General features: G+C 43.2%; 3 protein-coding genes and 1 pseudogene across 5 annotated transcripts; 2 read left to right on the plus strand and 2 right to left on the minus strand.

Moving 5' to 3' along the window:
• Positions 1 to 10238: 10238 nt before the first annotated feature.
• PP2D1 (protein phosphatase 2C like domain containing 1) lies at positions 10239 to 14932 on the minus strand. The gene is made up of 3 exons (XM_001508275.5): positions 14844 to 14932; positions 13101 to 14143; positions 10239 to 11435 (listed from the first exon to the last, which is right to left on the minus strand). Exons 1-3 carry the CDS (start codon positions 14861 to 14863, stop codon positions 10471 to 10473), a joined length of 2028 nt encoding a protein of 675 aa, XP_001508325.2. The 5' UTR covers positions 14864 to 14932; the 3' UTR covers positions 10239 to 10470.
• A 23480-nt stretch (positions 14933 to 38412) lies between these two features.
• Positions 38413 to 101098, plus strand: KAT2B (lysine acetyltransferase 2B). Its single transcript, XM_029070400.1, has 18 exons — positions 38413 to 38820; positions 60163 to 60289; positions 67160 to 67305; positions 68651 to 68740; positions 70456 to 70637; positions 74697 to 74888; positions 76832 to 76938; positions 80746 to 80874; positions 82732 to 82868; positions 85326 to 85534; positions 86294 to 86420; positions 90330 to 90440; positions 91118 to 91261; positions 93470 to 93584; positions 94691 to 94727; positions 94955 to 95018; positions 95117 to 95201; positions 98894 to 101098. The coding sequence occupies exons 1-18, from the start codon at positions 38608 to 38610 to the stop codon at positions 99085 to 99087; spliced, it is 2409 nt and encodes an 802-aa protein (XP_028926233.1). The 5' UTR covers positions 38413 to 38607; the 3' UTR covers positions 99088 to 101098.
• Positions 101099 to 102688: 1590 nt separating this feature from the next.
• Positions 102689 to 119658, minus strand: SGO1 (shugoshin 1). 3 transcript variants are annotated; one of them, XM_016227379.3, is made up of 12 exons: positions 119612 to 119658; positions 116344 to 116440; positions 115180 to 115265; positions 114931 to 115080; positions 114654 to 114850; positions 114039 to 114143; positions 113308 to 113387; positions 111979 to 112148; positions 109833 to 110699; positions 107481 to 107633; positions 105374 to 105563; positions 102689 to 103209 (listed from the first exon to the last, which is right to left on the minus strand). In XM_016227379.3, the coding sequence occupies exons 4-12, from the start codon at positions 115070 to 115072 to the stop codon at positions 103068 to 103070; spliced, it is 2046 nt and encodes a 681-aa protein (XP_016082865.2). In that variant the 5' UTR covers positions 115073 to 115080; positions 115180 to 115265; positions 116344 to 116440; positions 119612 to 119658; the 3' UTR covers positions 102689 to 103067. The 3 variants fall into 3 exon arrangements, with proteins under 3 accessions (XP_016082865.2, XP_007665628.3, XP_028927199.1); XM_007667438.4 differs by lacking the exon at positions 115180 to 115265; XM_029071366.2 differs by lacking the exons at positions 115180 to 115265; positions 116344 to 116440 and having other exon boundaries at positions 119612 to 119644.
• LOC114814109 lies at positions 104279 to 104385 on the plus strand (annotated as a pseudogene).
• Positions 119659 to 144179: the final 24521 nt, after the last annotated feature.

Here is a 144179-nt window from a genome sequence, read left to right on the forward strand (position 1 = left end):
AAGCCCCCTAAAACCTTATAGGCCTTAAATCCAGTGCTGGGCCGTGCCCTGAAACAGTGTGTCAATTGGAGATTCTGTGAAGTGCAGTAAAGATAGTTTCCAGTCGGTCAGAAATTTTTGAAATACTGCCATATTTTGGGGTAGGTTGAAATTAGTTGGAACTTCTTCAAAATATGCTCTAAGCAGTCTACTTCCTAAAATTGACAAAATGGCAAAAGGAATTATCACCACACTGCTAATGGGGGTGAGTAATGTTGCTGCTCAGGTAGAGCACTGCTTGTATTAGCACCGTTTCCGTTTTAAGGAATTCATATGCCCATGTACAAAATGAGATGAGATGATAAGATAGTGCTGCAAACAGAAGCCCCCGAACCTCATGAAAGAAAACTGAATTTTCAACAACTCTGGACTCCAAATGCCTGGGGAAGCAGGTAAGTTAAATCGGAGTGTGCTTATTTCCTTCAACCTATCTGCACAGTTGTGTATTTTGTGATTAAACTTCAACCTTAATTATATGGTAAATATATAATTTGCGATAAACTGAGATAAAATAAGTGAGAGTAATCTACCCCAAACGCTTAGTACAATATTCCACCTACAGAAAGCACTCAATAAATATAATTGGCCGAATGGAGAAGGGAAAATTGTTACGGCAAGGATGGGTTCTTCCAAGTAAGTTACTTCCGATTGCTTTGTCATCTTTGAGCAGCTGGAATATGAATTTTGTATCGCGAGTTTGTGTCCTCTGAAGTTTAAAATAGTATACCCGTGAAGGGTAGAGAGAAATAAAGAGTTGATGCCTTGAATACGTGTGTATGAAAATCAAACTTTCTGTTACTCATATCTTTACTGATATTTTCTTCACTGGCTCTGTCATCTAAGCCTAGCAGAGACCTCGCCTAAGTGTTTTGAGTTTTAATTTAAAGTAGGGCTTTAAAAATAAAAACAGCATCCCCACCTCCATTCAATCGTATTCATTGATACAGAGGACTGTAGTAGTAATAATAATAATGATGATGGCATTTAAGTGCTTACTATGTGCCAAGCATCGTACTAAGAGAAGCAGCGTGGCTCAGTGGAAAGAGCCCCGGGCTTGGGAGTCAGAGGTCATGGGTTCGAAGCCCGGCTCCGCCCCTTGTCAGCTGTGTGACTGTGGGCAAGTCCACTTCACTTCTCTGTGCCTCAGTGACCTCATCTGTAAAATGGGGATGAAGACCATGAGCCTCACGAGGGACAACCTGATGACCCTGTATCTACCCCAGCGCTTAGAACAGTGCTCTGCACATAGTAAGCGCTTAAATCGTGGGTTAGTGCAAAGAGCCTGGGCTTGGGAGTCAGAGGTTGTGGGTTCTAATCCCGGCTCCAGCACTTGTCAGCTGTGTGACCTTGGGCAAGTCACTTCACTTCTCTGTGCCTCAGTTCCCTCATCTGTAAAATGGGGATGGAGACTGTCAGCCCGACGTGGGACAACCTGAAGACCTCGTATCTACCCAGCGCTTAGAAAAGGGCTCGGCACCTGGTAAGCGCTTAAATACCAAGAGCACGGGCTTTGGAGTCAGAGGTCATGAGTTCGAATCCCCGCTCTGCCACTCGTCCGCTGTGTGACTGTGGGCAAGTCACTTCACTTCTCTGTGCCTCAGTTCCCTCATCTGTAAAATGGGGATGGAGACTGTCAGCCCGACGTGGGACAACCTGATGACCTCGTATCTACCCAGCGCTTAGAACAGGGCTCGGCGCATAGGAAGCGCTCAACACATACCACCGTTATTATTAAATACCAACATTATAAGAGTTTGGAAGTTGGGCCGTGGCGAGAGTCGTGATTGCCCCAATCCAACCGGACCAGGCCCCGCCGGGGGGAAGCAGCCGCTGCCAGGTTGTGCTGGGGAGGTCGGTGCAAACATGAAAAGGTCTCCGAGGCAGTGGGCGCGGTTTTCCTGCACGTCAAAAGAGAGACGGGCGGGAAAGGGCCGGGCCTGCCACAGCCACACGGCGGGAACCCACTTTGCGAAAGCTTTTCAAAGCCGAGGTCACCTGCTCTCACCACCGGCCCAGAAGTGTCGTTGCAGTAGGAGGGCGTGGGGCTAGAGCAAGCCGGCAGTTTCTTTTGAGGGGGGGAGGAGGGGTCGTCCGGCTTCATTCAATAGTAGTGATTGAGCGCTTACTAGGTGCAGAGCACTGTACTAAGCGCTTGGAATATACAATGCGGCAACAGCTAGAGACCAGTCCTGCCCACTGACGGGCTCACAGTCTAATCGGGGGAGACAGAGGGACAAAAATAATTCGACATCATCACGATGGATAATAATAATTATGGTATTTGTTAAGCCCTTCTATGGGCAGAGCACTGTTCTCAGCGCTGGGGGAGATCCAGGGTCATCAGGTTGTCCCACGTGAGGCTCCCAGTCTTCATCCCCATTTTCCAGATGAGGGAACCGAGGCCCAGAGGAAAGGAAGTGACTCGCCCACAGTCACACAGCTGACATGTGGCGGAGTCGGGATTCGAACCCATGACCTCTGACTCCCAAGCCCGGGCTCTTACCATTGAGCCACGCTGCTTCTGATAACAATAATGTTGGTATTTGTTAAGCGCTTACTATGTGCCGAGCACTGTTCGAAGCGCTGGGGGAGATCCGGGGTCATCAGGTTGTCCCACGTGAGGCTCCCAGTCTTCATCCCCATTTTACAGATGAGGGAACTGAGGCCCAGAGGAAAGGAAGTGACTCGCCCACAGTCACACAGCTGACATGTGGCGGAGTCGGAATTCGAACCCATGACCTCTGACTCCCAAGCCCGGGCTCTTACCATTGAGCCACGCTGCTTCTGATAACAATAATGTTGGTATTTGTTAAGCGCTTACTATGTGCCGAGCACTGTTCGAAGCGCTGGGGGAGATACGGGGTCATGAGGTTGTCCCACGTGAGGCTCCCAGTCTTCATCCCCATTTTACAGATGAGGGAACTGAGGCCCAGAGAATAATAATAATAATGTTGGCATTTGTTAAGCGCTATATGCTGAGCGCTGTTCAGGGAATCAGGTTGCCCCACGTGGGGCTCACAGTCTTAATCCCCATTTTACAGATGAGGTAACTGAGGCACGGAGAAGCGAAGTGACTTGCCCACAGTCACCCAGCTGAGTGGCAGAGGCGGGATTCGAACCCATGACCTCTGACTTCAAAGCCCATGCTCTTTCCACCAAGCCACGCTGCTTCTCTAATAACTGGGGTATCTGTTAAGCACTTACTATGTGCCAAGCACTGATCTCTGCCCCTTCTTTGCGGCGCTGGCCCCTCTCACCGAGCCAAGTCGGGGCATGGCCGGCAGGGCAGAGGGGGAGAGTGGGGCAATCCCACAACCTTCTATCTACCCCAGCGCTTAGAACAGTGCTCGGCACGTAGTAAGCGCTCTAACGAATGCCATCGTTCCTGGAAGCAGCGTGGTGTAAGGGCTGGGTCACCCGTCCGGGAGTCAGAAGGTTGTGGGTTCTAATCCCGCATGGGCCGCTTCTCTGCCGCGGGGCCTTGGCCAAGTCACTTCTCCGGGCCTCACTTTCCTCATCTGCAAAATGGGGATTGAGCCCGTTATTAGACTGTAATAGAGTAGACCGTAAGCCCGTCAAACGGCAGGGACTGTCTCTATCTGTTGCCGACTTGTTCATCCCAAGCGCTTAGTACAGTGCTCTGCACATAGTAAGCGCTCAATAAATACTATTGAATGAATGAAGTTATTGCGTGGGGATGGTCTCTATCTGTTGCCGAATTGTTCATTTCAAGCGCTTAGTGCAGTGCTCAGCACATAGTAAGCGCTCAATAAATACTGCTGAATGAATGAACCCGATTTGCTTGTGGCCACCCCAGTGCTTAGTACAATGAGGGTATTTGTTAAGCGCATACTATGTGCAAAGCACTGTTTTAAGCGCCGGGGAGATACAAGGTGATCAGGTTGACCCATGGGGGGCTCACAGTCTTTATTCCCATTTTACAGACGAGGCAACTGAGGCCCAGAGAAGTGAAGTGACTTGCCCAAAGTCACGCAGCTGACAAGCGGCAGAGCCGGGATTTGAACTCATGACCTCCGACTCCCCAGGCCGTGCTCTTTCCACTGAGCCGCGCTGCTTCTCTGTAATAAGCGCTTAACAAATGATGCTGGTATTTGTTCAGCGCTTACTATGTGCAGAGCACTGTTCTAAGCGCTGGGGGAGATACAGGGTAATCAAGTTGTCCCACGTGAGGCTCACGGTCTTCATCCCCATTTTCCAGATGAGGGAACTGAGGCCCAGAGAAGTGAAGTGACTTGCCCACGGTCACACAGCTGACAAGTTGCAGAGCTGGGATTCGAACCCGTGACCTCTGACTCCCAAGCCCATGCTCTTTCCACTGAGCCACGCTGCTTCTCTTAATACCACAACTACCACAATCATTATTATTTTTAGAAGCAGCTTGGCTTAGTGGCAAGAACAGGGACTTGGGAGTCAGAGGACGTGGGTTCTAATCCGGCTCGGCCACCTCTGTGCTGGGTGACCTCGGGGAAGCCCCGCTTGACTTCTCTGCGCCTCAGTTGCCTCTTCTGTCAAAGCGGGGATGAAGACGGCGAACCCCTGGCGGGACAACCCCATTCATTCATTCAGTAGTATTTATTGAGCGCCTACTATGCGCAGAGCACTGTACTAAGCGCTTGGATTGTACAGTTTGGCAACAGATGGAGACAATCGAGCAACTTGGCCTAATGGATAGAGCACAGGCCTGGGAGGCAGAAGGTCATGGGTTCTAAGTCTGGATGAGCAGCAGGGCTTGGCACATAGTAAGCGCTTATCCAATCCCGTCATCGTTATTCATAGCTAGCCTGGGGTCGGTGGGTTGGGGGGCTCCTGGCTCCTCCCTGCCCCTGCCCCCCCATCTGCCTCCATCAGTGAGGTCGGTGTATCTATGAAATACTTTCAGACTAAAGATGCTGCTCCAAAGAAACCATCGTGATTCTTTTGATGACAATATTTCTAAATTCCTAGAATTAAATTTACCAGCTACAAGGCATGGTAAAGCTGACGTACAGAACAAATATTTGGATGCCAAAGCTGAAGAAGTCCAAGAAGGGAGGGGGGTTCTAGTTCCACCTTTGCTTCCACTGTGCTGCTGTGAGAGCGTGGCAAGTCTCAGACGCTTAGAGCCACTGTTTCCTGTAAAATGGAGCTAATAATTCCCACCTACCTTTGAGGGATTTTATGCGGTCGAAAGAATTGATGTGCGGGTTATAGTCTCGGTATTATTTTAACGTTATCGCCCCAACAAAAAAACAAATCCAGGATTTGGATGCATCCCTGCCGAGAGAATTCAGGTCCATATTCATACATTCAGTCGTATTTACTGAGTGCTTACCGCGTGCAAAGCGCTGTACTAAGCGATTGGGAGTGTGCAATATAGCAACCAACAGGCAGATTGTCTACAACGAGCTTTACAATCCACTCCAGGACCACTCCAGTACCACCGAAAAGTAGAAATGGTGCCATCCGTATTACAAAGAGGGAATCTTAATGGAGACGGCGCAGTAAAATACGTTGATCTCCTTAATGTATCTTTCAACACTGGGGATGACAGTCGATGAAGAAAGTTAACCTGCCAAATGACTTTTGCTTCAACATTTAGTGAAGTAGTCACCACTGCAGCTGGAGACATCACGAGTAGTCAAAGTTCCCAGATCTGCCAGTGAACCAGCTGCGATTTAAGAACCGGGAAGGGCTAGGGAATGCGTCTGTTGTTGTGCTGTAATAATAATAATAATAATGTTGGTGTTTGTTAAGTGCTTACTATGTGCAAAGCACCGTTCTAAATAATAATGATGGTATTTGTTAAGCACTTACTACGTGCCACGCACTGTTCTAAGCGCTGGGGCAGGTACAAGGTAATCAGGGTGTCCCACTTGGGGCTCACAGTCATAATCCCCATTTTACAGATGAGGTAACTGAGGCACAGAGAAGTGAAGTGACTTGCCCAAAGTCCCACAGCTAAGTGGCAGAGGCGGGATTAGAACTCATGACCTCCGCCTCCCAAGTCCGGGCTCTTTCCGCTAGGCCACGCTGGGGGGATACAAGGTGACCAGGTTGTCCCTCGTGGGGCTCACGGCCTTCATCCTCATTTTACAGATGAGGACACTGAGGCCCAGAGAAGTGAAGTGACTGGCCCAAAGTCACCCAGCTGACGAGTGGCGGAGGCAGGATTAGAACCCATGACCTCTGACTCCCAAGCCCGGGCTCTTTCCACTGAGCCACGCTGCTTCTCTACCAAGCGCTTAGTACAGCGCTTTGCACGCAGTAAGTGCTCAATAAATACGATTGAATGAACGATGTACTGCTCAGCCGGGTGCCCGGACGCCTCACCAGAAAGAACCCTGAGGAGATGCCACAGGATTTCAGAGGTGCCACCATCTTTAAGAAGAAGGGAAGAATGCCCACCTTGGAAATTATTCTGGGCTCTAACAAGTCCTTTGAGAGAAAGGGTCCGTATCTAATTCCCACCCGTATACTTTTTCCCAGCGCTTAGTACAGTGCTCTCCACGCAGCACGTGCTTAAGAAATACTTTTCCTACTCCTGCTCTCAGACTTGCAGTGCTGCTTCAGACCACAGCAGGGCACGGCAGACGGGATCTTTGCCACTGGCAGACAAGAAAAACACCCAGATCTTAAATTGGTTTCACGGGCTTTGTGGAAGTGTTTGACATTATTAGTCAGTTGGGCTTAGGCAACAACTAAAAAATGTAAGCTGCCGTGGGCGGTTTATCAAGATCCCGAAGTTATTCAATAGTTTCGTGGCTGGCCATGTCAGGTTTAGAGAAGCCTTCGCTCACTCTTTTCCAATTACCAGTGAACTAAAGTAATAGTAATATGTGTTAAGCGCTTACTATGTGCAGAGCGCTGTTCTAAGCGTTGAGGTAGATACAGGGTAATCAGATTGTCCCCCATGAGGCTCACAGTCTTCATCCCCATTTTAATAATAATAATGATGATGATGTTGGTATTTGTTAAGCTCTTACTATGTGCAGAGCACTGTTCTAAGCGCTGGGGTAAATACAGGGTAATTAGGTTGTTCCACTTGGGGCTCACAGTCTTAATCCCCATTTTACAGATGAGGTAACTGAGGCCCAGAGAAGTTAAGTGACTTGCCCACAGTCACACAGCTGACAAGTGGCAGAGCCAGGATTAGAACCCATGACCGCTGACTTGCAAGCCCAGGCTCTTTCCACTGAGCCACGGACAAATGAGGGAACTGGGGCCCAGAGAAGTAAAGTGACTTGCCCGCAGTCACACAGCTGACAGGTGGCAGAGCTGGAATTAATAATGTTGGTATTTGTTAAGCGCTTACTCTGTGCAGAGCACTGTTCTAAGCGCTGGGGGTGATACAGGGTAATCAGGTTGTCCCACGTGAGGCTCACCGTTAATCCCCATTTTACAGATGAGGTCGCTGAGGTACAGAGAAGTGAAGCGACTGACAAGTGGCAGAGCCGGGCGTCGAACCCATGACCTCTGACTCCCAAGCCCGGGCTCTTTCCACTGAGCCACGCTAAGTTGTTCCATATATTAAGGCTAGTTGTATTCATTTTGTCCAGCCGTGCTCGGGGATGCGGTAAGAGATTCTAAACTTTGGTGTTGGAATATGATTCCAATCCCCTCGAAGACTCAATAGACTGAAAGTATCAAAAGTCCTTGAATCACTTGTACTGGCGCTCCTGTTCACTAGTTTTTTTTGTTTTGTTTTGATTTTTTCTTTTGGTATTTGTTGAGCGCTTACTATGTGCCAAACACCGTCCTAAGAGCTGGGGTAGATAAAGAGTAATCGGGTTTTCCCACGTGGGGCTCCCAGTCTCCATCCCCATTTTACAGATGAGGGAACTGAAGCCCAGAGAAGTGAAGTGCCTTGCCCAAAGTCACATGGCAGATAAGTGGCGGAGTCGGAATTAGAACCCAAGACGTCTGACTTCCAAGCCCGGGCTCTTTCCACTAAGCCACGCTGCTTCTCCAAGAAGACATACTAGATTATTAAATACCACTTCCTGGGATCAGTTTAGCAATGTGTTTTGAACGCTAAGCAGCATAGCGTAGTGGATAGAGCTCGGGCCTGGGAGTCAGAAGGTCATGAGTTCTAATCCCTGCTCTGCCACTTGTCTGCTGTGTGACTTGGGGCAAGTCACTTCACTTCTCTGGGCCTCAGTTCCTTCATCTGTAAAATGGGGATTGAGACTGTGAGCCCCACATGGGACAGGAACTGTCCAACCCGATATGCTTGTATCCACCCCAGCGCTTAGTACAGTGACTGGCACAAAGTAAGTGCTTAACAAATCCAATAATAATAATAATTATTGTTATTACTACTAGCCTTCTCCTCGCCTACCTCATACCTAGCCCAAGATCTCCACTGGCAACACAGAACTGAATATTCTAAATGAGTTCTGCTATCTAGGCGCCGAACAGTTATGTCAAAATGGACAAGAACGTAGAAAAGCAAATCAAGAAGGCCAGAATTCCGGTGGGAGACTGACAGAGAGGCACTAACATTGCATCAGGATTCAGACCAAATTGAAAGGCTCGAGAAAGGTTCGAGAAGCAGCGTGGCTCAGTGGAAAGAGCCCGGGCTTAGGAGTCAGAGATCATGGGTTCTAATCCCGGCTCCACCACTTGTCAGCTGTGTGTTTGGGCAAGACACTTAAGTTCTCGGTGCCTCAGTTACCCCATCTTGAAAATGGGGATTAAAAAAGTGTGAGCCCTTTGCGGGACAACCTGATTACCCTGTATCTACCCCAGTGCTTAGAACAGGGCTCAGCACATAGTAAGCGCTTAACAAATACCAACGTTATTATTATTGAAGGCTGAGGAGCAATTTTAGACAACTTTGGTGGCCATGAGACCTACCCCTACCTCAGTCACCACGTTTGTGTGAGGTCCTGGTACCAGGCCCATGGGCGAGAGGAGGCTATTTTCCCCATAGGATTGGCACCAGGGAGGTTAAATTCATTGCTCTTCCCACCTTACGGCTTCTTAGAAGGGAAGACGGAGGAAGTTGGCCAGTCCTGCTCTTTAAAGCCAGCTGGAGGCTAGAAATGGAGCTGAGATGGTGGTTACATTTTTTGCTCCCGTCCAACAGGCTGAGGTAGGTCCCTGGGTTCCCCCTCTGGAACCCAGCAGACTTCCTCATTCCTTCACCGCTCTATGACTTACCTTCCCTCAGGCCTCCCAGAGCCCCTGTCCTCCCCACGGGGCCATACGGCCTAACGAAGGACTTCTTTTGTACCTCTGAGCTCTGACCACTGATCGGTCGATCAAGCACAAAGTAACGCGCTTAACAAATACCACTATTATTATGATTGAGCGCTTACTGTGTGCAGGGCACCGTACTGAGTGTTTGGGAGAAGCCTAGTGGAAACACCACAGGCCTGGGTGTCAGAATGACCTGGGTTCTAACCCCCGGCTCCACCACTTGTCCGCTGTGTGACCTAGGGCAAGTCACTTAATTCCCATTTTATAGACGAGGTAACTGAGGCACAGAGAAGCTAAGTGACGATGTGTCAGGCACTATACTAAGCGCTGGGGTTAATACAAGCTAATCAAGTTGAACACAATCCCTGTCTCACATGGGGTTCACAGTCTCAATTCCCGTTTTATAGATGAGGTAACTGAGGCACAGAGAAGCTAAGATTGTGTACCCCATGTGAGACAGGGATTGTATTCAACCTGATTAGCTTGTATTTACCCCAGCGCCTAGTATAGTGCCTGGCACATAGTAAGCGCTTAACAAATATCATAAAAAGTACAGTATAATAGAGTTATTTTATAACTACTTAGCTCTCGACAAAGCTTCTCTTCAGCTCTGGATCCCGAGACTTTCTTTATGGTTAAAACAGAGGATCTAGTTCTGATTCTGCAGGTCGGGGAATGCCTCCTGGACCTATGCCATCAGCAGTGGTAATTTCTTACCGAAGAACCACCCAGGGCACCTTGTGGCCCAACAGGAATCCAGAAACAATGGCTGGCTAGCGTATTGGACAGCAGACTTGTTTTCCAAAGGTTTGGGTTTTGGGGATCTATGCGGTATATTGGACTAATTCTCTTAGGTGTTTTCATCAGTGAAATTGGTTAAGGGTGTCAAAAGAGCTGGCTTAATCTATGTAAGTCTTGAACTGCTTGCAGAAACCTCCTGTGCGGATTGTTGCTTGCAGAAACTAATTGGCATAAGTGGGCTAGTAAAGGAAATGGCCTTTTCCCCCAAATTTAGTTATTTATTGGGAGGCTCAGATTTGAATAGTGTAAAGAAGAGGAAAGTGTCGATTATCACGTTCAGCATGAAACAGAAACCTTCTGTTCAACAGCAGTACATTACACAGACTACAGAAAACCTGTCGCTAGCAAGATTACTCCTAAGTCATCGTTTTAATAGTCCAAATATGGTATGTTCTCTTATATCGTATTCAATTTTGGTAAGCGTGTCCTTCATATTCTAGGATGTTTTAGCAGACTTTCACAGCCCCTGAGAAGTGCCACCAAAACAGTGATGTTATCCCGAGAACCTGCCGTTAAAGCGACCTTTACCAGCTGTTTGCTAATGTATTCTGCTGCTTCATCATAGAAACTCTTGAGCTCTGTTTCCTTCTGCCCTGTACTTGAATGGGTCATATTACTAGGCAGGCTGAGTTCCTCATCCGTTTCTTGCCTGCTGTCTCTCTCCAGATGCCGCATTTCCAAGTAGAAGTCATCAGCATTGGGCGAATGCGTCGCTTGCCTACTTACTGGGGGTTCCACGGTATGAGATGAGCTGGGTTTTGCGACCGTAGACTTCCGGAGGCCCTCACTCACATGTTGGGCTGGGTCTAGACTTTGAAAATGCTGATCGTCTTCACCAGGCTGCCGAATTTTTGAATCTCTGGAGGACACCGAGCTTGTTGCCGGTCGTTTGTGAGGAAATGCAGTCCTATCAAAATACAGTAACTTGATGTTCTCATCTGGGTGACTATTGTTGATCGAATCGTTACTTGACAGATAGAGAGCTGGAAACTCAGACAGCTGGCTTTTGGAGGCCTGGATGCGCTCTTGTTGGAGAAGATCGTAAGTTTCCTCATAAGTCCCGAGCATTGTCAATGCCAGTGCCATAACCTCATTTTTATCTAGAACTTCCCAAAGGCCATTGGTAGCTAATATAAGGACCTGGCATAAGTTATCTATAGGGACGGAGATGGTTTGAGGAACAGGAATGAAAGACTTCTTGAACTTTGGATTTCCATGATGTCCAAGCCCCCGTGTAGTTTTGATGATCCCTTCCGTTAGTCCCGTTGGTTCGTTTGGACTGATTGATCCTCCAGCTCCCAGGATCCGTCTCCTTTCACTTAGGCTTCGAGTGCTGTGTTCTTTGGTGAGGCAGTAGCTTCTTCCGTTTCTGCATAAGACTGCGTGCACATTACCTAAATGGATTTGAGAAAGTCATCTCAGGCTTTTCAGTTCAGTTTCATGGGTTATTTCTCTATGAATGACTATAATGTCAGACATGTTTGAATCTTGGATGTTTCTTATGTTGTGATTCTTTTTTTTTTTTACTTTAAAAATTGGTAAACCTAATCAGGAGAGTCATATTAATGCTGCACGACTTAAAGATGAAACTGTCAATGGAGTCTTCAATCAGTTCTAGTCTGGTTGTGGCACTTGACCCCTTTTTTCATTCTAACAAAAGTAAGGTCCCAAGCGATCAATCACTCAATCAGTCAGTCGTTTTTACCGAGTTCCTACTGGGTGCAAACCTCTGGACTGGTGCTTAGGAGAGTACAGAGGGAAAATAGATGATATGATCCCTGTCGTCAAGGCGTTTCCAGGCCAGTGGTAAAGACAGAAACTAAAATAGTTTGTATTTGGGGAAGAAGGAAAAGGGGATATGTACATGAATAAATGATAAGTAACAGGGTGTTTAAGATAAGTGTCTAAATACTTTCGGAGGTTGTGTGTACTTTGTGCGCACACTGGGGGTTAGGTGGTGCAGATGTGCTGAAGTGACAGTTGGGGTGATATAACCTGGGAAGATTAGAGATTAATTGGGGAAGCCCTCTAAGAGGGGATGTGGCTTCAAAAGGGCTATAAAGTATAAAGATGGGGTGAACAGTGGTCTGTCAGATTTGAAATCAGAGGGGGTATCAGATGGGGAAAAGAAGTCGGCATTGGGAGAGATGAGAGCAAAGTGCGGGGAGTAAGCTATCTTGAAAGGAATGAAGAGTGTGAGCCAGGGTGTGGTGGAGGAAGAGAGTAGACAGGAAGGAGAAGGATGATGGAGTGCCTTCAAGTCAGTGGTCAGGATATACTCCTGGATGTGGAGAGAAACGGGCAACCGTTGGAAATTTTCAAGGAATGGGGAGATAGGAGAAAAACATCATTTTATAAAACTGATCCGGACAGCCGACTGAAATCTGGACCGGAGAAAAGAGTGGCTGGAGGCAGGGAGAGCAGTGGAGAAGCTGGGGTAGAAGTAAATCTGGGATATGATAAGGTCCTGGACCGGTGTGGATGGAGAGAAGGGAAGGATTCTGAAAATGTTATGAAGGAAGAACTAACGGGATTTGGCAACAGATGGAATAGAGGGTTAAAAAGAGATAGAGGAATCAAGGATAATGTCAAGGTGGTGGACTTCAGAGAAGGGGAGGGCGGTGGTGTTTTTGCAACCGTGATGGGAAAGTTAGGTGCAGGAGAGGATTTGGTGGGGAAGATGATGAGAAGGTGAGGACTCGTTCACAGTATCAGGAGGTTCACTCGACGGTCTCCTCAAGGACAAAGGATTCGCTGCAGCCTGGTATCCCATGATTTGCAAACTTGTATATTCCAGGGATACTCTTTAATGAAGAATTGAATAGCCCCCCAAATAGGTTTCTAGGTGTGCTCCTACATACTGCTCTCTCTCCTCCTACTTGTATCCCTCACACCCAATACTTCGATCTTCCCCAAATCTCTAGTTTTTCATTCCTTATTCTCCTTCTGACCCTTGGGACCCCCCTACACATTCCTGGCTCCAGCGGCACAGTGACGTAATATTGTGCCCTGACCTTAGGGAGGTTTTCTGCCATTAGAAGACACAATCAGCATCTTACCCGTATTAGCAATGTGTAGTACTCCGTTAATACTTTTGCATTCTTGCTCTGACTGGGAACAGATCAAGTCTTCATAAAAATCGGTTGATTTTTCTTCCACCTTAGATGAGATACTTACAGCAGCAGTATCATCCTTAACCCTGTTAGATTCTAATAAGCAGATGACACACGAACAACCGCTCCAGCGGACCCTGGAGACTTCCTTCCTTCCTAGTCGTAAAAGTCTGTCCATTCTCCAGAAGGATTTAGCAAAGGCTTTATGGAGCCATTCGTAACCACTCTTCTTCAGTGATTCCCTCCTTCCCACTTCTGAAGAGAAAATGTCTTCCAGTTTCCTGAATTCAGCAGTAATGACTGTGTCAAATGAATCTATCATTTGTTGATCCTCTTTGGTCATTTGGTAGGAAGAATCAAACTTGGAAAGTTGGTCGAGAAGTAAAATGGGGAGTTCTTTTCGGGCAGTGTTTGCAGCAACCGCCCCATGATGTCCATCGAACAAACCAAAAAAGCACACATTTGATCTGTTACCGTAATTATCCAATATTATGAATGTATCTTCCATATCAACTCTCCATGGAGAATTTCTATCTTCACAAATGGCTACTGCATGAATGAGGGGATTGTTGATTTCCCTTAGATGGACGGAGCTTTCAACTACACTTGGAAGGATGTTAAAGGACTCGCTTTCCTTTCTTTTCTTGAGAAGCTCATATGAACTATCGATGCTTTGTCGGATTTTTTGGTTGAACAAAGAGGCCTCCATTAACTTGGAAAGTAAACACTGTCTCTGAAGGGTGAGGGTTTTTCTGTCTGGTCTCCTTCCCTTGGACCACTGAAAACCCATTGTGGCCATAGCTTTGTGTAGTTTTTTGTGATAAAAAAAGTCAGACGGACAGGTATCTTGTTTGCATACCGAACAGGGAAACTTGATCTCTTGGTCGACATTCCCAGGCACCTCACTGTCTCTTCGCTGGTCTTCATTTTCATCTCCAGTGATGCGAGGTATCACCGCTACACTCACTAGGTCTGGTTTCCATATCACTCTGCAAACGAGGAAAGAGACACTGTACACCAACCTAAATTCATTCAAAACTGTGATCGTCTTTTTCTAGGTCCTCTGTTCTCCAGTTTGGCTTGGATTGCTTTTTGATTTGGTGAAAGCTTCCTCTGGAAGGTCTGTGTTTGCAAATGCAATCAAACCAGATCTTCAGTAGCCAAGTAAAGTGGATATTCGAAGGGAACGGCCCAGAAAAATCAAGCACACCTTCAGTTTTGACTGACTTACCAGAAAGAATTAGGTATTTCTGTGAAATAGTTTCAAAACCGCAAGCAAATCAGATTGGCATAAGCAAAATTTAAAATCCACCCATCTGAGCAAGACAGTGCTTTATCAACAAATCTTTTCCATCCTTCCACAAAGCTATCAACTAATCGAGCAATCAGTGGTATTTACTGAGCACCTGCAGTATGCAGAACACTGTACGAAATGCTTGGGAAAGTACAATAAAGTTGGTAGACATGATCCCCAAGAAGCTTATAGTCTACAGGGGGAGACATATTAAAATAAATTGGAATTTAGAAGTAGTGAATACCTCTGGTAATTCTTGGGTATTTCTCCAGTAGCTTAGTCTAACTTGATTTCCAGATTTGATTTAATTACTAAGTATTATAGAGTCGTCTATGTAGATAAGAGCCAGTACTTTGTTGTTCATCGATGAAAATAGCTACCTAACATTAACTCACCTACTACCAGTATCGTGCATGTTTCTTCCAAATCATGATTGCCCAGACTGAAGCCTTCCTCTACAGTAGAATTTCTTGCCTTCAATTGTTACTATAGCAACCACATTCTTTCTTAGCCAACAATCATTAGTTCTACTCTTATAACTAGGTAATGAACAATGAAGCCTCAAAAATGGATATAGTCATAATCATATCAGGTGAACTCACCTTTAGGATTTAAAGCTAGCACTCGCCTCAGATTTGCACTTTCTCGTCTTATGCCGTCCAGTCGTCTCCGACCCATAGCGACGCCTTGGACGCATCTCTTCCAGAATGCCCCACCTCCATCTACAATCGTTCTGGTAGTATTATCTGTAGCGTTTTCTTGGTAAAAATAAGGAAGCGGTTTACCACTGCCTCCTCCTGCATGGTAAACTTGAGTCTCCACCCTTGACTCTCTCCTGTGCTGCCGCTGCCCAGCACAGGTGAGTTTTAACTTGTAGCAGACTCGCTAGCCACGGCCCAAGCTAGGAATGGAATGGACATGGCTCTGCTTGACTCACCCTCATGTAATCGAGACTGGTATAGAACTGGAAACTCTCCAGGCATGACCCTGAGAGGGGATTTGCACTTTAGTAGAATGAAAATGCTCTAGATGTTAGTTCTCTGGCTCGCTGGTTTTCTGAACCAAGCAGGGTTTGGGTATAACTCCAGCCCAGCGGAAGAAGCACTGGGATTGAGAGCTCCTCTAAAAAATCCAGGGAAAGCTGTGGTTCCCTCCTGTTCATCTGATCGATACCTATCCAGTTTTTTTCCCAGTTAGCTGAAATTTTGGTCATTGGCACAAGTCCCATTTTGTCAGATACTTGACTTTTTGTGGTACTTTTAATGTCTGATGGCCTGTCTGACCTAATGACCTTCCTGGGGAGTAATATCAGCTGATATATTATGAGAGAGAGTGGAGAGCAGGCACTTTGTATCCAGTGTTCCTTAAAAATTATTTCCTCATCATCAGGCAGAGGATTAATGGCATGTCACCCCTGTGCTAAAATAGAAAGGGTCAGGAAACGTGTCTAATAACAAGAATTATAATTCTGGTATTTGTTAAGTACCAGTCGCTGTGCTAAGCGCTGGAGTGGATACAAGGAAATCAGGTTGGACACAGTCCCTGCTCCGCATGGGCCTCACAGTCCCATCTATTCATTCATTCATTCAATTGTATTTATTGAGCACTTACCATGTTCAGAGCACTGTACTAAGCGCTTGAAATGTACAATTGGGCAACAGATACAGACAATCCCTACCCAACAACGGGCTCACAGTCTAAAAGGGGGAGACAGACAGCAAAACAAAACAAGTAGTCAGGCATCAATACCATCAAAATAGATAAATATATACACATCATTAATCAAATAAGTAGAGTAATAAATAATACATACAAATATACCCAAGTGCTGTGGGGAGGACTGGGTGGAACTGATGTGATGCCATGTCAAAAGAAACTGCAGCGCCAGTAGGCAGTGCCAGTCAAGGTGCTGGTAACTATAACGTGAGTTTTGCTTAATGAAGGGTTCATTAAGAGTGTAGCCCCCTCATTATAAGAGAACTGAGCTTATTCAGGGTTCTCTTCATTCAATTCATTCATTCAATTGTATTTATTGAGCACTTATTGCATGCAAAGTACCGTACTAAGCGCTTGGGAGAGTACACAGTCCTGCCCACAACAAGCTCACAGTCTAGAGGGTGGGACCGACATTAATATAAATGGATAAATAAATGTTACAGATAAATACATATATATGCATATGTGCTGTGGGGATTAGAGGGAGGATAAATGAAGGAGCAAGTAAGAGCAGCACAGATGGGAGTGGGAGAAGAGGAGAGGAGAGCTTAGTCAGGGAAGGCTTCTTGGAGGAGATGTGACTGCAATAAAGTTTTGAAGTGGGGGAGAGCAATTCTCTGTCTGATTCATATGGAGGGAAGGCCTTCCAGGCCGGAGGTAGGATGTGGGCAAGAGGTCGGTGGCGAGATTGATGAGATTGAGGTACAGTGAGAAGGTTTGCATTAGAAATACGGAGTGTGCAGGCTGGGTTGCAGTAGGAGAATAGTGAGCTGAGGTAGGAGGGGACAAGATGATTAAGTGCTTTAAAGCCAGTGAAGAGGAGTTTTTGTTCGATGCAGAGGTGGAGGGTAACCACCGCCCAATAGTATTTATTTAGGGCTTACTATGTGCCAAGTGCACGGCTGAGCTCTGGGTCAAATATTTGATAATCAGGTCAGTTATGGTCTCTGTTTCACTTGGGGCTTTCAAGGATGTTCTAACTTTAGCACGTCATGTGTTTGAATTGTTTTTGCAGCAGGGTGATGTGTTTACAATAACACAAAACGGAAATGCAAAAAAAAAAAAAGCCAGAAGAAGAAAAAGACACAGTCATCTTACATGCATAGCTGTCTTTTAGTTGAAGACCATGGTGTTGATGGTAAGATCACATCTATAGGTATGAGTGTCACACGGAATCCTTTACACACTATCCCTGAAAATATTGCCACATTGTAGACTTTAACTCGTGAAATAATAACTGTGGTATTCTTAAGCACTTACTATGTGTCAAGCATGGTAATCAGTGGTAGGGTAGATATAAGATAATCAGGTTGGACACAGTCCCTGGTCCACAGAGGGCTCACAGTGTAAGGAGGAGGGAGAACAGGTATCGATTTTACAGATGAAGAAACTGAGGCACAGAAAAGTTAAGTAACTTGCTCAAGATTGCGCAGCAGACAAGTGGCGGAGCCAGGATTAGAGCCCAGTTCATTCATTCATTCAATCATATTTATTGAGCACTTACTGTGTGCAGAGCACTGTACTAAGCGCTTGGAAAGTGCAATTCGGCAACAGATAGAGACAATCCCTACCCAACAAGGGGCTCACAGTTCCTCTGACTCCCAGGCTTGTGCTCTTTCCACTAGACTATGTTGATTCTCTGTATCTGATATCTGATCCCCCAAACCAAAGAACACAGGTTGCTTACTCAACTTCGACATTTTTACATCATCGTCAACATCAGTATTTTTTGAGCTTACTATAAAAAAGTAAAAGATGCAGTTCCTGCCATCCGAGAGCTTTCAGTCTTAAGGGAAAGACATGAGCAAGTGCCAAACTGTTAAAAGAGGGAAGGGATAATGTCATTAGCAAATTAATAGATGACACTATGAGACCTTTGCCTTCCCTATTTACATCTCGGCCCCTACATATCCCTTTTTTCCTTCATGTACATATATGATTTTTAACTAAAAGGAAGGGCAGTGTCCATCTACCTTTTCATGACAATGAGATGGGCCTTTGAGATGCAGATAAGTGTAAGTCACAATTTATTTCCCTCTTGTTCAACCGAAAGCAAATAAGCCAATTAAAGTGGAAACTGCCAAAAACATTTTTTTCGGAACTGTTTGATGGCCCTGTCTTTGATTTACGTTCAAAGCAGATTCAAATACTGTAGGCCGAAGGACGCTGTAGAATAGATTACCAGATGTCATCTGAAAGGCGGAGAGTTAACTGAATTTGACTTGAGTTTAGAGAAATAATCATCTTTCCAGAAGAGCTAAATTTATTTTTTTAAAAAAGGCTCATTGGATTTAATACTCCGAAAATTTTCCAGCTCAAATACGGTCAGTATGATTTTCATATTTTTATTTACAATACTGAGATTCTAAATTATTGTTTTGCTCTGCTAATTTGTAACGAGGGCTTAAAGTATGTGAAAAACATCCCAAATAAGGCCATGTGAAAACATAATTAAGGAGGGCTGCACATGATAATAATTTAAACTTGATAAAAATATTTTTCCAATCTTTTTTATAAACAATTATAAAAAATTATGTAGCAGCTATCAAGCTGTGTGGAATAAAAAGTTTCAGTTGTTAGCTAATCAATCAGTGGTATTTATTGAGGTTTACAATATGCAGAACATGGTACTAAGTGCTTGGGAGAGTACAGTGCAACAGAACTAGCAGGCTCGTTCCCTGCCCGTAATCAACTCACAGTCTAGAGATGTCTCTGGAAATAATAATAATAATATCTGTCAAGCAGTTACTATGTGTCAAGCGTTGTTCTAACCTTTGGGGTAGGTATAAGGTTATCAGTTGGGACACGGTCTCTGTCCCACACGGGACTTATAGTCTAGGTAGGATTTAATCCCCATTTTACAGATGAGGAAACTGAGGCACAGAGAAGCTAAGTGATTTTCCCTAGGTCACACAGTAGACAAGGGACAGATCCAGGATCAGAACTCGGGTCCTCTTACTCCCAGGTCCGTGCTTTTTCCACTAGATCACAACGCTTCCCTGTGATCTGGTACAGATTGTTGCCTTTTAATGAAGATTGACTTCTGTGTAGCTAAAGCCAGGCTGCAGAGCAGAAAATGACATTCCATCAGTGGTATTTATTGAGTGCTTACCATGTGCAGAGCACTGAACTGAGCACTTGGGAGGTTACCGAACAACAGAGTCGGTAGACCCGTTTGCTCCCTGTCCACAAGGAGCTTACAGTCTAGAGGTCGAGGCAGATGTTAAATGGGTGGCTTGCTGACAGTTAACTCAATATTTATTTTCTCACAGAGGGAAAATACACCGCAATGAAAGAACAAACCCGGTTTTACATTCATTCATTCGTGCCCTCTTCGGAGCGCCTTCAAGGAAGTCTGTGCTAGGGAAATCATTCCTGTCTGGACAGGGAAGAAAGGGAAAAAAAAGGCTTATAAACTCATGGATTTTGTTTATTTTGAAAAGCTTCCTTTCTATTACCAATAATGATAAATAACTAGTTAAAATGGAACTTTAAAAGGAAGTTAATAAAAGTGAAATTTCCCAGTAAGGAACAGCAGTAGCAGAAGTGTGAATGAGGGTGGTGGAGCAGAGGCAGCAGTGCCTGAAGAGGGGTTGGTGGTAAAGGCTGAGGCAGAGACAGGCCCGAGCAGTTGCCAGACTATTGGTCTGTTGCTGGCGTATGGTACATCTTAGTGTAATTCGTTCGATAGTATTTATTGAGCGCTTACTATGTGCAGAGCACTGTACTAAGCGCTTGGAATGTACAGTTCGGCAACAGATATCTGCATGGCCCGTGGAAGCAGCTTAGAGGTCGTGGAGTTGCTCCCTGCAGCCCTCCTGCATCTGTCGTGCTTGTGAAGATCATATCTGCTGTGCTGTGTTTTCATCTCAAGCCACATGCACGAATCAGATTCACAGATCGATTTCTGCAGTTGTCTGTCTGGTCAGAAGGACTGTGACCGGTATCTTTCCAGTAATGAAGCCAATCAGGTGCCTTGTTGGTTTCCAGCCAGCTCTTTCATTTTTCTTCGTGAAGATGGTGATCGTACTTGCATGTTTGAGGTTTCGTTACATTTCTCCAGGGTTTCACATGTTAAGGAAGAGCCCGCGAAGGTGTCTAACCATTATTGCCCTTCTTACTCAGAGGTTTATTTCGGTGTTTTACCATAGTCTACCGTTTTTAACTTCCTCAGAAGCCAGATTCTCCCTCTAGACTCTAAATTCCTTGTAGGCAGTTCTATTTTATTGTATTTTCTGCACATAGTGCTTAGTAAATACCATTGATTGATTGATTGGTTGAGCTTATGTCATGCCTCCTATTTTGAATGGTTTCTTCTACTTTGAAGGGTTTCCACCACAGTGGCGGGAGGAGTTTTCAGCTGTGTGGTGTAGTGGATAGAGCATGGGCCTGGGAGTCAGAAGGTAATGGGGTTCTAATCCCGGCTCCGCCAATTGTCTGCTGTGTGACTTCGGGTAAGTCACTTCACTTCTCTGGGCCTCAGTTCCCTCATCTGTACAATGGGGATTAAGACTGTGAACCCCACATGGGACAGTGACCGTGTCCAACCCGATTAGCTTAGAGAAGTGTCTGACACATACTAAGTTCTTAAAAAATACCATAATTATAATTATTATTCAGAAGATCACTGTAGTATCCTGCCACCTCCACACCATTACCCTTTTCTGCAGTGAGGATAGATTCAGCTGTGCTCTTCAATGAGGCTGTTCAGGGCTCTAATGCTTCTTCATTTATGAGTAAAAACACATTTTTCTAATAACGGTAGAAGTTAGAAGTTGTGTTCTTGTCGAAGCTCACGCTGAGGAAAATTCAAATTGTAGGTTTCACTATGCTTGGTGCTGTGTGATCGCATGTAATCCTTTCTTCCAATATTGTATTGCCGTGTACCCACATACACTGGCACAGATGGAACAATATTCCCTAACTCTGCCATTGTTTTCTATCTAAAATGTACTGTGAAAACACATCTCATGGCAGAATGTAGGGTAATTCGGCAACAGTTACAATATCCTTGGATCTCTTCAGCTTTGAAATAGCCTTTCTGATCATGCTTGTTTCTTGACCTGACCTGCATATCACATCAAATGTTTTGGTAGGCATCCCTTTTGTAACCACCATGAACGGTGGAAAAGTTATGGGCTAGTGAATAGAACCTGGGAGTCAGAAGGTCATGAGTTCTAATCCCTGCTCCTCCACTCGTCTGCTGTGTGAAGTCATTTCCCTTTCTCTGTTTCTCAGTTACCTCGTCTATAAAATGGGGATTAAGACTCTGAGCCCAATGTAGGACAGGAACTGTGTCCAACCCGATTTGCTTCTATTTCCCAGCGCTTAATATAGTACCTGGCACGTTGCGAGTGCTTAACAGAAATGACGATTTTCATCACATTGCCTCAAGGAATTTGAAAGCAGTGTGGCTCAGTGGAAAGAGCCTGGGCTTGGGAGTCAGAGGTTATGGGTTCTAATCCCGGCTCTGCCGCTTGCCAGCTTTGTGACTTTGGGCTAGTCACTTTACTTCTCTGTGCCTCAGTTACCTCATCTGCATAGTGGAGATTGAGACTGTAAGCCCCACATGGGACAACCTGATCACCTCGTATCCCCCCTGCGCTTAGAACAGTGTTTGGCACGTAGTAAGCGCGTGACAAATACCACCATTATTATTAAGTATTTTCATCAAACCAGTTTTGGCAGTTTCTCTCTGCCCCACCCATACGTGTTGTGGAGATAGTGGCGGTCTCAGCCGAACCTCTAGAGCCCCCTTACTCTCGGGGGGAATGACAGAGACCGGCGTTTGTGATGGGCATCCAGACTGCCCACCTACTGCTGCAGCCTCCTCTCAGGGCCCCTGGCTGGCATCCCTGAGGCTGTTGATGTTAGCCAGAGCAGAAAAGCCAATACCCGCTGCCGCTTCTGGAGCTACCGGTACGTCTTACTAACCCAGGTTTGGGCTGCGGTTGGCACCATCCTACCACATTCAGGGGCATGCCATTTGAACGACATCAATCGACAACATCAATTAGATAGAGCATCATGAACTGAACCCTGGATCACTGCTGGCCACGTCCATGACTGGAGTGGCAGTAACAATAATAATAATAATAATAATGATAGAACAGCATGGTCTAGTGGCACGAGCCCGGGCTTGGGAGTCAGAGGATGTGGGTTCTAATCGTCGCTCTGCCATTTATCTGCTGTGTGACTTTGGGTAAGTCACTTAACTTCCCTGGGCCTCAGTTACTTTGTCTGTAAAATGGGGACTAAGACTGGGAGCCCCACATGGGACAAGCTGAGTAGCTTTTATCTACCCCAGCACTTAGAACAGCGTTTGGCACGTACCATAATACCATAATTATTATTATTAAGCACTTACTATGTGCCAGGCACTGCCTCCTTCCTCACCTCTGCCAAACTAATTCTCTTCCCCTCTTCAAAACCCTACTGAGAGCTCACCTCCTCCAAGAGGCCTTCCCAGACTGAGCTCCCCCTTTTCCCTCTGCTCCCTCTGCTCCCCCTCTAACCGCCCTTCACCTCTCCTCAGCTAAGCCCTCTTTTCCCCCCTTTCCCTCTGCTCCTCCCCCCTCTCCCTTCCCCTCCCCTCAGCACTGTACTCGTCCCCTCAACTGTATATATTTTCATTACCCTATTTATTTTGTTAATGAGATGTACATCACCTTGATTCTATTTATTTGCTATTGTTTTAATGAGATGTTCATCCCCTTGATTCTATTTATTGCTATTGTTCTTGTCTGTCCGTCTCCCCCGATTAGACTGTAAGCCCGTCAAAGGGAAGGGACTGTCTGTATCTGTTACCGATTTGTACATTCCAAGCGCTTAATACAGTGCTCTGCAATAGTAAGTGCTCAATAAATACTATTGAATGAATGAATGAATGGGGTGGATAAAAGGAAATCAGGCTGGATTCAGTCTCTGTCCCCCATGGGGCTCACTGTCATAACCCCCATTTTACAGATGAGGTTTCTGAGGCACAGAGAGTGAAGTGACTTGCCCAGGGCCACACAGAAGAACGAGGGTGGGGTCAGAACTAGAACCCATGACCTTCTGACTCCCAGGCCCACGCCCGACATGGCAGAAGCTCCACACTCCCGCATCACCCCCAGAGAAGAGAAAGTAGGAGGCGGGAGAGAGGCCGTCTTGTGCTCTCAGGGCCTCTTTAATTGGTGTTTATTCCGGGATGAGAGGTCTGCACGTGTTCTCAAAGTTTCTTTGATTGGTGTGAGCTCTGGGAGCTGGGACTGCCGTAAGGAACTGAAAGGGTTTGGGAATCTACCAGGAGCATCCAGAAGGGGATCATGGGCCCTGTTTTGGCCACACTGAATTATACACATTCCCTGCCCACAGTGAGCTTGAAGTCAAGGGGAGGAAGGGGCTGAGCCCAGGTATTGGTTGGTTATCGGCCACCTAGAGCCGGGGTCTGGGGAGCGCCAGATCAAGAAACGTATTCTTGTAAGCTGCCCTTTGGAGTTTGAAAACCCAGTGCAGTAGTTTAACGAACTCTGAACTAGAGGTCCTTAAACTTTGTTTTTATGGCATTTGTTAAGCATTTATTATGTTCCAGGCACTGTACTAAGTGCTGGAGTAGATATAAAATCATCAGGTTGGACACACAGGACATTTTAAATAGCCGTTCTTTTGTTTACTCATTTACACTACACCATTACACTTGATGTTCTCCCAGAAAACTATATCTACAAAAGTTGAACTGAAACAACTCAGTATTCCCCCTGCCATCCTAGTCACAGTGCTTAATGCGACTTCTCGGCAGTTCCAAAAAAACATGGACATCTTTAAAGCTAAGTTTAGTGGAGTCCAAATTTGTTACAAATGTTCTGCTTTAAGACACATGCTGGATTGGGAAGAAAGAACCCATTAGCAGGCATTATATTTTTCTTATTAAATCACTGGAAAACGATGGATAGAAAAGAGATTTATGCTTCTGAAAAAAATCTGCCCCTCTTGTTGGAAGCAAAGGTAGCTTACTTTTTAAAGGAGTTAATAACAACGGAGTCCATTAGCCTGCTTTCGGTGGGGCTGTTTAAAAATAATGGTTCAACAAGCATGCCTCTTTTCAGCATTTTTAGGGTGGGGTGTGTCTCTCGAAGCCGGGGATGGGCAAAATACTGCTCAAGGGCCACATCCGCTCACCACCCAGTGGAGTCCAGCTGGCTGGCTGGCTGTGAGTCAGCAGCTTCCACTTCTCATTCCAAGTCAGCTGTCCCAGAGAGGTGTAACCCACCTTTCATCCAGAGAGAAGAGCGGGTCTGGCTGCCATTATTGATTATATCCAAGGTTCCCTTGGAGCCAGGAAGGAGCTGCAGTGGGTAGAAATAGCCACACTTCCAAGTTCTTCACGGGCAGCCTGCTCGCACACAGTTACGACACCCGGGTGAGTGGCCGTGAGCCTTAAGAACTCCCACCCCAGCTTTAAGTCAAGATCTGTATTAACCTAACATTTCACTTTTGGGCCTCTGGAATCAGCTGTTTGCTGCCTCGAATCTAAATCGGAAGAGTTTTTCCCTCATATGCCCATTTGCCTATCTTGCTAGAGTGGATTGTTTATGAAAGGGAAGGGAATGTTTCTGTTATATTGTTACATTGTACTCTCCTAAGCAGTTATTATGGTACTCTGCACACAGTAAGTACTCAATAAATATGATTGACTAACATGTGTGAAAGTTTTAGGCAGGTGAAATTTTGCACAGCAGCAGTATAATAATAATAATAATGATAATAATCATGGTACTTGTTAAGCTCTTACTATGTGCCAAGCACTGTTCTAAGCGCTGGGGTAGATACAAGGTAGTCAGGTTGGACATAGTCCCTATCCCACAGAGCGTTCACAGTCTTAATCCCCTTTTACAGATGAAGTAACTGAGGCCCAGAGAAGTGAAGTGTCGTGCCCAAGTCCACACAGCAGACAAGTGGAGGATCTCAGATTAGAACCCATGACCTGCTGACTCCCTGGCCCGTGCTCTTTCCACTAAGCTGCTTCTTGTGGTCATGCTCTTGATTAAGATGACCAGGAGTCCCAAATGGGAGGAGACACTTCTGCGGGTCATCATCTGACCTGAATACTCAGCTGAAGTGGAACAACTGCCACAGCTCTTGAACACCACAGTCAGAAGCCAAGGGGTGAGAAGAGAGCACAGGGACAGAGGGGCGGGAGTAGCCAAAAAAAGCCGGCCTGGGGAGATTCAGGAAGGGCGGTGGGAGATTCGGTGACGGGAGCCCTGCTCTGCCAGCTTCTCTTCCAAGCTGACTCTTGCTCTGCCTTTTCTGCCATTTCTCGATGAGAACAGTGGGGCAGATGTTGGTTGGGCAGAAACATCCGATTTAGGAGCGAGAGTTTCTCTTAGCCAACTAGCATCCTTCCTGTGTTACCACAGTAGATGAAAGATAGCTGCTTGGTTCACAAAGGGCCGCAGCAGTTGCTGATTATGCAAGAGCACCAGCTCCTAGACATAATGAAACCGTGTGAAGGACTAAATTCCTCCTAGTTTAATCTGTTGCACGTTAACCCCCTGTTTCCAACTGCCAAATTTTAAATTTCTTCTAAAAGGGAACATTGCTGAAACTCTGTTCTGAAACCCAAATCTTTTCCAGCTCATCAAATGAGTTGTAGATAAATAAATTGCTCTAATTATGGAATGTTGTCCCAAATTTATCTTGCTTCGGAATGAGAGACTATAAAAACTGGATCTTATTTAAAAACTGGATCTTATTTAGTCCATACAGTTCTGGCAATCCAGAAATTGCCTTCCTAATTCTAGACACACTCCTTCTCAGTTGAATTTTCTTATAGTATCACCCCTTTCTGTGATTGTTTTCTCTCAGATCGTGAATATATTTGATGCCAGTATCCGCAGAGCAGTGTGTGATCTAAGAGTTACATATCAGTTTATTTTCTTAGACTGTAGATAAAAAAGTGTGGTCAACTTCTTATTTCAGACTTTCCCCACCGCCCTTACTTTTCAGCTGCCTTCTCTTTAACCCAGGTGTTGCAACTTGATGGCACAGCAGTAAAATGAGAGGTCTGGGACCTGACTGCTAATAACTAGACCGCAGTCTAGAACCATTATATCAGAGAAGACAAACAGCAACCTCTGTTTATGGCATCAGAAAGGAGGTAAGTACAATGTCCAGTGCTTAGTACAGTGTTGGCCCATAAAAAGTGCTTAACAAATACTACAATTATTATTATTGACATAGTAATAACAATAGTAATTATTATTTCCAGTTAGAGATAGGCTAATCAAATCACCATTTTGATTGAAATCATTCAGGTTGAGGCAAATTCTGGATAATTTTTATGAGAGAGTAATTAATTCATGAAGCCCTTTGACACTCCGTGAATCCACACCAAATCCTGTCGATTCTATTTTTACAACGCTGCTAAAATCTGCCCTTTCATCTCTATCCAAACTGCTAGAGTGCTGATCTAAGCCCTTAGCCTATCCCCCTTTGACTACTGCATTTTCCTCTTTGCTGACATCCCTGCTTCCTCTCTCTCCCCACTCTAGTCCATACATCACTCTGCTGCCCAGATCATTTTTTCTTTCAAATTCAGTCCATTCCTCAACACCCTCCATCAAACAAAACTCTTTCCCTTAGGCATTTTAGCACTCGATCATCTTGCCCCCTCTTACCTCACCTCACTTATTTTCCCACTCACAGCCCAGCCCCAGACACTTTGCTCCTCTAGCATCAGCTCGCCAACTGTACCTCGATTTCATCTGTCTCACCTCCAGTCCCTTGACCAAATCTTCTCATTGGCCTGGAACTCCCTCTTCATATATGCGAGAACACTCTCTCCACCCTCAGAGCCTTGTTAAAACCCCATCTGGCTCAGTGGAAAGAACCCGGGCTTGGGAGTCAGAGGTCATGGGTTCGAATCCCGGCCCTGCCACTTGTCAGCTGTGTGACTGTGGGCAAGTCACTTCACTTCTCTGTGCCTCAGTTACCTCATCTGTAAAATGGGGATTAACTGTGAGCCTCACGTGGGACAACCTGATTACCCTGTATCTCCCCCCGCGCTTAGAATGGTGCTCTGCACATAGTAAGCGTTTAACAAATACCAACATTATTATTATTATTATCTCCTTAGCGAGGCCTTCCCTGATGAAGTTCACTTTTCCCTACTCCCCCTCCTCTGCACTTGATTTAAGCACTTAATTTTTATGGCACCCTCAGCCCCACGGCACTTATGTGTCTATCCATAATTTACTTATATTAATGTCTGTCTCCCTTTCTAGACTGCAAACTCCCCATGGGCAGGGAACGTGTCTCCCAACCCTGTTGTACTGTCCCGAGTGCTTAGTACGGTGCTGTGCACACGGCAAGCACTCAAAAGATGCCTTTGATTAATTGGTTGAAGGTTTTGTCCAGAAGAGGTAGTTTTGTTCAGTATTAAGCAATTTACTCCAAGTCTTTTACCAAGATCTCGTAAAGCAGAGATCTCTTTAGAATTTCTTTTTCGGGAGAAGTCATTACTTTCCTACCAGATGCTCCACTGCTGAGGGTCATAGACGTTTGAGGTAGTGAACAGTTTGAAATTGGTTTGATGTAATAGTATATAAACAGCTGGCCGGCCCCTCCAAGGATAAAGTCCATAGCAGATTAACTAAAAATAAAGTCTTTTTTGCTTTATGAGTAACCCATTTACGCAAAGGACAAGGGTTTATTGTTCATGAAAACATCAGCTAAAACATCGATGAACTTAAATGAAGCATGCCTGGTAATAGGTAAGAGGAATCTGTATTTTCACTTTAGTAAAGCAGACTGAACCTAACTTAAAGGTAAACGTGGAATTGTAGCGCATTATTGGATTCGACACAATTTTTAGCCCCTTCGTAATAACTTTTAAAAAAATGCAGGCAGAGAGGGAGTAGAGCAATGACCATTAAATTGCCGCCATTAAAAAGTATGAAATGAAATGAAGTAAACTAGACTTTAAGTAAAAGAAATCTTGATGTTTATTCTTGGTGGTTCATTTTTCACCAGAAAAGTTGCCAAAAGGCCACAGAAGCTAGGAGTCAGTTCAGTTGGAGGAAGAGTAGGTCTCACTGAACACACACTCCCAAACCGAGGTCAGTGCTGTAGTAATTCATTCATTCATTCAATTGTATTTATTAAGTGCTTACTGTGTGCAGAGCACTGTACTAAACACTTGGGAAAGTACAATACAGCAATAAAGAGTGACAATCCCTGCCCACAGTGAGCTCACAGTCTTTGAAAGGCGCAAATATCTGGAATTTTCTTCTGCTTCCTACTTGTTAATAGCAGTGAAATTGAGGCATTTAACCTGACCCGACATGACTTCCAAAATGGAGAAGAGACCTGTGGCATAGTCAAGTTGGTAATATAAAAATTATTTTGTGTGTTTTGAACCTAGTTTTTAATAGCATGTGTCACTAATTGCTTCAGAAGATGGAAAAGAGGAAGGAGAGATACACTTGCTTCATAGAAAAGTTGAAAAAAAAAGAGTTGCCATTAGGGGTATAGAGGAATTAGTTAATAGACCCTCATTTGGTGTTAGCCACTGGGGAAGCAGTACCGCCTAGTGGATAGAGCACGGGCCTGGGAATCAGAAGGATCTGGGTTCTAGTTCTGGCTCCACCACATGTCTGTGTGATCTCGGGCAAGTTACTTCATTTCCCTGTGGCTCACTTCTCTCATCTGTAAAATGGGAATTAAGACCTTGAGTCCCATATGGGACATGGACTGTGTCCAACCTGACACCTTGTGTCTACCCCAGTGCTTAGTACAGTGCCTGGCACATAGTAAGCGCATAACAAATACCATAAAAAATAGTTATTTCTTCCTACCCCAGTGTTGATTACTGTTTTAATAATCTATAAATTGAGACTCAATTTGTGTTTTTATACAATTCTTTCTAGAAGCAGGTTCTAAAAATGCTTATCTACTGTATTCTCATAACCAGTAGTTTATCTGTATATCAACAGTTTAAATATGCATTCCACATTTCAATAATTCAATCACAAAACAGAAAAAAAAGAGTGCTTAACCATGTTTGCTGGAAAAATGGACTTGATTTAGTACAGTTTGCATTCAGATCTCCTTCAAAACCTATAATAATATTAATTGTGCTATTTGTTAAGCGCTTACTGTGTGCCAGGCACTGTACTAAGCGCTGGGGTGGATACAAGCAATATGGGTTGGATATTGTTCCTGTCCCACATGGAGCTCATAGTCCTAATTCCCTTTTTACAGATGAGGGATTTGAGACACAGAGAAGTGAAATTCATTCAATTCATTCAATAGTATTTATTGAGCGCTTACTCTGTGCAGAGCACTACGCTAAGCGTTTGGAATGTATAATTCGGCAACAGATAGAGACTATCCCTGCACAATAACGGGTTCACCGTCTAAACCATGACTTGCCCAAGGCCACACAGCAGACACGTGGCAGAGCCGGGATTAGAACCCAGGACCTTCTGTCTCCAAGGCCTGTCCTCTATCCACTATGCCATGCTGCTTTCCTTAGCCTCATTTTCTCCTGTAAAGACATAAATCAAATAATGCCACTTTGTAGAAATAGGGGTGTTTCCCCCAAGGATTCCAACTCTTAACTTAAAAATATAACAAACCAGGTAGCTGACATTTTCATTTAATTGTTACTCCCCACTTAGTATTCCCACCCTGACTCTTGCTACCCTCCTGGTCAAAATTATTGCTTCCAACACCACAACTACTTGGTGCCAACTTGGCGATTCCTCTGTGTCCAGCAGATGCCCGTTGCGGGCCGAAGGTCCCCCAATTCTCAAGAGCGTCCTATGCAAGTTGTGTTAGAGCAAAGTGGCCCCAGAAACCACAATTGACAGGCCTGGAGCACTGTTCCCCCCCGCTTCCCTAACACACACTCCCTAACCATTTCTCATACAAGGTTGGATGCTGCGGGGGAGAACGGATTTGGGCTAGCCGAAGTTCACAGCTGCTCCCACCCTTTCCTGCCCCATTCACTGCAACCTACCCACCTGTGGCCATGGACCCCCAGTTTCGGAGACTCAAAGCAAATCGTTCCTCTCCTTCCCCCTGCCCTCCTCCCTCATGTTGTCACTGCAGACTAGGAACCTATTCCTGAGGAAACCGCGGTGAATGTGGGTGTTCAAAGAGGAAGGAGTTAGAATAATAGGAACAGAAAAAAACACATGGCGGCCTCTGACAAAATGATTAGAAGGTGAAAGAGTGTATTCAAAAGGATTAGGCAGGGCATGATTCTTGATGAAGCGGGATAGCGGTTCATGAGTGTTGATATTGGTAGAAAAGAAGGGCTAGTCAAATCTTTATAGTTGGAATTTATAGTCCAACAGAGGAGACTGACAGATTGCTTACAGAATGAGGAAAGAATTCCCCTCTCCCATGTGGGCCTCTTGAGTACATAATGTCCTCAAAAATTGTGAGCTTCCTCTCTCCCAGGGGTGGGTCCAGGAAACAATATGAGGTACCTTTGATGGAGATGGTGCTGAATTATTATCATTATGGTACTTGTTAAGCACTTTCACATCAAGCACCGTTCTAAGATGTGGGGTAGATAAAAGCCGATCGGGTCAGAGAGATCTGGGGTAGATGAAAGCCGATCCGGTCAGACAAAGTCCCTGAACCACACGGGGTTCACAGTCTAAGTAGGAAGGAGAACAGACATTGAATCATCATTTTATAGATGAGGAAAATGAGGTACAGAGAAGTTGGGAAGCAGTGTGATCTAGTGGAGAGAGCATGGGCCTTGGAGTAGAGATGATGTGGGTCCTAATCCTGGCTTCACCACTTACCTGCTGTGTGACCTTGGGCAAGTCACTTAAATTCCCTGTGCCCAAGTTCCCTCATCTGCAAAATGGGGGTTCAATATTTGTTCCTCTCTCTTACTTGAACTGTGAGCCCCATAGAGGACCCGATTATCTTGTATCTACCCCGGCATTTAGTACTTGGCACATAGAAAGCACTTAAAAATATCACAGTTATTACTGTGGATAATTCTGAAGTGACTTTCCCAAGGTCATCCGGCAGGCAAGTGGCAGAGCTGGGATTAGAACCCAGGTCTTCTGAATCTCAGGCCCGTGCTCTTTCCACTAGGCCCACGCTGTGAATTGCAGTGTTTTAGGGGTGATGTCAGGTAGCAATGGACTAGCTTCATTCCGTGAGCATTGGCTTAATCAAGCAGCATGCCCTAGTGAATAGAACATATAGACCTGGGAGTCAGAAGGACCTGGGTTCTAATCCCAGCTCCACCACTTGTCTGCTCTGTGACCTTAGGCAAGTCACTTCACGTCTCTGTGTCTCAGTTACCTCATCTGTAAAATGGAGATGAAGACTGTGAGCCCCAAGTGGGACACGGACTGTGTCCGACCTGATAATCTTGTATTTACCCCAGTGCTTAGTACGTTGCCTGTCACATAATAATTGCTTAACAAATACCATATATATATGTAAAAATCAACAATACTATGGAGTGCCCCAGACTTCTTCAATGTTTCCATCAGAGGTCTTCTTTCTGGTTCCTGTCTAGATTAGAACTACTTCCTCAAACTTGCAGTTTGGTATTTTTCCAAGATGAATATTAGCACTCGGATTAACCAAGAGTCTAGACTATTGATTTGAATGTTGAATTTTTAATAACAACTTAATGCTTCTGTCTCAGGCATCAGTCAAATGCAGTGAATATCTCCAAAAGTACTTTTCAAGACAAACAGCGTAGCCAGTGGATAGAGCCTGGGCCTGGGAATTAGAAAGAGCTGGGTTATAATTCCAGCTCCACCACTTGTATGCTGTGTGACCTTGGGTAAGTCACTTCACTTCTCTGAGCCTCAGTTTCCTGATCTATAAAATGGGGCTAAAGACTGTGAGCCCCATGTGGGACAGGGACTGTGTCCAACCTGATTACCTAGTACCTAATCCAATGATTAGAACAGTGACTGACACATAGTAAGTGCTTAACAAATACCATAAAAAAACAAAGAGTTACAAAAGACAGCATACCAGGGATAAATGACAAATTATGAGAGGGGCTTTAAAATTTGGAATAAATTATGAGGGAACATTTTATAAGTGGAAGTGTCTCAAGATATACGGAAGTGAATAAAGTCTCTGGTTTTTCTTTATTGAAACCCTCAGCCATGAGCTTCCGTAGTTTGCTCTCATCCCTCCAACTCCCATCTCTCCATCCACCATCTCATCTTTCTCAGCCATCTCTCAAAACAAGATCGTTCTCCCGTTTTGAAAATCCATCCTGATTTGCAGATCCCCTAGAGAGCTGGGAAAACTCCAGGAATCTGGTTTCCTCTTGGGTGCTCCATGGGCTGCCTGCAGTTCTGCTTCTTTTTCCCAGCCTGGGAGAAGGGGATCAGTCAATCAGTTGTATTTTTCAAGTACCTCCTGGGTGTTGAACATTTTACAGGGTTTGGGGGAGTTCAATTCTTTGCCCTCCAGGAATTTATAGTCCAACAGAGGAGACTGACAGATTGCTTACAGAATGAGGAAAGAATTCCCCTCTCCCATGTGGGCCTCTTGAAAAGCCTGGTCGCCTCAACCAGCGGGAGAGTCCCCCCTCACCCATTGACGGACTGGCTATTTATGAAGAGGAGAGAGCAGCATCATAGGAAGAAGCCACCTGATTTCTTTGTCCTTGGACATTTCAAGAAAACCTTAAATTGCAGACTTTTGGCCTGCGGCAGTGTATCGATCAGCAGCTCTGAGAAGTGCAGTAAAGTCATTTTCAGCTGATGTCAAAAACCATCGTGAGGTATCAACATACAGAAGGAAGGATGGTTTTCCATGTTGGTCTGAAATTGGGTTGGTTACTTTGGCCTCAAAATATGCTCCAATCAGCTTACTTCTGTTTCCTAAATTATACAAATAGCTCAGAGCTTGAGTTTAAAGCATTTATCAATACCAAACTGATGAGAAGCAACCTGGCCTAGTGGAAAGAATATGGGAGTCAGAGGACTGGGTTCTAATCTCTACCCCTTGCCTCCTTTGTGACTTCAGACAAGTCACTTAACTTGACTTTTGACGAGCCACTTAACTTGTCTAAGCCAGACTTTGCTTATTGGGAAAATGAGAATTCAATACTTGTTCTCAGTGATAACTAATAATAGTGATAGTATTTATTTAGTGCTTACTTTGAGTCAATCAATCAATGGCATTTATTAATTCATTCGTATTTATTGAGCTCTTACTGTGTGCAGAGCACTGTACTAAGCACTTGGAAACTACAATTATTTAACGTGTGCAGAGCTAAAGGTTTGGGAGAAAACAGTACAATTGAGTTGGTAGACATGTTCCCTGTACACTCGGAGTTTACACTGTAGAGGGAGGGACCGACATTAATATAAGTAAACTATGACTATGTCCACAAATGCTATGGGACTGAGGCTGCTTAAAGGTTACAGATCCAAGTGCGTAGGCGATGGTGAGGGGTGGATCGAGGAAAAGAGGGCTGAATCCAGGGAGGCCTTTTGGAGATGTGATTTTAATAAGGCCCTGAAGGTAGGGAGAGTGGTGGTCTGGCATACATGGCGGGCAAGGAAGTTGCAGTTCAGGAGGAAGAGATGGGTAAGGGGTTAGTGGTGAGATAGACAAGATCGAGACACAGTGAGTAAGTTATAGCGTTAGAGGAACGGAGTGCTCGGACTGGGCTGAAGTAGGAGATCAGATTGGAAGGGGCAAGGTGATTGAGCGCTTTGAAGCCAATGATTAGGAGCTTCTGTTTGACGCAGAGGTAGAGGGCCAACTAAGCACTGGGTTGATACAAGGTAATCAGGTCGGACACAGCCCCTGTCCCTCACCAGGCTCACAGCATAACCGGAGCAGCAGGTATTGAATTCCCATTTTGCAAATGAGGAAAGTAAGGCACCAAGAAGTTAAGTGATTTGCCCAAAGTCACACAGCTGGCAAAGGGCAGAGTTGGGATTTAAACCCGGTCCCTTGACTCACAGATGCTCTTTCTGTGCCGCGCCCCCAACTTCTTAGTCTGCGAGTCTCGTGTAGGAAGGGGACTGGGTCTGACTCGATTATGTTGCATCTACCTTAATGCTTAATTTATTCAATTGTATTTATCGAGCGCTTACTGCGTGAAGTACACTGTACTTGGAGTGCTTGGTAAATAGTAAGCAGTTGACAAATATCACAATTATTGTTAATTTGGGTATGTTTATACTGGACAGGATTTGAAGGAGGGTAAGGCAACCTCACAACAGTTCTGTCAGAATACGTTTCCGCAATGTAGTTTGTCTAGAAAGTGATGTCGGAATTAGAGAATGTTCATTGGACAAAGCGAAGCCTGGGTGGAATCAAAGCGATCCAGTATTGAGAGAAATAATCTATGCACATGCTGTGTTTGTGCTCGTGTGTGCTACCAACACAGAAAGTACTACAACTAGAGTTTCTCTTTAATGCTGAGTTCTGCAAGAAGCATAGGAGACTTGGGTGTTTGGTATGTAGCAGCATCACAATCACCTTAAAAGCTGAATCTCATTTATGGAGAAAATATGAATAACATTCAAATGTATGTTAATAAGGCTGTGTCCTTGAAACCAGAGGCACACAAAAATCAAAAATAGAAACTCTGAATTTAGAACGTTGGGGCGGTGGAGAGCGTTGGAGCAGGATGGCCCTCGTGGGGTGTGAGGAGTCTGAGTTTGGCCTGTTATTTAATTGTTTTTGCTGAATGTTCCCCCTTAGGCCTATCCCTCTTTTGCTGTCATCAAACCCTCCCACTGGGGGTCCGGAAGGCCGGGGTCAGTGTCAGAATGGTCATCTTTGTACCTTCTTCCATGTGCCCAAAATCACTGAACAAATACCATCAGTAACACTAATCATTTTCCTCAGCGGACTCTGGCGGGACAACCCGGTTACTCTAAATGAATATATCTTTAGATGCCTAAGCAACTAGGCGAATTATATCAATTTGAAAACACTTCCTTTCTGCACCTGTTTTTCCCGCTTAATCCCGCAGCCCCGTTTTCTCAAAATTATCATTTCGATGTTTAAAAAAAAACCAACCTAATATGGGGCTCCAAACAGAGGGACAGAGATGAGAAGGCAATGCATTGTTCCAAGAGACAAAAGTCAAGTATTTCAGAGTGCAAGAGCCTCTGTGAGCACTTGATAATGTGGATGTGGGCCAGCTGTGAATTTTGTCAGCTCACTGTGGGCAGGTGATTTGTCAGTGGTGTTGTGTTGTATTCTCCCAGGAGCTCAGTACAGTTCTCTGCACACCGTAAGTGTTCAATAAGTCCGATCGATGGATCGATGGAAGGGTGAATTTGCATTCTCCGAAACCTAAGCGCAGAACATCCTTGCACACTCGCAAAAGGTGCATATTGGTGTTTTCGTTGAACTGGAAAGGCTACATAAACAAGAGATTGGCGTGCAAATTAAATATTCAGTCGCTCATATCAATAAAAATATTTTTGATTGCCTGAGATTTACTTTTCCGTTAAAAGTTATGCAAGCGCATGGGGATTTTTCCTTCTAGACCACATACGTGTTACCTTCAACGGGTTGTTGTTTAAAAGGCTAGCTGCCATCTACGTAATTTTGTGAAATACTGCTGAAGTGGCCGAGGTCTATTTTCGCTCCTGCTGACTTTCCGAAAGAGCTCAAATAATTTTCATCAGCGTTTCTAAAAAGTCACCCTTAGGTAACAGGTTCGGCCGAATGACTCTTTCCAAAAAAAAAAAAAAGCACACCACAGATTAAAAAAATAATAATACGTACCATGAGTTAAAAAAATGCGCACCATAGATTTAAAAAAATACGTACCGTGGGTTAAAAAAAATGCGCACCACGGATTTTTAAAAAATGATACGTACCATGGATGTAAATAATTAGCACCATAGATTAAAAAAAATACGTATGATGGGTTAAAAAATGCGCACTATAGATTTAAAAAAAGTACCATGCGTTAAAAAAATGCGCACCATAGATTATTTTAAAAATACGTACCATGGGTTAAAAAAAATGCGCACCATAAATTTTTTTAAAAATACGTATCATGGGTTAAAAAGATACGCACCATAGTTTTTATTTTAAAAAAATACGTATCATGGGTGAAAAAAATGCGCACCACGGATTTAAAAAAAATAATAATACGTATCATGGGTGAAAAAATGCGCACCCTAGATTTAAAAATAAAAAACAATAGTAATACGTACCATAGGTGGAAAAATATACGCACCATATATTTTAAAAAAGTACCACGGGTGAAAAAAACGCGCACCCTAGATTTAAAAAAAACAACAACACGTACCATGGGTGGAAAAAAATCCCCACCCGATATTTAAAAAAAAATCATAATGCGTACTATAGGTGAAAAAATGCGCACCCTAGATTTTAAAGAAATAATAATACGTACCATGGGTGAAAAAATGCGCACCCTAGATTTTTTAAAAATAGTAATACGCACCATGGGTGAAAAAATACGCACCCTAGATTTTTTTTAAAAATGCGCACCCTTCAATTTTTAAAAATAGTAATACGTACCATGGGTAAAAAAATGCCCATCCTAGATTTTTAAAAAGTAGCAATACGTATCGTGGGTGAAAACAATGCGTAGCCTAGCTTAAAAAAAAAAAATAACAGGTACCATGGGTGAAAACATGCGCACCCTAGATTTAAAAAAATAATACGTCCCATGGGTGAAAAAATACGCACCCTAGATTAAGAAATAATAATACGTCCCATGGGTGAGAAAATGCCCATCCTAGATTTAAAAAAAGTAGCAATAGGTACCGTGGGTGAAAATAATGCGCACCCTAGATTTAAAAAAATAATAATACGTACCATGAGTGAAAAAATCCGCACCCTAGATTAAGAAATAATAATAATACGTCCCATGGGTGAGAAAATGCCCATCCTAGATTTAAAAGAAGTAGCAATACGTACCGTGGGTGAAAATGATGCGCACCCTAGATTTAAAAAAATAATACCTACCATGGGTGAAAACATGCACCCTAGATTTTTTTTAAAAAATACATCCCACGGGTGAAAAAATACGCACCCTAGATTAAGAAATAATAATAATACGTCCCATGGGTGAGAAAATGCCCATCCTAGATTTAAAGAAAGTAGCAAAAGGTACCGTGGGTGAAAATAATGCGCACCTTAGATTTAAAAAAATAATAATAAATACCATGGGTGAAAACATCTAGATTAAAAAAAAATACGTACCGTGGGTGAAAACACGCTCACCCTATTTTTTAAAAAGATAATAATACATCCCATGGGTGAAAACATGCGCACCCTAGACTTTAAAAAAAAAATACGTCCTACGGGTGAAAAAATACGCACCCTGGATTAAAAAAAAAATACGTATCACGGGTGAGGAAAATGCCCATCCTAGATTTAAAAAAAGTAGCGATACGTACGGTGGGTGAAAATAACGCGCACCCTAGATTAATAAAAATAATACGTACCGTGGGAGAAAACAGGCGCAGCCTGGATTTAAAAAAAAATACGTACCGTGGGAGAAAACAGGCGCAGCCTAGATGAAAAAGAAATAGTAATACGTCCCGTGGGGGATAAAATGCGCACCCTAGATTAATAAAAATAATACGTACCGTGGGAGAAAACAGGCGCAGCCTGGATGAAAAAAAAATACGTACCGTGGGAGAAAACAGGCGCAGCCTAGATAAAAAAAATACGTACCGGTGGGTGAAAACAGGCGCAGCCTAGATGAAAAAGAAATAGTAATACTTCCCGTGGGGGATAAAATGCGCACCCTAGATTAATAAAAATAATACGTACCGTGGGAGAAAACAGGCGCAGCCTGGATTTAAAAAAAAATACGTACCGTGGGAGAAAACAGGCGCAGCCTAGATGAAAAAGAAATAGTAATACGTCCCGCGGGGGATAAAATGCGCACCCTAGATTAAAAAAAAATAAAATACGTAGCACGGGTGGAAAAAACCCGGCGAGATGAAAAAGGCAATGAGGAGGCCCCGGGGGTGGAGCAGAAGAAGGGGAGGGGGAAGGGGGGCGGGACCAAGGGGCGGCGGGGGCAGGACCGGCCGGGCCGGGGCGGGGCAGGGCAGGACCGCGCCGCGCCGCGAGGGGGCGCGCAGGTGCCTCCGCAGCCGCCCCGCCTCCCGCTCGCCCCCTGGCGGAGACGCCGCCCGGCACCCCCCCCCCTCCCTCCCGCCGCCGCCGCCTCCCCGGCCAAAAAGGACCGGCCGCCGAGCGGCCCCGCACCCGGGCGTCCCGCACCCGTCCGCATGAAGCCCCGCACCCGCGGAGCAGCCCGAGCGACGTAGAGGCGGCCCCCGCTGCACAAGGGCCGGGCTCCCGCCGGCCCCTCCCTCCGGAGGGCGCAGCCGCCGCCGGCCCGGGAGGAGGAGGAGGAGCGGGGAGCTGCGGGAGGCACGGGAGCGGCCTCCTCCTGCTGCTCCTGCCCCTCCCGTGGTGCGGGGCGGCATGGCCGAGCCTGGCGGGGCCGGCCCCGGGGCTCCCCCGAGCTCCCCGGCCGCGGGGGGCTCGTCCTCCTCCTCCTCCTCCTCCTCCTCCGCCGCCCCGGAGGGCCCGGGAGGCGGGGCCGGCTCGGCCCGCATCGCCGCCAAGAAGGCGCAGCTCCGCTCCGCGCCCCGGCCCAAGAAGCTGCAGAAACTCGGCGTCTACTCCGCCTGCAAGGTAGGACCTCCGTCCGGGACGAGGGGACGGAAGGCCCGGGGGGGGGAAGGAGGTGCGAGGGGCCGAGGGGGGTCGGGGGGGCCTGCAGGAGGGCGTCTGCGTGCTGCAGCCGTGTCTCCCTACGTGCATGGAGCCCTGCAGGCCTGTGTGGACGCCTGTGCATACCTGTCTGTAGCACTGTTTGCTTGTATGCATGTGGCTAGGCGTGCATGGATGCGTGTATGTGTCTGTGCCTACCTGCGTGCGTGCACATCTGCAGGCATGCACGCACATAAGCGTCTGTGCCTACCTGCGTGCCTGCATAGCTGCCTGTCTGCGTCTCGGCCTACCTGCGTGCATGCATAGCTGCATGCCTGCGTGCGTGCATGGCTGCGTCTATGCCTGCTTGCGTGTATGCGCGTGTGCCTGCTTGCATGTATGCATTGCGTGCACGTATGCGTCGGTGCACACCTGCGTGCATGCGTGTGTGCCTACCTGCATGTATGTATGCGTGCCTGCATGCGTCTGTGCACACCTGCGGGTATGTATGCGTCCATGTGTGCGCGCGTGTGTGTGTGTGTGTCCGTGCAGGCGTGTATGTATGCGTGTGTCCGTACCTGCACGTATGTATGTGTGTGTGTGTGTAGACGCCTGTGCGTACCTGCATGTCTGTATGCGTGCATGTATGTATGCATCCACCTCATCCAAGGGGAAAGGAAGAACTGCCCCTACCCTGACCTCCCCCTCTTTAAAGTGGACATGCAAAATATCTATTTTCCGTCTGGTAGTTATTTATTAGCCGATCGGTTTCGTTAAACGAGGTGTACGTCCCCCGGATTCTCTGTCGATCGTGACGATGTGGTCCTGTTTTCGTTTCGTTCTGTTATCTGCCCGGGTGTCTCTCTCTCTCTCTCTCTCCCCGTTGCCGAATTGGACCTTCCAAGCGGTCGGTACGGTGCTCAGCACACAGTCAACGCTCAGTAAATACGACTGAAATGAAGTGGGCCGGCCCGGGGGGGCGGGGACCCGAGGAGGGAGGTAGGTGATGACCTCCCCCCCCTCCCCCCCCCAGGTGGAGGAACTCCAGTTTTCCCGCTGAGGATGATAGCATTCGACGGTGGTATTTGCTGAGCGCCCACTTGGGCCCAGGCCCTGCACTGAGCGCTTGGGATGCGGACAAGGAGACGGAGTGGGACCCGGCCCCCTCCCCCCCCGTGGGGCTCAGGGTCTCCCTCCCCGTCTTAGGGCCAAGGAGTGGAGTGTCCTGCCCCGAGGTCACACGGCGGACAGGTGGCGGAGGCGGGATTAGAACCCAGGACCCTTTGGAGCGAGGGGGGCCCAGCTGCCCGGCCGCGCCCCGTCTGGGGTGGCGGATTTGGGGACGGATGGGTCCCCCTTTCCGGCGAGCCCCCGCCGCCCCCTCCTCCCCCGCCTCCTCCTCCCCCCGGCCGCCCTCCGGCTCGTCGACGTCGGCGGCCCCCGCCGCCCGTCCCGAGCGGGGGGAGGGGAGGAGGGGAGACCTGTCGGGGGACCGTCCGCGGCGACTGACCCCGTCCGTCCCCCCTCTGTCCGTCCATCTGTCCCCCCGGTCCCCGTCCAGCCATCCCCCGTCCTTCCCCTCGTTGTCCGTCCATTTTTTCCCCCTGACCCCGTCCGTCCCCCTGCTGTCCGTCCGTCTGTCCCCCCCTCCACCGTCCATCCATCCCCCCTCTGTCCGTCCATCTGTCTCCCCAGCCCCCGTCCTTTCCCCCTCTGTCCATCCTTTCCCCCCCCCCCCCCGACTTCCGTCCGTCCCCACACCGTCCATCCATCTGTCCCCCCAGCCCCTGTCCGTCCATCCCCTTTCCTTCCCCCAGCTGTCCGTCCATTTTTTCCCCCTGACTCCCATCCGTCCCCCCGCTGTCCGTCCATCTGTCCCTCCCAACCCCCTCGGTCCGTCCCCCGTCCTTCCCCCCACTGTCCATCCCCCCGCTGTCCGTCCGTCCCTCCCGGCGGCTCCGGCCCTTGTTTTGACAGAATGACAGCTTAGAGGAGGCGGGGACTCCGGGCTCCTTGCTTCTGTGGCTTCTGGCGGAACAGGAAAAAAAAAAAAGCCAAATCTCCATCCCCCCACCATGGTTGCACCAGCCCCTCGCCCATCCAGTCACAACAGTTTATTGAGCACTCACCGCGTGCGGAGCACTGTACTGAGCTCTTGGGGGAGCGGCCACCGCTACAACGGACGGACGCCTCCCCTGGTCCCTCCCAGGAGCTCACGGGGCAGGGCCTCCAGGACCGATCATCCTCGGCCGAAGGCCCCGGGCTGGGCCGCGGTTTTGGTGACGGGCCGGCCGGCCTTGAGCTTTCAGAACCGCAGAGCAGAAACCCCAGAAATGCCACTTGAGAAGCTGCGCGGCCCCGTGGGTCGAGCGTCGGCCTGGGAGGCAGAAGGACCTGGGTCTGGTTCAGTCCCCGCCGCTTGTCTGCTGTGTGACCTTGGACGAGTCACTTCACTTCCCCGCGCCTCGGTTACTTCAACTCTAAAATGGGGAGGGCCTCGGTTACTTCAGCTCTAAAATGGGGATTAAGACTGGGATCCCCATGGTGGGACACGGCCTGTGTCCAACCTGATTACCTTATATCTTCCCCAGCGCTTAGAACAGCGCCTGGCACACAGTAAGCCCTTAATAAATCCCATAAAAATGCACTTGATAAGGGGTTCCCGCTATTGCCCTTAAATACTATTTAAGTTTTAATGTTGGCAGTACTAAGTGCATGGTAGTTCCAGTATATCCCCGAAGAAAACGAGCAAATAGGTTAGGAATTATACACGTGGAGCGGAAAGAAAGGATCCTAGAAGGCACATGGTTTTTAAAAACTACATAAAAGTGAATAGGAAATTAAATCTATATACAAGAAATGACCTCCGTAATCTAGCCTTAGCACTTCTTGAGTTATTGACTGTGCACGGTTTAATGAGTGTTAAGATGGGCCCTTTCTTTGGAAACTACCCAACAAGCTTGCACGCCGTCTTAGTTTTCCGCCACTGCTTTTACGTGCCGTACATTCACCGCAGCTACTCCTCCGGGGCTGCTAGCTGTAACTCCCGTTCTATTGCTTGAGTACCTAGGACTCCTAGAAATTGCCCTGAAATGGAAATAATTTCAGTAGTTTCTTATCTTCAAAGTGCTGAATACTTTATTGCTTTTGTTCGGTTTTTCTTTTGTCAGTTTTACATCATCGGCTTTTGGAAACAAGTGAAATCAGTGTGGTATAATAAACACAAGGAAAAGTAGAAATTTCCTTTTCTGTGGCATGCCTAAAGAAATGTGCGCATCCCCAAGCACATTCGACATGGCTTGGCTTTTTCTCTAAGACATTCGTTCCCTCCTCTAGTGTGTTCCTGCTGGCAAAGGACAGAAGGGAGTGGATTAAAATCTTTCCTTCATAAGGCTTGGAGGAGAGAAAAGAGGGAGAGGGACTGAAAATGATGAGGCAGCCTGTGAAGGACATTTCAAAGAGAAACGGAGCTCTCGGAGAGCACTAGACTAGGGAACGGGCCAGGGTGGCCCTCTTCCTGTCTCAGAAGCAAAGCAAAACCTGTGGAATTGTTCTTTAGTGTGAAGATAATGCCGCTGCTGACGGTGAGATGGAGATTGCCTCCATCATCGTGTCATTTCTTGCTCACTGTCGGCTCACTGCATCTATAAAAATAGAGTAATGCGCCTTTCTGGCCCTTTGTACTTTTCGTGTTGCTGCTTGTGTTTTTCTTTCTTTTACTTTTCGTTTTTGATTTTCCTAAATGGGCGAGGGCATTGTGGTGACTGCTGCTGTTGTGGTCTCGGAAACAGCCTGTGTTCTGTGACCGCAGCCTTCACCCTTTCTTCCTAACAGCACCTTCCACTGTGTGCTGCTGACTACAGGGGAGCTTTGTGCAAGACTGTGGATGCTTCAGGGAGAGCCATCACCCCTGCTATGAAAATGACAGCAAGCGCATACCCCCCTTCCCTTCTTGGTGACTACTTTCTGCTTAAAGCAAATACTCCTGGCCATTGGCTTCCCAGGCACTCCATCAACTCCGTCCTTATCCACCCAGTTCTCCCACGACCATCCTAGCTTGCACTCTGCATTCCCCTCAAGCTGACCTACTCATCATGCCTCATTCTCTTCTCTTCCGCCTCTCATCCCTTGCGCTCGACCTTCCTCTTACCTGCTGAAAGTTCATCCCCTTTCAAATCCACCACGCCTTAGCCCTCCCCATCTTCGGAGCCTTTCTGAAATCACATTCCCTCCAGGACGCTTTTGCCAACTGATTTTTCTTGTCCCTCGTTCGTATCTCCGAACGACTTCGGCGTTTCTGGATCCGCTATGAAATTATGCACTCCCATTCACCTGGGACACTTAAGCATTTCTTCATCTACATATCCACTTTTCTTCTTTTTGTAAATTGCTTTGTTTCCGTCTCCACCATCCCCGCTCTGCCCCCTGACTGAGCTCTTAGAGGGTAGGGGACTGGATCTTATAGTCCATTTAACTACCTTAAAATCTAACCGAAGCCCTCGTGAAAACCCCAGTGGAGAACTCAAGAAAAGAAGGTTTGGGGCCCAAATTAAAAGCCCCTCTGATTCACTTCATTAGGTAAGCCCGGACCCACTCTTGGGAGGGGATTGCTGTACTTTGTCTACGGTAAACCTGGCTCCTGAAACGATCCAGATCACACCTGTTGGAAAGTCATTAAGAATATGTGACTATTAGAGAAGTCCTCAATCGAGTGAAAATAAAAATGCCTCTATTATGTCTGCATTAGCAAGGTTTCCTTTTTCATTGCATTAAGTGCAGGCTGATATTGGGCATTGGTTTTGCTCATTTCCCATTACCTCCTGCCCCACTGTCCCCTGAACAAGTGTGGCCTTCCCCTTGTAAACCGTAAGCTCCTTCTGGGCAGGGTTCGTGTCCAGCAACTCTGTTGTATTATACTTTCCCAGGTACTTGTTCAATAAAATCCATTGAGGATGATGACTCCCGGGGTCCCGGTGCAGCCAGGGGCGGGAAGAGGTGGCGAATGCAAGGTTTTCAGGACCCTGGATATCCATTCGGGCCGATTTAGGGTCAGTCAGGAAGCCCACCTCCTAGCAACGTTGTCCTGGAAGGGAATCCGAGTTGTTTACGTCTTGCTGAAGTACGATGACAGATGTGAGGTCCAGAGCCAGCTCTGCTGCCAGTCGTCTTCAAGGGACTCGGCAAATGGCAGCATCACCATCCAGAAAGGCCTGGTTTTTACATGGAATCATCCTGGCTAGACACAGTAAACACACCACTGAGGCAAACAGTACTAGACTGTGGAAAATACCAATTACCAATCCCCCTTTCATTGGGTTGCAAAGGAGGCTGGAACCACAGTAGTCATTAAATAGCAGGTGGGATCTGCTCAGACTCTTTGCAAAGCTGTCACACCTTTCATTCCTTGTTTGCATAATCTGAAATTATTAAATGCTGAAATTTTTAGATTAAAGAGAACACATTATCAGGGCATTGTAATTGGGGTGTGTTTATTTCTGGAAAGGGATACTTTTATTAAGAACAATGATAATAAAAACTAATGGTGTATTTAAGCGCCTACCCTGGGCCAAGCACTCTACTGGGCACTGGGGTAGATATACAATAGGCAGTTGAGACACAGTCCTTGTCTTACATGGAGCTGACAGTCTAAGTAGAAGGGTGAACAGGTACTGAATGCCCATTTTGCAGTTGAAGAAATTTAGGTACAGAAGTTTTTCTTGTTTTTGTTTTTTTAATGGTATCTGTTAAACCCTTACTGTGGACCAGGAACTGTACTAAGCGCTAAAGTAGATACAAGCTAATCAGGTGGGACACGGTCCCTGTCCCAAATGGGGCTCGCCGTCTCAATTCCCCGTTTTACAGATGAAGTGACGGAGGCACATGGTAGATAAGGGACTTGTCTAAGGTCACGCAGCAGATGAGTGGCAGAGCCAGAATTAGAAGCCAGGTTCTCTGACTCCCAACCCACTAGGGAGTCTCTTTCTACTAGGCCACACTTCTTCTCTAGTGAGATACTTATACCTGATGAAAATGTTCTAGAACTGGAGCAAAGCAACTAGCTGTGGTAACCAGTCATATCCTTAGTGCCTCTGGGTGTTTTTACCGCCCCGTGGTAGGGCCGTAGCTACTTTCTTGGCAGGTGCGTGTAGAGAAGCGTGATCCTCTGTAGAGAAGCGTGATCCTCTGTGTTGTGAGTTTCCCTGCGAGAGTGACAATTTCCCTGTCCCATCTGGGAGAGTCACGACGGAAGCACAGAGCCTGGTTCATTTCAAGACAGTTGAGCCACGCTGGTGAACCTTGGTGTAAGGTATGAGAACGGCCATGTCACTTTGTCAGTTCTCTCAAGTGCTTAGTCCAGTGCTCTGCACACAGTAAATAATAAATAGCCCTGATTTAAGTGCTCAATAAATAGCCCTGATTGATGGAGCCTCCTGTAACGTGGGTGCTACGTTCTCGTTGCACCTCATGTTAAGGAAAACTTACGTTGTACTTCCATCTTGGTCGAAGCCATGTTCGTGCCCAGAGTCATTTCTTCCGATAGCACACTGCATTCTATTCAGAGAGGCGAGAATTGTGAGAGGCGGTTCCCTAATTCGCCAGCAACACACAGAGAAAATGAGGGTTATGGGAGAACTGACTAGTTGCATTTGTTTTCTTAGAGCAGTTAAATGTTAATTGCTTTGTAAAATATTTTGGGATTTAAGAAATGAATACACAGTGCCTCCGTTGGAAAACAACATAACAAAAAACTCTCCCAAGTGGAGTTGTTTCCAGGTAAAGCAGCAAAAAAAAAAACCCCAAACCAAAAACAGAAAAGTAATTAATTTGCAAGGAACAATGAAACTGTGTTAGGGAAAACTGCTCCATCAGTTCAGCACTTCAAATGCATGGAACTCTTCACCTCTAAAATCCCAAGATTGAAATGTAGATGTTTTGGGAACTGAGGAGGTATTTTAGTAGGGGCCTGTGCATCAGTCATGTCATAACAGTAAAACACACTGGAGATATAGTCCCGAGTGAATGCTATACTATACTATATGTCTACTTACTTGGACTAGAACCATTATGGTCCAACTTACCATTATGGTCCAACTTGCCTTGTGATGCAAGGAAAGGGCTTCATGGACCAAGGTGAATCATGCGGGTAGATTTGAAGGGTGGAATGGAGGTACCTAGGATAGTCTGTTCGCTGCTCTCCGGCTTACCGCTTCCCGTCCTCTCCACTCTCCTGTATCTCTTCAGCTCCTCTGCCTCTGGCCTACCCAGAGTGAAGCAGATTCTGATAGTGCGATCTGTAATGGAAAGGGGAAGGTGGGTCAGACAGAAACATCAGTCCAACTACAGTCATTTGGCAATTACAGGTCATTAGTGTTCACCAGTAACTGCTTTTCCAGTCGTCATGGTAAGTCAATAAACACTCTTGTTTTTAACCCCATAGCTGTTATTAAATTCCAGGTTTCTGTTCACATCAAGCCTGGAGCAATGAATAGTAGGATCAGCTACCTTCCCAAATGTCCTGAAGTGGTGGTAACACCTTGAGTTGCTGGACATTTGTCACAGATGCAAATGAAAATTCCCTGTGACTCTTTAGACAGTAGAGCCAATGTAGTTGTTATCTGAAACGTCAGACCATTGCTGCGTCAGGCTATGGCAACCACCACCCATGGCAAACTGGGGGAGAATCCATTAGTGGCATATGCTTGCCTCCTGTGGAAAAATCAATCAATCAAATGATGGTATTTATTGAGCACATACTGTGTGCGGAGACCTGTACAGAGCTCTTGAGAAAGTACTATACAAGAGGGTTGGTAGACATGTTCCCCATCCACAACGAGCTTGGAGTATAGAGGGGAAATGCGTTGTCTTTCAGCAGCTTCTGTTTTTCTGTATGCTTCCTGATCCTAAACTGAATCATAAATGACTTTTTGACATTTTTGATATTGCTTTGATATGTCTTAATGGATTAAAGGATTACAGTGCAGAGCACTGTACTAAGCTCTTGCAAGAGTACAATAAAACAGAGTGGGTAGACTCGTTCCCTGCCCACGATGAGCTCATATTGTAGAGGGGGAGACAGACATTAATAGAAATAGATAATTTATAGCGTCTCATTTATAGATATGTATATGAGTGTCGTGGGGTTGAGGGTGGGGCGAATATCAAATACTGAAGTCGCGGATCCAAGTGCATAGACGGAGCAGAAGGGAGAAGGAGCTGGGAGAAAGAGGGCTTAATCAGGGAAGGCCTCTTGGAGGAGATGTGACCTTAACGAATCTTCCATTCCTTCCAGTCGGATTAACTTCAATATACACCTCACCCTCGTTACCTCCATCTTGTTGCTTCCACAGCCCGGAAAAGCCTTTCTATCTTCTGCTAAATGGCTTCTTTTTCTTCCCTTAAAACATAGTTCAGATCACACCTCCAGTTGCAAAACTCAGTCTGGACTCACTACTATCGAAAACCTATGCAGCCATTTCTTCCAAAACACATGCATTTTGTATGCATTTTGGATAGAGTGGTTTTAGGAATTAGGGGACAGTCTTCCGTTAATGAGTGTGTATCCGAATAGAATACGATGCGGTGTTGGAAAAAACGGTTGTGTGCATGCCCACGGAACTGGTTACGGCACATACATACTATAGTGCCACGTTTCCTGAATAGAGCGGCGTCTGTCAGGAGAACCCTCGTGTTATAGGAAAACTGCGTATGTATAGTATCCCATGCATGTAGATGCATTTTTCGTCCATTTTTTTTCTCTTCCCATACCCTTTTTCCCTTTTTCCTCTCCCATGATAGCAAAATTTTTACAGCAAGAGCTGGGTAGCCCCTCTCAGTGCATACACCTTAGGTGCTCCATTCAGTAAATATCGATGACATGATGATGCCTAGATCAGTGAATAAGTATTCAAAAGGAAAAAGCCACCCTTTGGGGTTCCACGAAGTCACTCAAAAATCCACGCCTTGAAAACAAGTCTTTTGAAATTTTGGCCAACCAAGTTCCTTTAGGCCAAGTTGAAGGCCTTCTAAGTTATTAGGAATTCATTTCTCATGGAAATGGATTTGGTCCCCATTTTCATTCACTTGCTTTTATTTTTCTGAAATTAAATGTTAGTAATTAATGTTAGCGTGGCTCCGTGGAAAGAGCACGGGCTTTGGAGTCAGAGGTCATGGGTTCAAATTCTGGCTCAGCCGCTTGTCAGCTGTGTGACTTTAGCTAAGTCACTTCACTTCTCTGTGCCTCAGTTCCCTCATCTGTAAAATGGGGATGAAGACTGTGAGCCCCCCGTGGGACAACCCGATCACCTTGTATCCTCCCCAGGGCTTAGAACAGTTAAGCTCTTAACAAATGCCATCATTATTATTAGCAGCGTGGCTCAGTGGAAAGAGCACGGGCTTTGGAGTCAGAGGTCATGGGTTTGAATCCCGGCTCCGCCACTTGTCAGCTGCGTGACTGTGGGCAAGTCACTTCACTCCTCTGTGCCTCAGTTCCCTCATCTGTAAAATGGGGATGAAGACTGTGAGCCCCACGTGGGACAACCTGATTCCCTTGTGTCTACCCCAGCGCTTAGAACAGTGCTCTGCACATAGTAAGCGTTTAACAAATACCAACATCATTATTATTATAATGCTCATAGCAGGCTCACGGACTTGACTTTTCTCCATTGTACACATTAGATAGTTCTAGGCTTACCAAAGAGAATTCATAGTAACCGGCATCTTTTTTTGTGGTATTTGCTGAGGGCTTACTTGGCACATAGTAAGCACTTAACAAATACTATCATTGATGTCATTATTATTATGTGCCAGGTACTGTACTAAATGCAGGGGTAGATACAAATTAATCAAGTTAGACGCAGTCCCTGTCCCACATAAGGTCCTGAGAGTCAGAAGTTCGTGAGTTCTAATTCTGCCTCTGTCACTTGTCTGCTCTGTGAACTTGGGCATGTTATTTCACTTCCCTGGGTCTCAGTTTCCTGAACTGTAAAATGGAGATTGAGGCTGAGCCCCACGTGGGACAGGGACTGTGTCCAACCCGATTTGCTTGTATCCACCCCAGCATTTACTATAGTGCCTGGCACATAGTAAGCACTTAACAAATGCCACAATTATTATTATTATTATTATTATAAGGCTCACAATCTGAATCCTCATTTTACAGATAAGGTAACTCAGGCACAGAGAAGTTAAGAGGCTTGCCTAAGGTCACACAGCAGACAAGTGGCAGAGCTGGGGTTAGAACCCAAGTCCCTCTGACTTCCAGGCCCTTGCTCTATCTGCTATACCATGCCGCTTGTCCTCATACACTTAAGTGAGTAGGCTAGAATTAGAGAAACTCCCTTGGTATTGTTGACAGACAAAGCTGACAGAGGGTACTGAATAGTGGTCTGTATTTCATCAGCTGTACTTGTTTCATGCTTTTTCCCTTCCATCGATTTAAACTATCTGGCTAATAGAGCATTTTTCTCCTCTTTTGTTCTTCTTTTTGCAGAACTAAAATCTTCTAACTGAAGAGGCTCCTATTTTTATTTTTTATTTTACTTTTAAACTGGTATTTAGAACTTGGTGTGTCAGGCAAAAGCCAAATCACTCCATCCTCCCTCTACTGTGCATAAGGAGTCCACTTGAGTTCCCTGATGAGATTGGCAGAGAAAACATAAGCGTAAAATTTAGGAGGAATAATAATAATGAGGGTATTTGTTAAGCGTGCACTATGTGCCAGGCACTGTACGAAGTGCGGAATAATTGTGGCATTTGTTAAGCATTTACTATGTGTCGGGCACTGTAGTAAGCACTGGGGTGGATACAAGCAAATCAGGTTGGACGCAGTCCCTGTCTCACGTGGGGCTCACAGTCTCAAGCCCCGTTTTACAGATAAGGTAATTGAGGCCCAGGGAAAGTGAAGCGACTTGCTCAAGGTCACACACCAGACAAGTTGCAGAGTGAGGATTAGAACTCATGGCACTCTGGCTCCCAGGCCCGTGCTCTATCCACTGCGCCTTGCTGCTTCTCGTAAAACATAGTAAATTCACAGACCATCTGTAAAAATGACCTAAAATTGGTCTCCGTAAAAACTGTAAAATGGTTTCAGTGCCACAGATGCAGGTGGCTACCGCGCCGGGATGATGGCAGGAGGAATCGTGTCCTCGCTGCCCCGTGGCCCTGCGGCTTTCCTGCTGCACAGGTGCCTGGGGTGGTGCAAGGGAGTGTGTTGTGTGGGATGCAAGCAGTGGAAGGCAGGGAGGTGCATGCTGGAGACATTTTAAAGAGTGGAAGAGTGTGGTGGGGATGGGGAGTATCGGGAGGGAGAGGCAAGGGAAGGCTTTCTTGGCAGGCAGATCCACAAGCATTGACAAAAATTCACTTCATCAAGAAGTGATTTTCGCCATGCCCTCATGGAACCCCCTGCTTTGGCACCAAAAGTGAGGCGTATCCCTGGAATTGGTTTCCCTGCCCTCAAGGAGTTTACATACTCATGCTTGCCCATGTATCTTAATATCTTAGGTAGTTTGCTTTGAGTTTGAATCCTGCCTTTATTTCAGAGCTAAGTTATTTGAACCAGCTGCTTTTAGAAAGACTGATGGATAACCATATTTATTGAGTGCTTACTGTCTGCAGGGCACTGAACTAAGCGCTTGGGAGAGTACAAACAACAATTATAACAGACACATTCCCTGCCCACAACCATGAAATTTTAATGCAGCTAGTTACTTGAGGTTTCTTCTGTGCCATTTAAAAAGTTGGGTTATTGCATGGATAGAATCAATGAGGAAGTGAAGACTTTTTTTCCTAAGAGGATTTTCAGGCCCCATTTATAGATTTGTTTCTATAGATTTACCAAAGTGTGGATGAGAGAAACAGATCCAATATTTACCGATGGTTCTTTCTCGGATCATCTCTCTTTCTCATAGACATAATAGTCTCCTAAAACATTTTCGTCATCTGGGTCTCCACTGCCAGCATCTCTCAGACTTCTGTTTCCTTTTCCTAGGAGATTAATCTAGGAATTTCCAGTCTGACCTTTTTCACCTCCTTATTCCAAACCTCTTTAACTGCTTATTCTTTAATCTCTGGCTTCCAGATTGCAATCACTTTGTTCAGCGTTTACCTGTGATAGGTCTCTCGTCAACCCTACTAAGTTTTTACATTCTGACTGTCCCTTTTCCTGGACCTTGTGAATCAATCAATCAGTGGCACTTATGTGTGCAGAGCATTATACACAGTGCTTGAGACAATTCAAAACAATCTAGTTGGTAGACAAGCCCTGTCCAGAATGAGTCCTGACCCCATTGTGATTAAGCACTATTCCTCATCGTGGTTGAAATAGACCGGTGCCTTGCTTTTTCCTTTCCTTGTTCATTTTAGCCTAAACTTCTCATTTTTTAGGCCCTCAAGTCATCTCTGTGTAACAGTTGTGAGATGGAGTTGAGAGTTGGCTTTGAAGCTCCATGCCTAAGTGGGCTGTCAGGTTTTTTTTTTTCTTCTTCTCTTCATGGGGCTTTGTTATTTGCTGTAAGGCCAGCTCTTTCAGGAATGCTCTAGCTAATTAAGGTGAGATGGGAAAAAGTGTTTCAAAGAAAGAAAGCTTGAAAAGTAGTAAAAAGCTTGGTGGCCTTGATTTGAGGTTTTGAAAGTGGAGGAGAAAGAGTGACGGTTATTTCCAAAGGACACCGAACCCTGTCCTAGGAAAGGAGGAACCTGTCAGTTGTACCAATTTGGACTTTGACAAATACTAATATTTAGATGTCTTTGTCGCAGGGGCAATTATTACGGATTAAAATAAACCATCATGGTGAAGTTCTTTTTGGATAACTTAAAACTGATCCAGCTGACACTCAGCAGAAGACACCAGCTATCTCTTCCAGACATCAGTTAAGCCATTCAAGAGGGTGTATTATGGGTTCAGCTGAAAATATTTGTTCTATGAGGGCCCAGAAAGAGGGCTTACTAAGCTTCAAGAGGAATTTCTCTAGGGTCATTGCTCCACTGCTGACTCGACTTTTTTTTTTTTGCCTTCCAGCTTTACACTGCCTTTTCTGTTTATTTCGAAATGGTTTTAACAAAATAAACATCTGCTTTGAAAGTTCTGACTAAATCAAAAATTGCAACTCAGCCAGTTGAAGCAGGCCCACATTTAAGGGGAAATGCTACTCTTCAAACGTTTTGTGCTCTGAGCGTGGTTATTTTTAGGGTAGTTTGGTCAATTCTTATCACAGCTCTGGAAGGTTATTTATTAATCTGTGATACTAAGTATCTCTAAAGCTTTTAGATAAGTGGGTAGGAATTTAAGATTTTTGTTGCAACTACCAAGTCTTTCTAACTGAAGGAAATCTTTGCCTCTTCTTCTAAGTTTATTTGCAAGTTTGAGTTTTAATGAAAGAGAATACTTGTGCAACCAGATATGTAAAGAGAAAAGGCTTGAATTCCTAATCCCTTAAATGAAGGGTGTGGTGGGGTTGCTGAATTTAATGACTGCTTGTTTAGAATTCTCCTGGGTGACTTTTCTCCAGCTCACCCTGATTTTTATCTTGTTATTCCTTTTTTCCCCTCTTTCCCTTTTTGATTTCTTCCTTTTCTCCCATTTTAATGGGAAAGAAAAAACCAGAATGCATACACATTATCCTAGTGAGAGCTTGTGACACATCTCACAGTGTGCCACTGGAGCTGCTTTTTAAAGAAATGCCTTGAAGGATGGGAATGGAAATAGTTTACTTTGGAAGTGGAGCAGTGTTTCTGTGAACTCGCTTCTACTTGATTTGCATTCTGGTGCGGCTTGGAGTTTTTGAAATTGCCTTCTGTTTGAGGGTTAAGTCCCTTTCCCTTTTTCATTCCTTGGCTTCCAGGACTCTTTACAATTGGACAAAATAGTCTAGCACAGCTCTGAAAATGAGGAAAGCGATCTAAAATTCCATAATAGGAAGTGATTGTTAGTGTCATTGAAACTCATCTTCACGTGATGACTTATATGTACTAGTAGTAATAGTAAAACTGTGTGCAGAATATTGTACTAAGCACTGGGAAAGAGTATACAGGGCATACTCTTAGAGTATATATGCTATTAGACATGAACCCTGGCCCCGGGACGGTTTTCAGTTTATGAATATATGTAACATACATGCAGTGTGGTAACGGCGAACAAGTTTTTTTCCGGACAGATTTTTTCAAGTATCTATGTGAATGTAGATTAAGATTCCTTTCCAAAATACCTCCAGATCTACCCCACAAAGCACCTCCTCACCGTCCCTCGGTCTCGCCTATCCCGCCGTCGACCCCTGGGTCACGTCCTCCCGCGGTCCTGGAACGCCCTCCCTCCTCACCTCTGCCAAACTGATTCTCTTTCCCTCTTCAAAACCCTACTTAAAAATCACCTCCTCCAAGAGGCGTTCCCAGACTGAGCTCCTCTTCCCCCTCTACCCCCTCTGCCATCCCCCCTTTACCTCTCCGCAGCTAAAGCCTCATTTTCCCCTTTTCCCTCTGCTCCTCCACCTCTCCCTTCCCATCCCCACAGCACTGTACTCGTCCGCTCGACTGTATATATTTTCGTTACCCTATTTATTTTGTTAATGAATTGTACATCGCCTTGATTCTATTTAGTTGCCATTGTTTTTACGAGATGTTCTTCCCCTTGACGCTGTTTATTGCCATTGTTCTTGTCTGTCCGTCTCCCCCGATTAGACCGTAAGCCCGTCAAACGGCAGGGACTGTCTCTATCTGTTGCCGACTTGTTCATCCCAAGCGCTTAGTACAGTGCTCTGCACATAGTAAGCGCTCAATAAATACTATTGAATGTGAATGCAATGTCCTATTTGCAGGTTGTCAGAAATAAAGGACAATCTCCGGTGACCCTCCCTCAGCTCTCTGAGGTCACATGGGGGACTTTGATTTTTATGGTCCCATTACTAGTGCTGACCCAACTCCCAGGCATCAAGCAATCATATTCATTGAGCGCATTCTGTATGCAGAGCACTGTACTAAGCACTTGGGAGAGTAAAATGTGCAGAGCACTGTCCTAAGCACTTGGGAGAGTACATTATTCTCCCCCACCCCTTCAAATTCTTATTGAAGGTACATCTCCTCCAAGAGGCCTTCCCAGACTAAGCCCCACTTTTCCTCATCTCCCACTCCCTCCTGTGTCACCCTGACTTGCTCCCTTTGATCTTCCCCCCCTCTGAGCCCCACAGCACTCAGGTACATATCTGTAACTTTATTTATTTGTCTTGATGTCTGTCTCCCCCCCTCTAGACTGTAAGCTCGTTATGGGCAGGGATTGTCACCGTTTACTGTTGTATTGTACGTTCCCAAGCGCTTAGTACAGGGCCCTGCACACAACGAGCACTCAATAAATACGATTGTGTGAATGAATGAATGAATGAATGAATGAACCGAGTTGGTAGACATGTTCCCTGCCCATAATGTCAAGAAACTTGCCGCCTCATGCATCTTTGTCTTTCCTTTTGGATAAAATATATTGTATTTAATTCTGATAGGAGGTAGGACCTGGTGCAGGAAGTTTAGAAGAGAACCACTCTGAAATATTGATCATAGTAAAGTGAAATTTAGCATTCTTGCTTGGAAGGGAAGGTCAAGAGAGACCAGAACAAATATCTAATATTGTAGGAAAAAAAAAACTTTGATAAAATGGGGGTTTGGGGAAAAAACTGAAAAGGGCAGTTGAAAAAGTCTCACGAGAAACCTGAAGGAGTGTGTAAAGCACAAGTACAGTGTGTTACGGAACAAAAGAAAAACAAGCGATCCAGTAAGAAACCTTGCATGAGTAGTTAGCAAAGAAAAGGATCATTAGAGGAGAAAAGGCTTCCTTTAAGAAATCAGTCTAGTGAGGAGGCCAGGAAAGCCAGTAATGAGTGTAAACTTATTGTGAGCAAGAGTACGTCAGTAATAATAATAGTAATTGTAGCATTTATTAAGCGCTTACTAGTTGCTAAGCACAGTACTAAGCGCTGGGGTAGATGAAAGATAATCAGGTCCTTCATGAGATTCATTGTCTAAGTAGGAAGGAGAATAGGTCTTGAATCCCCATTTTGCAGATGAGGGAGTTGAGGCATAGAGAAGTGAAGTGACTTGCCCAAAGTCACACAGCAGGTACGTGGCGGTGCTGGGTTTGGAACCTCGGTCCTCTGACTCCCAGGCACATGCATTATCCACTAGGTTTTGCTGCTGCTTTTCACTTGCTGGTTTTGTACTTCCTAAAGAGTACAATGCAATTGCCCCCAGTGGACACTCAATAAATGATATTACTGCTAACGTGTGGAATATCAGTTGCCATTGGGAAATTAGGAGTGTCAGAAATAAGTATAAGGAGAACTATGCAGGGAATGCCAAGCTGATGATAAAGAGGTTCTTTTGACTATATCGAAAAACAGGAAGTTACCTTGGAAAATATTGGAGCTACTTGATGACTGTAGAGTAAGAGGAACTGTGGGGGGTGAAATGGAGATAGCAAGCATTCTTAAATTAGATCTATACCAGGAAAGATGTTGGGTTGTTTTTCACAGTAGTCAAGTCAGAGTAATTGGATCAAATTGTGATGGGCAGACAAGATATTGTAGGTCAAAGCAGTTTGGCCTAGTGGCAGGAACATGGGCCCAGGCCTGGGAGTCAGAAGGACCTGGGTTCTAATCCTGACTCCTCCACCTGTCTGCTGTGTGACCTTGGGCGAGTCATGTCTATTCTCTGGGCCTCAAATTACCTCATGTGAAAAATGGGGATTAAGACTGTGAGCCCTCTGTGGGACAGGGACTGTGTCCAAACCGATTATCTTGTGTCTGCCCCAATGCTTAGTACAGTGCTTGCCACATTGTAAGCATTTAACAGATACCATAGTTATTATTATTATTGCTATTAAACAAATGACCAGGATCAGATAGATGATTACCGCCCAGTATTGCGAGATAATTTAGCAAAAGTATGGATTTTTTGTTAAGAGTGCAAATAACCTGGTTCCAAAGGGCGACAGTAACACCTGTCTGTAAAAATGATTTTAGAGGAGTTTTGCATTGGTCAGGGTCACTTATACCTGAAAAACTAATAGAATCTATAATTACCCTCTGGAACAAATGAGTTCTTAAAAAACTAAACCCATTGGGGAAAGGACAGTGTGGTTTCTGAAAAAGGAAGTCACATCTCTGTACTCTGCTGGAGTTTTTAGAAGGGGTTAATATGCAAATAGTAGAGAAAAATCAGTGGTCATCCTACGTATAGAAATTTCAAAAGGCATTCAAGAAGGGTTCCTCACCAAAGGCTTTAAAAAAACACTCAGCTATTTTGGGATTGGAAGGAATGTGCTGTCGTGGCTAGGAAATTGGCTAAAAGACAAATGGGAGCTTTTGTGCCACTCTTGGAGACAGAACACTGGACTGGATGAACCACTGGTGTTACATAAGGCATTTCTTTATATTTTTACCAGGACCTCAGATGAGTGATTCAGAGAAGGAAGGAGAATTTAAGGAGGACCTTAAATAAAATCTTCAGTGGTTCCTTCATTCTTTTCAAGTTGCCTGTGGAACTGCCGATACTTGTAAACATTGCCCGTTGGAGGCAGAGGACAGTCCCCAGTTCATCTGCATTTTTGTGGAGATCAGGCCAGGACAAGGACTAATATTTGATCTGTCCATGCACTGCTGTCATTTATATAGGCAAAAATATAAAATGTGAGTTGGTCTCAACACCCTGGTGATGCAGACAATCCAGACCTGTCTCAATTGGAAGGGCCTTTCACATATTCACAGCCGCCTCTGAAGTTCTGGAGCTGAACCAACGCCAAGAAAGGATTATTTTTTTAAATGGTGTTTGTAAAAGTGCTTACTGTGTATCAAGCACAGTTCTAAGAGCTGGAGTAGATACAAATTAATTCAGGGAGAGAGAGAGAAACAAACCCAAGAGATAAGATCCCAAGAAACAGGGAGGGGCCCCTTTTTGTTCTCTGCTTTTTATCCATAAGGGAAATAGAGGGATCTAGAGCTGAAGAGAAGTCATGTAGAGAGAGGTAAGTAGTTTATAAAAATAGCTCTGTTATATTGTACCCTTCCAAGCCTTAGTACCTTGCTCTGCACACAGTAAGCACTCAATAAATGATTGATTAATTGCTGTGGAAGAAGCCAGATCTCCAGTTTAGCAAGAAAAAGTAAAAGCCTTAGGGGAAGACATTCCTTTTTGTAACAGAATCTCTTTTGTGTGTGTTCCTCCCTCTAGTAGTACACCACCGTTATCTATTGTAAGCATGTATAGTCTTTCCTGCTATCGTATTGTGGCAAGAATGACTATGCTAACTGCTGTTTAAGTTTTCTTATGGATGCTATAATTACCTTTCTTTACTTAACTAAATAACTTTTACCTTTATCTCAGTACAGTGCTCTGCACAAAGTGCTCAGTAAATACCATTGATTGATTAATTGCAAGAGGGGACATCTTTAGGTCTGTATTGAGGGAACTCATCCACATTTGGATTGGAGCTTTACTGAACATGGGGAATCAGTGGTATTTAATGAGTGCTTACTGTGTGCAGAGCACTGTACTGAGCTCTTGGGAAATGCAATATAAGGTGAAGAGCTAGAATTCAGAATGCCCCTCCATAAACACACTGTTAGCAGCCCCGGCTTAGAGGAGGCCTGGATAGCAAACCCCAAAGAATTCTTGTACTTTTGAGGGGCTTTTATTAAAGACACGGGATGACGATAGCTATCTGTCTCTAAAATCTCAGGGTTCATTAACTGGAAACTGTCCAGCCAGAGGAGAAGGCTAGGTTTCTTGGGATTTCTCTTGGAAACACTGACAGTTTGGGTCCCATCAGTTGAAGGTGATAGCAAGTCTTGGCCCAGAGCTGGTGGAGTCTTTGGGACGAGGTTTTGTGTTCTGATGTGCTACAAGGGGCAGAGAAGGGGAGCTCTATTAATAATAATAATAATGTTGGTATTTGTTAAGCGCTTACTATGTGCAGAGCACTGTTCTAAGCGCTGGGGTAGATACAGGGTCATCAGGTTGTCCCATGTGAGGCTCACAGTTAATCCCCATTTTACAGAGGAGGTAACTGAGGCACAGAGAAGTTAAGTGACTTGCCCACAGTCACAAAGTTGACAAGTGGCAGAGCCAGGATTCGAACTCATGACCTCTGACTCCCAAGCCCGGGCTCTTTCCACTGAGCCGCGCTGCTTCTGAACTGTCTCTCGTAAGGACAGCAGGAGGCCATAATGGGCAGCCGTTTTGAGCCTCAAAAGCCAGGTAGACCATCACCATCTGCAGGCCCGGGCCTCCTTTTCCTTTCATCCGTCTTCTGGGGTTGAACCTGTCCCAGAAGACATGGCCTCTTGTCTCACCCAGAGTCTGAGGGTTACAGCGAGACACTGATTTTTTCAAGTAAACAGAGGTTAGGCTCGTTGGTAATATCTTAAAGTTCAGCCAGCAGAATTCCTATTATTATGTGTCTGTTTCCCTTATTAGAATGTAAGCTCCCTATGGACAGGGATTGAGTGTCTTGCATCCACTCTACCAAATGCTTAGCGAAGTGCAGTAAACAGGCACAATCCCTGCCCTTGAGAAACTTAGCCTTCGGGTTCTTCAGTTTCGATTCCTCTGAAGAGCTACTTTTGGTTCTGTTGTCTGCTCACAGATAATGTACCTGCTAATGTGTGCAGAAAAGGAAATCTGTCTTGCCCTTCAAAAACTGGGTCAGCTACTAAATGAGGAAATGTTTCTAATTGCACTACCTGTTGGAGTTTTGAATTTGAGTCATTATCTGCTTGACTTCTACCCTAAAATCAGTCTTGAAACCCTAATGTAGAATCAAGACCTCCGACTTCACACAGAAACACAAACCTAAGGGGAGAGTGGGATTCCCTGGGTTCATGTAAATGTAATTGTTATATAAAGGATATGGAAGGAATGGTACATTTTATCAGCTGAGTTTTTTCTAGCACTATTAATTGCAAAGCATTTTTTATTAATACTTCATAGCTGCGGATTTTCATGTTGTCTTGTGAGTAATCTTGATTATATATCCAGAGTTGATTTCCATGTGTGTGTGTGTGTGTCTGTCCATCTGTCTCCGATTGGGACTCTCCAAGGAATTTTTTTTACTATGCCATGCGTGGGTGATAGATGGTGGTTGTGAAGTAATGTATATGAAACACGCTAGGCTGTCACAACCCAGGTTAGCTGGTTTAGGGCCTCTCTTGGGGAATCCTGGATAGATTAGGGGCACAGAGAAATGGTGTCCCCAGTCCTTCCAGGGGATTTTTCAACTGCTAAGACAGATTTTCCCTGAGGGAAACCACTTACTGCAAAGCATGAAGAAGCTGGATTTAACCTGAAAGCACTGGGACTCCAACATTTTCAGGCTGGCTGGTGGACTTGCCCTGTGGGCTGCTGGCCGGAGGGCTGTAGGTGACATTATCAGGTAGCTACTCGGCACCAGCTAGGAACGTTTTGGAGGACTTTTGCTCCCCAAACTTCCTTCTCTTTTCACTGTCCTCCCTGACCCTCCTCCTTCCCTGTGCCCGCCCCTAAGCATTCATCCTGGGATTTCCCAATAATGATTTCAGAGCCAGCCTGCCCCAGAACTCTCAAGATGAGAAGAAACTGGTAAGGAAGCTGTTATCACTTTCCTGACCTTCCTGGACCATTCTTGAGCACTGGGGAACTTGGCCTGGCCAAAACAGGGTCATAGACTTGGGGATTGCAATTCTGAATAAACACCAGCTCCTGCAAGAGTTTGCATGGTGGGTCAACAGCTTGAATATTGGGGTTCCCTAGGCAAAAGGTGGCTCTGTCCTCTCCAGCCACCCACCCTCACCAACTCCTTGCCCTGTTCTGTTGACCAATTGGTTTCTCCACCTTCCTCTTCTCCCTGATTCAGGAAGGGCAGTAAGACTTAAATTTTGGGTAATTTTTTTGTGTGGTTACAAGAGCCCAAGCTCTGCTGAGTGTGGCAGAGCGGGCCCTGTGGGTCTGGCGCGTTGCCTCGGAGACCCCGGGAAATGTCTGAAATGGACGTCTTTGGATTCTGCCCTGCCTGGAAGCTGGCGTCAGGGCCAGCGACAGCAAAGGGCTTAAAGCTGTCGTGTGAAGGCGGTTTGATGTATTTCTGAGCTGACGTGTGCTGATTGCCGGGGATTATTGGAGTCAGCAAAAACTCCCCCCTTTGTCCACAGTGCTGTTTGGTTTTTTTCTTGGACATTTACTAAAAGAAAATAAAGTCAACGCGTTTTCTATCTTACATTTACATTACTGTTAATGCTGTGCCAAGTGATGAATGAAGCCATGGCTGTCTGAGACATAAGCGCCCCATTCTCTCTTTTGGTTATATATTTTCAGGCTGAAGAATCTTGTAAATGTAATGGCTGGAAAAACCCCAACCCCCCTCCTACTCCTCCCAGGGCAGACCTGCAGCAGACAATTGTCAATCTTACCGAATCATGTCGAAGTTGCAGTCATGCACTAGGTAAGTGATGAAATCTTCATTGGATGTGTTACATCCATACGTGAGTAAATTACACTAATACAATTAAGTATTCGTTGTGAAAGAACTTAATACCATTTCCTTTTTGAGCATTGAAATCATTTACTTGTTGCATTTCACCATTTTGCTGTGAAACATTTATGTGGAGTTAAATGCTGATGTTTTCATTCAACCTCTCTCTTTTCTTGATCCTTTAACCATTGCAGAGCAGATCTGAGTCCAGACCTCCCTAAGTCTTCAAAGAGATCACTATATTCTCATTATTTTAGTGGGGTTGCCAAGGAAGATGAGAAAATAAGATAAAAATTGCAACCTGTAACTTTTTTGGAGTCTTTTGGAACACTTAGCAGCAGTGTTTCTTATTTCTTTGTTGCACTCCTTTGAGCCTTCTAATTCCATATTCAATTTCTAGCAAGGTTTTTTTTGTCTTCATATTGCTTTATATGTTCACATTTCTTCTTCTAGCATGCTGAGACACGCCTATCATTGCATGTGACTTGAGCATTATCATTTGTGCAAGATGGAACTTTTCATAGACAGATAGCTGTGTGGCAGAGGCCATCCAGCTGTTGCTCAGCATTAATTACTGAGTGCAAAGAGGGAAAAAAAACAAAACAGTGAATTACCCTGGAGGATGGGGATTATGGGGACCTTTTTTCCCCCCCGGTAAATTTCACAAAACTTTTTTGAATTACTTCAAATCAGAATTAGAGGCATTGTGGCTTAGTGGAAAGAGTACAGGACTAAGAGTGAGGAGACTTGGGTTCTAATCCCAGCTCTGACAAATGTTAGCTGTGTAGCTGTGGGCAAGCACTCAACTACTCTGTGCCTCAGTTTCCTCATATGTAAAAGTGGGGCTAAGGTACATGTTCTCCCTCCCTCTCAGACCGTGGCCCCATATATGACAGGGATGATAATATAATAATAATGATGATGGTATTTGTCAAGCACTTACTCTGTGCCAGGCACTGTACTAAGTGCTGGGGTGGATACAGGCAAATTGAGTTGGACACTGTCCCTGTCCTACGTGACTCACAGTCACAATCCCCATTTTACAGATGAGGAAACTGAGGCCCAGGGAAGTGAAATGACTTGCCCAAGGTCACACAGCAGACAAGGGGCAGAGCCAGGATTAGAACCCATGACCTTCTGACTCCTAGTCCCATGCTTTATCCATTACACCTGCTGCTGTATCTACTTCAGTTTAATATTACAATTGTTATTGCTATACTATTATTGTTACTATTCATCAATTTCCTTGATCAGTGATATGGAGCACTTCCCATGTGCAGAGCCCTATACTAAGCACTTAAGTGAGTACAGTGCAACATAGTTGAGAGACACAATTCTTGCCCTCAGAGAGCTTACAGTTTTCCTTCTCAATCAGTCTGTCAATCAATGGTCTTTATTGTGCACTTACTGTGTGGAGAGAACTGTATTAAGTGCTTAGAAGAGTCAGTACACCAGAGTTGGTAAACATGCTCACAGTCTAGACGGAGAGGCAGATATTAGTCTAAATAAATCATTTATAATACATAGATACATACACAAGTGCTGGTTTTGATGGTGAGGGAAATATCAAATGTCCAAAGGTCACAGATCCAGGTGGGTAGAAGATGCAGAAAGGAGGAGGAGCTGGGGAAAAGAGGGCTTAATTGAGGAAGGTTTCCCCCAAGAGTTACTTTAAAAACACGCTAGTTGGAATAATCTCCCAGTGAATGCCAGTCGGGTAGAAGCTGATTTTGCAATGTCCACTGTCCCAGAGTTTTTACGTTCTTTTGTCAGAGTTCAGCAGTAGGTTAAATTAGTTCAGTGATTGTTTTTCTCTTCTCTGTTCTTTTTGGAGGGTGTTTTTTTGCTGGCAGTTGTTATGGTGGCCCATAGTATTGCATCATGTAAACCTCACTAATTAGGAGTTTTGTTCCCTTGAGACTTGTTATAGACTTCTGAGATTGTTAAACTACTGACCAGATTGAGGAGTTGGAGATTTGTTGGACATGAATTAAGGGCTGAACTTTTGTAAAACATCCCCTTTTGTTCTCCATCAACACACATCTCATATTAGAGAACTCATTAGCTCCTGTGGCTTCAATTACCATCTTTACGTGGATGATTCCCAGATTTCCCATCTCCAGCCCTGTCCTCACTTCTCCTCTGTAGTCGTGCATTTCTCTTGCCATCAGCACATCCCTACGTGGATCCCCCATAGACACCTCTCTGTGGGCAGGGAATGTGTCTGTTTATTGTTGTGTTGTACTCTCAAGTGCGTTGTACGAAGCTCTCAATAAATACAGTTGAATAAACACCTCAAACTAAACGTGTCCAAAACAGAACTCATCTTCTCACCCAAATCTTGTCTTTCCTATCACTGTTGACAGCACTTCTATCCTCCTTATCTCTCAAGTCTGTAACCTTGGCATTATCATTCATATTCAAAGTGTCATCAAATCCTGTTGGTTCTGCCTTCACGACTTCACTAAAATCTGCCCTTTCCTTTCCATCCAAACTACTACTACTCTGATCCAAGCACCTATCATATCCTGCCTTGGCTACTGCATCAGCCTTCTTGCTGACCTCCCTGTGTCTCCCTACTCTAGTCTATACTTCACTCTGCTGCCTGGATCGTTTTTCTACAAAACAATTCACTCCAAATCTCCCCACTCCATAAGAAACTCCAGTGGTTGCCCATCCACTTTCTCATCAAACAGAAACTCCTTACCATTGGCTTTAAAGCACTCAGTCAGCTCCCTCGCCTCCCTTCTTACTTCGCTGATTTCCTACTACAACCCAGCCCACGCATTTTGTTCCTCTATGTGAACTTATTCACTGTTCCTCGGTCTTGTCTATCTTGTCCATGTCCTCCCTCTGACCTGGAACTCCCTTCATATGTGATCGAGCACCTTCAAAGCTTTATTGAAGTCACATCTTCTCTAAGAAGCCTTCCCCAGTTAAGCTCTCTATCTCTCTTGATATAATCTTAATGGTATATGGGATGAAGGGTGATTTAGAAAAGGCATTTGTAGAATTCTTAGAGGCGAGTTGTCCCAGGGGTTTTGTATTGAAACGTTTTGCTTATGCTAAAGTAGAATTTATTACATTGATATACACAAGTTTTTACACAACAATATGGGAGTTCGAGGATTTGATGAGTAATCGTTCCTTCTAGACTGTAAACCCGTTGTGGTCAGGGATTGGCTCTCTTTATTGCTGAATTGTAGTTTCCAAATGCTTCGTACAGTGGTCTGCACACAGTAAGCACTCAATAAATATGAATGAATGAATGAATCGTTCAAAAAGATCAAATACAGCCTGTTTTCAAGATTCCAAATTTTGATCTGTTCCTTTCATCTGTCATGTAGTCTATCCACTTTGTCATTTCTCACTTACTTTAGCTTTAAGTTCAACTGTTTTGTGTGGCTTTTTCCAAAACAATTTTTTAACCTATTAATATATTAGAGTGCGTAATCAGGGCTTTCCTGGGGAACAAAAGACACCTACTACCTGCCTAATTGTGATCAGCTGTTTCTCTGCATTCTTCAGGTCATTATTCTGCTTGAAAATAGCCAGCTGCTCTGTGCTACTAATGTGGTTTATGTTACTTTCAGGGTTTCATTCTGGGATTGTATAGTTTACGGCTATTCCTGCTATGATAGTGTTTTTAGAAAAATGATAATTTTGAAATGTTCGTATGAGTGTGTGTGTTTGTGTGTGTTATTAAAGTCAGTAACTAAGCCTTAGGCATAAGGATCTAAACTCTTAATTGTGCTGAGTTCCTTATAGAGGGATGGCAGCCATACTCTCTGAGATTGGGCAGATGTAGAGTTATTTTAATCTGTTTTCATCAGACATTGTGGCCGATACTAGAGGAATGTGTCTGGCATGCTGATTTCGGTTGATCTTCCCTGTGAGCTTTGGGGTAGGAGCCATCATGGCTTTTGGGCATATAAAGTATGTATTGTTGTCAGCAGAGGTAAGATCTGGGTTAGACGATTCAGATAAATTTGAGCCTGGATCACATTGAAAGAGTAAATTCTAGCCCTGATTTTGACCTGTTGGTCATTTTTATTATTTTGGCTGTAGCTCAAGCTGACCCTGTGACTCCTGAAACACTGGTGTAATCTAAATTCCCTGGGGAAACATAAATGGATGTTAAAGATGCTTTCCAGTTCTGGAAAGATGCTTTCCAGAACTGTGGTTAAAACTTCATACCAATTTGCTCTGTAGTATATATCATATTAATAATGATAATTGTGGTATTTGTAAAGTGCTTACAATGTGCCAAACACTGTATTAAGCGCTGGGGTGGCTTATAAGAAAATCCGGTCAGGCACAGTTCCTGTGCCACATGGGCCTCACAGCCGAAGGGTGAAGGGAGCACAGATTTCCTCATTTTACAGATGAGGAAACTGAGGCATGGAGAAGTTAAGTGACTTGCCCAAGGTCACAACAAACGTGGCAGAGTCGGGTTTAGAATCCATGTCCTCTGACTTCCCAGTCCATACTCTTTCCACCAAGCCTCAGTTCAACAAACTTGGTGCGGCTCTCTCTCTCTCGTGTTGCCTTTTGATGGTTAATCTTATCCTAGGAACTGTAGCCATTTGTCATTCAGTTCTCTGCATTTTCTGGAGACAAAGTTCATGTCTTCATGGTTTTCAGAGTTAAATAGATAACTGTCAAGAAAGGCCAAGAAAAACAGTCTGCCAGGCAGCAGTATTCATTTGAACAGATAATAAAAGTAGGCAGCAAAAGTCACAGATTCGAACAGATGGGCTGGGGCTTTGATGAAAATGATTCTGCCCTGGCCCCCATGGTGGGGATGGAATTGTGCTTTAGGAATAATGTTTCAATAGAAGCCCCTTTCTCTGACCTCTAAGGAAAAGTACTGTTCATCAAGATTTTTGAAACAGACCTGTGATTGTCAGGCCAATCCAGAGCCATGCCTGAGGATGCTATCTCATCGTAAAATATTCAGCCCCCATAAACCCAGCCGACTATTGCTTTTGAGTCTTACTGTGTTAGATTGTACCAAAATTAAGTACTAGAGATAAAACCAGCTACTTTGTGTGGGCTACTTAGGGAGTTAGCATTTGTGTCACTGAAATGCAGGCAGGAGTCCTGGAAACTTTGCCAGATTTTTTTCGCAAGCTTAATGATGAATCAAAGACTTTTATAACTGTTTTAGGTTAATGATGAAAATTGCATCAATATTAGCTAATCAACTGAGGGTACTGATTGAGCTATTACTGCATACTTGAGAGAATAAAGTACAGTAGAGTTGGTTAGACCTGTTCCCTGCTCCCTGTGAGGAATTTATAGTCTAGAGGGGGAGACAGACATTAAAAGGAATTACTAATAGGGGAAGCGGCAGGGTAAAAACATAAGTACATAAGTGCTGTGGGGTGAGTATCTAAATGCTTAAGGGGTACAGTTCCAAGTGTGTAGGTGACACAGAGGAAGGGCAAATAGCATGGGCAAATGAGATTAGTGAGGGATAACGTCTTGGAGGAGATACAATTTTAGTAGGACTGTGAAGACAGAGAAAGCAGTGTGGCCTAGTGGATAGAGCATGGCCTGGGAGTCAGGACCTGAGTTCTAAACCCAGCTTCCCCACTTGTCTGATGTGACCTTGGGCATGTCATTTAACTTCTCTGAGCTTGAGGTACCTCATCTGTAAAATGGGGACTAAAGCTGTGAGCCCCATGTGGGACATGGATTGTGTCCAACCTGATTACTTTGTATCTACTCCAGTCCTTAAGAACAGAGCTTGACACATAGTAAGCATGTAACAAATATAAAAAGAATGGTGGACTGTCATATGTGAAGGGGGAGGAGTTTCAAGCTCAGAGGGAGAATGTGGGTAAAGGGTTGGCAGCGGGCCAGATGATTGAATGAATGAATGAATGAGATCAAGATACAGATTGTACCAAAATAAATGCAGCTCTAATCCCCATTTTACAGATGAGGTACCTGAGGCACAGAGAAGTTGTGACTTGCCCAGTGTCACATCAGACAAGTGGCAGAGCTGGGATTAGAATCCAGGTCCTTCTGACTCCCAGGCCATGCTCTGTCCATTAGGCCACACTGCCTTCTCTGCCTTCACAGCCCTACTGAAATTATATTGCCTCCAAGAGGTCTTCCCTGACTATGTGTGTGGGCTACTTAAAGAGCTAGCATTCGTGTCACTGAAATGCAGGGGACAGTAATCTGGATTCATAAATAAGATAGAATTTACAAGTTCACAAATTTTTCACCGGCCTATCTTGTTCTAAGAGTCATGTTGATAATAAATAAGTCAATAAACTGAGTGAATAAGCATGGACGTCAAGGAGGGAAGCTACCACGCCCAACATCATATTTGTCTCCGCTGAAGATAGGGCATTAGGACTGGCAAGGTCATTAGTCCAGACCAATGGATGGCAAAGGTTGTGTCTTTAAGAGAAAAGTGGATTTTAAAGGACAGAAAGAAACAAGAACTGAAAAAGGTAAATGCTCAAAAGAGTAAATTAACTGGTAGATTTGCCACTGAAATGTTCAACTTGGTCTGCTTGAGTAAAGTCAGTAGTTTTATTTGTCCAGCCTGCATATAAACACTAGATGTTAATAACTAATATGTGTGCGACACTTGTTATCAGGTCATCCTGGAGGCTACTGAGTAAGCATAGTAAGTAGAGATTGTATTACATCCTCCTATGTAATATTTTCACATCCTCAGTAGATTTTTGGATGATCTGGTTTTTAGAGCATCATTCCAGTTCACTGATGACAAAGGCACTTCTTCGGGGTGCATGTTTTGGACATTGATCTCTCCTAGTTAACTTCTTCTCCCCTGTGTTTCTGTGATTGGTTTTTAAGCTGCTCATGTTTCTCACCTGGAGAATGAGTCCGAAGAAGAAATGAACCGACTTCTGGGCATTGTGTTAGACGTGGAATACCTCTTCACCTGTGTCCATAAAGAAGAAGATGCAGATACCAAACAAGTGTATTTCTACCTGTTCAAGGTCAGGTTGCTGCATTTTCAGAGGGTTTTCCAGAATCCCCAAATCTCTGGTAGTGCTAGGGGAGGCTGGTGCAGTTGACTGTTCCTTTGAATCGATATTTGGGGGCTGCACAGTCTGATTTCCCTTGGCCGAGGGAGTCCTGGTAGCATGGATAGTGACTTACTGACGAGACGCCAGGATCTGTGTCACCAGCATTCAACCTCTGAAGGGTCCCATCTGCCAGAGCTCTGGGAGTGACGATAGAGAAGGGAAGACAGTGCCTGCATAACTGAAGTTATTGTTTTTAGTGGAGCACCGAGGCCTGGCAGTGCCACATAGCAGAGTTGAAAATCCAAGCGGCATCAGACATTCCTCTCGGTCAGCTGACTTTCGTAATTCCCAGGCTGGGTCAGAAAATATTGCTTTAAGCTGAAAGTTCTTTGCCAGGATTTATATTTCTGTTTTAAGAGCACCACACAAACCTGATTGTTGTGGACAAAAAAAAATTCAGGGTTTTTTGGGTTTTTTTGATCAACATCCTCCTCTTCCGCCCTCAAAAAACAAAAGTCCAAACCCCATAAAAAAAAGTAGATAAACTTGAGGTCTTTAGTGTGAGAACACAGTCCAGCTTGCATGGGTTACTTGACTTTTGAGACATAGGCTCTGTGCTGCCTACTCCTGCCTTTTTTTAAAAAAAAAAAAATATAGGAGAGGTGTTTTGAAAATAAACTTGTGCCAGAGAACTGAAGTCCTGATAGCCCCTTTAACTCAGTTTGGAGGTTTCTGTAGGAATGGCAGTGACTGAGATTGTTCAGAGAGAAACCTGTGCTTGTTCAGGGAAAAAAAAAGGCCCAATTTCATGTTTTTCTGTCTAGTGACAAGGAAGCAACATCATTTTCAATTGAACAAAAGGGGGATTTTCAACTTGTTCTTTTTATCATATTTTCTTTTTGTTTTGTTAAAAGATGAGGTTTTTTGATTGTGTGGTGCATGTTTATATGGTCTTACTTGTTGGCTCAAATGACCACTGATACCTTGGAGTGCTCTGGGCTTTGTATGTTCCCGTGTCCAGTTCCAGCCTGCCAGGATCAATCAATCAGTAGAATTTATTGAATGCCTGTTGTGTGCAGACCACGGCACTAAGCGCTTGGGAAAGTGCACCACGGCACTAAGCGCTTGGGAAAGTGCAATAAAATTAATGGACAGGATCCTTGCCCTCAAGAAACATACCTAGCAGGGGAGATGCTAGATAAATGAGATGGTGATGGTGATTTTGTTTCATTCTTTTCAGATTTCTAAGGTGCCTCTCCTCTAGTGAGTGTCTGTGGGTATTTGTGACACTGTTGATATTTTTGTTTCTTTGCAGCTCTTAAGAAAATGCATTTTACAGATGGGGAAACCCGTGGTAGAAGGATCCTTGGAGAGCCCTCCATTTGAGAAGCCCAGTATTGAGCAGGTAGAAAATTCCATTTGCATTCCCTGCTCAGCCCAACTCTACCTCAACCTCTTTCTGCTCGGAGGAGATTGTCAAAGGTCCACAGTGAACTTGAAGTTGGTACACAGTCTCTTGAGGGGTTTTTGAGGTATAAATTTAGCTTCACCTCCCTCTGTGGACAAGCTGTAAGAGGCCTATACCAAGGGAAAAATCCCTGCGGGTGGGACACCATGAACACATGGAAATTCACTCCATTCTCTGAGGGGGAGGGACAGAGAGGGGAGAGTGAATGAGAAAATGGAGTTGGCTGATAGTTTCTCACTCTTCCTAAAGTTATAGGCAATGTCACAGTGTATTGGCCCTCCTTTTAAACCCGTGAAAGTTTCCCTCTGTAAATCCCACCAGTTTAGTCTTAAATGAAATTGCAGGTTGGAAAAGGGGAATAAAATATGTAAAGACTAGGAACATATTAAAATAGGCTTTTGTCGTTATCGTGCTTAAATCTAGTTTTTGTCCATCACTTTGGCAACTCACTGAAAAAGTCTTTGGAAGCAACATTGAGGGGCAAAAGCTTTCAAATCAACCAGAGATAACGCAAAGAAATGAGAACTTCTGATGCCGAAATCGACTCCTGGACACTTTATGAATTTTGAAAAATGCCCTCTTTTCCAGGGTATCTGTTTGAACTTGTAAACTTTCTCTTAGATGCTCTAAACATCTCTAATTGTGATCTATGTTCCAGACTCTCCCAACTCAGCCAAATCCATTGTCATTACCAACTCATTAGAACTCCTTTTTGTTAAAATTAAGGGAAACATTAGGACCCTTCAGCTTGGACTTTCCTACTCTGTGTCAGTATTTAGTAGCAAAATCTTTTTTTCTTCTCCCAGTTTTCAAATCCTGAAAATACGTATTTTCCTTGTGGTTAAGTTGGATAAGAAGTCTTCTGAGCATTCTAATGAAAGGGTAGCTTTGTACACGGTTTATTTTGAAAGCATGTGATTGTGTTCATAATTTATTTTGAAAGCACCATATTTTAGTGAACTTTGTTTACTTAGCAATCCGGAAGACTCAGCTACACATTTACTAAAGACTAAAACAGCCAGATTGCATTTGGAAAGGATTTTCATTGTTGTGGCTTATTTCAAAGGCATCCTATTACTAATGTTTTAGTATTGTCTTTGGTAAAATAGAAGTAAAATAACAGAGTTGCATTAGGCCAGTACTCTGGGGACAGTTCAAGAAGCAGTACTGTGTCAGTTGTAACCGACCAGAGGAAACATTTCAAGAAAAATGTTTTGATCCTCCAGAAAGGGAAAACATGTTTCCTCAGTACCATCAGTCCCCTTAGAAATGACAACTACTGTCATTTAGACTGTGTGCTCCTTGAGGTCAGGGAATGTGTCTACCAACTCTGTAATGTTGGACTCTCCCAAACACTTAGTACAGTCCTTTACGTAGTAAGCACTCAATAAATATGACTGATTGATATTGAGAGTCCTGGCTAGAGTATGTGCTTAAGAGTCTTAAGAGTGAGACGTCCTGCCATATTTTTCATGCTTTACTAATTATAGCCTTCTGGACATCTTAGCTTTCCCATGAGGAGCTGGAGAAGGTACCTACGAAGGATTTTTGTTTAATAATACTCTATCCATCATCGTTCTTTTCAAATGAAAAATCATAATTATCATGTAGCCTCACATCTCCTGAAGCAGATGTTTTCTTTTTTTTTTCAGGGTGTGAATAATTTTGTACAGTACAAATTTAGTCACTTACCATCAAAAGAAAGGCAGACAATAGTTGAGCTGGCAAAAATGTTCCTAAACCGCATCAATTATTGGCACCTGGAGACCCCATCTCAGCGAAGGCTACGATCCCCCAACGATGACATTGCCGGTTATAAAGTGAACTACACAAGGCAGGTGCTGCTTTTCTTTTTTCCCAACTCACTGGTAAGTCAGAAACCTGGGGCTGCAGCGACATAAGCAAATGGGAAAGGAAGGCTGAGCAATTAGCAAGTCTGGCCTTCTGACAGAAAATACCCTCCTTGTCTTCCAGAGTGGGTTTTTTTTGGGATTGGAATTGGCAGATGATTGCCTCAACCTTTCACCCCACTTTGTAGGGCCTGCCAGAGTGACACCTGCATATATTTTTAAGTCGAATATGTAGGTCAGGGGTCAGAAGCCTTTTTGTGCAGAAGAGCCAGTCAAGATGAAGCCTTTGAGCAGTTGGTGTGCAAAGAGCCAAATCAGACAATTCAAGCGCACATTATGTAGCTTAATTAATTGTGAATTTAATGGTTTTCCATGCCTGCACCACCCCCATGCAGTGCCCATTCAATTCCAGTTAAGCCGGATAACACCCCACACCCAAGAGTCCCAACACAACAGGTTTTTAGAGGGCCCCAAAGTGATCATCCCATCAGTATGTCATGCTGCTCATAGCATCCTGTGAAGATGTCATTTTGCCATGCCATTGATATCAGGAGAGGAGGGGAAAGAAAGGGAAGGCAGTGGCAGAAGTTAGTCTTGTCTCCTTTCCCTCATCATGCCCCATATCCCCTCCCTCTCCTCTCCTGTGCCAGGGATATAAGGGCAGAGCCCGTGCGACCAGTCATGATAGGGAACAGTGGTATAGGCGCCGTCTTGGTGCCTCCACCCCCTCAGGGGAAGGCAGGAACTCTCAGTCCCGTATGGGGGCTGTCCCACATGGGGCTCCCATTTTTATCCCCATTTTACAGCTGAGGTTACTGAGGCCCAAAGAAGTGAACTGATTTGCCCAAGGTCCCACAGCAGACAAATGGCAGAGCCTTCTGTCTCCCAGGTCCGGGCTCTATCGACTACGCCATGCTACTTCTCGAGCATCGCCCAGTCTGCTAGAACTCCCGGTGTAAGCGGAGCTCTCCTTCATGGAGGGTAGAATGTCCTCTGTGGCTAGGATGGGGCAAGGAATCCTAGTGGGGGTTGAATGAGGTGGTCTGAGAGGGATCTGCCCTCCAGGCCATTGAGTCCCCCAAATACTCATCACTCTGCGGACCCCAATCCAAAGGTCTAGGTCTGTGGCCATCTGGGAACTGATACTCTCCGGGGAAAGCCTCAGGAGAGCTTCCTGTTGTTGATGGGCTCCCAGGCCACCTATTTTGGACTCCCCTGGCCTAGGCAAGTGATGGGCTGGATGGAGGATGGAGCCCAGAGACTCCACACCATCTGCTAGCTTTTTTAGATAGTGGCGGCCATGGCGCCGTGGTTGGCAGTAATTCTGCGAGTCCTGGAGTGTCTGAAGGCTCCACTCCCTTGTCCCCACCCCCCAAACCTCAGCCCAAGGCCCCGGGTGGCAGTTTTAAATATCACCTCCCTCTTCCTCAGCCACATTTAGTTTCAAAACGAGCCAGATACAGTTCCTGGATCATAGGCTGCCGATCCCTGTTGTAGATTAATGATGTCTTCGTCGTGGAGTGGGTTCATTGGTGATTTACTTTTGTTCTTGAATGAAGATTGAATTTAAGTCATTTGAACTGCAGACAAAGCTACATGAGACTCGACTCTCACAATATCAAATTCAGCCACAAGAAATATGAGTACCTATAGCCATTGATTGTACAGAATTAAAAAACAAAACTGTAATTGAACAGTTGAACTCCTTAAAGTGAAAAACATTTATACACTTGAATATTTCCCCCCCTTTCCTATTTAAGAGATACAACGTTTGTGTTTCGGATTACACAGAAGGCTTTTTTATTTGTGATTTTGCCCACTTAAAGTCAAACTGATGCCTTTTGCCTTGACATTGTTTAAATAGCTCTTTTCTTGAGATTATCTTCTGTAAGAACAAATGATGGATAGAATGCCAAGCCTTCCATCCTTATGTTTGAAAGATGAATAGCAAAAATTTTTAGATTAAAAAATTGGCATGTCAGGGAATAATAAATTCCTAAACAAAATCACAGTCTCCTCCAGTGAAGCCAGTTGCATCAGGGTTTCTTTAAATATCCTGGCAAAGCGTGGATTTTTACAATAATAACCTGTCATCTGGGTGGTAGAAACTCCATAGCTCTTTGGAAGGGTCTTTGGCTTTATCACCCACCTCTGTAGATCTAAATACTTCTCCGACTATAAATTTCCATCATGGTATCAATCTCAGAGGCTTGTAAATGTTAGATTGACCGTTTCAAATACCGAGCCACTGAGACTCTCTTTTAGTAGGGTTGGTTTCATAACAAACCTCTCTCTCTCTCTCTATATATATGTATGTTTGTGCATGTATATGTATGTACACACATTCATAATCATGCCACTGACTGACTCCCAGTATCACCCAATTCTGCATCCAGTTGTTTTGGAAGTAGCCTTTTGATTTGCTAAGACAGTCACAAAATCTCATGAAGCAAAGGTTTTGAAAACCACATTTTGTTATTGTGAAGATAATGGTGATCTAGCCTGCAAATGAAATGGGGCATTGTTTAACCTCTGTGCTCTCATATTCCCCTTCCCTCCCGCCTCATCCCCCCCTAGCATCATGGTATTTGAATGCTTTTGTTTTATATTGGGTCCTGAAGGGATGAAACTGCAAAGAGCTTGCAAATGGGAAAAGAGAGTTTGGGGGAGTTATTGGCATTGCCTGGGATGTTTGAGAGCTGGGGAAGGGGTCCAAGTAGGAAGGAAGGTACCTACTATGTTTAAAAACTTATCCAGGGAAAATTCCTGGAGTAGGGGCCTTGGAGAAAGCCATAGTAGATAGGGGACTACTGGTTAAAGTATGGTGGTGACATACGAAGGGATTCTGCCTCCATTCAGGGAGCTGGCCTTTTTGCCCATGCTATCGGGAAAGTAGCAGCTCAACTCTGCCTCCCATGTGTGTTTTTGGAAGAAGCTGTATTCAGAGAAATAGCTGTTGGAGGTTTCTTGATAGGCTCAAGCAGCAGTGAAAATCGGTAATGCAGCAGTTCTCTGAACCTGCCCCATTCACTACAGCCTTCTGAGACGGCCAGCTCCTGAAATTAGGGGAATCCTGAAGGAAGGGGAACTTGTTATGTTTCAGATGGGTTTTAGTTGACTGGCTCTTTTGATGTCAATTTTTTTAAGTGAATCCCCACTGAAAATGTCATTGAAGTCAAATACCCTGTAAAGCTAACATTAAAATTGGGGCAGACTCTTAAGGGGACCTTGGGTTTGACATGATGTTTCTTCTTGCATGACCCCATCCAAACCACCGCAGTGGGGAAGGGCAGATTTGAATTAGGTTCAGAGATGGTTAGAAAGCTAACTAAGGAAATCATTGAAGGGAGTGAAAGGGTCTTTTGTGGGGAGAAAGCAGTCATGGAAGTGTTAGAGGTTTATAGATGGATGCAGGAGAGTCTCAGGACTATGACTACTCCTATTTTTTAAATAGTATTTGTCTGTAGTGTCTTCTATGCCATACATACTAGATTTGTAAATGGATTTTTATAAATACCAGGAAGATAGTGTGAACCAATAAGTAAACCTGGAACTTTGCTACTGACCAGCTGTAGTACTTCTCCGCTCTCAGTTATCTCCTCTGTAAATGGCACTCTCTACTATAATAATAATCTAAGCATTAAATATAGTACTTGTAATTTTGGGATTTGTCAAGCGCTTACTATGTGCTAAATTTAGGGATAGATGAAAGATTATGAGATCAGACATCTCTGTCCACATGGGGCTCGCAGTCTATCTCAGTCCCAGTTTGCAGATGAGGAAACAGAGGCCCAGAGAAGTGAAGTGACTTTTCCACGGTCTCACATTAGGCCAGCGGTGGGGCTGGGACTTGAATCCCAGTTTTCTGACTCCCTGGCCCATGCTCTTTCCACTGTGTCATGTGGTGCATCATTGCATTATAATGCACTAGGGCAACTCCATATATGAAAGCTGTCCCAGCAGAAGAATTCCCTAGGTCACTGTTGAGCTGATAGTTTGGTAATTTTTTGTCTTTATTTGGAAAACTGTCTTTTGGGTTACAGGTGGCTGTGTTACTGCAATGTGCCTCAATTCTGTGATAGTCTACCTCGGTATGAAACCACCCAGGTGTTTGGAAGGACACTGCTTCGCTCTGTCTTCACTGTCATGAGAAGGCAGCTCCTGGAACAAGCCAGACAAGAAAAAGATAAATTGCCACTAGAGAAACGAACGCTGATCCTCACCCATTTCCCAAAGTAAGGAACCCCGGTCAAGCTGGTTTTTAGATAATCCCGGTGAAGCTGTGGCAGTGGGTGTGTCGTTCTTATAAAAATTGAAATAATAATAATAGTTTAGACATGCAGGTATTGTCCTATTTCTTCTGGGCAATGTTTGTAGATGCTGAACTTGAAAAACAGCACATTTGGTTTTTCAGGTGCATCTTTGTCCTTTTTCTCCTTGCTCTACAGATCTATTTCAGTTTAGTGGAACAATGGTTAGCCCACTGAATGGTCACTAACTAGCTTGTAAGATTATTTGTTGAATTGGCCTTCTAAATTGTATGCTCCTTGAAGGCAGGGGTCTAATCATATGTCTACTTAATTGTATTTTCCCAAACGTATAATTATAATAACAGTAATTGTAGCATTTCCTCAATGCTTGGGATAGATCCAATTAGTCAATCAGTGGTATTTTTTGAGCGCTTGCTGTTTGCAGAGCACTGTACTAAGCACTTGGGAGAGTGCAATACAACAAAGTTGTCAGACACGTTCCCTGGCCACAATGCGCTTACGTACGTGATGCAAGATGATCATGTTGGTTCCAGCTCCTGTCCCATATGACAATGCTCTGCACACAGTAAGGATTCAGCACTTATGTATATATCAATAATTTTATTTATATTGATGCCTCTACTTGTATTGATGTCTGTCCCCCCCTCCCCAGACTGTGAGCTCGTTGTGGGCAGGGATTGTCTCTATTGTTGTATTGTACTTTCCAAGTGCTTAGTACAGTGCTCTGCCCACAGTAAGTATTCAATAAATTCAGTTGAATGAATGAAGTACCATTGATTGATTAAAGCAGAGGTGTAGGAGGTAATCACTGATCTAGTAAATGAGCTTTTCACTGTGGAAAAAAGTGATATGATTGAAAGCAATAGTCGTGATATCTCAAGGAGGTGGCCTGTCTTTTGGAACCTTTGTCATGACAATATGGCGTTGCTCAGAGCCACACTTGGTCTGAGGTTGCAATAGCAACTCTTTAATTGGACGCCAGGGCATGACTGGGTCCTGTTTCTGACTCCTGTGAAACCCTCCCTCAAAGTTCTACCCTATCAAGAACCCCACGCACCCTTCAGTTTTTCAAAGATTATCTGATAGAAAATGTGTATGGTACTTAAACCTGGAAGGTAGTGTGTTTACTGAAGGATTTTAAAGTGCATGGCATATATTGGGTAATAAGTGTAGTAGTTGAAAAGAAGATTTCTACACAATCCAAAACATTTTAGTAGCTTCTGCTGTAGTCAGGAAGCTGTTCGGATTGGGCAGGCTAGGAGCTTCAAGGACTTGCGTCTAGTTCACAAGGTGACCTTGGAATGTCTTTTCCCCACTTCTGCTCTTTAATTCTCATTTGATTGGTGAGAAATGTAGTTTTAAGTGTTTGATACCTTATTGAACAGGAGTTACTTCCTCGTGTACATTCGGCATTATCTAAATTGGGGCATGTGGGTAGAAATTTATGCCCTTTCATAAATCACTCTCAAACTTTTTCCCTCACCCCTCAGGCGCTGCTTTTTCCATTATTTTTGCATAGCTGTTTCTTTAACTCTCAAAACTCCTAAGTTGAAAAGCATGCTGAGACACAGTATACTGACTGAAACACAGTATATTCATTTGTGGTGCACCCATGCTATGTTTTCTAAAATCTGACCCAAAGCTCAATATAGAGAATTCACCAGGCCAGTGGGGTCAAATACTTCAATCTGGATCTGGATTATGAACCCCATGTGGGACAGGGATTCTGTCCAATCTGGTAATCTTGTATCTACTCCAGCACTTAGTTCAGTGGCTGGTACACAGTAAGTACTTAACAAAAAGCACATTATTATTATTATTGTTATTATTGTTAGTGTTTGGTTTTGGATTTAAGGTGAGTTACAGTTGGCAATTCTCGGTGTTAAACTGCCTTTCTCTGTGTCTAGGTTTCTATCCATGTTAGAAGAAGAAGTATATAGTCAGAACTCCCCTATTTGGGATCAAGATTTTATGGCATCTTCTTCTCGAGTTGGCCAGCTAGGAATCCAAACAGGTAATTTCCGTAGAGCCTACTCTGCTGAGCTGAGATCAGGGGAGCCATTGAAAAGACTATGGGGTTGAAGTTATTGGACCCATTTTACATTGATTGTTTTTTTAATCATGAAATGGAGGATCAGGTAAAATTCAAAAGAACAACAAAGAAGTCCTGCACTGTCATCTCTATCAGAGAGACACAGTGGTGCAGAATTGCAGTGGTGGCCCATCAGATTTCACTGAGAGCTGTGCTAAGCAAGGAGAGATGACTAAATGCTAAAACCAGGTTGCAGATGCAGCTCAGAAAGTAGCTCCTGCTTGTCAGCCAAGCATATCTATGTCCATGATCCTGGGACTGTAGGCTGGGACACAGTGTGGCCTCGTAGAAAGAGCATGGGCCTGGGAGTCAGAGGACCTGGGTTCTAATCCCGGCTCTGCCATTTACCTGTTGTGTGACCCTAGGCAAGTCACTTAAATTCTCCATGCCTCATTTCCATCATCTGCAAAATGGCAATTTAATACCTGCTCTCCTTCCTATTTAGAATGTGAGCCCCTTAGGGGATCTGATTATCTTATATCTACCCTAGCGCTTAGTACAGTACTTAACACAGACTAAGCACTTAACAGATGTAGGACACACCACAGGTCAATTTCCAGTTGGTAGAGCAGAAATGGATGGAAGGAGGTGCTTGATTGAAGTTGGGGAAAAATTCAGCCAAGCCAAGAGTTTAGGGGGAGTATTTTATTATTGGCTGCTCTGAGGATCAGGGCTCTTGCCTCACAACCAAAGTTCAACAATGGAACAAGGGTTTCAACATCAGTCTCCTGTACTGGTCAGAGGAAGACAGTGCAGAACAATTTTAGGCTCTTTTGAGACCATTTTCCAAGGAATATACCTAACTCCTGCACCTAATTTGAAGGATATACTATACTATGCCGGCTTTGCTCTTCCTTACTCCATCTCCTTTAAACCTTTGTGGGAAAAAATTGCGCAAGTGTATTTTTAACTCTGTTGATAGGGTACAGTGGTTAGAGTTTCAAATGAAAATTTGCCAGAGTGGGGAAAAAGCAAAGGGAAGAGATATCTATTTAAAGACTTGAAATTTATCTCAGGAAACAACATGCAGTTAAAGTTTTGATGCTCCCTACCTGGATTAATAGCTCATTTTAGAATTTTTCAGTTGTAACTCTGAAGGAGTAGTTTCTAGTACTTGTTTTTTGAAACTATGATTCCTTCTTCAACGTTTCCCCACTCTGACTTAAATCTGCAGCCTTTCGGCATCCAAGTAAGCGATAATGTTAACGTGATGTGAACAACAGTGGTTGTATGGAACCCAGCTCAAAGTGAAAGAACAGGGTTCGTAGTTGACTCTTAAATGCCCCCAATTCCAAACCCTCCCAGAAACTCCAATTTATAATATGTTTTAGCCAGTTATTTAGACTGTCACACCAGTAACCTCCACAAACTGTATCTAAAGAAGGTGACAGAAGGCAAATAAACAAAATTAACTTTCTTTATTGGAGGCCTGTAGACTTCATGCCTATGGGTAACTGTCTGCAGAGCTGACTTATTATAACTCTACTAGGAGCAGATGGTAGTTGGTAGTTGCATATTTGGGGAGTTTAAAAATTCTGCTGAAGGCAGCCCCTGGGGAAGAAGTTAACAAATTGATTAGTTTGGCATTTTTTTTCTACCAAACAGTGAAGAGAGAGAAATTATAAGGAAGCTTCTTGCACAGATAGCTGCACAGCCCAGACTGAGAATGAACCTTTAGTTTGCCATAGCAACAAAAGTAGTTCTCCCCTTAATATCAGCTAAAAATGTCTTGTGCCGTTGTATTAATGATAGAGTTGGAAAAGATTTCAGCTTTCTCCCCTCAGGCAGGAGGGTACCTACATCTGCCTGAAAAATGAATGTTTCTCCTGTTTTAAAGGTTTTCAAAGGAAGCCGATATAGCCAGTGCTCAGTCGCCTGCAGAGAAATGATCCAATTATTGCATTATCCATGACTTTTGCTTATTCAGTTTCTTCCTGCATTGTGGTATGGCTCTGTGGTTCCTCATTCATTTATCTGATGTAGAAAGGGAAAGAGAAAGAAAATAAAGTCAATCCATTTCAAATGTTTATTTCCGTGGCACATGATTGGACACTTCGTAGCTAAGAAGAGTCCCTTTCATCTTATATTTCTACTCTGCTCTAATTGCACTGCTTTCTCTCGGGTTGGGTAGTGTTCCCATTGTGTGTGTGAAGGTGTCTATACACACAAACACAGTCCATTTGCATGCTAAGATATCACTATATTTATACATATGTAATATATGTATTGCCAACATTCAGATGTTTGATAATCATGTGTTTAAATTTGTATACTTGTTTTGAATGACTTCTCTGGTGGCAAATGAATTGGTGTATGCTATGAATTGGTGTATAATTTACCACCACAGTGATTTCTGGGTCAGTAGTTTTTTTGTCCCAGCCAGATTCCCTAATAGCTTAATGCAGTAATGCCTCCTGTGTGAGAACCTTGGCACGATTTACTTGCTTAGCCAGTTGGAGCACCAAGCTGCCATTGCCAAGATTCTCCTGATTTCCCCGTGATCAGTTGAAAGCCATTTTGACAGCCTTGGCAGAGGGTTGGCCAGCTGGAGACACTGCCTAGCCCCTAGCTCCTAATTCCCTCCCAGAACTCTTGCCTTCACTTCTGCTCTTGGCAGGTTTGGGGAAGGAGCTGGAGAACATCTGATGCTCTTACCCAGAGAGGGAAATGGGGTTTGGGCTGATCTGGGGTTGTCGGGGCGAGTGGGGAGCACAAGTCTGGGTGTCTGGGAAAACTAAGAGGAGCTGTATCCTCATCTGCTTTCCTAGAATGGCAGGCCCCTTTTTCTCTGATAGACTGGGAGATGAGGGAGGTTCTCTAAACTCCAGTTCTTCTCCAGCAGTCATCCATTCTATCCGCCCACCCACCAGGCACCACATTTGACTCCTTTCACTGTCTCTGAGTGGATGGGGTCGAGGCAGACAGAGTTGGATGCCTTCAACTTGCTTCACCAGAATCTGCCGTGTCTACACCTGTCCCCTTAACTCCCAGAACTTGATCGTGGCCCAGTGGGTCAAGTTGAGAGGCTCATACTGGGTCCTTTCCTGCCTTTGGCCACCTCCTGCTGCCACCCACCTCATTCAGACCTATTCAGATTCCTTCATACCCTGCTTCCCTGTGTTAGGGTTAGGTGCAGTGAGTTGGTGGATCAGTCTCTGTGACAGATCAGGTTGGGAGCATCGAACCTGCTGTCTCCTGACATAGGCATGTCTCCATCCCACAGCCCTCCAAATCCTCTCAGAAATCCCCAGCCCAGGAATGGACAAGTTGACCTGAGGCAATCAATAACAGCTGGAATAGACTGGGCCTGGTCTTCCCGAACCAACTTTCTGCCTTTCCTGACGAACCCTAGCGCCTGACCCTACTCCAGAGATCCTGGAGAATGGGAGCTGGACTGAACAGATTTAGGGGTGGGGGTTTAGATGGAAACTGCCGGCAGCCAGAAAAGACTGGGTCTTTTTCATGACTTAGGCTTTCCTGTGAAACCACTGATGTCTAACTGTTTATGGAAGAAAAATTGCTCCCTGACTCTTGGCTTTACCACTTGAAAATCATTCTTTTTGTTTTTGTTAGCTCTGCCCTTATAAAAGGCTACGCTGCCGTCAGCTATGGACATTAATATGTCTGACTTAATGGCGATATTAATGCATGTGGTTTTTTTTTTGCTAATTGATGCTCGAGGAATCTTAACATAGCTTCTTTTCTCTCTTGGATTACCCTGTGCTGCAGTCATCAGCCCTCCTCCTCCTGTAGCAAGGACCGTTGCATATAGTGGCAGCCCTTCTTCCCTGGAGCAGCCAAGTGGAGGAAACATGAGTCCTGCCTGCAAAGTGTCTTCTGGGCTCGAGTCAAATCTAGGTAATTGCTTAAAGGGAAGGTTAACAGGGATCTGGTTCACTCAACATATAGACTCACTAAAACCCACTGGTTGCAAATCAATCAGTGGTATTGACTACTTACTGTACGTAGAGGGCTGTACTAAGCACTTTGAGGAAGTACAATTCAGTAGACTTGGTAGATGTGATCCCTCCTCACAAGGACCTTATACTCAACAGTTAGGAAGGCTGCAGTTTGTTGACCTTTTAACTAGGGCATAACAATGACCTTTGGACCTGATTTAGAGAGGCCTGGAGAAGGAGGAAGTAAATACGTTAAAAAGGAGTCTTGGCTATTGAAAGCATTTTTTCATGTGCACAGTGATACAAAGTCCCCCAAATGAATGAGAGCTGAAAATGCACTTTTAGTATTGGTTCTTAATTAAAAATAAAATAAAATGGCTTCATTTGAACAAAAGCAATATTAATCTATAATTTCATGAGAGGATGATTGTCTCGGTAGTTAAGGTTTTTCTTCTGTAACTTCCCTACCAGGTAGTAGCAGGGGGGAAGGGGAGAAGATAGAGAGCGCGAGTGCGCACGCTCCGTGTAGACAGGGAATGTATCACTTCATTATTCTGTATTTCCAAGCACCTAGTACAGTGCACCACACCCACCAAGTCTACATTGTTTAAATGCTGTCATTGCTTCTACGGGAATCAGAGAGACTCAGCAGGGTGACAACCCTAACATTCATTCGTACATCATTTAAGTAAAGGGGTGAGATGTGGAAGTTCTTGCGTCTTTCAGGGTGAAAATTGGTAGTTCACATCAGTAATATAAAACCGATATAATAGGAACACTACCTTATAAGATCTGAGCCTATCAGCCTTGAGAAAGAAAATGATAGGGTTGGGATTATGTTATAGTGAGATATTCAGGAAATTGTTGCAAGGTGACTTAAATTTTTTGCTGCTGTTCAAGGTCTATTTTATTCCTTTGCTTCCAAGTTTTGGGACACCACATGTTGTTGAGAAGAATGTTTTCAACCCCTTGTTCCTTACCCTATGCCTCACTTCATACAAAAGTAATTGAAACTAGCATTCTGCACTGGTATTGCGCTCTCTAGCAATTCCCTGAGGCCATCCAAATCTTTGACATTTTAGGAAGTTCAGGTTTTCAGTGGAGAAATCTAAATCTTACAAGAAATAACAAAGTCCTCTAGGAGTTTTTGTTCTTTAAAAAGAGGGTGAACATTCAGGTTCAGAATAACCATCTGTTTGCCCCTGGCTACTTGTCACATTTGCCCTTTGTAGGCTTTTATCCACCTTTTTATTTAATTTTTTAACTTTATTGTGTAAGATAAGTATGTAATACTTACCTGAGAAGCAGCATGTAGTAATGGATAGAATATGAACCTGGGAATCAGAAGGATCTGGGTTCTAATACTAGCTCTACCATTTGTCTGCTCTGTGACCTTGGGCAAGTCACTTAATTTTTCTGTGCCTCAGTTATCTCATCTGTAAAATGGGGATTAAGACTCAGTTTCATCTGGGACATGTCCAACCTGATTAGCCGCTGGGCAGCAGCGGCATGGGAAAGAGTCGACGGCAGAGAGACAGATGCAGGTTTACTCGCGGAAGGAGGCAATGGTAAACCACTTTCGTAATTTTTTACCAAGAAAACTCTGTGGATACACTACCAGAATGATTGCAGATGGTGGCAGGGCATTCTGGGAGAGATGTGTCTGGTGTAGCTATGGTCAGAGATGACTCGACAGCATTAGACAAGTCCTTTATAATGTTTATTTGTTTTTAAATTGGTTTAATTATACTAGGTGTCAAAATCTACTATTTCTTTTAGTTGTTTATTCTCTTCTGTTGGGTATTTTCTCTTATAGGAGAAAAGAGGAAAATAATTGACCCTCATTCTTTGGAAGAAGCCAAGAAGCCCAGAGTTGTAGGAGACATTCCAATTGAATTGATCAATGAAGTGATGTCCACGATTACAGACCCAGCTGCAATGCTGGGACCAGAGGTGAGAAACTTTAGCTAAGGTAGGGTCTTGGGGGCTCTGCGTTTCCCACTTAGCCTCCGGCTGCCAAGGGGTATGAGCTGATAACGCCTAGAGATTATGAAATTCCTCTCAATGCTGATTGGGTCAAGTAGAATGACTTGGTCTGTTGCTCAAATGAAAGCTTCGTTTGACGTCGTAAATGCCAACCGAAGAAAAAAAAAATGCTGTGTCATTTTTTTCAGGCGTTCGACAGCTACAGCAAGTAGAGAAGTGCTACGGCAGTTAAAATTGTCTCATTTATTTTGCAAAGCGTCTCTAAAATATGTTTTTAAGAATGCATGGCTTGGTAGTGCATTATTAATAATTTCAAATTACCTGTTATAATTTTGAAGCATAGGAGTAATTTCAGACAAAATAGAAAATTAGTGTGTAAAAATGTTTTCTGTCACAAATCTCTTCCCTGTCCTCCATAGACATTCAGGTAGCTGAGGCTAACTCAGCCTGTTTGCATTTTGGACTCTCATTTACTTCCTTATTTTGACTGAAAAGCAGCCATTTTCCATGTATCAATAATGGGTCAATGGGGGGATAAACTTGAAAAACAAAACAAAACCTGCCCTATGGTAGAACCCAATTATAACTTTATCTTAAGTAGTACTTCATCAATCACCCACAGTCTATTCCTGTGGAATTGTCAGCAGGATGCAAGGAATACAATGTTAGCCCTTTTTGGTTTTTTTTTGCAAATTAAGATATAGCACTATTACTCTTTCAGATTCTTTAATTTTGTTATGACCAAGTTCTACTATATTCCTTAAGTACTAAGCCTGTCTTAAGTCCCCAAACCACTGAAAACCCAATGAACTCTTCAGTGCACTTCATAGGGGAAAATATTATTTTAGAATATTTGAGCAGTGTCTTCAGTTCTTAATAATAATAATAATACTAGTGGTATTTGTCAAGTGCTTATTATACACAGCACTGGGAGTGATACAAGCCACTAGGCGACATTGCTTCTCAACAGTGTCCAATAAATCTGGGCATTCGGCATGTAAAGAACTTTCCCTCATCTCCTAGGCCACTTTCAATCCAATTTTGGGGTGAAATTCAAATGGAAACAGCAAGATTTAGTCAAGAGGTTGAGGCGGCAGGAGGACGAACTTCTGAGAAGCAGCATGGCCTAGTAGGTAGACCTAGGGCCTGGGAGTCAGAAGGACCTGGGTTCTACTCCTGGCTCCACCACTTGTCTGCTATGTGACTTGGGGCAAGTCACTTCACTTCTCTGTGCTTCAGTTACCTCATCTGTCAAATGGGGATTAAGACAGTGAATCCCATGTGGGACAGGGTCTGTGACCAACCAATTATCTGGTGTCTACCCCAGCACTTAGTACAGTGTCTGGTGTGTAGTAAGCCCTTAACAAATGCCATAATCATTATTATTATTATTATGTTTAACACTACCTCTTGTGGGGTGGCACTGTCAGCAGCAATTAAATATTGAAACAGCATTCACTTCCTTGCAAAACAGAGAGTTCCTCTGAAAATGTCGAGTACAGCATAACAGCAGTCAGAGGGGTGGTGATGCAAGTTTGGGTTCCATAATCAGAAAGGGAGCTGGACAAAGCCAGGAGGACAGTACCCGTGTTCAGGACTGGAATCTGAAGAGTGCCAGGGTCAAGTTGGCAGGTGTGCTTGCATTTGGTGAAAGTTGGTCTGATAATTTTGCCTTCCAAACAAGCTTTGAAGTCTAATTCATAAAAAAATTAAAATTGGGGCACAGGTAGAAGGAAAAAAATCCTTAATTTCCTAAAAGTAGGGGGAGAGGATCTTTAAACCTGATAGGTTGTGACTGAATTAAAAACACCAAGGGGCCACCCAGTCCTTTAGTAAGTCAAAGCACATGGGATTGTTTAAATATTTAGCAATGAGGACTGTCCAAGTTGAGACATTTTGGGACTGCCGTATGCTGAGCCAGAGAAATCCAAATATTTATGAATTGTGATATTTTAGAGAGAAAAAGCTCTCTCCCTTGAGAAACAGTTGCAGCCTTGTCCCTGTTCCTAGACTGAAGTATTCCCTGGTTTCTCTCATTGGTTTGTAAGGTGGATAGAAAATGTTGACTTACTTCAGGACTGGCTTTAATTTAGACATAATGAATGAATGCTTGGTAAAATAGCTTTGGGGTTTTATGTTTATCCTCTTCAGTGTTTTAATACTCTGTTGTGCCTTGAAATTGCCTTAGGGCACACGGAGAACGTAAAAACAGTAAAATAAATTATCACCCCCAGCAAGGATGAAATCACTAGTCTTAAAATTGTTCCTGCTGAGAGAGACAATTTAAAAGGATTTAGGGGAGAGGAGGATGTTTGCATGAGACTGAGAACTTGCTGAACTCAGGCATGCTGACTTTGTTATATCTTATAGTTGCAAACCAGTGGTGTGACTTTTTTTATTTTTAATTTCTTTTCCACATCCCAGACAAACTTTCTCTCAGCCCATTCAGCCAGGGACGAAGCAGCTAGGCTCGAAGAGCGTAGGGGCGTGATTGAATTTCATGTAGTCGGTAATTCCCTAAACCAGAAGCCAAACAAAAAGATTATGATGTGGTTGGTTGGCTTACAGAACGTGTTCTCTCATCAGCTCCCCAGAATGCCAAAAGAGTATATTACACGACTGGTCTTTGATCCGTAAGTACTTTTTTTGTTTGTTTTTTTGATAAAAAAGAAACTACTTACTGGTGTTGAGAGTGAATTTTAGTCATCTGTGCTCCAAGCCTCCGAGCATGAAGTGGACTTAGAGTTAGCAAACTACTTTCTGTTTCCGGAAGTGATGAGGTTTCTCTTTTGGGGCACTGGGTGTGTGGAGCGACTAGATGCTTATGAATTATTTCTTGATTGAAGAGGTCATGTCTACCTACTCCATTGTACTCTCCCAAGTACTTAGTATGATGCTCTGTACACAGTAAATGCTCAATAAATACCAGTGGTTGAATTATCTGTTTAAAAGAGATGTCTAGATTGGAGATGTCTTTTTTTTTAATCACTGTCCTTTGGCCATAACTGTATGCAGCAAAACCTTTTTTTTGTTTTAGATTTAAATTGAAAAATATGCAATATTTCATTGGCATATTCAATTCAAAAAAGTAATCCATGATAAAATGACAGCTCTGTGTGAATAAATGTGAGAAAAATATTTGAGAAAAATGTATGGGTCAACTTTGACAATCAGTTGAAAAAAGAAAAACCCTGACAAATTTTGAAAAACAAAAACAAAAACGCAGGCATGCACACCAAAAAGCATTAAACCCCTGGAGTCTAAAAAATTTACACTTTTCCCTGCTTTAATAGTGGTTGTTGGACAGAATCTGTATTCTCTCTCTGTTTCTCTCTCTCAACATACACTCACAGTGTACGAAAGGAAAGTTTGACATGACTTCATTTTTTCAGGAAGCACAAGACCCTTGCTTTAATTAAAGATGGTCGTGTAATTGGTGGTATCTGTTTCCGGATGTTCCCATCTCAAGGATTTACAGAGATCGTTTTCTGTGCTGTGACCTCTAATGAGCAAGTCAAGGTAAAGACACCCAGTGTTTTAGAGGAAATGCTATACGCGGGGTTTCTGCATATAATGTCACAGTGAATGGGAGGTGCGGCCAAGCCATGAGCAGCAAGAGGATCAAAATCGGGTCCAAGACCCCCTGCAAGGAGTTTCTGTTTTCCCCAGTCCGGGGAACCATTGTGCTGCATACCATATAATCCACAAGTAAGTCAAAAATAATCTATTTCAGCTGCAAAGTGAAGTTCAAACTTAAAAAAAAAATCCCTTTCTGTCATATGCTCTAGAGAGCAACGGTCAAGCAGTTTGCACATCAGTCTTTACTTACAGCCATGATCCTGACTGATAGCATTATTCATAGCTGCTACGGTGTGATCTTCCCTAAATGGAGCAACTACTTTTGGCCAAAGGACAATGTCTGGTAATCAGTTTGAAGAATTTATCTTACTCGCTGTTTGATCTGAGCAAAAATTTATTCCCTTGCCATCTCAAATGTATTTGAGAATACTGGGAATTTTTCTTTTAGAGGCCACTATTCCTGTATGTTAACTAACATTCTGGCTAAGTAGACAAACTTGGCTCCAAATGGAAAATTCTGCATCTGGGGGATTTGTACCCACCAGTGGGGAGCCCAAGTATGGGATGCTTTTTAGTTGGATTTGAGAGAGGCCAGGGCAATGTGCCCTTGCCTCCTTGGCTGACAGTTGGAAAAATCTGGTTATTTTCCCTCCCTTTAGAAGCAAAAAAACCCCAAACCAACAACATTCCCTTCTTTTCATCTCTCCTTCCTCTTTATGCTACTCCCTGGGAGTTTAGAAGTTGCCTCTACTCTCTCAAAATGAGAAGGAAAGTTAACTCTTTTTCCATCTTGCGGCATATTTGTCTTTTGGATGAACAAACAAAAGTTGGCTTTTCTTCTAGGAGGCCATTGACTGTCTTTCACAAAGTTCATGCACCTGCTAGTGGTTTCAAGGAAGAAAGTTTAAAAAAGAATACTTCTTAAATTTGAAGAACCAGACTAGCTATGTGGTACTCTACCAAGAACTTAGTACCGTGCTCTGCACACAGTAAGCACTCAAATACTACTGATTGGTTAATGCTGGGCTATAATAATAATAATAATGTTGGTATTTGTTAAGCGCTTACTCTGTGCAGAGCACTGTTCTAAGCGCTGGGGTAGATACAGGGTAATCAGGTTGTCCCACGTGAGGCTCACAGTTAATCCCCATTTTACAGATGAGGTAACTGAGGCACAGGGAAGTTAAGTGACTTGCCCACAGACACACAGCTGACAAGTGGCAGAGCCGGGAGTCGAACCCATGACCTCTGACTCTGAAGCCCAGGCTCTTTCCACTGAGCCACTATTATTCCTTGCCTTTAGCCTTTGCTGAATTCCTATGTATCCAAGTGGTTGTATCTAGTGGACCTTCTTCCTGATTCAACCTTTCAAATATTAAAATGGGTATATGGACATAAAAGTTAGAAATTAAATATCTGCACTTTACGTGAGAACCCTGTACCCATTAAAGTCCAAGCCACCAAGTAGCAACACACCCTTGGAAACTCCAGTAGAAGAGCGAACTCCTTGTGTGTTCTTCCTGATTTTTCCAGTAGAAGCAGATTTCTAGACTGTGAGCTCGTTGTGGGCAGGGAATGTGTCTGTTCATTGTTCTAGGGTACTCTTCAAAGCGCTTAGTACAGGGCTCTGCATACAGTAAGTGCTTAGTAAATACAATTGAATGAACGAATGAATACCTCAAATGGAGGATCATTTGTCAGCAGCTGTGGGCAGTGTGCTCTCTCTGCTCCTTCCCAAATTGATTGAAAGAATTTTATAGTCCAGATTTCAGATTTTATGGATGAAGGCAGAATGAGGTAGGTTACCCCACCCCGAGCGTGACCTCAAATGGCCCAGGGTCAGTAGTCCCTGGGCGTAGACGCAGGGGAGAGAGAGATTTTCCTCCTCCCTACCCAATAAGCTTATTAAAAATGATGTTTAAAAGTTGAATTGTTGAAAAATTGAATATTTAATATGAGTTATCATTATGATCCTCCCAAATACTCCGCCTGGAAAAACTTAGCCTTGTGAAGACGATTGGACTCCTTTTATATTCGTGGCCGTACAAGCCAATTTTGAATAAGATGACTGCTACTCAGTTACGCTTATTGTTTGATTTATTCTATTTTCCAGTGTATTTGGTTTACCCTTTTTCATAATCATAAAGATCATTTCCAGTTAGTAGAATGATTTAGTAACAAAGCGTACATATTTGAAAATAATAAATACGGAGGACCTTAGTCTTATGATATCAAGTTTTTTGTTTATTACTATATTGCAATAATAGGCCCATGTTTGAATTAGCCAGATAAGTTTGGCCTCCTTATCCACCTGTGACCATAAGTCTCAATGTGTGTTAGATTGAAATGTTTGCCAGCTAAAGGATATTGTATTATCTTGAATGTATTATAGTTTTTTATATAGCACTTTTTACATCAGTTGTCTTTATTTTCACAACATCCCTGTGAAATAGGGGCAAGTATTATCCTCCATGTTGAGGCACTAAAGGACTAAGGCACAGAAATGTTAAGAAATTTCCCAGGGTCACACAGCAAATCAGACTGGAACTAGGGACGCAGGCATCCTAACTCCCAGACCAGTGCTCTTTCCACTAGACTTTGTTGCCTGCTAGCATCCAAACCCACCTGAGCAGTGTTAAATACAAACGAGTGCAGCTTTTTGAAATTCATAGCTGATAGGTAACAAATGACCATTGAAGATAAGTAACATAAACAAAAGAAATATTTATAAACATTTTGAGTAAAAGTTGTGCTTTTTTGTCAAAAAAAAAATAGAGCCAAATTGTGGCTAAAGCAAAATTGTGGTCATAAACAGATCTCTGCATAAGTGGAAATGTCTGTTGGATGGAAAGACCTCCTGTTTTAGCTCTTGTTCTTTCCTAACAGTATGGACTATAAAGATTTAGTTGGCACGTTTTGAACAGATATTTATCATAAGGATATATTTATGGACACTCAGTCCAAGTTTTGATGCTCACATGGGAAATTTTGGTAGGATAATCTGTCTTTTCTGAATGACGTTTGAGGCAGTGAAGGCTAAAGGTAGACCTTGATTTCTAGGTCACCATGGGGGTGTGAAGTTAGATACTGTCCTGTAGTGGGGAAAGAGGCATAATAATGCTTTCTCCTTCCTTCTAGCCAGGAAACTGGGAGGCAAATGAGATAATAGGTATGAAAATGTTTTAGGCTTTTCTGAGGAAAAGCAGTATTTAAACCGAAAGTATTTCTCCACACTACTCACACACTTGAATTGTTTAGAGTATTATTGGTGAATTGGAATATTATCCAATCCTCTCCCCATGAGAAAATCAAGTTGACAATCATACCATTCCTTATGTACATTTAAAATTCTGTAAGTGATTGTAAGAACTGAATCCTGCGAGTGTACTACTTTTTTTTAAAAAAACTCAGATACTGTTGATTGTACGATATCTTCGTAGTTATGAATGGAGATTTTCTCTCTGCTTTTCACTTCTCTAGCAGTTTTTTCATGTATAGATTTCCTTAGGAAATTGTTATATTGGCGTATTGTAATATTTATTTTGATTACACAATTTTTATATTAAAATAGATTAGCTTTGAGCCTGCACCTTGCTCCTTGATTTATGCCAGACCCTCAATTCAAGGATTTTGAGCTATTTGTATCTCTCTAAATGCCATTCTCAGGTTTATAGATATACAAGTTGGGATCTAACAGGCTATCACCTTTAGGAAAGACCCAGTCAGAACTTTCCCTATAGCTACTAGTGTATAAACAAGCTAAAATATTCCCAGACATTCCCAGGCATTTTCATTTTATGACAGACTGTTGCCTCTAGAACATAAATTTTTATGGCCTTTTCCTTACAGGGCTATGGAACTCACCTAATGAATCACCTGAAAGAGTACCATATAAAACATAATATCCTGAACTTTCTCACCTATGCTGATGAATATGCAATTGGATACTTCAAGAAACAAGTATGTTGACTTCAAACTGCAATCTTGTTATGCTATTCATTCTAGATACTACTAGCCTCTTAATGAATGATCCCAATTGGGAATAGTTAGTGGTTTATGATTCAGCACCCTTTGGAGAACAGAGGCTATCATGATATGCAGAAGCAGACATGTCCCAACAACATTAAATTGTAGTAGAAAGTTCAGATCTGTGAGCCAGTTTGAAAGCCTTCGTGGCATTCAGTTTGAAATAGCTTAAGGAAACTTTTTTAATGTAGGATTTCTTTTAATTCTTTTAAATATAGTATTTGGGTTCTAGATTGTTGATTTTAATTTTTCCCATGAATAGTGTCCATTCCTTAATGTTGGTATTTAATGATTTTTGAGGAGTGCTGACCTTCTTCTGTCCTGCTGCTACTTTTTGTTTGATTCATAGGAAATTCAGAATATTTGCTCTGTTATTTTTGATTATTTTTTTGTGCATAAAGTTTGGCCATGTTTCAAAATTATTCTTACTCTAATTGCTAAAATGGGGCTACTCTCTTTTTATATGGTTGTGATCATTTTACTTTGACAGTCTCATCTGTAGTAGCTTGTAATTTTTTTTAAACATATAAGTTTTAAAAGACAAAATTCCGACCCCAAACTTGTATGCCGGGGTTTGAAAAGAGACTATTTTTGAATTCTCTATGTTTCAGGGTTTCTCCAAAGATATTAAAGTACCCAAAGCAAAATATGTTGGTTATATTAAGGATTATGAAGGAGCCACTTTAATGGGATGTGAATTAAATCCAAGGATTCCATACACTGAATTTTCTGTCATCATTAAAAAGCAGAAAGAGGTAAGCAGTGATGCCTAGGCCTGAATGTTGGAGGAAGGAGGAAGTGTGGCCCATGTCAAATTGGTGGGTTTACCGTAGAGTCACTACAAAAGCATCCTATTCGAAACTGCCTGGCATTGACAGCCATTCGGTGACCATTATTTTTTTTGAAATTTGCCCTTCTGTTGGTTGAAAAGGTAGCTTTCTCTCCTTTAAGAGCAAGATAATTTTCACTGTGGTGCTTCCTCTCTGGCTGCCAATAGCTAATGTAGGTGGGGTTTGTTTGTTCTAAAAAATACAAAACCAAAAAACATGCTCATTGTCAGTTCCAAGAGACCCATCCACCCTCTCAGGATGTCATGCAGAAAGAAGAGGATTGTTTAGACTGGCCACAGTCCTGAGGCTTCAGGACCAAGAACTCGTGTGAGGAATTAATTATAAGGCTAGTGGTTTGCATAGTGCTTGCTCTCACTCTTTTGTCTCTGTCCTGGGGTGGATCATCATCATCATCAGTGATATTTATTGAGCGATTACTGTGTGCAGAGTGCTTGGTACACAGTATAAGAGTTGATAGACATGTTCAGTGCCCCAAACAACCTTACAGTCTAGAGGGGTCGAGCAAGTATGTGGGCAGGGGTACAGCCCAACTCAAAGGTTTATTGTTTTTCACATGTAGGAACCGTATATGGCCGAGAGACTGTCCTTGAGGGCTGTGACCCAGCAGGCGGTGGTCTTGGTAACCACTGCAGCCGTTGCTGTTCCCGTCAAGACAAGTATAGCCAGGCTTCCCGCTGGGGATATGCCCCTGTGGGATGCTGTAGGTGGTCTTAGATGAGAAACCTTCCTTCACCAACGATGGCACAGCCCCAGCAGGCCTTCCCATCCTTGCAGAAGTCTGATCTCGTTTCTCAAAGCCAAACTCTCTCCACCGAAGCAACAGGTGGCAAGGCTCTTGGGATTGGAAATGCCACACGTGACCTTGGCAGCCAGCATTGGAGATTGACCCAGGAAAAGCCTCCACTTCCGTGGGTCTTGACCTTGCCCTTGCACCCACCCAAGTGTCCCCAGCAGTGGAGTGCGCTGGGGTTGGGAGTAACTCGAGGGGCCCCCTCCAGTTTGGAACAGACATGAATTCCCCCACAATTTGTCAGCTCAGCTGAATTTTTGATGACAATTAAACTGGAGTTTGCTGTGTATTTTTTCTGACAGCCACATGGAAAAAAGTTTATTTAAAAAATATATACTGATTTTACATCTGAAACTAATACTTGGTTTCCTTCAACTCCACTGATAGAAAATTATTAGATGATAGCATTTCAAATTATTTAAAAATAATCATAAACATGCCTCCATCACACTAGTAAGTGCCTAGTCAAATAACTTTGTAACTCAATGTAATTTGAGTTATAAATTACAGATTACATTGATGGTAACGAATCTGAGTTGTCTCATTTCCTGAGTTTAGATTAGAATGCTTTTAGGGCTAATTAATAGGCTAGTTTCCAGCAAAAGCGGAAGACCAAATTATCCCAGTACTGTGGGAACTGTAGCTTTTGGGTAAGGCTGGGGGAGCCCTCATAGGCTTATAGTAGCTGCAAACCTTTGCTGACAATTCACATTTATTAGAGCTGTCTGAAGCAAACCTCTCAGTTGGGGGATGTGGCCTGGCATATTTAAATACATATCTAGGCTATCTGTCATGAGTCTTGCAGTCATATGAACTGTTTATCTGTTTTGTCAATCAGGATGGAACTATTCCCATTATGGGCAGGGATTGTCTCCCTTTATTGCTATATTGTACTTTCCGAGCACTGAATACAGTGCTCTGCACACAGTAAGTGTTCAATAAATAGGATTGAATGAATGAGTGAGTGTTCATGAGTGACAAAACAGGGCTCCAGCTGCCGTGACACTGTCTCCTGATGTCCTAAGTGTGAACTATAGTAAAGTCAGTGCAACCTATTCACGGTCCCTCAAGTAAAATCAATGGGTTTGATCCTACAAATGACACTAAGCAGAGCTTTTTCTCTTCACATTAACTTTTCCTTCCAACAGCTTAAAGCTTTTGAAGCCAATCGTGTGTTTTGAAAAAGCATTTTGTATCTTGAAACTTCTCACTTTCTAATCTTTTCTTAACGCTTCTCTGTTAGGGAACAGAATATGACATTTAAAGTCACTGCTGTGCTTGGTGCTGCCTCTCCTAAATTCAAGTTCTTTCTATGATTACAGATAATTAAAAAGCTGATAGAAAGGAAACAAGCACAGATTCGCAAAGTCTACCCTGGACTTTCCTGTTTCAAAGATGGTGTACGACAGATTCCCATAGAAAGCATTCCTGGAATTAGTATGTATATACCTCCCTTTCAAAGAAAATCTTTTGGTAACTACAGTAGTGCATTGGCATAGCAAAAATGAGAAAATCTAAGTTTCTAGAGTTTGGAATCTCTCTAAGATAATGTTTTGTACAGTGTGACTCTATTAGATAAGACTGAATAAGAATTCTCTCTAGATATCATGGTATCTTGTTTGAAGAGTTTCCCGGTTTGCTAATTTTTGATTTGTATTATTTCTAGCCTGTTTGACAGCACTGCTCTTTTTTTTTTTTTTTTGGCTTCACCAATTGGACATTTCTTTTTGTAGCTATTTCCAAGTGCCTCAAAGTAAACTCCATACACAGCAGGCAATAAGTAAATGCTGATGATTAGGAAGAGATTGAATGATCTTACAAATGCACTATAGTATGTTATTTATTCTACACCAGCTTGAATTAGAATTTCATTAGTTGCATATGGCTAGATCAGTGTCTCCTCAAATTTCGAAGAAAGGTACTGGGCTTGTGATTCACACAAGAATCAGTTCAACTTATTTCAAGCTGTGTAGCTTAGCAAAGAGTGGCCATATGTCTGTATATATGACTTGACTTATTGCTTGAAAAACTCTATTTACGTATTTTTTCTCGAATTTGTGAAAGAGAGCAAAGTTTGGGATGGAGATTTCCCCTCTGAAGTTACCTAAAACCAACAAGAGAAAGCAGTGACTGCATTTTGTGTGTGTTGGCTAAGGAGAATTGTAGCTGGAAAATAGTCTTTTCACAGTTTCTTGAGTCTTGGTGCAACCCAAATAATGGGAAATCAGTATATTTGTTGGTTGGTTGTTCTCTTTCTGTGCAAGACTGGAAGTAGTGATAAAAATGGAAAAGTAAAAGAATTCAGTGCTTTAAATCTATCCCTAGAATTAGCTTGTATTTTCATATACATGCTGTAAGAAGGTTTTGACGTGACTTGGCTTGAAGTTGGGAATGAGTGGATTTTTAGTCTTTTATTGAGAATACTCTTGAGAGCCTTTTACTGAGGAAGCACTGCACTTTATTACATTTTAGATGAGTATTGACTTTGCTTATCTTTTGCATAGAGCAATTCTCATTCAGTGTTTAATTTTGTTGACGTATAGGAGAGACAGGCTGGAAACCAAGTGGAAAAGAGAGAGGGTAAGTATTAATGGCTATAGGATGATGACCATGCACCTTTTTTTGCAGCAACTTAGAGAAAAGAGCAAAGACTGTAATCTCCAATAGGACTTTTGTTGGATTTCATTTTTCATTAAAATTGCCGGAATGTTTAAATTTTAGGTTTGGGTAAGAGCTGGCACTAGAACTTGAAGGAGTGCAAAAGCTAATCCTCTTTTTGTTTTGTTTTGTTACAATTTTCTTTCAAGTAAAGAGCCCAAAGACCCCGATCAGCTATACAGCACATTAAAAAACATCCTGCAGCAGGTGAAGGTGGGTGTTGTCTCTCAGTTCACCTCATGTGAAGATTTTGAAATGATTTCCCATATGGAATTTCCATATTAGATACCTTACTTTTTTCTTTACCAAAGAGCCATCAAAGCGCTTGGCCCTTCATGGAACCTGTGAAGAGAACAGAAGCTCCTGGATATTATGAAGTTATAAGGTTCCCTATGGGTAATGCCATTAACATTTTCTAAGTATAGACTTAAAGATCTCTGTAGCTGAAGCCATGTGCGACCAGTAGAGTCATCAAGGTCTATTGTTGTATTCCTAGACGGTAGAAATTGTGTTACCTTGCAGTGGGAGAACGTGTAACCTTGGAGTAACATGCAGCAGTGTGTGAGAGAAAGGGGGTGGTGAAAACTAGTGTATGGAACCCACCCATTCATTCTCTCTGAAGAGTGAAGAGAGCCTGTCCAGTTCTGCATCTGCCATCTAGATCCTGGGAAATTTCTAATTGTGAGCCTCTAAGAGCTTTTTTAGGTGACTGCATCTGGTACAGATCAAATATTGGTGTAAAATGACAGGCTCAGGATGTTTATTCTCAAAACGAAAGTCATTGCTTATCACTAGGGTGTATTTTGAGTCGATTTGTGATGAAATCGGTCATTTGCATTATTTTTGTGGAATGTAGCAGAAATGCTTTGTTCACCCTTTTGAGCTAATCAAGCTGATACACCTAAATATATGCTTTGGGAGTCACTGCGTATAGGAGGAAGCTACAACCAACAGCTGTTCATTACCCACGGTCATGGGGGACAGGAATAATGCAAATAAAGCAATGCTAATCCTAATGTTTTACCAGAGCTACTGAATAGAGCAAAAGTGAGGGATTGAGTTGCGTCTCCTCTGTCTACTCTTGTTCAGTGAGCGGTGTAACTAGTGGCGCTGACTCCATTCCCCATTCCCCAACACTTTACCCCATAAGCAGCGAATCGCCGGAAGGTGAGCAGCAGAAAGGAGAAGCCAAGTGCCTGAAATATCCAATTGGATAGTTATTCCCTGATGAATTGGGAGTTGGCTGCAATAAGCCTTTCGTGATACTATTTTTCACTTATGTAGGTTTTTAACAGGTAATGTGTGCTGAGTCATTGACAGTGAATGCCTTTCCATTGAAAATGTGTTTCCACTTCTGTTCTTTTCCCTTGGTATTTTCTCTCACTGGCTGTTGCTTGTCTCAGCACAGGAGTGTCCCTGCCAGCCTTCCTAGTAAGCGTCTATCAATAATGTCATAGATGAGTTTATAGATATACCTTCGGAGAGCAGGACTGGAAAAACGGCCTTTTGGCCTGTTTTCAGGAGGTTCTGAGGTCACTTTAGCATCCTCAATGAAAGGTTCTTTTCCTAATTACTCCTATATGAATATGTTTTGTTAAGTATTATGCTACAGTATTTGTCAAAGTTCTACCCACTCTCCTTGAGGGGAACAGGAGATTAGGATTCAGAAGATGGAAGAAGAGAGGGAAGGTGGGGGGGGGGGGGGCGGGGAGAGAGAGAGAGTATGTGTTCGCATGCGTGTGTGGATGGGAGTGGTGTTACCCTGAAAGGTTTCCCTCACCTGGCTCCCTGTCACTCTGGATGCTAGGAATGACTTATACTTAAGACCCTTTTACAGAATCTGGGAATCTTGAGAGATAGAGTAAGGGCTCAATAAATGCTACTGAAGGCCTCACTTAGAGGGAAGAATGTGTGTGGTGAAGAGGTTAGACATGAGAGGCTATTCCAGGAGATCTTCCCTGATTGATTCCTCATCTCCCCAGCCAGAACTCCTGTGAAACCTAAGCCCTTGGGTACTCTCCCTCCCTCCATTCCTGTATCATTTTTGCACTTATCTCTATACTTCTATTACTTCCTCCTGTCAGAAGTGGATTTTAGTGCCTATTCCTTGCTAGCTTGTATACTCCTAGAAGGCAAAGGATATGCTTATTTAGTATAATCTCCCAAGCTCACACATTAAGCACTTAATAAAGATTACTGATTGGTATCTCCCCTCCTGCCTCCCAATTACCAGAACATTGGATACACTGCGTACAAAGGCCAGTGAAAAATTAGATCAGCATTTGACACACAGTAAGTGCTTAACAAATATCATCATTATTCAAAATTAGCCTAATTCATCAGAGTGGATATGGGTGAGCAGTGCTTGGCACCTACTAAGTGCTTAATAAATACCGTAATTATTAACACCTGGCAGAGAAGGGAGAAGCTGAGTCCCCATAGCCAGAAATTTAAGCCATTGGAATTCAGGGTTTAAACGGGCAATCAGAAGGGTTAGAATCTCATGATGCAGGTAGCCAGCATTCTGTCCACGCTCTCAAAACCTTCCTTGAGACACTGAGGTTTCTTTAGAAGTAAACACTGAGATATCTGCTGGCCTGAGAACTGTTCTTTTCGCAACGTAAGAGAAAATGTGCCATCAAGATTTTAAGAGCTGCTAATTTCTGAAAATGAGTGATCAAGAAAGGCAGTGGCAGCTCCTTAAATGTAGATCTGAAAGAATAAGACATCCATGTGCTTTTTAAACCCTGTCTGGAGGCAGTGGGATGGGCTATATGACCTTTAGTTTATTGGGGATCGAAAGTGCTTAACCTCATAGAAACTGCCTTAGGCCAAACCGGAGAACAAATATCTTTCCTCTCCAGGAGTATTGATTGAGTCTCACACACCTGAAAATTCATTTTGGACATCACATCTTTCTGATAGTTAGAGAGGAGAGAGAAGTGTTCTTTGTAGTTCACAGGAGTTAAGATATCCATGAACTCAGATACGACTCGGTCAGTATTTAATCTTGTCTGGTATTTTTGAATGTTTTAGCCTCCTCTAGCAAGCAGGGAATTTTGCTTTCTTGATGCAAACTAATTTCCTTACAAAGTATGCTTCAGTGTTTTTACGAGAATTTGTCAGGTTGTCGATGTTTTCTGGATTGAGAAAGTTGATATCAGAAATTTTCACTACTGGTAGGCAAATGTGTTAGCAGGTCATGTTGCTTTTAAAAAGCCTCATATCTGTTTTTAAAACAGGAATCCAGATTATTTAGCCAGAAAATGGGTTCTGCCAGGATATACTAACAACTGAATGTTTGAGCTTGCAGGACTCTAGATGGAATTTATGGGTGGTATCCGTAGGTGTGAATTGTCGAAGTCTTTTTCATAATGAAACGGTCTGATTTCAAAGTGATCTTTATTCATATATTCTTCTTTCTATAGAGTACTGTGAGTCTGTTATATTGCACTCTCCCAAGCGCCTAGTACAGTGCTCTGCACACAGCGCTCAGTAAATACGATTGACACGTAAAGTTAAGAAAAAACTCTCTCTACATACTGGATAAGCACTTCTTGAATTTTAAAACCCGAATTTTGATTTACTAATTTTTGAACACTTTCAAAAACTAAACAGGATATTCTATGCTTAATATCTTGTAGCAATGAAGTCTGTAAGTGCACGAGCACCTTTTTGAACTTTATGCATACAATAATAACTTCATTATTTACAAATATTTTAGATGTGTTATTTGGAATATATGGACATTGTTGTTTGCTCAATGCAGAGCACTGTTAATCTGATGACTGTCTTGTGGATCTCATCTGAATTCTTTTCTTAAACTGATGAACTTAAAAATACCTGGGTATCAAAGTGGCATGTGATTAAAATGGTATTTGTGATTTTTTAAAAATTGGACAGATTGGGGGTACAGAATGCACGTGAGCATGGATGATCTGTATGACCGTGCATTTTAAATGAGCAGAAGTGGAGGAGTTGGTTAAAATGAAGAAACAGAATCAAATCAGATTGCATTTCCCAGTTACTTTCTGTGTCACCTAATATTGCTGAAATCAAAGATTGCTAATATTTTTTTTCCTGTACAGATCTGAAAACCATGAGTGAGCGCCTCAAGAATAGGTACTACGTATCTAAGAAATTATTCATGGCAGACTTGCAGCGAGTCTTTACCAATTGCAAAGAGTACAACCCCCCTGAGAGTGAATACTACAAATGTGCCAATATACTGGAGAAATTCTTCTTCACTAAAATTAAGGAAGCTGGATTAATTGACAAGTGACACCTTTTTCTTCTCCCTTTTAACATCCAGTCAATTGATATGCCTAATGAATGCCGGTTCAGTTTCATAAAGAATTGGGACTTGTTGAAGACACTTGTACACGTTGTTCTAACTAGCACTTTGTAAAATCTCTCCTTTGAGCTTTTCAAATAATATATTTCAATTGACATTACAGAACATTTTTATTTTATGGAATAGATTTTAATCTATTTACTTTTAATGTAAAATTTATTACGGCATGTCCAGTAGCAGTATATTCAATAGCAGGTGATCAGGTATTTCCTCCAAGCCTCCATGTGAGGAAACTGCACATAGTACAGAGTGTTTTGGGAGTCAGAAAAATTTCCTGATCACGAATGTTCTAGTTTTTGGTTTTGGTTTTTTTTTCCTAATGGAATGTCTGAGAGTAAAGTAGTTTTTATTTTTTTTTCCAGAGAAAATTAAGGAAGGGAAAATGATCAAAACTGTAAAAGAAGAGAAATACCTTATGTCTAAAGCCTCATAGTAGACCTTTTATATATTTTTAAAAACACTCATCTAGGTGAGGTGCTGTGAGCCGTTCTGAAGTAGGCAGTTCCGCAAGGAGACTGTTTTGAATCTTAAGGAATACATCCTAGGCAGAAGCTGCCTTTTTTGAGCATTTGTTTTTTGATAATGCTATCTACCTGCAAGTACCTTGGGATCTCGTAACCACTATTTTGATGTTTCTTTTCTCTTGATAGATGTATGCCCTATTGTTGACTTTGCTTATGCAGGACATAAGTTCCAAAAGTAACTTTCAGAGCCAGTGGTAGGCATAAGCTCAGAGTCTCATCCTTCATCGTTCGTACTTTGCTTGGGACAGCTTTTCCAGCACATCTATCTTATCCACCTGCCATTAAATTCCGAGCAGACCACATTTCTAGATGTCCCAAGACATATATCCTTAAGACCATCAGTAAGGAATGTACATACCAAAACGTCACCAAATGAGTCTCCCGGATGTGTATCTGTCTCTGTGGTAAATCCTTTGTCTTACCAAGCTTCACTGTCAGTATTGTAAAACAACTGTGATGATATTTAGGCCCAGGATCCTATTGTAAGTCCAACTACCTTTTTGATTTTACTATTTGGGTAGCACCTCGAGCACTTAGATGGCACTGTTTACACTACATGGAAGAATGAGATATTTACCATCAAGTCTCAACTCGGTAGGAAATTTCATGTAAAATATTGAAGGCCAAATGGTCTTTTGACACTAATTTTCTGGCTCCATTCCGTAAACTCGTGTAAACTAAATATTAGCATCCTTGATGTTTTCTATCCACTCTACCAATGTAAGGCTGATCATTCTAACTTTGTTCTGACAGCACGTGGGAGTGCACTGGTCACAGATGTTGTAAAACAGAACAGACCTGGTGATTTGAAAACGTTTCACCACACCGATGCTCCATGTAATCCCCCAGAACTTTATTTACAAATCCTGAAAATGATGGGAGAATCAAGCTCTTAGCAACCATTAGGCTAAGTAAACAGTCTTACGCGAAGATGTCTCTGCATTAAACGAAAGTTGACTTTAACCAGGTTATTTGGAAGTACAGTGATGGGTATTCTGAATGTTCACACTAGTAATGCCTCCATATTTTACATCTAAAGAATCACAATTCAGAGTGTAACTAAGTACGGTCATGGAATTGTATTAAAGTTCCCAGTACTAATTTTGAATAATATTTTGTAAACTGGGCCTTCTGAAGCACCTGTTAGCTTGGTATCCTGTGAAAGTTTGTTATTTTCTGAGTAGATTTTCTTATATAGTATTGTCTTTAAAATCAGATTGTCTCTTCTATATTGAAAGCATTTTTATGTTTTCTAATTTAAAAATTAATATTTTCATATAGATATTGTGCAATAAAGCTGAAGTAGGATGTGTGGTTTTGAAATGCTTTAACAGCTGATAAATTTTACATTTGTAAAATTAATATATTGTACTGGTACAGAATAGTTTTAAATTATAAAAAAAGTCCAAATCTTATGGTATTCTCTGTGTAATTTTTGTAGCCGTTTACCTGGAAAAATACAGAATTTACATTTGGGGCAGTTTACTTCCTCCCTCTCCTCCCCATCTCTCCCAGACAAGTGGCAGAGCTGGGATTAGAACTCCAATCCTCTGCCTGCCAGGCCTGTGCCGTGTCCGCCAGGCCAGGCTCCTTCTTGATAGCGGCAGTCCTTGATGGTTTATTGAAACGTAAGTGGCCTTTCAGACCAAATAATTATCCATTCATCTAGAAATAGGTGGAAACGTTTAGTAAGTGGAAGGCCAGATCTGAGCATCGCTCCCAGGGATGGACGGAAGTCCAGTCACACTTTTGGATCACAATAATGGTTTGTCGTCTGAGCGCTTACTGTGTGCAGAGCACTGATGCGCCCTATTGTGAAGCGGGTTAACAAGGGGAGTTCTCCGCTGAATAAATGGCCTTTGGTTTGTGATGGTTCATTCATGCAGATTTGCTGATTCCCTTCTCAGAGCATCTCCTATTTCTGTCGAGGCCTGCCTTCTGTTTTGGCAGCTACCACACCCTGTTGACAGTGGCTACACTATCCTCTGTGCATTAAGATCTGAACCAGTTACCTCTCTGTTTCTTACGATAATACGCTTTTGATTGGCAGTGTTTGCTCGCCAAAAATACTCAGGTTCTCAGTGGGATTACAGGGCGCCACTGATTATAGTAAATTCATGTGCATCTGGGTGCCTATGAGAGAAGCTCCCCTCGTATACCCCTGTCCTTTCCCTGTGTGGATCCCCCATCCTTCCAAGGAAGTGTCTGTAGTCAAAGGTACAGGGCAAGGTGAATCGTGGAAGTCGTCTTGTATTTCGTTGCGCGGAATAGACTCTGAAGTGGAGCAGCAAGGCTCAGGGGGAAGAGCACAGGCGTGGGTTCTAATCCCAGCTCTGCCACTTGCTTACTTGGTGACCTTGGTCCCTTAACTTCTCTGGGCCTCAGTTTCTCCATTTGTAAAACAGGGATTCAGTGTCTGCTCCCCCACTACCTGAAACTCTGAGCTCTATGTGGGACAGGGACTGTGTCAAATCCGATTAATTTGTATCTACCCCAGTGCTTAAAGTAGCGCTTGACACAATGTGTAAAATATGATTATTATTTTTATTACTCATACTAACAGCCAAACCCCATTTCCATCCATTTGGCTTGTAGGACCATAGCCGTGTCCATGGATCCTGCATGGGCTTTTGGTCCCGAAGGCTGGGTAAAAAGTGTTTTCCTTTTTCTACCTGTACTCAAAGCAACCTGCCGTTCTGTTCCAGAAAGTGCTGAGGATCAGGTGGGAATTTGGGGCAGCTCCCAGCTGGCATCTTGCTAGAGTAGCTTTGTTCCTTCAGAGAATAGCTTGGCGCACAGCTTTCCAGACACCCAGAATTGCAACAGTGAGAACTCAGTCTATCCAGCACAATGGCAGCTGTGGTTTTCGTCTCTCCTCCCAAGGAGCATCAGTGCCACTTTACTCCAACCAAAGGCTTAACTAGATATCGGGCGGCTAGCCGTGTCTCCTACCTCCGGCCCTTCTCAGCTGAAGAGCTGTCGTTTCAAGAGGAGAAAATCGGCACTAAAGGTTATGGCCTTAGTTTTATTTCTTCCAGGAGTTGTCATACAGGGTTCAAAAGAGATATTTACAGATTTATGCTCAGGACTTCATTCGCCATTTACGTGGAAATTAAAAAGAGGAGTAACTATTACTACTTAAACTAAGTTTTTCTCACAGATCAATTTAAGGCTTTAAAAAACGATTCCAATTATTTCTACAAGAGGAAACGAATTAATTTTCCTATAACAGGTCTGCATGAAAGGTTCAAGGCAACTATTTCTTAAAAACGAAGTTCTCATGATTTCAATATCCTTTAAAAGCCGAACTTTTTACAGCACCTCTACTATTACAGTGACATCCCATAAAATCCCTGAACGCCACAAGAGGGTGTAAGATGAATTTCAACGACATCCAACAAAAGCTTCGTTGTATTTGGAGAGTGAATCCTTTTTGAGGGAGCGGCGTTTGCCAGCTTTCCTCTGCTTGAAAACTGGAGAATTCAAAAAATAGGTGTCTGTAAACGGGTCTCCTCTTCTGAGTTTCCTAGTGGGAGAGAACCAGTGAAACTGTTTAGAAAGAAATTGCACCTTTTTTTTTTTTTTAAATGAAGTAGGATTAATCTGTATGTTTACATTCTATCTTTGAGCTCAAGTTCACCTAGCTACTTAAATAAGACTTGTAGTTCATTGAGACAGTTTAGAGGGCTTGCCGTTGAGAAGTGCATGCAACTTATTCAGTTGTATTCAGTTCTTCAACAGACAGGTTTGCACAGCTGTTGGAACGCTGGTTTCTGGGGGAGCAAAGGGCATAGGCTCGAAAGGGCAATTCCAGTCCATGAGACAGGCTGGCGTCTAACCTGCTGCGTTCATTCGGATCGGGAAGGTTGCTGCTGGGTGGGTAAGGAACGGGTGCGGATCCAGCAGCCCATGAGGGCACACGCATGCAACCCCTGCACACGTGTCTGTGGGACTCACGCGGGCAGGTTCTGGGACTCAGCTTGGGTTGGGCAGAGCAGGACAGGAACTGGAACCTGGTAGGGGCAGATGAAAGTTTGGCCTCTGCAGGGTGGCGAATCCTGCGCAGAAACTAATCCTAGATCTGCCGTATCACACTCCGAACAGAGGCAGGAGGTGTGTGTGTGGGGGGAACTCTAGAACTTTGGCCCAGCTAGTAGTGTTGAGGATTGAGGTCCGCCCGAGAAGCCCAGAATGGTGTGGAGTTGGTGACACTATAGAGATACAGAGAAAGGAAGAGAACAGAGGAAGAGAAAGAAGGAGGGGTGGGGAGGGGGGGAAGAGGCCTCGAAAAGACAAGAGGGTCAGATATATGGAAATACACATAAATAGAGCGGCGGGGGGGAAAGGGCAGGACAATAGAAAAACTGGCTGCTTTAGCAAGGAAGAGAAAGCTGTTTGGGAGGGGAGGAAGAGAGGGATGGAAGGTTCCCAACTTGGCTCGCCATCTTTGGGGCTGGGAACCATGAGGTAAGCTCTGGTGTGGGAAAGAGAGGTGGATGCTACCTAGAGGCAGAAACCAGACTGCAGTTCCTCCTCGCAGGTAAGCAAAGCTTCTGGGAAGGTGCATGACCCTGTGTGTGTGTGTGTGTGTGTGTGTGTGATATGAAAGGAGAGGAGGATGGAAGAGGTCCTAGTGACCTTTACAACACATACATGGTTAAGGCATTGCCACCTACTTTGTGGCATCTAACCAAGTTTTTTGTAACTTCTCTTCTTCAAAGCCCTACTGTGAGCTCACCTCCTCCAGGAGGCCTTCTCAGACTGAGCCCTCCCTTTTCCTCTGCTCCTCCTCCCCTCCCCATTCCCCCTACTCCCTCCCTCTGCTCTACTCCCTTCCCCTCCCCAAAGCACTTTCATTCATATTTATTGAGCGCTTATTGTGTACAGAGCACTGTACTAAGTGCTTGGAATGTACAATTCGGCAACAGATAGAGAGAATCCCTGCCCAACAACGGGCTCATAGTCTAAAAGTTGTATATATTTGTACCCATTGTCTTATTTTATTAATGATGTGCCTTTATCTACGTTTCTATGTATCTATCTTGATGGGAGTGATGCCTGTCTACTTGTTTTGTTGTCTGTCTCCCCCTTCTAGACTGTGAGCCCGTTGTTGGGTAGGGATTGTCTCTCTCTTGCCCAATTGTACTTTCAAAGCTCTTAGTACAGTGCTCTGCACACAGTAAATGCTCAAATACCATTGAATGAATGAACAGAGTGGGTGAAAGGTAAGCAAAATGGGTCTGTGGGCAGGGCAGGGAACAATGGAAGGGGAGGGATTTTAGTCTCCTAAAAATGTGGGCCAGAATCCCCAGATCCCCCTCCTATTCCTAGCACCTCTGGAATTTTCAACCCTAAGACAGTAAACATGAGAGGAAGAGGAAGACACATGCAGCCAAGGCTGTACCGTGGCACATTTTAAAATAGCTTTAAAAATCGTTTTTAATTTTTTCATCATTCCCTTCCCTCCTCCCGCAACCAAAACTCGACTGACCTTCTTTACCCACCCTCCTCAAGCCATCGGTGAAAAAAACCTGTCTCATGACTTCACAAACGTTTGTTACCACTCTTCCCCATGGATGGCAGGCAGTGCGAAAGACAGAGAAAGAAAACGCCAGCGACCACTCAGCCCAGCTGACAAATTGGCATCTCTGATACGTAGAAACGAAAAGGAAGAAGTCTCGAATACATACGTGGCAAGTGCAGGCTCCTTATAGTTCACACTGAGGGTGCATCTGCGCTTCCGCATGGAAATGGCAGGCTTCTCCTCACTGCAGGTGAATGGGGTGGAACGATTTCTCCATTTTGCAGAGGAGGGCGAGGAGATGTTGGTGACATCCTTCAGGCCGAGGTGAGGTGTTTGACAAGTTCCAGAGGTTGTACCTATGTGAAGAACTTTTACAATGAATATTGTGCCCAATGAAATGTGAAAACTAAGATTTTTTTTGCAAATTTAGATACTCAAAAATTCTCTGAAGGGTCTCATTTCCCACACTTTGGAAACACTGATTATTAAATTCATACGGGGGGAAGAAAAAGACAAAAGCAACTGGAAACTGTATTCAAATGTTCATCTCCTTGGGGTGATGAGTTACACCCTAGGCAGCTGTATTTCTCCAAAAGTAATTTTTATTCCAGGTCACTCAGTCTCAGATTCTACTCCAAAGAGAACCGTCAATGGTAGGAAATGGAAATAAGCCATCACTGCATGTGGGGTGAGTTGCTCATGCACGAAAACTAGTTGGCATCCAAGGGATGTTGAAGGTGGCAGGTGTCATTTGCCTGCTGTGTGACCTTGGGTAAGTCATTTAACTGCTCTGTGACTGTTTCCTCATCTGAAAAATGGGAATCAAATCCCGTTCTCCCTCCTACTTAGACTGAAAACCCCATGTAGGGACAGGGACTGTATCCAGTCTAGAAACCTTGTATCTAACCAGCACTTGGGACAGTCTTGACACATAGTAAGCACTTAAATAGCATAATTACTAGATGCAGGTTTCCCCTATGATGTTTATTTTTAAATTACAAACGTGGTTCCTACCACAAGAAACAGTATAAAAGTATGCTACTTAGATGGCCCAATGTTACAAGTCAGTAGAATTAAGTTTTTCTCTGCATCTTGTTACAGCATCAAAATATTCATTGGTTGGAAATAATCTATCACTTGTTCAAGGTTCCAGGAATGCATTTTGTAGTCTCCTATGCTGTCACTCATTTGATAATCTCCCTAATTATATAGGTTAGTGTGTTATTTATACGCTGAAAAGACTAGCAGGATTAGTTTAGTTTTAGTTTTAAATTCTAGCATTTGAATAGCTAGTTCTCTATTACTCATGTAAAAGTAGGTTTTATTAAATACTCAGACATCCTAATTTTTATAATCAAAACCTAGCAAAGATAAATACTGTAAATGGGCTATATGCTAACATTTTTAGAGTTTTATTAGAATTATAATAGAAATATATGGACTTCTAAAAGTGCAGTACATGTTGAAACTCCCAAAGTAAAGCTCAGTTTGGCAACTGTGATGCAAAATATTTGGAATTTTTAGAGTTTTATTAGAATTAAAATAGAAATATATGGACTTATAAAAGTGCAGTACATGTTGAAACTCCCAAAGTAAAGCTCAGTTTGGCAACTGTGATGCAAAATATTTGGAATTTAGTTTCTAACACTGAAAGGAGTGGGGAAAAAATCCAAATTTACTATTGAAAAAAGAAGCTACAATGGACACTTTCACGTCTTGTGGAATACCTTTTCTGGAAATGTATATTTATGCTGGAAAAAGCAAAGCCTGGAAACTTTCTCTGGACTACTTTAAATATTTTTAGCTCCTCCTATACCGTAAATTACTTCCACTAGACTGTAAACTCCTGATGGGCAGGGATTATATCTACCAACTCTATTGTACTCTCCAAAGTGCTTAATACAATGCACTACATACTGTAAGCCCTCAATATTCATTCATTCAATCAATCGTATTTATTGAGCACTTACTGTGTGCAGAGCACTGTACTAAGTGCTTGGAAAGTATTGTACAGCAATAAAGAGAGACAATCCCTGCCCACAGTGGGTTTACACTCTAGAGGGGCAGGGAGTGGTGGGAGTGGTGGGTGGGAAACATTCCTCTTCAGACAGGGATAAACTCAGTAACATCGTCAACTAAATACCACTGATTGTTGATTTCATCAATGCTACTTCGGTTAAGATTTTTTTTTTATTGTTGCTGTTGTTCTGTTTTGTTTTAAATCTCTGTGGCAATAGGCACCAGAAGGGAAAGAACAAATATAAAAAAGTTACCTTCCCTCAGGGAATGATTATCTACTGAGGACAAGTTCTTCCCTGTTTCTTCTTCCTCTTTATTTCCATCTGAATTCATTTCAACCGTCTTGAACCCTGAAGGATCATCCATGGACACAGCTTTCAAGTCATTTTGATTTTCACAATCTGCATCTGTAAAAATGACATTGATGTGTCATCCACCATTTAGTCTGCAAAAACAGTATGTAAACAAAATATCTTCATTATGCCAGGATTTCAAAACTCATTGCATAAGCTGTAAGAGTTCAGTAGCTTTTAAATCACGGGCCCGTAATAACCATTATGGAGTTCCCCCTGAATGTGTGTTTTCACTCTGTGTTTTGGTTGGAGCACTGGTATGGAATTGGGAAACATTCTTCGAACAATGCAAGCATGTTTGGATACCAGGCAATGCGCTGCTTTTGGAAACAGGTGACTATTATCAGGCAAGTTAACGCACAATTTTGCAAGAGTGCAATTGTGTGTTATCAGTCGTATTTATTGAGTGCTTATTGTATGCAGGGCACAGTACTAAGCACTTGGTAGAATACAGTGTAACGGAGGTGGTAGACACGTTCCCTGCCCACATCACATTGTAAGGAAATAAGATACCTCAGTCAGTCTTATTTATTTTTGCACCTGTGTGCTGAGTACTGTACTAAGTCCTTGAAGTACAAAAGTCAATAGTCATGGAAAAAGCAAAAGGGGTTATTATTTGCATGAGTTAGTGCTTAAGTAATAGGGATGTAAGATATGTACACAAAGTGCTACAGGAAGTTGTGAGCTAACAAGTGAGTCCAGAAATGCTCAAACAGCAGTTTGAGGGGGTATAAGCTAGGGAGAATAGAAATAATCAGTAAAGGCCCCCTGGTGATGTGATTACAGAAGGGCTCGGAAGAAGGGGAGATCTGAGGTCTGTCAGATTGGAAGAGGGAAGGAGTGCCAAGTAGGGAGAAGAGCGTGGCCAAGAGGTAGGCAGCGGAGAGATGAGTATGAGGGAATAGGGAGTGTGTCAGTTTGGGAGGAGCCAAGGGTGTGAGTTAGGATGTAATGGGAGGAGGAACTGGATATGTAAAGAGAGAGCTGATTGAGTATCTTAAATCCACCAATGGTCAGGAGTTTCTGCTTAATGCGGAGAGGTTTTGGAAGAGCTGCGGGGACATATGCGGAATGATGTTTTAGAAAAATGATCCAGCAGCAGAGTCAATGACAGATTGGCAAGGGGAGAGAGACTAGAGGCAGGGAGATGGGAGGAGGCTGACTCAGTAGTCAAGCCAAGATATGACAATCACCTCAACTAACATGGTGGTTAGAGAGAGACAGAGAAGAAGGGGGTGGACCCTGTATGTATTTGAGAAAAAACTGACAGGATTTAATAATAGGCTGAATATGGGGGTTGAAAGAGAGGAGACAAGGATGATACTAAGGTTTGGGACTCCAGGGACAGAAAAGGACTGTCAATTCTGAGAGGAAAGATAGGTGGATGAGAGGATTTGGAAGGATAAGATCAGTTTGAGATAAACTATACTTGAGGTGCTTGTGGGACATTCATAAAATGATGTCCTGGAGGCAGGAGGAGATGTGAAATTTCAGAGAAAGAGAGAGGTCAGTGCCAGCAAGATAGATTAGGGAGTCATCCATTTCCAGGGGCTGGTTGAAGCCGTGGGAACTGATGATCTCCTTGAGGGAATGCAGATTGAGAAGAGAAGGGGAGGACCACCCACAGTCGGGGGAAGGAGACAGAACGGGCAAAAGGGTCTGAGAAACGGCTAAAGAGGAAGGAAAGAAGCAAAACCCGAAAGTTCATTGAACCAGAGATTATTGCCAAAGAAGCAATAGATTCCCTTATTGAACTAGGTTAATTATAGACTGTTTAAACTGACTTATCAGTTCAACCACTATGAACTCGATAGTTGAAATCATTGACCCTGCGAATCTTCAACACTAGAAGGTGCCATATCATGACAGGAAATGAGGTGGCTGCTGCAATTAGCAGGCCTTTTAGCAGGAGCAGAGAGGGTGCACTAATTGGAGCCATTTCCTCCACTCCAGGAAAAAGGCATTACTGACTTAGCATCTTCCCTCTACTGAGTTAGATGTTTGAACATTTGATGCTTAATTTTAAATACCGTGGGTACAGCCTCCACCACTTAAGCCGAGGCAGCATCGAAGATGTGCCTGGTCAGAAATTTGCCAAACTGAATTTTCAACTTTTGAACTTCCCATGTTTGGAAGCATGGACTTTAACCGACCAGTGGGCATCTTAGGTTTTGGATGATTTGTCGCTTCTCCAAACATAGGGAGATAAATTAACCTGAGTTGTAAAAACTGAGGTTTCCATTGCTTACTCACCAATATTTGTCAGTTTGGCAGTGTTGTTCTCTTTCTCATCAACATATTTCTGTGGCTTTAATGACCTCTTGGAACGAGGTCTCATGGGGAGTGAGCCCATATCAGATTTGCAAGCCAAACTTTGCATGAATTTGGACTTCTGTTTAAAAGGTACATAGAGCTCGTCTGAATCCTCTTCGGCACCACTCGATTCACTGCTGCTCATTTCGGGAAAACTTGTACTTTTTTCTTTCGAATCATCATCAGTCATGCATTTTTCTTCCTTCTCCTCCTTGTTCACTTTGCTTGGTCGGAAAGGTGTGAGGTGAACACTCTCCTCAAGATAAAAATCGTAGGCATCACCAGAGCCAGTTGATTCTTCCAGTTTCTCCTTGGGGCCCGTCTTTTTACCACGGCTTTGCCGCTCTTTACTTCTTGATGTAGATTTGGAAGACTTTCTTACCCCACTGGATTTTCTTTTCTGCGGCCTTGTTTCTGCTTGAACATCTCTATTTTTAACTTGAATTTGTTTCTGTTTAGAATCCAAAAGGGTACACTTCGTTTCAGTGGGTGCACCTGATTGCATCGGCATCGTTGACATGATCTGGTCTTGGTCATACAGACGAGTATTTTGTTCAGGATTTTCAATTGCAAGGGTGTTTGTGGGATTTTCACTAAATGCAGTTTCATCCCGTTCACAAAATTCCCTTGACAAATAAGTAGTTTCCAAAAGCATAGGATTACATAATTCATTATGACTTTTTGTCAAACGATGACGCCGGGTGGATACTCCTTTGGGTAAGATAGTACCGGTGGGTCTACCCTCTTCATTTGAAGAACTCTCAGTATTAAAATCCAGTGGGTCTTGAGGAACATCAGATCTTCTACCTGAAGATTTAACAAATTTAAAATTAATGATTCGGGGTTTTTCGGGTGTTTTTGGGCAGATTTTCACTTTTATTGGTTTCTGTACTCAGTGAATTCCAAGATATAAGATGCATTTTTGTTTTTTTAAAAAAGATCATAACCCCAAATCCCTCCCTAGGGACCTGCAATATGATACATGATCTCTGAAGAGACAGAGGGGAGTGCTGCTTCTAGTCAGTGGGAGAGGCAGTTTAAATGGGCAGTGTAACTTCAGATTGCAAAGTACTTGTTCAGCTGGACTGCCCAGGCCACAGGGCAGCTTGGGATGGCCAGGAAGTCTTCCACCGCCCCCATGGCTTAGACACCCCAAAAGAAACCTGCATCTGAGATGATTTAAAATTGTAGTCTGGTTGCTATGCATGGGTTGTATGTGATGTCTTTCTTAAGGATGATTAATAATAATAGATATTACTTGTTAAGCACATACTATGTGCCAAGCACTGTATAAGCACTGAGGTAGATACAAAATAATAATAATGTTGGTATTTAAGCGCTTACTATGTGCAGAGCACTGTTCTAAGGGCTGGGGTAGATACAGGGTAATCAGGTTGGCCCACATGAGGCTCACAGTTAATCCCCATTTTAAAGATGAGGTAACTGAGGCACAGAGAAGTGAATTGACTTGCCCACAGTCACACAACTGACAAGTGGCAGAGCTGAGATTCGAACCCATGGCCTCTGACTCCCAATCCCAGGCTCTTTCCACTGAGCCACGCTGCGGATATAGTCCTTGCCCCACATGGGGCTCATGGTTTAAGTAGGAGGGAGTAGGATTAAATCCCTATTTTACAGCTGAGGAGACTGAGGCCCAGAGGAGTTAAATAACTTCCCCAAGGTCACAGAGCAGGCAACTGATGGAGCCAGGATTAGACCTGGGTCCTCTGACAACCAGCTCCATAGTCTTCTCTAAGTCACGCAGCTTCCCAACCTGGCTGGACCCAAGATGACTTCCAAACTGCCTGCATTGGCCCCCTGAATGGATTTTGGGTTGCCCCTGGAAAAATGCCAGGCTGAAAGCCAAAGTTTAAAAAGTTAAAAGTTAAAAGTGAACTAGTCCTTCTGTAGTATACCGATGCCCCTCCTGACTCAGGAGAAATTAAGCATCTGTGGAAAAAAACAAGGGAGACAATTTGTGCCTTAAAAACATCTGAACCGGATTCATCAGATTATAGCTGAAAAGGAGAAAATAAGATACAAAACAGGTTTTCAAAAAGTTATGTCCAAAAAGTGTTTTGTTTACCAGTACTTCTCGAAGAACTTTTCCTGATTGTAATAGTATTTCCAGAGGACTGGCCAGAATCCATTCCAAGTTGCTTTTCCTTCTTTGCAGCTGCATTATCTTCCATTTGAAATGCCTCTGATTTCCTTGGTAGCCCACTATCATGAATAGGGACACATCTTGGAAATTCCCTAGGAACAATACCTGGAATTAGCTCAGTAACTGTACTGCAAAAAACAATACCATTTTATTACTCTCAAAAAAGGTTTTTTTTAAACTTTTTCCCCTGCAATACTGCATTTGACTACAAAAAGACAGCCAAAAAAGGGTTTTTATCACCAGTACTGATGATCTGATGGTTCTGGCATAGGTTACCTTCTAATTTTAATAGCTAATTTAATACCGAGTGGTTTAATTCTACCTCCATGAAGCCTTTATGAGAGCCCTCTATCTTGATTAAAAAACTACATCCAGAAATGTCATTCCTTGTGTAATGAAAGTCATTTATTTCATCCATAAAATGAAGGAATTTTCCCAAACAATACTACTCTTAGTTTCATACTAACATTGCAGTGTTTGTGAAATTACCCTGCACATGTCTTTTTAACGCCATGGAAAATGATAAACTCCAGCAGGTCACATGTAACTTTATGGAGTCATTCCATCATCTGTCATCAACTCAGCTTCTTGGAAATCCGAAAAGTAAAAACGTAGACAATCTCTGACATATGAGGATATGGGCAAGCAGTCCATTTGCTCTCCCTCTGGGGGGAGAAAACCTCCGCCAATTAACACAGGGCCCAGCATTCTTTTGGGGTTTCAACCAAATAAATGATCACTAGATAGGAACTGACTTGATTATATATTTAAAGTGGAAAAACCTTAGCGAATCCTCATATCTCTCCCCAGTAAAGAGCACTAATAATAATAATAATAATGTTGGTATTTGTTAAGCGCTTACTATGTGCCAAGCACTGTTCTAAGCGCTGGGGTAGACACAGGGGAATCGGGTTGTCCCACGTGAGGCTCACAGTTAATCCCCATTTTACAGATGAGGGAACTGAGGCCCAGAGAAGTTAAGTGATTTGCCCACAGTCACACAGCACTAAAAAGTGTTGGAGGAGGGAGATGGAGAAGGGGAATGCCAGAAGGTGGAAAAAGAGAGGTTTCTCTTCTCCAGGTACAAATGGAGTTTAAGGCACTAAGTTTTCACAACAAAGTTATTGCTGCAAAATCTCAGAGCTCAAAGACATCAAACAAGGACCAGAAAATGAAAACCTCACACATGCCAGGGACCTGATGTTTTTCCAAATTCACAGGGTTCGGATGTGTTTCCAAATTTATACGCACCGTAAATCCTTTACTGTTAAATCAGTGGGAGTATCATCACCAAAGCATTCTTCTCTCAATGTGGAATATATTTTCTGATCCTGTTAATGTTAAAAAAGTTTGCAAACAAGATACCTAAGAAATGTTACCGTATTATCAACATACCCTCAATCTGCAAACACTGAAAAGAATTATTTAGAAACAAAGTCCTGGTTGAAGGAGAAAATATTACAGACTTTTCCTTCAAGGATCCTTTGGTGCCAAACAGAAACTGAATCTTGGTTGGATGCGCCAATGAATTGATCATAGCATAGCACGGTGGAATAGTGTGGAAGAGCAGAATAGTGTGGAATAGTCATGAGTAATTTCATTTTCCAAAGTCTTGGCCTCAGTCATTCATTTTAGAGTAACTGAACTGGGGAAAGAGGAGGAACTTGCAGTAGTATTTACCAGTAAAATTATTTTAAGTAAAAAAAAAATCTTTATATTTTTGTAGAGTCTGAAGAGGGGAACTATAATTTGAACCTTTGTTATTCACCTAGAAAAAGATTCCCTTTTCAAAAAAATCAGTAGCTAACAACTCATTTCTCGCTTGCAACCTACCTCTGCCAAGTCAACTATTTCCTTTTCCAAAGTTTTCTAAAATTGCAAAACTAAAGGACCACACTTGTGAATAACAGTGACACGAACCCTCTGTACTCAATAAATATTAATCAAATATTCTTTAAGAATCAAGAAAAGAGCATACTTACAAGATCAGAAGAACACAAGTCTTTAGCTGGATTAAGAAGGTCAACTGTTTCTAGCAACTTTTGGGTGACCTGATAAATAATCCCACTCAAAGTTGACAATTTAGCCTGGTTGAGGAAAAGGAAAACTTAAATTGTTGTGATCATTTTCAGTAATAAACCATCTTTCTGACTATGCCTCACCAAATTTTTCAATAACCATGAGATCGCTACAAAAAGATAGTTACAAGAAGAAAAATGTATTTACATTTATGTGATAATCACTTCATTTCTTAAAAATTAGTAGTTTTTTTTTCTTCTGGTTCCTTTTCAACAGGCACTCTTATAGATGGAAAAATCTTTCTAAATTCAGTTTCATTCAAAAATTCTACTGCCCTTCCTTTTTGATTACCGGCCCTTAATTCCATATACAAACTGGCAAGTCAAAGAAGAAAATAATTAAAAATTTACTTTGCAATTTGCTTTCACAGGCCAGTCTGAAAAGAATTACCATTCAATCTATTCTGAAAACTTTGTCAATCAACCAGTGGTGTAGAAGAGTCTGGTTTTCAGAAGATCGGGCCATTTTCAATCTTGTACTGTTCAAGGAAAAGCAATAGCCTCTTATAATTAAAATACCTGTGCAGGTTCTTCTGCCCTCTGAGAGATAAGCTTTTTTTTAAGCCCAAATAGCTGAAATTTCAGGAAATGGCACTCTTTCTTCAGATGCAGAATGGCAGTTTGGGCTTCTCGCATTTTGTTTCTTTCATCTTCCAAAGCAAGAGCTAGCGCTCTGTTGTTTTCTTGGAAACTTTTCAGCTGGGTGGAATTATTGGCTAAAGTAAATATTAAACAATTTTATTATAAAAGTCTAAACTTGGGGAAAATGCATAAAAAAAACATTGATGTGTCTTACTGATTATTTTGCACTTTGCAGATAAGATGGAATTGGTTTTGCCAAGCTTTGCTAGTTTTTTATTTCTCTTCTCTTTCATTCGCTCCTTTATATCTTCCAGGCTGTCTTGAAAAGACTTTTTGAGGCAATTTTTTTTGGCCATCTTCTTACCTGAAGATTTTGTTAAGGATAGAAAACACTAGTTAGCTTTGAACATATCCATATTTTGAATGTACACGACTAGAAGACAACATATTCATTCTAAAATACCTGCAAGTCTTCACTACATTCCAGAAATTACTTTTGTGATCAGTTTTACTACAAGCTATGTATATTATCCAGTGACATGTATCCCTCTATTGGCGCAAAGAGAAAGAAAATTCATTTTTCACAGTAGGAAGTTGTTAAATTTTTGTTTCTCACGCTGAAATGACATTTCTCAATGTAATTGCACATTTGCAATTTACCCGGCAGGCACGGATTTTCCAAACTTAGAGAATCTGAGTCCTAAGGCTTCATCCAAGAATATCTTAGATACCGAGAGGATGCACTACCAGCTTTTGGCGAGCAAATCGGTCCAACAGAATCGACAGTTGCTGCCTCCCCAGAGTCAATCCAGTCTAGACCTATTCTGACATCGAGAGCAAATATGGAGTGTTACAGTTTGCAGACTGACTATAAAGTTACCCCCCAACTTCCCAAGATTTAGTTCAGTGTGGTCCACCCCACAGGACCGCTGCAGGCCACCTTACCAACTCAAGGGAGTTGGGATCCCTACTACATTTCTTTCCCAGTGCTTAGTACAGTGCTCTGCACGCACAGTAAGTGGGATCTGCTTATGGCCCTCAACCCCATTTCTGGGCCTACTTCAATAGGGGGAATAGACTGGGGTGCCAGGACCAGAGTCACCTCCAACCTTCCCTTCTTAAGTATAAGGTCCTTGTTGGCAGGGTGCATGTCTAGTCATTCATTCACTCATTCAGTTGTATTTACTGAGTGCTTACTGTGTGAAGAGCACTGTTCTAAGCACTTGGAAAGTACAATAACCAGTAAAAAGAGAGAATCCCTGCCAACTCTGATGTATTGAATTCTCCCAAGTGCTTAGTGCTGTGCTAGGCTAGTGCTCAATAAATACCACTGACTGATTAACCTCAGCCAAAGACTCCAACATTTGCCAGAAGAAATCCCCATTACTCCGGTATGTGAGGTGGCTGGCCTCAGCTACAGTCACAAAGGCTGGTGTTTACGACTCATTCATTCACTCAATAGTATTATTGAGCGTTTACTGTGTGCAGAGCACTGTTCTAAGCACTTGGGAGAATACAATACAACAATAAGCAGACACATTCCCTGCCTAAAACAAGCTTACGGTCTTAGGGAATTACCAGGGGAACAGCCCACGACCTTCCAGAGAGAATTTAGGTCAGCCTGTACCTATACTTCCATATGAGGAGCACCCCAATCTGTGGTGACGATTGGATTATTCGATAAATCAGATTTCCAGGCTTGTTTTTCTGTCAGCAATGCCAAACTATTAAAAAAAAAAAACAAAAACCCTTTCACCATTCAACAGCACTTTGTGGCGCTTTCACATTTAATTTTCTTCTCTTCAGTCCCATAGTATTTAGTAATAATAATAATAATGTTGGTATTTGTTAAGCGCTTACTATGTGCAGAGCACTGTTCTAAGCGCTGGGGTAGATACAGGGTAATCAGGTTGTCCCATGTGAGGCTCACAGTTAATCCCCATTTTACAGATGAGGTAACTGAGGCACAGAGAAGTTAAGTGACTTGCCCGCAGTCAGCTAAGTGGCAGAGCCGGGAGTCGAACCCATGACCTCTGACTCCGAAGCCCAGGCTCTTTCCACTGAGCCACTGTTCTGCACAAACTGCCCCAGAATGCAAAATTTCTTTACCTTTTCCACCATAAACATGTTCATTCTGACCCCAACAGTTTTCTACCCAACTCCAATTCCCGATCCTTTCTTCAAGCATTCCCCTGGCTGCAGCAGTCACCCCACATCATGTGAAAATAGGCTCTTCAAATTTGGTACTGTAAGGGTACTTAAATATCAACCTTGTCAAGTACGGTAACAGTATTTACAAAATAACAGGTTACGCCTCCCAGTTCATCACAGGGCTGTCGAGGATTCTAAAACCAGAACGAAATCGTCCAGTAAGGCTACGCGCGATGATGTGCCCATATTAACGCTGCTAAACATAATTAAGTTTCGTTCACAAATCCTTTAAAACACTAACGGATTTAATAATCGTAATAATTATGGTGTTTGTTAAGCACTTATGTGCTGAGCACTGTTCTAAGCGCCGGGGTAGATACAGGGTAATCAGATTGTCCCACGTGGGGCTCACATTTTTTATTTTATTTTTTTTTAGAAAGGTACCCTTGGCAGGTGGTTATTAGAGCTGGAAAATCCTGTCCACAGTGTGAATTTCCAGTTGATGACCTAATATTAAAAACACGACCGCTCCCATTAAGAGTTGCTTTTCACTTTCAAGTGTGATGTCAACAGTTTTCTTTCCTACATTAGACTTCCTACTGTAAACCAGACTCCGGACAGATTTGTTTATAGCGGGTGCCTGATGACATTGGTGTTTGTGAAACGCTTACTATGTGCAGAGCACTGTTCTAAGCGTGGTGTAGGTTCGGGGAGGGGGGGGCAATTAGCTGCAGGACGGGGTGGACCGAGCAGAAGTTCTGCCTCCCCAAACCAATGTCACGGCCACGACCTGTTCATCCCAAGCGCTTAGTACAGTGCTCTGCACATAGTAAGCGCTCAATAAGTACTATTGAATGAATGAATGCCATCTCCCTGCATTCGGGGGGGGCGACCGTCGTGCAGGGTGGTGGAAGTGGAGGGTCGCCTGAGTCTGTTGGGGCGAGGTGAAAGAATGAAAGTCCTGACCTTCGGTCTCCTTCCCACCACTCCTGGGAAGAACGTTTTGCCCAGCACATTTCTCTTGCGCACGACAGTAAGGAGGAGAGACCGGTGACTCGGTAGATCCCACGGATCCCTATGGCAGTTGGTGTCCAGAGTCCTCCGACGACCCTGATAGTTACCACACTACCGTGTCCTAATGGGAAGCTGGGAATCGGGGTGGGGGGGCGGGGGTATATTCCTGTGGGACCTTGGGCATGTTAACCTCTTAGGGTCTCAGTTTCCTCATCTGTAAAATGGGGATAAGCCATCCCCTTCTCCCTCCCTGTTTTGAGTCTCGCGTGGGGCGGGAGGTTGTGTCTGATCTTATTCGGGTGGCATACAGAGAAGCTGCGTGACTCAGTGGAAGGAGCGCGGGCTGGGAGTCGGAGGTCATGGGTTCAAATCGCGGCTCCGCCACCTGTCAGCTGGGGGACTTTGGGCCAGACACTTCACTTCTCGGCGCCTCAGTTCCCTCATCTGTAAAATGGGGATGAAGACTGCGTGCCGCACGCGAGCATCCTCTCCAGCGCTTAGATCGGTGCTCAGCACATAGATCCCCACATTATTATTCTCGGTGCGACAACTTGATGACCCTGTATCCCTTCCAGCGCTCAGAACAGTGCTCGGCACATAGTAAGCTCTTACCAAATCCCGACATTATTATTTTCGGTGCCTCAGTGACCTCATCTGTAAAATAGGGCTGAAGACTGTGAGTCTCAGGCGGGACAACCCGAAGACCCTGTGCCTACCCCAGCGCTTAGGACAGTGCTTGGCACATAGTAAGCGCTTAACAAACAGCGACATTATTATTCTCGGGGCCTCAGTGATCTCATCTGGAAAGTGGGGATGAAGACTGGGAAACTCAAGTGGGACAACCCGATGACCCTGTGCCTACCCCCAGCGCTTAGGACAGTGCTTGGCACATAGTAAGCGCTTAACAAATAGCGACATTATTATTCTCGGGGCCTCAGTGATCTCATCTGGAAAGTGGGGATGAAGACTGGGAAACTCAAGTGGGACAACCCGATGACCCTGTGCCTACCCCCAGCGCTTAGGACAGTGCTTGGCACATAGTAAGCGCTCAACAGATCCCCACATTATTATTCTCGGGGCCTCAGCGACATCATCTGGAAAGTGGGGATGAAGACTATGAGCCGCAGGTGGGACAACCTGTTGACCCTGTGTCTCCCCCAGTGCTTAGAACAGTGCTTGGCACATAGTAAGCGCTCAACAGATCCCCACATTACTATTCTTGGGGCCTCAGTGACCTCATCTGGAAAAGGGGGATGAAGACTGGGAGCCCCAGGTGGGACAAACCGGTGAACCTGTGCCTACCCCCAGCGCTTAGGACAGTGCTTGGCACATAGTAAGCGCTCAACACATCCCCACATTATTATTCTCGGGGCCTCAGTGACCTCATCTGGAAAATGGGGATGAAGACTGGGAGCCCCAGGTGGGACAACCCGATGACCCTGGGCCTACCCCCAGCGCTTAGGACAGTGCTTGGCACATAGTAAGCACTTAAATAGCGACCATATTATTCTCGGTGCCTCACTGATCTCATCTGGAAAATGGGGATGAAGACTGGGAGCCCCAAGTGGGACAACCCGATGACCCTGGGCCTACCCCCAGCGTTTAGGACAGTGCTTGGCACAGAGTAAGCGCTTAACAGATCCCGGCATTATTCTGGGGGCCTCAGTGACCTCATCTGGAAAAGGGGGATGAAGATCCCAGCGGTTAGAATCACCCGCGGCCACACCAACCTGGAGGGGACGGGACGAGCCGAGCCGAGCCGGGCCGAGCCGAGCCCGAGCCCGAGCCCGAGGCCGAGCCCGAGGCCGAGCCCGAGCCCGAGCCCGAGGCCGAGCCGAGCCGAGCCGAGCCGAGCCCGAGCCGCGCCGAGCCGAGCCGGACCGAAGGGGCTTCGGTTGCTCGCGTCCCCGGCTCTTTCCTATTCGAAATTCCCCGCCCGCTTCTCCCATTGGTGGAGCCCGGCCGCTCACGTGACGGGGGGAGAGGGCGGGGCCTCCACCCCCCCGGCACGTGATAGGGGAGAGGGCAGGGCCTTCCCCCCCCCCCCCGGCACGTGACAGGGGTGAGTGCGGCGTGGGCGGCGGGAGCGGGGCATCCGGGTCTTCGCGTTCGCTTGCTCGGGTGGCGGCGCGCGCAGGAGGCGGCTGGGGCGTGGGAGGGGAGGGGGGCGGGGGGACCGCGCTGCGAAGGCTCCCTAAGGGCTGGGCTCTCGAGGGCGCCACCTGGCGGGAGACGGGGAAATAGTCCCCATCCCCCTTTTCCAGATGAGGTGACTGAGGCCCAGAGAAGGGAAAGGACTTGGCCACAGTCACCCAGCTGACAAGTGGGATTCGAACCCATGACCCCAGCCCGGGCTCTTTCCACTGAGCCACGCTGCCTAGCTCCGCACCCCATAATGAATTGAATGATGACCGACTGAGACTGGGAGCCTCACGTGGGACAACCCGCTGACCCTGTATAATAATAATAATAATGTTGGTATTTGTTAAGCGCTTACTATGTGCAGAGCACTGTTCTAAGCGCTGGGGTAGACACAGGGGACTCAGGTTGTTCCACGTGGGGCTCACAGTCTTAATCCCCATTTTACAGATGAGGTCACTGAGGCCCAGAGAAGTGAAGTGGCTTGCCCACAGTCAGCTGACAAGTGGAAGAGCCGGGACTCGAACCCATGACCTCTGACTCTGAAGCCCAGGCTCTTTCCACTGAGCCACGCTGCTTCCCCCCTGTATCTGCCCCAGTGCTTAGAACAGGGCTCTGCACATAATAATAATAATAATGATGATGGTATTTGTTAAGCGCTTACTATGTGCAAAGCACAGTTCTAAGCTCTGGGGGGGGATACAAGGCGAGCAGGTTGTCCCACGTGGGGCTCACAGTCTTAATCCCCATTTTACAGATGAGGGAACTGAGGCACATAGTAAGCGCTTAACAAATACCAACATTATTATTATTATTATTATTATTACTAAGCTCTGGGAACGTACAGTTCGGCAACAGAGTAGGCCATCCCGGCCCAACCCCGGGCTCACAGTCTAAAAGCGGGGAGACGGACAACACAACAAAATAAGTGGGCCTCAGTACAAGAGGAGCGGCTTAATGGAAAGAGCCCGGGCTTGGGAGTCAGAGGTCGTGGGTTCTAATCCCGGCTCCGCCACTTGTCAGCTGGGTAACTTTGAGCAAGTCACTCTTCACTTCTCTGGCCCTCTGTGACTTCATCTGGAAAATGGGGATGAAGACTGTGAGCCCCACGTGGGACAACCTCATTACCTCGTGGGAAGCAGCGTGGCTCGGTGGAAAAGAGCCTGGGCTTCGGAGTCAGAGGTCATGGGTTCGACTCCCGGCTCTGCCACTTGTCAGCTGGGTGACTGTGGGCGAGTCACTTCACTTCTCTGTGCCTCAGTTACCTCATCTGTAAAATGGGGATTAACTGTGAGCCCCACGTGGGACAACCTGATTCCCCTATGTCTACCCCAGCGCTTAGAACAGTGCTCTGCACATAGTAAGCGCTTAACAAATACCAACATTATTATTATTACTCGTATCTACCCCAGTGCTTAGAACAGTGCTTGGCGCATAGCGCTTAACAAATACTATCAGCATCATCATTATTATTACTACCATCAAGATAAATAAAATCACAGATCGTAGGGCTTGAACCTTTAATCCCCATTTTACAGGGGAGGGAACTGAGGCCTAGAGAGTCAAAGGGCAGAGACTGTCTCTATCTGTTACTGATTTGTCCATTCTAAGCACTTAGTACAGTGCTCTGCACATAGTAAGCGCTCAATAGATACTATTGAATGAATTGAAAGCGACACGACTTGCCCAAGAGACAAGTGGTGAAGCCAGCATCTCGTCTTTTTCTTTTTCCCTCCCCTCGCCCCAGCCGGAGCCTCGGGGGCAAGACTTCCCCATATGGAATGATAGAGCACCCTACTGCTGAGGGACAGGATGGCCTAGTGGAAAGAGCACGGGGCTTGAGAGTTTCCCAACCCCCTTTGCCACGTGTCCACTTGCCCCCTGGGGCAAGTCACTTAACTGCTCCGTGCCTCAGTTCCCTCTTCAGTCCCTCTAGAGGACCGTAATTAATCAAAACTACAAGTATTAAGCGTCCGCACGTTCTTCAAATGCCCGATCGTAGGATTTTCTTTCACAGAGAATTATAAGCGTGGCTCAGTGGAAAGAGCACGGGCTTGGGAGTCAGAAGTCATGGGTTCGAATCCCAGATCTGCCAGTTGTCAGCTGTGTGACTGAGGGCAAGTCACTTCACTTCTCTGGGCCTCAGTTCCCTCATCTGGAAAATGGGGGGTTAAGACTGTGAGCCTCACGTGGGACAACCTGATGACCCTGTATCTACCCCAGTGCTTCGAACAGTGCTCTGCACATAGTAAGCACTTAACAAATACCAACGTTATCATTGTTATTATTATAAGATTTCACTTCACGTTTTGGCATTAAATGGTACTGCTCCCAGGGATGATCAGGTACACAGAACTTTTTGTCAACCTGTTTTGGAAATGCATGAGAGGAGGTGCGTTTTTTGACATTTCATTTCACAGTTTTATAAGCACTGGATTCATTCTGGGATTTATCACGCAGGAAATTCTGCCGATGCGAGTGAACTCCTATGTGAATTTATCGGTGAGCATATATTTACACTTTCCCAAGGTTTTGTTTTTATTTTATGTTTTGCCAGAATTGGGCCTGCTAAAAAAGACCTTAACAATCAAGATGCATTCAGCTCAAACAAAACAAAGCTTGGTTTATGGTGTATACAAGCACTGGATAATTAGCTTATTTGATCTACTAAAGTTCCTGTTTTTATTATGATCTCCTACGTTGGTAGATTACCTCTTAAATGCCCCAGTTGTTGTTTTTAAAAAGAAAAGTACATCTAAATAAACTCAATGTGTGACCCAAACCAAGACCAGTTCAGTTGAGCATCTTGAGCTACCAGAGGTAGCAAGAGATGGAAACCGGGTGGAAAGTTATCGTATACCTTTGAACTATGATTCCATATGGCAAAGTCTTGCCCCTGAGACTCTGGCTGGGGAGAGGGGATGAGGGAAAAAAAGGAGATGCTGGCTCCACCACTTGTCTGCTGTGTGACCTTGGGTAAGTCAGTTAACTTCTCTGTGCCTCATTTACCTCACCTATAAAATGGGGATTAAGACCGTGAGCCTCATGTGGGTTAGGGGTTGTGTCCAACCTGATTTGGTGTGTACCTATCCTATCCTACCCTACACGTATAGTAAATGCTTAACAGATATCATTAAAAAGATCGGGTCTATATCAGCACCCGATCCTATCTCAGATTCCTGGTAATATAATAATAATGATGGCATTTGTTAAGCACTTACTATGTGCAAAGCACTGTTCTAAGCGCCGGGGGGATACAAGATGATCAGGTTGTCCCATGGGGGGGGGAGGCTCACAGTCTTCATCCGCATTTTACAGATGAGGTAACTGAGGCTCAGAGAAGTTAAGTGACTTGCCCAAAGTCACCCAGCTGACAGCTGGGCCCGCTGACAAGTGGCGGAGCCGGGATTCGAACCCACGACCTCTGACTCCCAAGCCCGGGCTCTTTACACTGAGCCACGCTGCTTCTCCAATGTATTTTTTAATGGGTTGAGAAATGTACGCTTGATTGGCCTGCAGTCCTCTGGTTTTTTTTTCCTATTAAAATTTCATCTTGCTTCATCTATGCTCCTCGTGGAGACTCAGCTCAGGGTATTTCAGTGGTGGTAGGAACAGAGCTATATGGGGGGTGCTCTCACCTCCATGGGGGAAGATTGGAGGTGAGCCAAAGGGCAAGCTGGGCTACGGTGGGGGGTGACGGCTGTGGAAACTCAGACCCTCTGGAGGGAGGCATGGGCAGCAAGAGGGACAGTCTGGACCGCGGTGGGCTTCTGGAGGTCGCGGCGGAGCAGTGAGGGGTGGGAACGTTCCCTCCGCCCGCGGTGGTGGGTAGGAGGTGATAGCTGGGATTGGGAGGTGGCCACAGTGGAGTGGCATCTCTGGTTGGGAGGGCGGGGAAGAGGGAGGACAGGGACACCGGTGGTAGAAAGCCCATTTAGGTAGCTTGCAGCGGTGGCCGTGTGATGGGCACGCACGAGAAGAGCGCCTCGAGTGACAGTACGCTAGCTTGCTTTCCTTGTAGCAGTGATCCGCTGTACCGCTGGGAAGGGGGCTTCTCAATCCTTAAGGAGCCCCAGTGATCCCAGGGCCCCTGAACCCCACGAACTCCTGGCGGGAAGAGTGCATTTCATCTTAGCAGAAGTAGAAAGAGAGATCTCCTTAACTGGAAATATCTGAGAAATCACATCGCGTATAAAAGATCCAAGCACCGTGGTATAAAAGTCTAATACTGGCTGATTTAATTTGAACGTATTCATTATGTTCCAATTTTCTTTTATACACTTTATGCATATTTCACCGCTAAGGAGCCCGTAGTTTAGTAGTTGCCTAAAATTGCACTCTCTGATCACCTTCAGGTATCTTGTTTTAGTCTAATTTTTATAATTGTATTGGACAAATAAAATTGAAAACAAAGTGGGCGAGTATATAAAATTCACTATTAATGGAGATCAGAAAGGTGCCTTCATCATTCTTTGCACATAAGCTGTAGTTAACGACTGGGGCCTTTTAGGCATAGTTAATATGCATCATGTAAAGTTGTGGTTTGCTCTGGCAGATCAAAATACTGAGATTTCCTTCTTTCAACTGTTTCGATATTCATGGCTTAACCGTACTCTGATGTAGCCGTTATTTTCTAGGAGGGGAAGAAGTCTTATTTCTTTTGATCAGACAGCTTCCATTGCACTGTTTAAAAATTTACAGCCAGAGATAACTTGCCTGCCATATTTACTTTGCTATGTACAATAAAGAAATTTATTAGCTGAGAAAATCTATTCAATAATATGGCCTCTAACCACTGCAAAGAAAGCTTTATTAGTCTAAAGAATGTTTGATTTGCAATAAATTTGAATTCTTGATTTAGGATTCTTGCAATAGTGAAAGTGGCCACATCCACTCAAGAAAAGCATGTTGTGGGGGAGAAAAAATGTTATAAGTGTAAGCAGTCGTATTTATTGAGTGCTTACTATGTGCAGAGCACTGTACTAAGCGCTTGGGAGAGTGCAGTACGACATAATTAGCAGAGATGTTCCCTGCCCACTTTGCGGCTCACAGTCTAGAGGGGGAGATAGACATTAATATTTTGGCCAGGTTTTAATGATGTTGGTATTTGTTAACCGCTTACTATGTGCAGAGCACTGTTCTAAGCGCTGGGGGAGATACAGGGTAATCAGATTGTCCCACATGAGGCTCACAGTCTTAATCCCCATTTTACAGATGAGGGAATTGAGGCCCAGAGAAGTGAAGTGACTTGCCCACAGTCATACAGCTGACCAGTGGCGGAGCCGGGATTCGAACCCAGGACCTCTGACTCCAAAGCCCGTGCTCTTTCCACTGAGCCACGCTGCTTACTATGTGCAGAGCACAATAGTAAGCGCTTGGAATGTACAAATCGGTAACAGATAGAGGCAGTCCCTGCCCTTTGACGGGCTTACAGTCTAATCGGGGAGTTACCAAGCCCCTTAAGTTGAAAAAGAAACTGTTGATAGATGTACCGGAGATACGATCCAAATAATTTATTTTTTTTTGAAATCCCAGTGGAGGTTGTCTTCTCACTCAGGCGTGTTCACTGAGCTTGGTGTGCTCATACTTTTAATTTAGAGTACGTTTGGGTCTGCAGGATTGTGTGGAGCAAAGCTGTCATAAACCAGTCTGTCGGCAATTTAGCTTCCTAAATTTTTATGTAGTGGTTTGTGGAAGTTGCCTCAGGGCCAGCTCTGAAACCAAAACAGGTTTCCCTTCATCATCACCCTGCAGCTCCTCCCTCCTCCAATTTAACCCTCAATTCCACTGACAAGCATTGAGAAGCAGCATGGCCTAGCGGAAAGAGCACGGGCCTGAGACAAGGACCTGGGTTCTAATCCCGGTTCTGCCACTTGTCTGCTGTGTGACCTCAGACAAGTCGCTTAACTTCTATGTCCTTTAGTTACCTTACCTGTAAAATGGGGATTAAGACTTTGAGCCTTACCTAGGATAGGGACTGTGTCCAACCTGATTATCTTGTATCTACCCCCAACACTTAGCACAGTGTCTGGCACGTGGTAAGTGCTTAACAAATTACGTGGGTTTTTTTTTTTCTAAAAGCATCAGTGAGCAAAGAATGTCCCTGGGTCTGGGTAGGTTTTCCTAGCCTGGTTACAAGGATACACAGCTCAACTCTCCGAGGAAGCAGGCCCAGTCATTTCTATTGTGCACTGCCCTGATTCTCACCTGACCTTTGGAGGCAGGCAAGCATTTCCATTTAAAGCCATTAATTTGGGCAGCTTTTCTGAAGGCATGGAGAGGGAAGCACTTAGTACAGTGCCCTGCTCACAGTAAGCCCTCCATAAATACGATTCATTGATTGGATAAATGCCGCTTCTGTTTCAGATTTTAAAAGGAATGCCTGCCCCGAGTTAAAGTTATCTGGGAGAAATTATCCTTGATTCCAATTTTTTCTTTTTCTCTATAATGGGATTAGTGATGGTGATGATAGTGGGTGAGAGATGGAGCCAGGGGAGTGAAGGAACTTGTTAAAAACCACAGAGAGGTAACTGGTGTTTCTAGGATAAAGAGAAGGGCACCGAAGTGTTCACTCTCTTCCCCTGCTCAATGTATCATAGTCACTGATCAGTGGTTGTCCTGATTGTGCTGTTTGAAGGAGTATAAAACTGGGGCTCAGATGGTCAAAATATGAGTGGTTATTCTGATGTTTGCTTGGTGGCTATCCTTGCTCAATAATACTGATAATAATAATGCGTGCGGGCTGGTTTCTGGTGGTTTGCCCAACCGGCACACTTGGCTCCTCTAGTGCTCTCTCACTGTACCTCCATCTCATCCATCTTACCACTGACCCCTAGCTCACGTCCTGCCTCCGGCCTGGAATGCCCTTCCTCCTCAAATCTGACAGACGACGACTCTCCCCCACTTCAAAGCCTTACTGAAGGCCCATCTCATCCAAGAGGCCTTCCCTGACTAAGCCTCACTTCGCCTCATCTCCCACTCCCTTCTGTGTCACCCTGACTTACTCCCTTTTCCTCGCCTCTCTTCTAGCCCCACAGCGCTTATGTACATATCTATTTTATTTATTTGTATTGATGTCTGCCTCCCCGGCTCTAGACTGTAAGCCTGTTGTGGGCAGGGAATGTGACTGTTTATTGCTGTACTGCACTCTCCCAAGTGCTAAGTACAGTGCTCTGCACACAGTAAGAACTCAATAAAAAAGACTGACTGACAATGAATGAATGAATAAAAAACCTCAAGGCATGCCATGGAAATGGTTAAAATCACAAGCAGTGTCTGAGTTTTAAGATTTTCTTAGTGCAGAGTTTCGCACTGTGTTAAAGGAGAACTGGTTGTGTTCCTTCAATGTGTTGCAGTCTACAACACAGTTGAAATTGTTCTGCAGCCGCAAAAAAAAGTTTAATTTCCTCTGATACCAGACTCCCGGCACTATATTATTTAGTTTCTTACTCTACTTTTTCCCACCTTTAAAACTAGGGCATCTAGGCAATACATTCCTTCGTTACAATGTGACCTGGCAAGCTTTATGCTGATCATGAAGCTTCGTATTCATCGAGTTTTCACCAGGGAAAAATTTGTAATCGTGGACATCCATCTTGTGTTTGTCATTGATTTGCAGATGGAAAAGCAATTATGTGAATTGATGATATAAAAAACGTATGTGACCAAAAAAGTCCCCAAATACCAACAACTCAACCAATCCGGTGGCTTGTTTGAATTGAAGAGCTTTTCTCTCTTTGGTAAAAATAGTACCGTGCCTCTTTTCATGTCTTCCCCATCTGGAGAGGAAAGGTCCCAAAAGAAATTTTCACTGATCATATTAGAATGAACGTGCATGGCACAAGCTCACAGTTTTACTGAGCACATAAGTACTAATATTCATGCAGGCTTGTCCAATTTGTTCTTGTAATCAATCGATCGATGGCATTTAATTAATTATGGTATTAAGTGCTTACTATGTGTCAATCACTATTCTAAGCGCTAGGGTAATAGGGTAATAGGGTAATAAGAATGGACAACATTGTTCCACATGGAGCTCATATTCTTAATCCTGAGTTTACAGATGAGGTAATAGAGGCCCAGAGAAGTTAAGTGACTTATCCAAGGTCACACAGACAACTGGAGGATTCTGGATTAGAACCTAGGTCCTTCTAACTCCCAGGCCGGTGCTCTATCCACTAGGCCATGCTGCTTCTCCTTTACTTCCGTGTGCGGAGCACTGTATTTGGGAGAATTCAATACAACAGAGTTGGTAGACAGGTTCCCTAGCCACGATAAGTTTAGAATCTAGAGGGGGAGACAGACATTAATATAAATCAGTAATTACAGAGTGCTGTGAGACAGAGTAGGGTGAATATCAAGTGCTTACAGGGTACAGATCCGAGTGCCCAGGTGCGGCGGAAGGGAGAGGGAGTAGGGGAAAAGAGGCCTTGATCGGGGAAAGCTTCTTGGAGATGTGATTTTAATAAGGATTTGAAGGTGGAGAGAGTGATGGTCTGTCATATGTGGAGGGGGAAGGAGTTCCGGGGTACGAAAAAGGGAGGACTTAGAAAGGGATCAGCGGTGAGATAGACAAGATGGAACTACAGTGAGTAGATTGGTGTTAGAGGAGCCAAGCATGTAGATTGGATTGTGGTAGGAAAAGGTGAGGTGAGGCAGGTGGAAGGTACTTTTAGTGCACATATAGATTATAGGATATAATTAAATGAAAACTATATTTAAGATTATAAAGTCAAAGGAATGAAACATGCCTATAAACCAGCTGTCTATGGCATGCAGTTTCCTGTGTGTCATGTCAGGCTATTTTCCCTGGCACACTGATTTCTGGCAGAGGTTGTCTTGGGCCCCTGCCAGTCTTCCCTGATGAAGATGGAATTTCTCATCCAAAGAATGGTTAAGCCTTGGCCTGGGACTTTAGACTGAGAACCCAAGTGAATGAATTGGTTTTAGTAAGTGGTTGTACGGCACCAGTTACGCTTTTTTTTTTTTTTTTTGCATTGGCCAGTTGCATTCTCATGGGGTATTAGTTAGACTCAGTAACTTTTGCTTCGTGATATTGAAATTCGGGCCACCTAGCTTTATAATCTCAAAGCAGGACCAAAGTTAGCTGTCCCGTACTCAGAATTATCCAAGGAAGATACAGGAATAGAAACTCCAGCCAGTCCCCAATTGCAAATTCTGTGAGAGTTCCAACAATCATGGTTGAACAACATTTCCAAACAAGATAATCAATCGTATTTGAGTGTGTGCTGTGTGCAGAGCACTGTGCTAAGCGCTTGGGAAAGTAATAATAATGTTGGTATTTGTTAAGCGTTTACTATGTGCAGAGCACTGTTCTAAGCACTGGGGTAGATACAGGGTAATCAGGTTGTCCCACGTGAGGCTCCCAGTCTTAATCCCCATTTTCCAGATGAGGGAACTGAGGCACAGAGAAGTGAAGTGACTTGCCCATAGTCACACAGCTGACAAGTGGCAGAGCTGGGATTCGAACTCATGACCTCTGACTCCCAAGCCCGTGCTCTTTCCACTGAGTCTCGCTGACCCGTTCCCTGTCTGTGAGAGCTTACAGTCTAGAGGGATAGTTAATGATAAGATAATGACCAAAGTTGGGATTTAATCAGTACCTTGGCAGCCTATTATTGAATTTAGGATAAGTTGATCATGTGCATTTTTGAAATGGGATTTTAAAAAGAAATACATTTTCAGCTGCCTTCATGACCTCTTTGATTTAAAGATGAAGGAATTCTGTCAGTGATGGAAATTCAAAGCACTCTGACATTCAGTAAAAATAAACCGAAAGCTCTAACTGAAATACAGCTATCAGATTAATGTTTAACGACTTTTTTTTTTTGATAGAATAACTGAAGGGTGATATGAGTTTGTCACTCTTAGGGTAACACTTCGCTTTCCATTTAAAAATTCATCTATTTTTCTATCTTTGTGTCATTTCATTATCTTGTTTTTGACCATATTATATGTTACCTAACAATCCACTTCAAATGATCTTCAGTCATCCATTTTTCTGCTGTATATTTCCTGATGCTTTATTTGATTTTTGTCCCAGAAGATTTAATACAGATGTTATGCTTGTGATGGAACTGTAAAATACGGAATGAAATAGCAAAAGTCATACGGATAATGGAAATATAAGAAATCGTACAGCGCTCTTATACAGTGCATTATATTTTAAAATGGAAAGAAATAGAGGGTATGGAGGACTGTTATATGATAAAAACTATAAAACATTACTTTTGTGAGAAGATAATGACATAGTGTCTTTATTGAGCAAACACTTTCCTATTAGAGCAATAAAGAAACAGAGGAAAAAAAAATAGGAAGATCTGATAAGTGTAATCAAGAAATAGGTGAAGTAATTCATCACTAATTCAAATAGTAGAGAAAAAATCTAGGTAAAATCTCTGGGAAGCATAATTATCTATGGGGAAGGTTAAAAATGTTTGCAAAATATCACAGTTATAAATTACCATCCAATCTCATGAAACTTTACAAAACCTCATCAATAAAATGCAAACAGATCTGCAGACAGAAAATATTCTCATTGTGATGTGCCTTTTATTGAAAAAAGATGGTGGAAGGGGCTGTGACAAATGTTAGTTCCATAGCATTATAATACAGATTCAGTATTGCCTCCCTTTCATTTTTTTTTTTATTTAGACATGCCAGAGAAATCGGAGGCTAGGGCTTCTTCAGGAGACCCCTGTGAAAGCCCCCACATCATGCAGCCGCATAAACCGAAATGCCAGGCCCCCCTCAATTTAACAAAAGCAGTGATTCACTTTTTTCAGAGTACCATTTCATGACCTAAGAATTACCAGAGGATTTGGGGTTCTGAATTGTTCAATTTTCTTCATTTTTGCATAAAGTATGGTAATCTAGCAATCCGCTACTTCTGCAAGTGTTGGGCATTAAAACCTTTATCCAAATTTGCCTGAAATTTGTTTCCAAGGAACTAGAATTTGACATTAGTTTAGGTAGAAGATATAGATGGTAGAAGGAGTTATTTAACTTTTGGTACAACCAGAGGAGATTTATTTGGAATCATTGCAACTTTATAACTGCCTGTTCATCTTAATAGTCTTAATAAAACATCTCTCAAGCCTCCAAAGGAAGTTGATGCTGAAATATATATATGTACACACACGTTTATATAATATATATTTACATAAATATATATAATATGTATATATCTCTATTTGGGTTAGGCCAAATGTATATTCTTAATACACATGGCAACTCACAGGAACTGAATTTTCTACGAAGATCAAAGAAGAAGTTGATTTTTAACAGGTCAGCAATACAGTGTGTTGCAAGGGATGCGGTATTTAGTTATGAAAAAAACCCCATGAAAATATCGTTGAAACATCATGGAATTTGAACACTTACTGGTCAACTCAGCCTCAGATGATAAATGATTGTTCTAAAGTCAGATGGGTTAAATTTACAAATCTTATTGTTCTATTTTCAGCATTAATCAGGACTGTTTAAGAAGGGAGGGCAAAGGAAAGATTTCAAAGTTTAAGTATAAAAAACCCTCTTTTGTTTAAAAAGGCGTAGTGTGAAAATAAAATATCTTGAAGACAGATAAGTAGGCTTTGTTTGGATGGCTCTGAGTATAGGCAAGGGAATTTGAAAAAGCAATGTGGCAAACACACTGAACTATCACATGGTGGAGCTAGAATACTCTCCAACTTGAATGCACTTCCGTAGTGGATTACATAAAAAGACTCAAAAGCAGAATTTATAACTAGTATCCCGTAGTACTTAGGCTTTGCTAAATGCACTTTGGGGAATCTGTTTTCATAACTTTCCATTGTTTTGCTACAGAGGAAATAAAAGCTTATTTTACTTGAAAACTGTATATATTCTCTTTGCTAGTTGAGGGAGAAATTTTGCTTATCATTAAGAGCACATTTTAATTTGCCATATTTTCCAAGAGTAAAATTAAACTAATATATCTACCACATCATCTGGTAGAGGATCAAGCCCACTATAGACATTTATTAAATAATACTTTAATCATTTTTAAAATAATTCAATCACCTTTAGAACAAGACTTAGGACAGTGCTTTTGCACACAAAGAGCCCTTAATAAATATCATTGATTAATAAAAGACTAATTTCCTTCTGGAAAAAAAACCTGCTTTTGGAAATGAGTGACCAGTATTTCATTAGAGATCCTGCAGTGAACAAAACCAAGACATCCTCCCTCTAATAAGCACCCAATAAATATTTTAAATTACCATTTGCTCTTTACAACATTTTCTTTTAAATTACCCTCAAGCTTATGATAGGTTTGTTCTGCTTCTGTCATTACTCTTTTGGTCTGTTTTCCATCAGAATTGGATAATTTTCCAAGGCACACCAAAATTGCTTTTGAGGGCTTATGCCTTCAATACTCTGTCATTCCAGAATACTTTGTTCAATGTCCTACAGTCCCAACTCTCCTTTTATTAATCATATATAATTTAATTCCATTTATTTATAAATTTATCATCTCATGTTAAAACAAACCCTGAGTTTCAAGTCAGCCTTTTCCCAATTTTCCCAATCAGGTTCAGTTCAAATAGAAATGAATACTCGCCCAATCCCCACAGCATACAGCAAGCACTCAATAAATGCCATTGATTGAGGAAATATTTAGAACAGTAAATGATACACTTGAAGGGACAATTCCTTAATTATCCATTATTCAACAATACTTACTGAGCACCTGCAGTGTAGAGCACTGAAGTAAGACTCTATGCTTCCAATCCTCAAGGAGATTACCGTATGATTTTACTGAGGTGCCTTAGAAAGTGCAGTAGTCGTGTATCTAATCTGCATGACAGAGCATTTCCTTTCTGAAGATACAGATGAAGCTTTCTATAAATTTGCCTTGGTTTATTATGTATACACCAGTATCTAAGAATTTCTTTTCAGTAGCAAAAGTCTTGCCCTTTGAATTAAAGACAATTTATTTGCCCTTAAAGGCAAGATCGCAGGAGTATTGACAACTCAGTCTGAATTACCTATTGACATTCTATCAAAATGCATTCCATCACATTAAAAATCACCAATACCTCCTCTATTGGGTGACCAGCAACAAATTACTCAGCCATGAACTAAAGGCCACAAATTAGGCTTGGCAAGTTTGAGTAAACAAACTTCTCAGAAATAAAGTTGTACTCAACCAGGGTTAGGACATTTATTGACTTAGCTTCATGTGTTTTGTGCGTTTAGCCATTATTTACTGGATCTCAGCAGTATGCGCCATCTTCTTTTGTAGGTGTTAAGAGTCTGTCTTCAAGTCTACCTGATGTACTGTCCTCCTTTTTTGCCTCCAGTATTTTACTTTTTGGTTTTATGTTGTCAAAAAATACATGACTTACAACTACCATAGAAATAATTATCCAAACAATAAAATTCTTCTCCGATTACCCTGTAAAATGTAATTATAATTGAATAGAAGCACCATGGCCTAGTGGAAAGAGCACGGGTGTGGGAGTTAGAGGACCTGGGTTCTAATCCCGATTTTGCTATTTGTTCATTTTATTTGACCTTAGATGCAAGTCATTTAAGTTCTCTGTGCCTCAGTTTCCTCATCTGTAAAATGGGGATCCATACGCATTCTTCTTCTACTAAGATTATGAGTCCCAGATGGGAAGAGAAATGTCTGACTTGATTATCATGCATCTACCCAGTGCTTAATAATAATTATGGCATTTATTAAGTGCTTCTTATGTGCTGGGCACTATTCTAAGCTTTGTCACTGTTCTAAGTGCTGAATAAAGTGCTTGATATAGACTAAGCATTTAACACATGCTATTACTATTATTATTATTATTACCATCATATCAGAAATAATTGTAGTTCTTTAGTTCCTAGAAATACACTTGCATCCAGCACTCTCATTTCCATTGCCTAATTCCACATAGCTACAGAAAAGGAAAGAAAATGAAACTGAGGTTTTGGATGATGATGTAAATTGATCAGGATGACTTTAATAGTTGTAGAGCATACTTCACTTTGCATTCTTCCTAAGACCTATGACCTCCTTCTTTGTCAACTTCCATTGTCACTGTAGAAGTCATAAAGGAGGGGTAAGGAAAACACTGGTGACGAGGAAGTCAGGGAAGACTTGTTACACTTAGTTTTGAGCCACTAAAGCATATTTAGAATGAAGTTTTTGCCCCAAATATAAGTTGTTTGGTTTTTAAATATTTTTTAACTGAAAGCTTTTTTTAGCTTAAAGCTTTATTTACTGTGATAGGGACAACCAGGTGAATAATAGGGCTGTATTTCACTTTATGTTTTATTAGTTAGGCCTATTCTTCCTCGTGAGGAGCAGACAGGCCATTGGAAAGCTATGAAAGGATGCCTTCAGGGTCCTAGGCTAAGGCTTGGGCTAGTTGGACTGGGGTCACCCTCTGAATACTGGGGGTGTAGGGGGAGGCCCACCGCTGCTGTTATCCACAGATCCCTCCCCCATCCTCACACACACACACATGCATACACACACACACCTCAGCTGCAGCTTCAAGCTGATCAGTAGCGGGATCTTGGAGGCTGAGGCTGGGGAACAAATCTCCTCTGCCTCTGGGTGTGCATCTTTCTAAAGGGGAGAATATGGGAGGCAATCCAGATAGGAAAGGGAGAGTGGGGTTCATTTAAAAACTGTCGTCGGTAGTAGTCTTTCCTGAGCATGTAGGATGGGGAATAACTGCATCCAAAAATACTACCACATAAATCTGAATATTCATTTCAGGTTTTCTGAAATGAAAACATTTCCAGAAGCACACGATTTTAAAATGTATTGACATTTGATTTGATTTAACAGCCGTTAGTATTATGCATTAGAATAGGAAAAACAGACCTATGTACTGAAATAATATGTACTTTAAAACAATCCATGATTTATATCGAGATTTTAAAGATCCAGGACTTCAGTAGCAATGCTAATCCAGTACCACCACTAGGAAAGTCATAATACTTTTCCTTGTAGTTTTAAACTCATTCCTCTTTTATTTAACTGCAAATGGGCTGCATTAAATACATTACCCTAGGTGACTTTCCTGCATCAGAGGAACATGAAAATAACTTCTGGATAGTCTCAGAAGTCATGCAATAAAGCATAAATTAAAAAGAGGATGGGAGGACATGAGAAACTCTGATGCTTATGAATAGCTGCAGATTTCCCTGGGGAATAAATATTAATGACTTTAATTAGATTATAATTGCTCAAGGAAGCATGCTCTTCACAAGATAAAAATACCTGACATTGTGTTCATGGTTAAGCTTCTCTGTCAGCCTCACAAGAAAGATTAGTGTGAATTTCATTTAAATCAATTTCTTCACTAACTGTAGGCTATCTAAACCTGTATTACACAACCTGTGCATGAATACTGCCTTACTTTGATTTCTCCTAAAGGTTTTGAAGGTGTGTTGCCATGTAGGAACCATGACAAACTGTCATCTTGGGAGATTTTTTTAATCTGTTAAATCCAGATAATTATCTCACCAATTATATATTTTTTAAATCTCCCCCATCGGTAACCTTAAAGCTGAGTTGTGAACTCCAAGTGAGGAAGAAGGAGATCATCACCAGGGTGCTCATTTATTCACTTTTAGAGCAGACAGTCTGGTTTGCAGCTTGCTTTCCAGGACACTCGTAATATCCAATTTTAAGATTTTCAGCACTGAGCCTTCCTCTGCGTGGGCTTCTGCTCCCAAGTTCTGCAGCTTGGCCGCAGCTCCAGGATTCAAACAGACATGGTCGGGAAACCAGAGGCTCTGGAGGAAGTGTAGGATTGAGGGCTCCGTCCTCCAGAGAAACACACTAGGATTGCATCAAATCTGAGTACTTCTGTAAAATCACATATGAGACCACATCTAATTCCCACTAGTGTACTATTTCCCAGTGCTTAGTACAGCGCTTGGTAAATACTATTACTGTTACATGCAACTTACGCTAGGCCTATAGTGTCACATGTTTCTCTTTGTCTGGAATTTGTGAGGGTCATCAGTGAACACCGTCGGATTATTGCCATGGGATTGGCACCAAATGGATGAAACTGCTCATTTTTGTCTGCTGTTTAGCCTGCCCTACCCCTCGGACCTGAAAGGGACCAAAGGTGGAGTGGAACTGTCCGCCCCACCTCTGGACTCCCTAAGACGACCCTACCGGTTTACTTTCACCGGGCCCGAGGCTCTGTGAGTCCAAGCCGTCAGCTTTGGCTCTGGGGAATCCACAGGGGATGAGGCGGACGTTGGAGCTGGAACCGTGGTATCCTTTCAAAGCCTGTGAGGCTACAGCACAGCACCCCTTCCCAGCTCAGGGCTGCCAATGCTGGCCCAAGAGCAATATTGGAGGGTCTTTCAGCTCAATTGCCAATTGTGTGACAGCAGGATCAGGGACTAGGCTGGGGAGAGATGCAGGGCTGTGGTCCCACAGTTGCTCCAGAGCTCAATCCCCTGAGAGACTTGTCCCTGGTAGATCCCCTTCATTGGCTGGAGCTGCTGGATGTGAGATGACTGACTTGCCTAAGCAGATGATGTAGAAGGGGGAGTAGACTTTCCTCTCCCTTTTCTCCTCTTCCTTTCCATCTCCTTCTCTCCCTCTTCCCTGTTTTCCTTTTCTTTCTTCTTCCTTTCCTCCAAAATATTTCTTTTTCTCCCTTATACCATCTTTTACTCTTTTTTCCCCTCTCCTCCCTCCCCTGTTCGTCCCTGTCCTCTTAAAGCCACCCCCTCGATATCCAGAACCCTCTTATATCTTACAGAGCATAAAAGGTCCATAATGGATTATCTGAAGGGAAAATAGGAATGTTGGCGAGAATAATTAAGGCTATCAGAAGGTCCATTTCTATTGATGCAGCATGACCTAGTGGATAGAGGATGGGCCTGGGAGTCAGGAGGTATGGGTTCTAATCCTGCTCTGCCACTTGTCTGCTGTGTGACCGTGGACAAGACACTTCACTTCTCTGTGCCTCAGTTACCTTAATGCAAAGTAGGAATTAAGAGTCCACATGAGGGACAGGGACTATGTCCAACCTGATTAACTCGCATCTACCCCAACACTTAGAACAGGGTTTAGTATATTGTAAGCACTTAACAAGTACCGTTATCCAGTGCTTAGTACAGTGCCTGGCACATACTATAATTATGAATTATTAAAACTTCCAAATATTGTTGGAATCCCTTAGTAACATAATTTGGGAAGGGATCAACTATTGGTTTGACCCTGTATGGTGTTTCTTATTCTTGAAGAACTACAGAGAACCTTAACTTTGACTTTAAATAGGAGGCTCCTGAGTCAATGCAACTAAAAATGAGCACTTAATTCTGGCAGATGACCTTTTTCATAAATTTTTGCTAGTTTAAATCCTTCTGAAACAGAACAAATGTCACTTGTTGCTAGTACCACTTGTTCTTAAGAGTAACGTGACTTGCATAAATAATTATTACCCAGCTGGAACCTATGAACAATAATTTTCTTAGAAGATTGTGCTCGTGAATGGGGCTGGCTGTTATGCTTGAGTGCAATTTTATGTTAAAGTATAATAACACAGAGTCTAAAATCTAGCACTCATGAACACACTCAAAGCGGAAAGGAACTTTTTGCCCATTTGACTATTTTGGTACTCTTTTGTTTTGAAAACATCGTATTATTAATAAACACTTAAATTGAACATGGTAGTTTGGGGGGTAGAAAAGGTATTAGGCCAGCTCTGGACTATTTCCTTTATTCAAAATGCTCTTTGGGAAGATGAGTAAATTTAGAACCACTTGGAATACAGCAGTGTAAGTAGTGTAAAGCAAGACTAACTCTCATTACCTTCAGGACCCAAAGAGTTTTTGACGATCTAGAATGTCTTATTAATATTCAGTACAACATTGTACAAAGAGGGAGAGCCTAGATCCTAAGGCATCCCAGACATTAGACATTATGAAGCTATATAAGTTATGGCAACACATTTAAACTCAACAGCATTTCAGCAAACTGAAAGCGGCAGACAAATTATAGTCTTAGTACTGTCTGTACAAATTTATGAAAGTGTCTATAGCCAGAATTCAGTTACGCGAACAACTGAAGAAGCCAGAGGACACATCTTAATAAGTAGAGTAACACAGGAAAAGAATAGGAAAAATTAAGTAGAAAGAGGGAACCTGGAGGCATTTTGGGGAGCTTAGTTCTGTTTCAAGGGAGTTATCAAGCATGCTGGCTTTTACAAAATCCTAGATGGCAGTTGTCAATTCCCTTTCTCCCTCCATTTTTAAGCCCTATGTGTTTCCAGGTAAGACTAATCATGTGTCTATTGCACAGATGCTTAACTGCAGAAAACATTTGGTTAGGACAACCAATTTTCCAAAAGCCAGTTCGATGTGGCTTTTAGAGACCGCATCTGTTTTTGAATCTGCAATTTGCATTTTGTCAATGTACAAGATTATTGTTGTTCTTCGAGTGCAAAGAACGGTACTAATCCCTTTGATAAATACAAGATTATCAATTTACAAACAGTACCTGTAATTAATCAATGGTATTTACTGAGCACTGTTTTAAACACTTGGGAGAGTATAGTACAACAGAGTTGGTAGACACAATCCCTGCCGGCCAGAAATTTGTAGTTTATAGGGGAAACAGACATTTAAATAAATAATATATAGGGGAACTGGGAGAATATAAAGATATGTATACAAGTGCTGTGGAGGTGGAGTGACTATCAAGTGCTTAAAAGGTATAATAAAGCCAAGTGCGGGGGTGATGCAGAAGGGAGAGGCAGTAGAAGATATGAGAGCTTAATCACGGATGATCTCTTGGAGGAGATAATTTAAGTAGGACCGTCAAACGGCAGGGACTGTCTCTATCTGTTGCCGACTTGTTCATCCCAAGCGCTTAGTACAGTGCTCTGCACATAGTAAGCGCTCAATAAATACTATTGAATGAAAGTAGGACTTGGAAGATGGGAAGAGAGGTGGTGTAATAATAATAATGATGGCCTTTGTTAAGTGCTTACTATGTGTCAAGCACTCTTGTAAGTGCTGGAGTAAAGACAAGCTAATCAGGTTGGACACGGTCCCTGTCCCACATGGGGCTAACAGTCTTAATCCCCGTTTTACAGATAAGGTAACTGAGGCAGAGAGAAGCTAAGTGACTTGCCCAAGGTCACACAGCACACGAGTGGTGGAGCTGGGTTGAGAATTCAGGTCTTTCTGACTCCCAGACCCATGCTCTATTCACTGCTGAGTTCTAATCCCAGCTCTGCCATGTGATCTTGGGCAAGTCATTTCACTTCTTTGTGCCTCAGTTCCCTCATCTGTAAAACGGGGATTGAGACAGTGAACCCCACATCGGACCGGATTTGCTTGTACCCACTCCTGTGCTTAGTACAGTGCTTGACACTTAGTAAATGCTTAACAAATGCCACAATTATTATTATTATTACTCTCTCCTGGAGAAGGTAGTGATTTCAATAAGAAGGCTGGTACCTGCCTGAAAGGAGGGTGATTGGTAAAACATCTTTTGAAGGCTGCTAAAATTTTCATGTTTATTTGGAAAAACTTGGTTAAAGACATTAACCAGAAAGTCTCAGAAAATGTTGATGCTTCAGACAAACGGAGGCATTTAATTTACCATGGGAAATGTTTAACCCAGTTTCCAAGGCCAATAACCTTGTTCAAGCAACCAGAAGAACATAATTTAGTCCTAATGAGATCATTATTGACTACTAACACTCCAAGGAATAGCCAAAGGTTCACTTTTGAAAGAAGCAGAGAGAGTTTCTTATTCTTGCATAATGGATTGAAAACCGCCTAGATAATAAAAATTCTTCATTGTTTGCCAGGTTGTGAGCTCCTCCACTGGACTGTAAGCTCCTTGAGGGCAGAGATTGTGTCTAATAATTCTATTGTAGTCTTTCAGCACTTAGTACATTGCTCTGCACAGAGTAAGCACTCAAAAAATACTCTTGCTTGATTGAGTACCTTTTGAAAGTCTGTAGTGGAAAGAGTAAGTGTTTAGTTGGGTGATGAATTTTGGAATCTGTCTACTAACTCTGTTATATTGTACTTTTCCAAGCACTTAGTACCATGCTCTGCACAATAAGTGTGCAGTGAACACGATTAATTATCCAACTTCATAATTTTCTCACCTATCAGCCATCAATCCAGATCCTGATCATTTTTTTGTAAAGAAAGAATTTATAAACCTGATCCTCCATGCTAAGATGGAGAATCGCTCCAGCCTAAGAAGGAGTAAGGACTATTTCTGTCTTAGCCTGTAAATGCTCAATAAATAGCCCTAATAGTATAGCTTAGTTGCATCCCCTTGCTGGTTGTGTCTTTTTCCACCACTAACTGTAAACCTCTTAGGGACAAGGATAGTGTCTTTTGCTATTGAACTTTCTCAATCACTTAATATAGTGCTCTGCAAAGTTTAGATAATAAATATGATTGATTGCAGATTAGCAGTTGAAAGTGAGTGCCAAGTGAAGGTGACAGGAAGTCAAATGGTAGTGTTAGTTGAAGAAGTGCTGATCAGTCTCCCAAGAAATTCGATGGGGTTTGGAAGTTGTTCTGAGGGAAAAGATGGCTTTACTGATGGTGACGTGGCTGATAAAATGCGTGCCCTCTCCACATCGTATATAATAATGTTGGTATTTGTTAAGCGCTTACTATGTGCAGAGCACTGTTCTAAGCGCTGGGGTAAATACAGGGTAATTAGGTTGTCCCACTTGGGGCTCACAGTCTTAATCCCCATTTTACAGATGAGGTAACTGAGGCACAGAGAAGTGAAGTGACTTGCCCACAGTCACACAGCTGACAAGTGGCAGAGCCAGGATTCTAACCCATGATTTCTGACTCCCAAGCTCAGGCTCTTTCCACTGAGCTATGCTGCTTCTCTATATGCGAAGACTGCCCTAGCTGCACTGAAAGAATATGGGCATGACGACAACAAGCTAGTGTTCTACACTCCCTCTGCTTTTGCCTTATTTTCTGATATCAGGAGAGTAACTTTAGAACAAGTATATCTACCCTTGCTCAGGAATAAATGGGGATGATTATAGTAGTATCTCTTGTCTATTTCTCCTAAGGATGTTGGGAGAGTGAATGAAGTTGCGGCTATCGTTGGTATTCTTAAACATTTACAGGCTAGAGAGGATCGGTACCTGTTGAGCATCTTAGAATATAAAAGAGAAAACAGAATAGAGATGGAGCAGTTGATGTTGGAGATCAAAGAAAAATAAGGTTTTTGCAAAGGATTTGAAAAAGGAGAGTAAACTGGTGTGGCAAGAGCAGCAGGACATCTAGAGATGAATTAGTGATATAGTCAGGAACCTTGTGTGTTAGGACAGAAGTAAATTTGGAGACAGAAGACTTGAAAATCCTCAGTTTGTGTGAGTCAGGGAGAAGTAGCCAAGAGTCTAAATGAGATCAAACACACTCTAGTCCAGTGGGGATGATGCCAAAGAGGAGAGCGGTGAATAATTGATCCCTGCACTGAACAAGCCTCTGGAAATCAGAGAGTGTTATGTATAAAATGTTAATTCATAGAGGTAATTATTAGAAGGCTATTCCTGAATGCACCCTAGGGTCTTGTGCAAAATATCATTGTTTAAAGAAAATTTTAAATTTAAAAAGTGGAATAAAATGATCAAATCAATAATAAAAAGGTCACTTTTAATTAAAAAACATGAAGGAAGAAATATAAGGACACCCAAAGGCTGAGATATTCACTTTCACCTACAAGTACTGAAAAACCCTTGGCTATTGGGCACATGAAAATAGACTAAGTGAAAGAGTGCTAAATGCAGCATTGTTCCCCATAGTAAAATAAAATAAAGTACATTAATACATTCCCCGATATCCAAAAAAAGGATTAAGAAAATCCGAATGTATTTTTTTTAAAGTGATCAAATAGCAATGTAAATTCTTAATAATGAAAGATTGTAAGAGGAGTTATTGTCCTCACCAAGAGCTTTGCTTATGTGGATTTGCTGCTTTCTGAGTTCAGACTCTTCAGCGCGTTCAGTTCAGTGCTGTAGATATTAGCTCTTTCCTACTTGCAGCACCTGACTGCCAGAATCAACCTAATTTCTGCAGTCCAGGCTGTGTGTCCCAGCTCAGAAATTTGCCCTGAGGCTGTAATTTATTGTAATGGTACAATAAATGGTAAATGGTAATTTAAGGAACAACCACAAGGAAAAAACCAGCGGTTGTGTCCATCAGAGTTGAGCCAGTCAGTCAAACGTATTTATTGAGCACTTACTGTGTGCAGCGCACCGTACTATAGAACAGTATAACAATGTAATAGACACATTCCCTGCCCACAGCGAGCTTACCTCCTAGAGGCTGTTGAGCGATGACATGCCCTCTGCTTATTATCCATGCGGCCACTGTTTTTCTTAATGGCATTTGTAAACCGAGTACTATGTGCCAGGTACTGAGGTAGATAGAAGCTAATCAGGTTGGACACAGTCCAATCCCACACAGGGCTGGCTCACAGTCTTAATTCCCATTTTACAGATGAGGGAACTGAGGCACAGAGAAGTCAAGTGATTCACCCAAGGCCCCACAGCAGACAAGTGTGCTCATCACACTAATCACCAAACTCCACCATACCCTCCCAAATGCCTGATTGTCATTCTGGTTACTGTGGCTCTTGGCCATATTATGTTTTGAGTTTATGGTTCTTCAATTCATGAGGCTTGGTCATCCCGACCAGGGTTTGAGGAACTGCTATTTTTAATGGAACTGCCTAGAGAGAACTGCTGGAGTGTTAGCCCAAACTATCCATGCTTTTTGTGATGGAAATGTTTTGAAAGGTGACATTATTTAAAATCTACTTGTGACAATTAAAAATAGTCAACAGGGTTTCACTAATAATAATTGCTAAACATTATGTGCCAAGCACTGCACTAAACACTGTTAAAAAAGGTTCATCAAGATTCAGATTCAGTATTAATATTCAGAATTGCGATTTGTGCCTTGTGAGTTTTTCTTGTCACCCAAGCATCAATAATGGTATCTTAGTATCTTTTCTACTCTAAATTTCAGGGAAGGAAAGTTTTAATTCTGCTTAATGTTAAAGATTTTGTCCAAACTCCCAATTCTCTGACAGTTATAACTTCCCTACATAAAGTTTATTGACTATAGAGGCCTATAAAACTTCCAGTTTACATGGCAAATGCAGTGAAGCTCATGTCTGTGTATGAATTAATATAATGAATGTGATAAATTAATACACTCTATTTGTACCAAACCTTTTAATATGTGTAAAAATGAGCTTCCATTGTTAAATGGATTGCTGTTAAATTAATACAATACAAAATTTCAAAATAATACATTATTCATTAAAGCATTTGAGTGCCTCATTAATCTACTTTAGATTACTCCTGTCCATAAATGCTCATTGTCCAGGACTAATAAAGTATGAGGAATTATTTTCAAACTCTACAAAAGTGACCTAAATTCAAACAGCACCTAATCAGGTGCTAAAGTTATGTCTTTAAGGTTCACATTAGTGAATCTCACAAACATCTTTAGGACTTTTTAGTATCTTTTTATTTGATCTTTCAGAACAACTTAAGATTTTAGAAAAATTTCTCTGAGGAAAAACAGTTATAGGGAAATATGAAAGTAATTTTTAAAGCGTAATTTAGCCTCGTTCTCTCATTTCTGCCAAATAGTGCTCGTCATGGTTTTTCTGCAAGATTGAGTTTTGGAGTCTCTACTCGTTTTGCTGTTCACTCCTTAACTTCAGGAACTCATCCTCATACATGGTTTGTTGTCCCCTCTATGCAGATGACTCACAATACTACATCTTTAGTCCTGTCCTCAGTCCTGTTTTACAATCTCAAATGTCCTACTACCTCTAGGACATCTCCTGGGCACTCTAAACTCGATATAACCCAAACTAAACTGTTCACCTTTTCTTCTAAGCCTCTGCTCTCTTATCTCATCCCTGTGAGCAATAATGCCACTTTTCCCTTCCCAGAAATGCATAACTTTAATTTCATCTTTGAGTCCCATCTGTTATTCACCTTCTGCATTCAGTATCTGTATAAAATCAGTCATATCTTTCTCTGTAATATTTCACATTTTCCACACTTCCACCCTGGTTGAAGCTCTCTTTGATTCCTGGTTGTACAAGTGTCGTAACCT

This window comes from Ornithorhynchus anatinus, chromosome 8 (assembly GCF_004115215.2).
Source record: "Ornithorhynchus anatinus isolate Pmale09 chromosome 8, mOrnAna1.pri.v4, whole genome shotgun sequence".
Lineage (NCBI taxonomy): Eukaryota > Metazoa > Chordata > Mammalia > Monotremata > Ornithorhynchidae > Ornithorhynchus > Ornithorhynchus anatinus.

Bases quoted from the DNA above. Each gene is read 5' to 3' on its own strand.
- PP2D1 (XM_001508275.5), bottom strand. From the start codon at position 14,863: ATGCACGATACTGGTAGTAG. The intron at 14,144-14,843 runs GTGAGTTAATGT...CCTCGTTTGCAG, and splicing joins ATGCACGATACTGGTAGTAG to AGTGATATGGAAACCAGACC. The intron at 11,436-13,100 runs GTAAGATGCTGA...AAATCCATTTAG, and splicing joins ACTACACATTGCTAATACGG to GTAATGTGCACGCAGTCTTA.
- KAT2B (XM_029070400.1), top strand. From the start codon at position 38,608: ATGGCCGAGCCTGGCGGGGCCGGCCCCGGGGCTCCCCCGAGCTCCCCG. The intron at 91,262-93,469 runs GTAAGCAGTGAT...CTATGATTACAG, and splicing joins TCATTAAAAAGCAGAAAGAG to ATAATTAAAAAGCTGATAGA. The intron at 95,019-95,116 runs GTGGGTGTTGTC...TCTTTACCAAAG, and splicing joins ACATCCTGCAGCAGGTGAAG to AGCCATCAAAGCGCTTGGCC.
- SGO1 (XM_007667438.4), bottom strand. From the start codon at position 115,072: ATGGCCAAAAAAAATTGCCTCAAAAAGTCTTTTCAAGACAGCCTGGAA. The intron at 114,851-114,930 runs GTAAGACACATC...TATTTACTTTAG, and splicing joins TGCAAAGTGCAAAATAATCA to CCAATAATTCCACCCAGCTG. The intron at 105,564-107,480 runs GTAACTTTTTTA...TTCTTCACATAG, and splicing joins TAATCATTCCCTGAGGGAAG to GTACAACCTCTGGAACTTGT.